The following is a 113,297-nucleotide window of genomic DNA, read 5'->3' on the forward strand; positions in this document are numbered from 1 at the left end:
AACTCACCTGGGGGAGGGGGGGCTTTGGCTATATAAAAAAATGATTGAAAAAATAATGGAATTTTGGGCATCTGAGTGAGATGTTGGGTGAGAGGTTTTGAATTGTTGTCTGAGAGGTTTTTTTTTTAATTGTGAGTTTTGGAGGGTAGTTGTGAGAATTGATTCTTTTGTGAGTACGGGAAAAGTTTTTTGGTGTACTGAAATTTGTTTGGAGGGTGTGCGAAAGGGTTTTGGTGCACACAAGAGTTTTGTGGAGTGAGTGCAATTTTTTTAGTGAATGTGAGATCTTTTTGGGGTGTGTGTGAGAGGTTTGTTTACTGTGAGAGTTTTTTTTTCCTGTAGTTTTTGTGTGAATGGTGCATTTTTGTGTGCGTATGACACGTTTGTTTGTTGTGAGTGAAAGTGAGAGTGTGTTGATTTTTTTTTTCTGAGAATGAAATTTTTTGGGGGGGAAACATGAGGAATCTGTGTGAGACCGAGAAGGGATTATTTTGTTTGTTTGTGTGAGATTCCTTAGTACAGAAACTTTGTGTACGGAAGCGTATTGCTGTCACACACACACACACACACAGACAAAATCTTGTTTTTCGGGCTATTTTTCTGTTGTTAAACAGAAAAAATAAACTGAAAAACAAGATTTTTTTTTTGTGTGTGTATGTGTGACAGCAATACGCTTCCGTACCTTAGTGGTACCTCTGTGTGTTTTTATTGTATTTTTTTTTGTGTGTTGTCTGAATTTTTGTGTGAGAAAGAGTTTTTGGTTGTATGGAGTTTTTTTTTTTTTAGTGTGAGCGGTTTGGTTGGTGACTGAAGTTTTTTGTACGAGTGAGTTTTTTGTACAAGTGCGAATATTTGCTGTGTGAAAATTTTTTGGAGGTTTTTATGTGTATGCGAGAGGCTTGTTGGTGTATATTGAGCTTTTTTTTTGGGGGGGGGGGTGTTGAGTGAAGCATTTTGGATGTGGGTGACGTTGTCCGGGGTGTCAAACTTATTTTTGCCGCGTGCCACAATTTAGTTAGGGTTTCCCTCTGAGGGCCGTTATTATTGTGAAACAATATCTATCCATCCATTCCCTTCGCTGCTTATCCTCACGAGGGTCGCAGGGAGTGCTGGAGCCTATCCCAGCTGTCAACGGGCAGGAAGCAGGGTACACCCTGAACTGGTTGCCAACCAATCACCGGGCACATTGAGACAAACAGCCGCACTCACCTAGGGGCAATTTAGAGTGTCCAATTAATGTTGCATGTTTTTTGGGATGTGGGAGGAAACCGGAGTGCCCGGAGGAAACCCGCGCAGGCACGGGGAGAACATTCAAACTCCACACAGGCGAGGCTGGGATTGAACCCGGGTCCTCAGAACTGTGAGGCCAACGCTTTACCAGCTGAACCAATGTGCCGTCGTGAAACAATAAAAATTTTTTTAATCGCCTCATTATATTTACACATGCAATTTATGAGCGAGTTTTGGAAGCAGAAATCAAGGTATATGGGTTTTTTGACTATTGCTCATGTTTGCTAACACAAAAAAAATGCTCCCAATATGTCAAAGTTGTCATTTCTGACAGGGCAATTTGGCATTTTAACAAAAATCCTGGAAGTGGACACACACGATTTTCCGCCGCGGGCCACATAAAACCACATGGAGGGCCAGATCTGTCCCCCGGGCCTCGAGTTTGACACCTGTGCTTATGTGAACGTGTGCGTGTTTGAGGTCTGTTTGTGACTTTTTTTGTACGAGGGAGTTTTGTCTGGGTATTATGGTGTAGGTGACTTTTTTATGTGTGGGTTGTTTTTGTACAGTATGTGTGACTTTTTTGGTGTACATTTTTTTTGGTATTTATTATTTTTTTGCACGAGAGAGTGTGACAAATGTTCTTTCCGGAGTGATTGTACGTTAGAGGTTCATTCGGTAAAGTCAGAGGTTTTTTTGTGTGTGTTGACGGGTTTTGAATGAATGGGAAAGTATTTTGGGGGGGTTAGCCAGAGGCTATAAGGCTTAGCCGTAGAAAATTATAAAACGGATGGATGGACTTTTGTCCCATAAATCCACGAATGCCAAGTTCTGCAATGCCAAGTGATGAAATGAAACAATGATGCAGCGATGAAGCGAGTGAGCGAGCACACTCACTGTTGGGAGGCGCAGACTATTTCATCCGTCTTGGAGGATGCGTGCCAAGGACTTTTTGGCCCGCCGGCCCTGACAGGAAGTCAGCTTGCAGACATGGTGGTCCCCGCTTCTAAAAAAAAAAAGGGAGAAAAAAAAATCTGAACTGCCTCCAGCCCAACCACTCTCACATGTTTCCCCCCCGAGAAGACGTATTGAAACGTGACGGCGGTGATTAACGTCGCCTCCGTGAGCAGACGGCGGCAGTCAGCACTTTGGAGGGCGGAGACCTCAGATGGGGGAGCGGAGACGAGAGCGGCGCTCGCATCTGGAGAGGGGAATGATTCCACGCAGATGCGCCGCGCCGGTGATTTACGGCGCGGCGCCCATTCGCGCCTTTGGGATCCGGCGTTTTTCTCCGCCGGCCCGACGGGACGCGGCAGCCTTCGCAGCCGAATGCCAAACCGGAGCGGGCGGGTTGAGCTCAGAGGCTTTGGGCCAAACCACGAGATTCTCAAATTGACGTAAAACGTAATTCTGATAGCACGGTATATATATATTTTAAAACAGTTTTTTTTTTTAAGGGTGTGTGTGTGTGAGACTTTTCTTGACATGTCGGAGAGGCTTTTATTTTAATATAAGAGTTTGTACCGTAATTTCCGGCCCATAAGCCGCGACTTTTTTCACACGCTTTCAACCGTGCTGCTTATGCGACTCATTTGTGGTTTTTTTTTTCTAATGGCCGCAAGGGGGCACTCGAGCGGAAAAGGAAAGAGTGAGACCGGTGGAATATATGTGTCGAGGAAGTGACTTTTACCGGCATGCTTTGTTTTTAACCGGCCCTGTTAGCGCTGCGCTAGCGAGTTGCTGCTGTGTTACTGGCATGCCTCAGTGATTTAGGTATGTTCTTTTTTTTTTTTTTTTTTATAAACCGGCCCTGTTAGCGCTGGGCTAGCGTTAGCGCTGTGCTAGTGAGTTGCTGCTGCGTTACTGCTGCATCTCAGTTATTTAGGTATGTGTTTTTAAACCGCCCCTGATAGCCCTGCGCTAGCATTAGTGCCATGCTAGCATGTTGCTGTTGTTTTACTGCCACGTCTCAGCGATTTATTTATTTTTTTATACGTCCCTGTTAGTGCTGTGCTACCGTGTTGCGACTATGTAGCTGCCGCAGCTGATTTGTTTTTTTACCGGTATGTTTTTTGTTTTGTTTTTTACCAGCCCTGTTCGTGCTCCCGTGTTGCTGCTATGCTAAGCTGACGTATTAAAACTTTGAAAACTCTTTTCTGTGTACCGTCTTTCTTTGTAAATATCTCGTGTTTCAAAGTGGGCACTTGCGGCTTTTACACAGGTGCGGCTTATGTATGTACCAAATGGTATTTCCTTTACAAATGTACTGTGTGAGGCTTATAATCAGGTGCGCTCTGTAGGCCAGAAATCGTGGTAGTTGTTTTTGGGTGTTATGTCTTTTTTGTTTTTTTTGTGGTCGAATTTTTTACGGTGTGTCTGATTCACTTTGTCTGTTTTTTTTTTTTTCATTTGAATTATTTTTTGTTCATATGTGTGCGCATGTTGTGTGGGTGTTCTTTTTTTGGGCGTTTTTCACTGAGTGCAATTTCTTTTTTAATGTGAAATGTTTTTGGATCACAGATTTTTGTGTGAGTTGAATTTTTTCAGTGTCTGTTAATTTTTTTGGTGAATGTGAGAGTGTGTGATGTATGTGGGTAAGGATTTTATGTATAATGTGAGTCATTTTTTCGAGTATTGGAGACACGTTTTATGATTTAGAATTAAGTGAATTTTTTTGGTGCATTTATGAAAGGTTTCTCAGGAGTTTTAGGAGGAGGCCTTTATTCTTATGACTACGTATAGTATGTTGGTTCCAACTCAAATCATCATGTAATGTGAATTAAAATAAACATAATAAACACGGAGAGGCACGCGGGTTGAAATAAACACCCAAATGACTCAGGTTAAAAAAAAAAGATGGCACATTTATTGCAACATAAATGTTATTTACACGTTTCTCTGTTGAAAAAAGACAGAAAATTGTAATTCTCATTGCCGCATTGCCGAGATGTGCATTGACAACATGTTTTGAAGATTGACATGAACGTTGCTCTTGAGAATGGACGTCGAGTTCGTGCTGGAACCTTCCGCGAGGGGACTGGACTGGACGTGAACATTTTGCGGTCATAACGAAAACAGGTTATGGTTCAGTAACCATGTACATTTTACTACCTAATATAGTAAAATAAAGTAAGAAACTTTTTACTCAAAACTTTTTGCTTTCAAAAATCTAGAAAGAGTAATATTTAGAATTCAAGAAATATTCTTACAGTATTATTGTAGAAAAGACTAACTACAGTGAAAAATAAGCCAAATGTATTTTTTGTTGTTTTATTTTTTTTTTAAACTGCTCTCCTTTTTGATTTTCCATTTTTTTATATATTACACAAGGGCAAAGCATGTGGAAATACAGCAACTTGGCAGAGTAAAAAAAAAAAAAAAAAAAGGAAAGGAACGTGAAATGATGAAGGAAATGGAGCAGGAAGCCAAATGTATAGTTTTGAGTTATTATCATGAATCGTGTGATCATCATGAGAATACTGTCACGAACGACAAGGCCACATCCCGACCGAAAACACACACACACAAAAAACTGCTCGATGGGAGATTCCAAATGTAAACGGTTACTTTGAGTCCAATGGAAGGTTTTTTTTGTTTTTGTTTTTTTTTTTGCACAAAAGAGACAACATACAAACTCATAAGGACCAAAGACTTTTTTTTTTTTTTTATCAAAAAACAAAACAAAAACATGCACACCAAAACATAAATAAAGCCATAACCAAAATGAAATCTTATCTTTTGTTCGTTGTTGTGCTACAATTCAACAAAATGTATATATGTATAGTACTCAGCAAAAAAAAAAAAGTGTGAAATATCAAGTCTGGCGTATTGTATAGGAATTTGCAAGATATAACCGTAAGCTGGAAGAAATGACTTGACGCAAATATATACCTGCTTTTTTTTTTTTTTGTATCGAGACAAACAAAGACAATGTATTCAGTCCAAGAGAAAAAAGTGGTCGTCGTTATGTTTTTTTTTTTCGTTTTTTTTTTTTTTTTTAAAGCAATCTGATGAATTGAAAACAAGACATTAAGTGTCAAACTACGCCTACCAATCTGGATAGTACATAGAATACTCTCTGGCTAAAAGGTACGTCTTTGAGTTAAGACACTACCGATATGCAGGGAATGCAAAGATTTGCTGCACATTTATTGGTGCGTTTTTTTTTTTTTTTGTTTAAAACAACGCAAATGCTAAATGAAACTTTCATTCAAAGGAGTTTGTTCGCATTCAGGGGACGCGACCTCATCGAAACAAAATTAACAAACTTTTAGCGATGTGTTTGGTGGCAGAATGAAGGAAGAACATACGAACATACGTTTTGGGGATTTAATGTTAAAAAAAAAAAAAGTACCGTAATTCCCGGCCTACGGAGCGGCTAGCGCGGCCATGCTGACGCGAAAACGGCAATGCTAACGCTAACATGGCGGCGCTAACTCTAACGCGGCGATGCTAACGCTAGCGCGGTGGTGCTAACGCGGCGGCGCTAACGCTAACCAGCACGGCGGCTGTGAAAAAAGTCGCGGCTCGTAGGTGGGGAATTACGGTAGCAACACACGTCTCTCAAATGGCCAATACCTCAGTGGCTGTATTCGGAATCATTCAGTACTCCCTCGTTACTTTACAGTGATGCCTTGAGATACAAGTGACCCGAATTTCATTCAGTTATTGCGCTGATTTTTTTTTGTGTTGCTTTGACTTACAAGCATAAATTTGAGATACGAGCATTGTATTATAGTAGTTAATTTACAAAAAAACTGAAACTTAGCTAATAGCTAACAGTTTTGAGGCTTTGAGCGTTTTTGTTAATGCAAGTTGAAGTTTACTGACAAAGTGCTCAACGCTAAAACGTCATAGGTAAAGCAACACGTAGATTGACGATACAAAAATACTCAAGACATATATTCTTTATCTTCTGCAAAGATCGACAAATGTTACTGGCGCTTACTGAGAAGCTAAGACTGTTTATTAAGTACACATTTATAGACCAACTTCAATGTGTACCTCAAGACTCCACTGTACGGGGATTTCGCTATCGTTAGCCGAATAGCATATTTGCTCAAGTCATACTTGAAAATATTTTGAGCAAATATATTTGTATTTTTTTAACAGTAAGTTAAAAATGACCTGAGCAACGATGCTCATAGGCTAACAATATATAATGCACTTATATCACTCAAATATAAAATTTAGAGCACAAATCGGGTGTAATTACAACAGCGTTACAATGTACCGAATCAATGGCAGCTAGTTGAACTTAATAAATAATGAAACAAATAAATAATCTATAGGAAGGTTATATTTTTTGGAACTCGTTGTTTATTTTATAAAACGAGAAAAAAACAAAACACTTTATGTCCATTTATGTAGTGAAGCATTGCTTTATTAAAGATATTTTCACACTATCGTTTAAGAACGCGTCTCTCGTCGACAATCAAAACGATAGCCCGGATAGGAAAAATTGCGTCATCTCAATGCATTATGGGATGTACTAGTCGGTTTTAAAATGGCATCTTTTGTGACGCCAATCCCGGAACGTTTCTGATGCAGTTTACCGTAATTACCGGCCTACAAAGCCCACCTGGATAGACAGAAAGAGATTAATGCTAGCCCTGCGGTAACGCTAGCGTTAGAGCGGCACTAGCATTAGCGCGGGGCTAGCGCTAAAGTCTTTAAACTCTTTCTGTGTACCGTGGCTTATAACCAGTGCGCTAACGCTAGCGTCGCATCGCCGCATGGTTGAAAGCATGTGAAAAAAGTCGCGGCTTGTAGGCCGGAAATCACGAGATATTCGATTTTCTAGTGATCGTTGTTGTTCACTACTTTCCTAGATTCATCTTGGGATACATTGAGAGCACTCAAACTATAACACGTGCTCATAACACATTTTAACAGCGCTACAAAACAGCAAAGTCACCATTTTGTGTACCCTATAGTGACAGGGAGTGATTTCGAACACAGCCAATCTCACTTTTTCCTCTCATTTCACCTCGCGGGCTGGAGTGCTTCGTTTTAAACCATGACACCGGCAAACTACGGGTTGAACTAAAGACCAAAATGGATACATGTTTCCCTTTCGACACCACACTTTTGAGCTGATGGTCATAATAAATAGAAAGAAAGAAAAAAGAAAAAGTTGCTGTTACAATGCATTCGTCAATTCAGTTTAGGCACGAGGCGACCTCCGTCGCGGGATCGGGAGGAGACGGCAAAGTCTGATTGTTCAGAAGCGTCTCGCTTCTTACAGATCTGCGGAATATGCGCTCAAGAATTCTTCTCGCTTTTTGGGGGCGAAATTTTGCGGACGGAGTGCCGAGCGGGCTCCTCGTCCGTCTCGGGGGACCGGATCGTGTTAAGTCTCGTGTGATTTTGCCTGTCTGGTGGGTCGGTAGTCCTCCGCAAAGTGGCGCGAACGGAGCCGGGGGAGCCCCCCTCCTTCACAGGGAGGCCAGTCGCCATCGCAGACGGGATGAAGATGTTTGATCTGTCACAGACAAGACAAGATAAAGAGTCTCCATCAGGGGTGGCGGCCGTATGTCATCAAACAATATGCCAAACATATTTAATAGAGGATACAGACAGCGAACACACCCGCTGGTTCAAGGTTTTAACCGCATGGACAAAGGACCGGCGCTAAAAGATGTGTCATCTTTCTGCTCGTTTTTCCTTAGCTACAACCGGAACATTAAGTCAATATGGATAGATTTATAAACGGACCAGACCAAAACCCAATTCTGTGGCCTGACAAAAGACACGCTTTGCAATATGACAGATGGATGGATGGAGACGGAGTGAGAGAGAAGATAGTTGAGAGAGATCCACAGATAGAAAGAAACCAGAATGATACAGAAACAGAGATGAAGACACATTGAGAGGAAGAGATACATAAAGATACACGACGCGGAAAAAGAGCGAGCGAGCTAGATCAACGCAAACATAGATACAGGCAAACGGGTCAAATGAACTTGTTTGCTCGACACACAAAAGATTACCGTAATTTCCGGCCTATAAGCCGCGACTTTTTTCACATGCTTTCAACCCTGCGGTTTATGCGGTGATGCGGCTAATTTGTGCATTTTTTTTTTGCACGGCCGCAAGGGGGCACTCGAGCGGAAAAGTAAGAGTGAGACCGGTGGAATATATGTGCCGAGGAAGTGACTTTTACTGGTCCAGCCCTGTTAGCACTGCGCTAGCGTGTTACTGCCGTGCCTCAGTGATTTTTACTGGAATGGTTTTTTTTTTAACTGGCTCCGTTAGCGCAGCGTTAGCGTGTTACTGCTGTGTCTCAGTGAGTTTTACCAGTATGCTACCGTTGGCGATAGGGCACCGGCGCTAGTGTTAGCGTGGCGGCACTAGCGTTAAACTCTCTTTGTATCGTCTTTCTATGTAAATATCTCGTGTTTCAATGCGGGCCCTTGCGGCTTTTCCACGGCTGCAGCCTATGTGTGTACCAAATGGTATTTCCTTTACAAATGTACTGGGTGAGGCTTAAAACCAGGTGCGCTCTGGAGGCTGGGAATTACGGTAATGTATGTAGAAGTCTGATTTTGATGTAAGCCATGAACATTTTTGTAAAAAGAACCCTTGCTTATTATTCTGACATTTAGCAAATACAGCAGAATTTAAGTAATCCTAATTGACCTAAAAAAGGAAAATTTTGAATTCATGTCAGACAGCGATCGCTCATTAGCAAAAACTGAATTGTGACAAGGGTGTGTTCACTTTCTATAGCCACTGTCGTCCAGAAATGTGAAATCATTGAGCATTTCAAGCAACGTTCAATCGGATGCTCAATGAAGAGGAAATGAATTGGCAAGCACTTGGATCTTTCATTTCTTTGGGGATTTATCAAACAGAATAGCTCACGTTTGGCTTGTTGGACTTGGCGACAAAGATAGTTCAATGACAGAAGGAGGTTTACATCGATCGTAAAAAGATCAGTTGACCACAGAGGTAAGCGTACCTGTCCGGGCCTCAGAGGTGGCCCATGGGGTTGGATGTGTCAGTCAAGCCTGGGTGGACCCCCGTGTGACCTTGTTGGCCGTCATCGGAACCACCAGAAACCTTTTCTTCCTCCCTTCTCTTAAGGCAGGCTGCTTTGGGGTTGAGATTCCGCTCTGCAGGGCCAAACAGACACCAAAAGGATTTGAACATTGTCCGATTTCTCAGCCCGAGGCCATGGTTATAGGGCACCTTTACCAGGGGATCACCCCCCACCCAACAACATCAGATAGCCAGAGTTAGAACATCAATAATAGTTTCTTTATAATGTTATAATTTGTTATTTATAATTGTGCAGGTCTTAAAAGACGCATAGGCTACCAAAGAAGGATTCATGTACATGGTGGTTGTGAGTATGTGTGGGGATGTACCGGAATTTCCGGCCGACAAGCCGCGACTTTTTTCACACGCTTTCAACCCTTCGGTTTATGTTGTGATAATTTGTGCATTTTTTTTAACAGCCGCAAGGAGGCACTCGAGCAGAAAAGATAAGAATGAGACCGCTGGAATATATGTGCCGAGGAAGTGACTTTTACCGCCCCTGTTAGCGCTGCGCTGGCATTAGCGCTCTGCTGGCGTGCTGCTGCTGTATTACTGGCATGTGTCAGTGATATTTACCGTTAAGTTTTATTTTCACCGGCCCAGTTAGCGTTAGCGCGGCGCTAGTGTTAGCCTAGCCGTATCCTAAGTATTTATTTGTATTATAACATTTATTATGTGTGATTATGCTCCTCCCTCACAAAATTAAAAAAAACAAAACACTACAATTAAAAAAGATTTTGAAAAAAACTGACCACGCTGTTATGCAAACAAAAAAACACCACTGATATTAAAAATAATTAATATATTTCGGTATACTTTTTAACATACCGCCCCCCCCCTTATGATTAAATATGCATGCTAGAGTCATATATTCTTTTTTTTTTTTTTTTTTAGCATTAGCACCATGCTAGCGCCTCGCTAGCACCTTGCTAGCGTTAAAACTCTTTCTGTGTACTGTCTTTCTTTGTAAATATCTCGTGTTTCAATGTGTGCTTCAACGTGGGCACTTGCGGCTTTTACACAGTATGTATGTACAAAATGGTATTTCATTTACAAATGTACTCGGTCAGGCTTGTAACCAGGTGCGCTCTGGAGGCCGGGAATTACGGTCTATCAGTTTAAATACATGTAAGTTTACACATAGGTGATCAAGTAGGTGGTATTTAAAGTGAATAAAAGTACTTGGGATATTTACAATTTGTGTATTGATGTAAATGTGTACTATTAATTTGTATTATAACAATTATTATGTGTTATCATACAAATGCTCCTCCCCCCAAAAATTTGAAGAAACTACAATTAAAACATTTTTGGAAAAAAACTGAGCACTCTGTTATGCAAACAAACAACACCACCGATATTAGAAAAAAATAATATATTTCCGTTTAGTTTTTAACATACCGCCAGTCCTCTTATGATCAAAGCTGCATGCTAGCATCGTGTATTCTGTGTTCATCAAAACATCAGAGTGATGAACATTGAAAGTTCCAGTGAGTCTCTTTTATCACCAGAGATCTCGCATTGGACAGATACAAACTAGGTAGTAACGTCATAACTCCATTACTACTACTGGCGTGTCTTCATCTTTCCCAGCACAAGAGCGCTGGTGACGCGGCACCCGGGAATTGCTAAATGGCTGCTGGATCGCGTCGAGGGGCGCGACGCGGATGACGCGTGATTCATCACGCGTCATTCGCAGCTATGTGCGCCGTCAACTTGGCTAACTTGCTACTTTGCTCTGGCGTGTACACTGTCGAAATCGTAAAAAAAAAAAGTCGCGGGTGTTATGAATTGAATTGGACACATTTAGACGTAACAATCAAACTCTTTGGTTTTTGAAAAAAATTTATAACCCTAGTATGTTTATTTTATCGGCATGTCGCTCCCTTTATGTAGCTGTGGACTTAAAAAAAAATAAAGAAAGAAAGAAATTACACAACATAATTTACTCCAAATTATTTTGTGAACCCCCAGGTCACCCCATATTACCGCATTTTTGGGAGAAATAATTGTGATCTTCCGAAATGAGAAAAATTCCCTGCATTTAAAAAAATTTATAACCCTACGATGTTTATTTTATTGGTATGTCGCTCCCTTTATGTAGCTGTGGACTTAAAAAAAAATAAAGAAAGAAATTACACAACATAATTTACTCCAAATTATTTTGTGAACCCCCGGGTCACCCCATAATACCGCATTTTTGGGAGAAATAATTGTGATCTTCCGAAATGAGAAAAATTCCCTGCATTAAAAAACAAACTATGCAGTAGCATCATTTTGTACTGCAAGACACTGTGCAATCCTACAAATGATACAACATAGCTATTTATGGACATTTTTTTTTTTTTTTTTTGCAGACTCCAAGCCCCAGATTTTAGACCCCAGTTTGAGAAAAACATATCTCGGAAACTCAACTTGGGCCACGTCGAATGGGAGTGGAGAATACAGCTGACGGACAGATGGGAAAAGTGGAAAATTCTTTATAAGAGAGTAATTTGGCGTGAAGACGGCTTCACAGCTTCACAAAATATAAATGAAGTGTCGTTGGGGAAAAAGGTGGTGGACACGGACCTCGGACTTGTTGCTCCAAACTGAGGATGACTGCCACGGCCTGGTGGAGGATGAGCAGCTTGGTCTGAGGCTTCTCGCTCTTCAGGTGCAGCTGGCACATGCGACCCAGCTCCTTGAAGGCCTCGTTGATGTCCCGCACCCGCAGGCGTTCCCGGGCGTTGTTGGCCATCCTCCGTTCTCGCTCCCGTTCTGCCTTCTGCTCGGGATTCAGGTCTTCGTCCTCTGTGAGACTGCGGGGTGCAATGAAAACACTTATTAACGGGGGTGGTTAATTTGATTCTCATGAGTAAAATAAAGCACGATAATTACAACTTGAAATTACTATTGCTATTACTTATTACACTGTAAAAGACTGGTATTAACCAGTTCAGGTTGTACCCTTCTTCCTGCCCAAAGATAGCTGGGATAGGCCTGAGCACTCCCACAACCCTTGTGTGTCAAGAACCTCCGATGCGGGTTCGGACCCAAATGCAGGACTTTGAGGCAGAGGCATAATGTTCAATGTAGTTTATTCTGGAAACTGGGTCAGTCCGACAAGGCAGAGGTACAGAAACACTAAGGTTGGCGGGATCCAAAAGACATAGATCAAGGGTTCGATGACTCTGAACCAAACTAACTCAGCGGGACAGGATCAAACTAAAGGGCACCGAATCGCTGGGGTCACTAGGGTTACTCTAACTTACGCGTAGAAGCTGAGAATCCCACAGGAAGTGATTGCAACTCACTAACTCAAAGCAACGAACTGGCAAATGCCAGTGAGAAAAACTCCAACTTAAATTCCAGTCTAATTACAGTCCGATTGTGAAATAGCTGTGACCGGTGACACCGCCCAGAGCAGTGGCCTGGCCACGCCTCTCTTGGCAGTGGCCAAAGCCTTGCTCGTGACATTGTGAGGATAAGTGGCTCAGAAACAGAACAGCTGAACTGTATTTGTTAGTGACGGGTACATGATGTGATGACTCCTTTTGACTAGAGCTACTGGTAAATAGCAGCTAAGCTAACTAGCCGTTAATAAGATGCGCCAGGCAGCGTGGAGTATCCATTTTTTGACACCGAGTCTGATAAAATATATCATTAAAAACGAAACATTGTGGCCTGTATACTGTGTTCATACCTTGTACGTGTGCCAGCGCGAGGTGTTTTGAGGCTGTCACTCTCATCATCTGACTTGTCATCGCCAGAAAGGGAATCATTCATGTCATCCTTGTCCTGCTTCTCCACCTTCAGCGCCAAGGCAGTCGCCACCTGACCGGCCAAGCCTGGAGGGGGACCGGGAGGTGGTTAAAAGGGTCAAGTCGGGCAATCCGCCGATCGGCCACGAAATAAGTCCAAAGGAAGTGCGGGCGGCGTCGGACCTCTGAATGCTTCCACTTGATGGTTGAGTTCTGTGCTGGATGAGGAGCCGGTGCTTGGCAGACCTCCGTGGCTGTTCAGATTAGCGGCGTCATCGGCGTGGGAAGAACCCTGCGACAAAAACAGGAGGCTCATTGTCGAGACGGGAAGTCGGAGTACAGTACTTGCACAATAAATAAAGGCCAAACTGAAAGATTAACCTTGAAAGGATATGGTTGGATCACATGCGGGGGAATTTCACTTTCTGCATTTAAAAAAAAAAAATTCTCAGTTCGAGGTAACGAATTTAGAGCGGGTAATTACTCGATTATATATGACACGTTTATGAAATTGAAGGTGACACAAGGGGGGGGGGAGTATAAACTCCATTGCACTCTACTGAGGTCTGGGGATCGTATCCAGGCTCTAGCCTGTGCGGATTTTTAAATGTTCACCTACAATACACAGAATCTCGGACACCCGCATCAAACACCAGACCATACCACGGTCTTTTAAACACACGTCACAGATACTACAGTAGAATAGGAGGCTGGCAATCCGTGAACAAAAATAACACCTCACGTGAACATTTTTTTCGTGTCATTTTCGTCAATTCTTATTCAATTATTCAATTGATCTAATCAGGAGAACAGGCAGACAAAAAAAAAACTCAATAGCTGCAGCCCAAGTGACAAATACATGTTGCAAAATCTAATGTGACCTTTCTGCATAAAAATCTGTGCTGACAGATGAACGACTATAAATTCAATGTACCCAGACGGGATTCAATTATCTCACAACACAAGCTAGATGTCATTCTTCATTCCAAACAATATGAGCCAGTTTACTCGTGTCTGTCTTTAACCACAACAAAGACTCTTTTTGGTGTCTAAAAGGAGGATATTTTTAGAGTTCTGGTATTCATGTTAAAAAACATGAAAAACTAAACGGATTCCCTGGTTCCAACATATCACTTTTATTGCATACGCGCATTCCCCATTCTTTCAGATGTTCACTGCATGTTTTTAAAGTGATTTCTTTATTCTTCCAAGTTAATGCAGGGAAAGTTTCAATGAGGTTGGAGGGTATGTTCTTGCCCCCCCCCCCCCCATCGCCACCCCCACCCCCACCAAATGTTTATTTATGTAATCCCCTGTCACTGTTGGCCTCTGTTAACCCCTTTACCCCCAAACCCTCCCGTTTCTCCAGTGCAGTGCTACACTAATCGTTGCTGTGCTCTCAACAGGTGCCCAAACAAGTCTTTGTGCACAGGAGGAGAAGGAGGGGAACGCAAGGGGCTCTGGCAAGAAAAGAAAGCTGCCATTTTCACGGCTGGGACTGATTATCATACAGCTGAGGAGGCACTGGGTGCAGACACACGTTTCAACCATTCAGATTTCCTTGCTTGTTAAAAAGAAGCGATGAAAAAAAAAAAATGGGCGGGGGTGGGGGTTGTCTGTCATCCAGACTAAAAACCCCGCGGCTGTGTCGAGGCGACCGAGCCCATTTGAGGGGAGTTCTTCCCGCACAGGAAGTACTCTGTTAGCGCAAACACACGATGTTCTATCTGGCAGTCACAGTGGCTCAACGTCACTGCCGCGACTCCATAACAAAACGCGGCAAAATCAATTGACGACCTAAATATTTCATCTGTACGGGCTGTGCAAAAACCTTTTAAAGACCACACTGGTGTAGACCTCCATCCATTCATCTATTTTCTTTGCTGCTTATCCTCACGAGGGTTGCAGGGAGCGCTGGGCCCTATCCCAGCTGTCAACAGGCACCCTGAACTGGTTGCCAGTCAATCGCAGGGCACAACGAGACAAACAGCCGCACCCACAATCACACCTAGGGGGCAATTTAGAGTGTCCAATTAATGTTGCATGTTTTGGGAATGTGGGAGGAAACCGGGAGTACCCGGAGAAAACCTACGCAGGAACGGGGAGAACATGCAAACTCCACACGGGCGGGGCCGGGATCGAACCCGGGTCGTCAGAACTGTGAGGCCAACGCTTTACCAGCTGATCCACCGTGGCGTTGACGTCTCTTGAAATAATACACCATTGTACATTTTCAGAATAATACAAAGTACAGTAATTATTTAGCATTTTGCCCAAAAGTTCCAAATTATTCATTCATCCCTTCTCAACACAGGTAGAGGTTTCCAATGCTTTTGGATCTTGGTCAAAATTGCAGATATTGCGTAATAAATAAATAAACATACAAACAAATAAAATAAAATAAAATTACACAACACCCATACCGGCCTGACACATACTTTTTGAGTACGTTAAGTAGAAGCCATATCAGTTGTGTGGAGAAACTTTTAAGGCAAACACGGATGACAATTCTTTCTTACCCAACATGTAGTTGGATGTTAAAGTGGCAGGAGCAAAAATGGTGAGATAGGAATAATTTTGAAAGTGGAAAATATTCACAAATAAATATCTCGTCGCCTCTTTGTGCAAATTTTTGCGATTTTTGCTTTGTTTCATTTGTAAGCAGAAGATACTCATTTACCCCAAAACATTCATTTTTATTAAAAAATTTGCCAAGTTAAAATTCACTATGGATCACTTAATTTGATGTAAAAGGAATGTGTGGTAAAGTAAAAAATTATTATGATTGTTGCCACCACCAATAATCATGACCGTTCTAGGGGAAAGTATTTTTGAAGGAATCCATTTTGAGAGGAGAGCTTTTAATAAAGGTGATTTTTTTTAGGTGTTGTATCGAGCAGATTACAGTGAAGTACACTGTCTCGCTTTCATTTCTACTGCAGATATCATCAATATGTCTTCAAGTAATACACGAAATCGTGCACAATATGTTCTTCAAATCTCTCTTCCCTCTCACCGTGGTGCACGTATGCAGCGAAGTCTGGTGGCGTCTAAAATTACAGCCAGCGATTACACTTATGGAAAATATGTTCCTATAACTGCTCCGTGTGTGATGTGGCCTTTCTTCAGATGGCGATGAATTATTTCTGAGCAGGTGGGAGTTGTAAGTTTTCCCAAATGCATTTCAAAACCTCTTAATTAACGAGACGGGAAAATGAACATCTTAATTGGGTCGTCATACCATCGCTGCTGTCCGACTGGGAGCCAACGCCGAGACGGGGAAACTTGCGCCAATGGCTGCGAGTTGGCCATTTTGTCCCAGCAGACTGTGGATGTCGCTGGGTAGACTGGCGGTGGAGCCCACTGCGTGGTTCCTTAAAACAAGGATTGCGTCATCCAGCCGGTCGAGACGATCCTCCATTCGAGACTGAGGGGAACCGACGGATCGGAGAGTTGGAGGGTCAGCGGGTGGGAAAGGAGAGGAGAGGAAAAGAAGGACAGAGCGGCTTAGTATAAGCATATTAGGACTGACAATTGAAAACACTGATCGGATGGCGTGGACTTGAAAAGTGAAGATAAAAAAAAAAAAAAAAAAAGATATGCATGATTGCAAGAGCTCCAAACATCAACAAATACACTTGTGTAAAACTGAATAACAATCACATGTGGATTAATATCTGCACTGAAGCAGATTCCGGCATGCTAATAAGGCAACATAACAATGGCAACAAAACAAAACAAAACAAAAAAAATGACGACTGAGTGTCCTGGTCATAAGAGCAACCCAAAAAAAAAAAAAAACACGTCGATGCATGGAACATGTAATAGATAGCCAACTCCATCTAAAGTACCTCGCAGACATCCTTTAAGAAAGACATGGCATCCTGAAGATGCTCATGTAACTGTTGATGAACTCTGTTTTTCTGCCAAAGTCCCAAAAAAATAAGAAGAGAATTAACAAAGAGCAGAAATAGAGAAAGAGAGAGAGAGAGAAGGAGAGCAAGAGAGAGTTCTTAAGAAGAAATAGGATTTGCAGACAGGAATACATCTGCTGACCAATCCGTTTGTGAAGATGAAAGTGTTTTGTTGTGTGCTTTACCAATATTTCCCATGACATTAGCGGTTACCTCATTCGTTTGAAGCACCGAGGTCTATTCACAACTTGAATCGAATGCCGCCGCACACGGAGCGACGCGACCCGGACCATATGTTGTAGCGTGCACTTGGTTTGGCAACTACTTTCAATAAATGGCCGCCGACTGCTGCCCGGTGGTTTTAATACGATTCAAATTTTTAAGTGTCGATGAGCAGTGTTGGAACATCCCAGACAACAAACATAAATGCATATGAAGTATTACACAAAAGTGCGTGTGTATATATCTCCATTCATCAATTTTCTGTACCGATTGTCCTCATTATGGTCGTGGGGCACGGTAACGCACGTCACCACTTTCACGGTGCCGTATTGCCGGACAAAAAGAGCTGCTCGACAGTGTGGGGGACATTGAACCGGAGCAGAATATTCACAATGCCCGAGACTTGTTGTGCTGTTGGTTGTTACAACAGACAAGAGAGATATTCAAAGAGGTCATTCTATAGAATACAAGCTGAAAAGACCAGAAAAGATCGATGGATTTCGGCAATTAAACGTGAGGGATGGTGCCCAACCAAGTACACACACACACCTGTGTAGCGATCACTTCATTTCACATAGGAATTATTCTTCTCAATCTCAAATTCCCAAGAAGTATTTACAATGCCAAGTTGGCTCATTTGACAACAGTCCATTAAAACCAAAGTGCATTTAAAAAAAGAAAAAACATCTGTTGGAGAGAGGTTTACGTAGGTTAACGTGTGGCCACAACACGCTTCCGTGCACGGGGGCTGAAGCCTATCCCAGCGTTTTATTTTCTTTTTTTTTATGCAATGGACTGATTTGAGAACAATGCCTATTTTAAAAAAAATGCTTCTTTGGAAACGCTGCGTAGGAGCCGACTCGCTTGTCCTCTTTTTTTTTTTTCCCAGTCATAGTTAATGAATGTGAGTTTGTGTAAAACCAGGGGTCATTTATTTAAATGTTGGTATTTGTATTGAATACTAGCTGAAAAGATCGATGGATTTCGGCAAAGGTTAACATGTAGCCGAACACACTTCCGCGTTCACAAGCTGTCAAAACTGTCACTATGTGGGATTTATTCCTGATGAGAACAGATCTTTTCTCGACTTTTCTACGCTTTCAAACTCTTCCGTGTAAATCTCGACGACTTACTCACCAGATCCATGTGTAGATCCAGTTGTCCAAGACAAGCAAAAGCAAAATAACAGTCCAATTTCTAATCGAAGAAAACATCGACTTTGGCATTAAATATGGGTCCTCTTTGCCAAGTGTCTCTCATTTTTCCACGTACTTTCGTTTATTATCACCTTCTAAATGTTTCACGGTATTGGACAAAACTCTGGGCGTCGTGCTACAAGACGTATTTTCGTGTCGTCTCCAACCGACTTAGCATTGAACAATGCGCTGTTTGACTGTCAATATGGCCAGTCACGTTATTTGGGTGACAAAAGGTGCATGAGCTCCATAGACAGTCACAGTCACATCATCACTGAGTGGGAGCTGGCGAAAAGTCGGAAACTGTAATATTTTTTGCAGTCTACCTCAATTGCCTAATGAGTACTCGAGTAACTTAAGTAATACATCCATTTTTAGCTGCTATTTGAATCAAATAAAAAGTCCCAATTTCTTTGTTACAGCCTTTTGGATCCTATGCTTTATACGTAGTTCCAAGTGGAAATTTGCTGGCTCACTGTGTCGTCCTATCGTTGTGTAATGTGACCAAGAGTGTCTCAATCCATTAGCTATTAGTCATTTCATCCGTAATATAATCCTCAAACGGCATGTTTAGACAGTTGCTCAGCCCCAATTCTAGAAGTCATGGATGGGGCTTTCCAAATTACTCAGTCAATTATAACTCAGCTACTAGGAAAATTTGACCCATACTTTTATTTTGAGTAGATTGAGGGTGGATGTCATTGAGTGAAATTTAATCCACAGCATGGCAGCAAAGGAATCCCGGGGAAGTAGCTCTGCATACAGCTGCTGGCAGCCCCTTGAACTAAACAACTCCCCCCCAACTGTCAACCCTCGAGTAGGAGACAGATGGCAAGTCCTCAGGGAAAGGTATTGTTCAGTTATCCTTGACCTTCCACTTTATCCTTTGCAAACATTTGCAGGAATCTCATTGTCATGATAACACGACCAAAGTGAGCAACCAGAAATGAAGAAATGAGAAAAAAAGCTTACCAGTGAATGAAGTGAGTTCTCATAATTTGGAGACGATGGGGTCTGTCCACTTGGACGAGGCCACTGGTTGGTACCTAACAAAGAAAAATTAATAAATTCTCCCTTCACGTAGCAGTTCCCTTTTATTTTCCTTTTTTAATGAACATATCTTGTAACATGCGTCTTGCTTCATTGACTACACCGACAACAGCTCACTGTCATAATACGCCATTTCCTGGTATCAGGAGATATTTTTGTCATTAAGGACAAGATTACATCACTTCCTGATGCCTGAGCGGTATCCTGACACACGAGACGACAAAGAGTTTGTCTCACGCCCCCACGTCCGTCTCCTCCATCTCGGGCTTGCTCAGTTAGACAAGGAAGGAGAAGAATATCCGCGGTGACAAATCTGATTTGTAATACGGTTCCTTCTTGGCTTTAAAAACAAACTGGAGGCTTCAAAAAGGAACATTTTAAATGCACATTTTTCATTTGACAATTGGTCTTAATCTGGGTGTATGATAAAGGCAACGTGTCAATCAATAAATGCTTATAAAATATTGCTGCTGAATGGAATTCTCGCATTTCCAAAATGCCACAAATGCAATCTTGCTTGATTTACAAAACATAGCATTGTTCCAGTTGGTATTATAACTTATATTTCAATCATTTCCCATTGCGGACTAACAACAGAGCACGACCTAATGATCATGTTCAATTGTTAATTTAACAGAAAAATCTCTAATTAAAGTGGTCGGACATGGCGCCAGTGACAGCCAACCCACACGACCAGACAACGGAGCCTTCACAAATGCTTACATCATCTTCCCAAACTGTTTGACAAAGGTCTAAAAGCCATGATGGATGCAATAAATGAAAAGATGAGCTGACAAAGTAGCGTAACAGGCAGAAATTGATGGGTGTGCAAATACATTCAAGGCTGCTACGTTCATTAAGACAGCAAATTCATCCATCCATCCATTTTTTTAGCCGCTTATCCTCACAAGGATCACAGGGAGTGCTGGAGCCTATCCCAGCTGTCAACGGGCAGGAGGCAGTGTACACCCTGAACTGGTTGCCAGCCAATTGCAGGGCACCTAGAGACAAACAGCCACACTCACAATCACACCTAGGGGCAATTTGGAGTGTCCAATTAATGTTGCATGTTTTTGGAATGTGGGAGGAAACCGGAGTGCCAGGAGAAAACCTACGCGGGCACGGGGAGAACATGCAAACTTCATACAGGCAGGTCCGGGACTGATCCCGGGACCTCAAAACTGTGAGGCCAACGCTTTCCATCTGATCCACAGTTCCACCGCCCCATATTCATTTTCATCAAAAATGTTTTACGTGGTTTTCTCTCGCTCTGGTTTAACTACTTTTTTCTTAAATCCAGCCTTCCAATCTTGAGGCCACATAATGCCGCATGGCTCCCACATTGGAACAAAATGGATGTTTTCAAGCTTTTCTTTAATACAAAAAATTGGTTATTATGGGTTAAAAATGGTGGGACAGACTGATAGTAGTAGTAAATTTGTGAAAAAATATGAAAATTGCCCAGATTTGCACAACACCCAACAGCAACAATAAGCGTGTGTTGCGTTGTGTCTCTGTCATAGTTTAGAAATTATTGTATCAGCTACTTTCACTTGAATAGTATATATCTATATAGCATCAATTCAATATTTAATTGACATCATATTTACTCAATTGCGGCACAAAAATACCCTTCCTGGACAAAAAGACACATTTGGCCAGCAAATGTTGGCAAAGGTTTTTTTTGTCAAGATCCCTTTTTTTCCTGCGGTACAATAAGACAGAAGGCAATATACAATCCCAACTATAACAGGCTTTGACAACTCTCCCAGGTTATTTTTATGAAATATTGCCTACAGCGCTTTCCAGTTCTGTGGTGTCTGATGGAATATTGCCAAATTGAGTCATTCATTTATATTATGGTATGACGTTACAGCATATTTCATAAAGGTCTTTTTTTTTTTTTCACTTCTCATGGAGGAAGTGAAGTATGGATTTCGGTTCAAAACAGATTCATGGCCTTATTTCTGCTTGGATTCCAATGGGTAATATAAACAGCCAGGAACAGATAGTAAGTTCTGAAATAGAGTGGACATTTTTGAAAACCACATTCTATCCAATGAAGACTTGGTAGTGCCTGTGCCGCAAAAGAAACGACCACTTCCTAAAGCTTAAAACTCGTTTTCCTTCTATCGTTCCAGTGAAAGTCACAATTCACATTGAGCCCTCCGCCATCAATTGTCAGAAAAGACTCCAGAAGAAAGGATGAAAAGAACTTGAGTTCAGTCCCATCTTGTTGCCAGATGAGCGAGACATGAACTTCACATGCCTCCACTGGCTGACAGCTATAAAATTTAAAAAAAAGCTAGAAAGACTGCAGGAGCAGCGAGTAATGCGCGCTATCTTGGTGCAACACTAATGACGAATGTGTTTTGTGTGTAATGTGTATTCAAGTGAAAATGTGTCTTGATTGGCACTAAATCATTCTGTAAGTAACCTTGCTAAATGCTAAAAACAGCTCTTTTTTCCAATACATTACTCATGCACACACTGTAGTAGTCTTACCCTGCTACACTATTTACCGTAATTCCCGGCCTACAGAGCACACCTGGTTATAAGCCTCACCCAATACATTTGTAAAGGAAATACCATTTGGTACATACTTGTGCATACACCGCAGCTGTGTAAAAGGTGCAAGTGCCCACATTGAAACACAAGATATTTACAAAGAAAGACGGTACACAGAGAGTTTAATGCTAGCGCCATGCTCACACTAGTACCACACTAACGCTAGCATTATGTTAACATTAACGCTAGTGCCGCGCTAACAGGGGCGGTTAAAAAAAACATACTGGTAAAAATCACTGAGACACAGCAGTAACACGCTATCGCAGCGCTAACAGGGCCGGACCCGTAAAAGTAACTTCCTCAGCACATATATTCCACCGGTCTCACTCCTACCTTTTCCGCTTGAGTGCCCCCTTGCGACCGTTAGAAAAAAAATGCACAAATTAGCCGCAGCACCGCATAAACCTCAGGGTTGAAAGCGTGTGAAAAAAATTGCGGCCTATAGGGCGGAAATTATGGTATATGGTATTGACCAATACTATCCACTCATGTGACCGAGTACCATCTGCGACACAGCGCGCTAACGCTAATGCTAGTGCCGCCGCACTAACACGAGTGCCGCCATGCTAACGGGGCCAGTTAAAAAAATGTACCGGTAAAAATCACTGAGACACGGCAGTAACACACCATCGCAGTGCTAACAAGGCCGGACCCATAAAAGTAACTTCCTCGGCACATATATTCCACCGGTCTCACTCTTATCTTTTCCGCTCGAGTGCCCCCTTGCGGCCGTTAGAAAAAAATGCACAAATTAACCGCATCACCGCATAAACCGCAGGATTGAAAGCATGTGAAAAAAGTGCCCGAGTACCATCTGCACTATGTGCACAATAGACTGAGGAGTATCTGGAACATTTGTCCACTCAGCATTGTCCCATATTATCACACTGCCAGTCACTTTAAAATGCATAGATTTTTGAAGCCTCTGTGCCTTTTGCGCAATGGTCATCGCACCAGACTATTGCTCGATCAGACATTCAAACTGTTTGTAATTGCAAGAGGAATTTTAAATTATCCCATCATTAGCAGATTACTAGCAAACTCAGTTACTGTTTTTCCACAATGTCATTATGTCTCAAAAGTATTCTCAGTCAATTGACCTTTGTCGTACTTGAGCGGTTCCAAATACCGGAGGCAAATTCCCTGTGTTTTTTACCTACTTGGCATCATAAACATGATTCTGATTCATTTGACTGTCTAATGAGCATTTAATGCTCCTGGCATTCATTTTGAGCCACACGCTTTTCTGGAACCAGGTCAAAAAGTGAGTTTTTCCACCCACCGGCAGAGACTTTTCGCATCTCCGAGTGCGCACATGTGTGTGGGTATGTGTTGGAGGAACGAACAGCTGTTCACAAAGGGCAGGGCAACAGCTGAGGATGAGGGGAAGCATAGGTAGACACAGCTGTCGCCAGTCCATTACCATACTTGACACAACTGTCCATTAAAATAATACACTGGGCTTCCCGCTTGGTTTCTCTCTCTTGTCTCCAAATACGTCTGAAAGCTTCATGCCAGTTTTTAATTACGTTTAACAAATGTATGCATGTCATATCCACCTGTAGGCGCCAGTCTTCTACTATTCAAAAATGATTTAACACAAAATCTTTGCCCCCAAAATGGTGGCTTAATGTTAAGCATTTAAACAAAGACCCACAAGACACTTTTTTTTTAAAACCTCTACAGTGTTCTGCGTAGCCACCCCACACCCAAAAAAAAAAAAAAAAAATTATGAAAAGCTTTTCATCGATGTAATTCAAAACCACTTCAAACAAATCTTTTTAAATCCTTAAGCAGCTCAAAAGCCATCGCCTCGGTCCTTTTTCATTTCCATTGTTGTTCCGGGGCTTGTCATTAACATTTCAATCACTTCAAAAAAAAAAAAAAAAAAAGTTATACAAACAGATGCGTGTCAGCAAGCCTTAGATTCATGAACATAAAAGCTCAGAGCGAAAGATGTGACGAGAATCTCTGTCATGCGGAGAAGCTCTGTGGGTCGCGAGACTATAAAGGATAGTGGACACGGAAAGTCAGGTACTGATTTAAGATGCGTGGGAGCTGTCGTCAACCTTGCGGCACCTTGCGCAAGTTGCATCGCGTGGTGTCTCGCCAAGAAGTGCAGATTGAGAGCAGCTGGCCGTGAAATCTGCTGGAAACCCCTCTCCTCTCTTTGTTGTACACATTCACAAAAACATTTGATAAAAAACTGACAAATATTTTCATGGTGCGCGGCCTTAACCTTGGCTAAAACAAGTGCAGTGACTCAGACCGACTAACTTGTGAGTGAAGGCTACGTTTACTCCACAGTATCTTCCCGGTGGCCATAGCAGCCCCATTTGCCCAAAACGTGGTGTACTGTCGTATTTCTTATTTTACATTTTTACATTACAGTTACGTTTTATTTTATATGTACTACACTTTTTTGAGTTGAGTTTCTTGTCCAGTTAAAGGTTTCACTCTACCGACGAAACTGAGACAATTGTTTTTGGCAATAAAGAAAAAAGAATTGCTGTTAGTAAACACCAGGACTCTCGAGCTTCAAAAATCCAAAGACCAATTCCGAAACCTTGGTGTTCTGATTGATTCTGACCTGACTTTTAACAATCATATCAAATCAATCACAAAAACTGCCTTCTACTATCTGAAAAACATATCTAGAGTGAAGTCTTGTATGGGTCAAGCAGACCAGGAAAAGCTCATCCATGCTTTTATCTAAAGTTGACTTGACTATTGTAATGGTCTTCTAACTGTACTCCCCAAAAAGAGTATTAAACAGCTGCAGCTCATTCAGATTGTTGCAGCTCCCATTCTGACCAAAACAAAGAGGTGACCGCATATAACTACAATCCTAAAGTCCTTGCAATGGCTTCCAGTCAGCTTTAGAATAGATTTGAAAGTTCTGCCACTGTTCTACAAATCACTGAATGATTTAGGTCCTGAATACATGAAATAAATGCTTATGGAGTACAAACCCAGTAGAGCTCTGAGATCGACTGACTCAGGTCAAATAGTGGTGCGCAGAGTCCAAATGCGCTGTACAAATAACTAAATTTGCTTTGTTTTGCTTGCCGTCACTACCAAAGATATACATTCTTCAGTCTGTGTATTGTAGATGAAATCTTACCCAGCGAACCGGGTTTTACCTGGTCTTCCAGACGGAGTGCCGGACGCCGTGACAACAGTCCCTGATGAGCCAGCGCCTGCTGTGGCTGTGAGAGGCGAAGGGGAACCCACAGGCGTGGACGGGTTGGAAGGAAAACTACTGCTTGTGTGGTCAGGTGAGTAAATCTGTGAGAGCAGAAAGAATGAGGCGTCAGACATTAAAAAAAAAAGGACATTGCTTTGAAGACAACTGTATGTTGCTCCATACGTCTTACAGTTGTTACCATCTTGCAGCAAAAAGCAAGTCATGGCATAATGATGATAATATCTATAAAACAGTGATGCCCTTTTTTTTACCCCAAGATCTTCTTTTTAAGTAGCCAGTCTCTCTGGTGTGTGTGTGTGTGTGTGTGTGTGTGGGTGGGGGGGGGGGGGGGGTGTTAGAATGACCAATGATTAAACAGAATGTCCAAGTCACAAAATCTACCCACTACAAAAATGCAAATTATATTTATTTTAAAGTATATTGAGGATTCTTTATGTGTAAATCTATGTTTGGTGTGCCTTGCATAACCACATGAGCCAATATTACACAACATATTTAACTATAATTTTTTTTTATAGCTATCTGAGTTCACGTTGATGATCACTAAACGCCACATGGATGAAAATGGACACCTGGGCTGTGTCACTCATGTCAGTGGATTCGTCCAACTGGAGTGAGAAACACTCACAAGCTCTGATGTCCTTCCACACATCAGCCACGGCTTCACCGCACCGTGTAACTGTAGTCCTTTACAGGTGCAGAGATTTTATTGAAGATAATATTTCCACCTTATTTTCAAAAGATCGGAACAACGAACTTTTATCATTTCTCCGTCTTGGAAGAACTTCTTGATATTAACGATGATGCGACGAACCCGGAACGATGCTTCGGTGGCGGCTTTCGCTGTTGAACTATATCGTGTGAAAAGTGACTTCTGTGCGGCGAATTGGGATTTCAGTTCGTTCACTTTTCTCATTCTCAGCTTGCTTTTCGGCGGAATGTCGGCGTCGTATTTTCCATAAACAATTTGAAAATCCCGCTCCACATTTCCCTTCTTTGGTATGACAATAGTAGACTGGCAGATGAGGCAAATGCACTTCGAAAATGACATCGTGAACAATAAGTCCGCCTCCCGTTCTGTATGAAAGTGAAAGTTTTTGTCTTCTTTATTCCAGAATCCATACTCATTTTTGGTAAGATTTCTTAAGCAAGGGTTTAAAATAAGGGGAAACTCGCTGATTAGCGTGTTTCCCTGTACTAAGTGTCGTTGTGTGCATAGAACCAACGCCAGAGTATTCGTCTCCATGACTGCATGTATTTGGTTACATTTTATTGACAATAAATGACAATTAGTAGGAACATTACAGTATCTAAGGCTACTATTTGTGTTAAAGTGAGGACAGTTTTACAACAAAGCCAATAACAAGGAAAAGAGATTGTCTTCAACTCCCACAGGGATTTCATTTGTGTGAGCTAGCACTGGATTAAAGCGCAATCACTCTCCTGATTTTTCGCTTTTTATCAGAGGATATTGCGCTGAAATTGAACATGTCTCCGAGAAGAGGGAACTCGTATTGGATCCTCTCTAATTAGCAGGGGGAAAAAAAACAGCAGATAGAGTTTATCCGCTAAATGATGATCAAAATTGAGTTGGCGGGAAACCGTTTGACTTCTCTGGAGATGATGGCATGCCCTTGTTAATAATCTCCTTATTCAATCTTGATCTTTGGGCTTTGCTTTTTCAATCAACTTAGAGTGTCAGGCAAGTGCAGCGCTGAGCACGTAGGAGGAAGGGGAGAAAGGAATGGACGGAATTCCTATTTAAGCTTTTCTACACTGAGACCCGCATTCTACTCTTTCCTCAACACTCAAAAACACGCAAATCAGATGAAAACTAACATGGATTAATAATGCGGCCATCATTGTGTCAGATACAAACAAGACTCAACACAAATCCCCCATATATGCATCAGTTTCACAAAAGCACGTTGTTTATACCCGTGACTTCTGACCAAAAAAAAAAAAAAAATATGGCCGCGGACGCTGCATTCAAAATGAAAAATGGTTCATTTTACTGGAACAAATGAAGCCCCGCCTCATCATCAGTCACACTCCCGCAGGCGGCGAGGGGGCCAATAAGCACGGCCAATTTAAAAGGGCGACGAACAAAAACTACACAAAGGGCAGCCCGTGGAGTTGAGCCACAGCAGTTATGAACTCCCCAGTTGCCCAGCTCCACGCACCCACCCCCACACTGTCCAACCGTGTCCGTTTCACTCCAGCTTTGTCATGCTAACATAATTGAGTCTGCAAAACATAAAAGATTTTAAATTTGTTATTACCATCTCTAAACACGTATTTTCCATTGACACCAATTTAGAAAAAAAGTCCAGCTTCTGCACTGATGTATGAAATGCTCATTGACATACAAATGTGTCATTTCACACAGAGTACTGTGTATACAAAAAAAAAATGTTGTGAAATAAATTAGGAGATTTTGGCGAATCTTATGACATCACAAGCAGAATTTGGGACAAAGGCCCAATTCGGCATAAGGAAAGAGCAGAAATTCAAAAAATACATCTGAGAACTAAATTCATACAAATTTGGCATTCCCCAAATGATTAACAATAATACTACTACTAATTTTTCCAATTTTTTAACTCAAACAATCTGCTAGACAGAGATGGGTTAGTGGCAATTACACTTGATTGGCATCTTAACAAAAATCCACAATTAATTTACATCCATCCATCCATCAATTTTCTGAGCTCCTTATCCTCACAAGAGTGCCGGAGCCTATCCCAGATATCATCCGGCAGGAGGCGGGGTACACCTTGAACTGGTTCCCAGTCAGTCACAGGGCACATGGAGACAGAACAGTTGCAGTAAGGGCAATTTAGAGTCTCCAAATAATGATTGTTTTTGGGATGTGGGAGGAAACCGGAGTGCACGGAGAAAACCCACACAGGCACGGTGAGAACATGCTAACTCCACATATGCGGGGCCGGGATTTGAACCCCGGTCCTCACAACTGTGAGGCCAACGCTCCACCATGCCGCCAATTAATTGACATCAAGGGAAAAATTGCACATCCGCACAAATCCAATGTTATCCTATCTGATGAGATAGCGCATAAAACTAAGCTAGCAGTAAATGTGTGACGGTTGCGTGGTTACAGCTCACCGAGGCTAAAGCCTTGCCAAGTGCATCTCCAGTCTGTGAGCTTCCAGTGGCATTCCCCCGATTTGCAGCACCTTCAAAAGGGCAGGGTAAGAGCGAGTGAGATGAACGTTCGAAAATTAGAAGCGGCACGCAGGGACTTACCCAGCACCCCGTCGACATTGTTGAGCGACGGAGGGTGTGTTGGGGAGACAAATGGTGAAGTGGTTGTGCTGCTTCTGTGGAAGCTGGACATGGGAGGAAGACTGGCATTGATGTCTGGGGAAGCAGAGTGAGCTGGGTAGTTCTGCAAATCACAAAACACAACTTTGAATCTGTCAAAGATTGCATTCTTCCCTTTTGTCTTAGGAGTAGTTAAAGAGTGCATGGGTGAGGTTCTGCAGACAAGAAGAACAAGGACGTAGTGCTGAAAGGGGAATTTCGGTGGTTTGCATTAACAATGTATCCAATAGGTCATCTAATATGTACTCTATCTTGACAATGTGATGTTTAATCCTCTCTCATTTAATAGTGTTTTGAGAAGATTTTTATTGACAATTACGAATTTTCAGGGGCATTTTCGCGAGTCACATGACACATGGGCGTATTTGAGGTGTTACATGCCATTCCAAACGCTCAATTACATGATTTCTCAGATTTATCCTCATCTGATGAAGAAATAGCAGTATCGGTTGATCGGGAAGACGGAGGATTACGTCCATACAGATTTTAACCTGTGGCTGTAAATAATGCCGCCGAGTGGCGGAGCCGGGAGCTCGCTCTGGGGCTCCGCGTCATTCCGCCCGGAGAACCATCCGAATATTCAACATTATTTCAGCCGAGCGGCGGCGCGAGCTCAGGGCTCCGCCGTTCAGCAGAGCTCACTCGCGGGGGAGCGAGCTCACGGCCTTATTTACGGCCAGAGGTTAAGCTTGTCTAAAGGTCTCCGCCCAAGTTCAGCTAAAGGCCGCCGCCAATGGCGAAGGCGGGCCGTGAGCTCTGGCGGGGGAAGCCGTTAGCCCCGAACGTCGAAGCTTGACTCGCGGCTTGCCGCCGGAGCTCGCGGCCCGCCTTTGGCGTTGGTGGAGGCCTTTAGCCGAGCTTCAGCGTCCGGGGCTAACGGCCTCCGCCGCCTGGAAGGTCGGCTCGCGGCCCGCTGCCGGAGCTCGCTCTTCAGACTCTGTGTCATTCCCGTTCGAAGAACTATCTGCGGCTTCTGGCCCGGAGCTCCCGGGGGACTTTGTTTTCGCACTTATGTCGCGCGCAGGCCTCCGAGTAGTCAGACTCCGCGTCATTCTGCCCAAAGAACCATTAGAATATTCAACATTAATTCCAGCCACAGGTTGTACATACTGTATGGAAGCATTTCTCCGTCTTCCCAATCAACCAATACTGCTATTTCTTCATCAGATGAGGATAAATCCGAGAACTTGGCGCTGGGCATAAACGGTGTCCCATGTAATCGAGCGTTTGGAACGGCACATAACACGTCACATACGTCCACGTAGGTCATGTGACTCGCAAAAATGGCAGCGCCCCTGAAAATTCGTAATTCTTGATCAAAATCTTCTCAAAACACTATTCGATGAGAGAGGATTTAAAATCCCATTGTCAAGATAGAGTACATATCACATGACCTACTGGATACATTGTTAATCCAAACCACTGGATTTCCCCTTAAAGTAATATCCTCAGTGATAATGTCCAGACATCATCTTTTAACCCACACAGCTCATATTGTAGCGGGTGTGTTAAGAAACGTGGTGTTGGAATATTTTCTTTAACCCTGCATCTGGAAAAACAGACATATCAACGTTGCGATAGCAAAATAAAATTCCACCCTGGAGGGTGTCACAGCATTTTTGTAGTATCGAACCCAAATAATAGATGATACTGTGTAACTGGTAAAATACTTGGGGGCGGGGGTGTGGTGATTGTCACCAGTTAATTGGCTTACCAGACGGTCATGCGAGTGCAGGCTGCTGTAGTTTCCTGACTGTGGCATGTGAGATGAAGATCCTGGAAGTATTCCTCCATAGCTGGACTGACTAATCCCGTTGGTTGAGTTCCAAGGGTCAGATGAACTGTGGGTACCATCTAATGATAAAAATATATGGACGTGTTTACAGAGTGCATTTGGGTCTCAAAACAAAGCCGTAAACCCTCAACGTGGGATCATCCACTGAGCGGGGTTTTGTTTTTCATTCTTGGGAATGAAACGTGACACGGGTTTTGAAAACAGCTGACGGAACAGCATGGTAAAACAAACAATTCATCTTTGTCTATAAACGGTCCTGATAATTAAGGAGACGCGACTGAAGGGACGAGTTCAAAGACAAAAGTTTACTTACCAAAGAAAGTGCTTGCAAACATATTACTGGAGGGCTTGGGGGATGAGTAGGAGGGCGAATCTCTGTTGAAGTCTTCTGAGTTTGGAGATGGTGCGTACACCTGCAAACAACATCAAATGTTAGTCGTAGTAAAGCTACTTGTCTGATAAAGTCGTGGATTGTGGGATCAGTCGAAATGAGTGGTGAAAATTCCTTCTGGACAAATCAAAGTCAACTGTTTAGCGTGTAAAGACGAACAAACTGGCTTGGGGATCAGATGATAAATTAAAGTAAAGACCCAATGTACATTTTACAGACTAAAATCTAGCATTGTGGCGTGATATATTACTTCTTGTGCATATAGTCCCATATTGTGTAAAAGCCTCTTTTAAACTCGTGCTTGTCTGTTTGATCAGAACCGCTTACTCTTTATTAAACTATCACTCAGCCCGTAATATGCATGCTGTTTACAAAGTGTTTTGAAGTCAAATCAGGTACAGTACACTCGTGTTTTAGATACGAGCTGGAGCTCTGTCAATTTATTGTATTGAGCTGTGAGCACTTGATGATGACGGCCATCTTCACAACAAGCTGCAGATACTAATAATTCTTTCAAAAAGAATCTACGTGCTTCCAATTTCTGTTTATTGCCATTCCCAGTTGACACTTAAACATGAAACAAAGACAATTACGGGTTGTATGATTAACAAAAGCAAATATTTCATGCAAGTCTGTAATTTTAATGCTAACACACAATGCAAAATGCCATAGACTGGCGAACAAAACAAGCATTGACATTGCAATAGTTGCACCAACAGATGAATGAACGCAGTGCAGCAAAACGTGGATGGACAATATAACAATACTTATGGGCATATATAACTTTATCTTTTGCGAGGGAAAATACTGCACCACATTGACTCATGTTGTTAAATTCTTCAGGTATTATCCTGTATGATTGTATTACATTACCCCCATGTGGCCAAGGAAATCACATCAATGAGCATTGAAGCATGAAATTATGGTGCAGAAATTCAATTGTTCACATACCACTAAAATATATTATGACATTCTCAAATTCTTATTTTTGCAAGGTTTCGCCACTTTAATATTTAAGATGATCCAAAATCTTTCAGGTAGTGTTTTTCATTAATTTAAAAAAAATGTTAAAGTTACCTGGCTATGTATGGAAAAAGTAATTACCCAATTATGGTCAGTTTTCACTGATCACATCCAAGCATGATTGCCTCCAAACTTCTTAAAGAAATGACTGAAATCGAATCAATCGCCACAAAATCAAGTTGGACAAAAGATCTGAAAAAGCTGAACAAATGAGACAATCCAAAGAAGTTCCACAGCGTTCAAGAAATAAAGTAGTTGACATCTACCAGTCTGGAAAGGGGTTGGAAAGTCCATTTTCAAATCTCTATCTAGGGTTCATCGGGAGAGCCGTTAACCTAACATGGAGAAAACATGGAACAGTGGGGAACCTTTCCAGGATGGCCGGGGCTCCAAATATTACCCTAAAAAAACAGCAATGACTCATCCAGCAAGCCACAAACGAACTCAGGACTTCTAAAGTACTGTAAGCTTCCCTTGGCTCAGTTAAGGTCAAGCCTGGCATGCATGACAGAGTCCCGAGGTGAAAAACAGTGCAGACCAAAAACAACTAAGCCTTATTTTCCGTAAAAAAAAAAAAATGGAAATAAATAAAAAGGAAAGAACAACACGTCTGTCCAATTCCCAAGACTTTGGGAGAATATGATAGAGACTGACGAGATGAAACTTTCGCTTTTCAGAAGATGTGTGTTTTGTTACATCTGCCGTAAATGGCACTCCGAATTTCAGAAAAAGAACATCATCCTAGCAGTTAAACACGGTGGTGGTGGTGTGATTCCCAGATGTAAAAAACGCTTGATTTCAGTTGTCGCTGCTGAGGAGGACCCAAGCAGTTATCAGGTTGAAGGGGACATTAATTTTTCACACACCGCCAGGTAAGATTGAACATTTTATTTCCCCCTTTAATAAATGAAACCACCATTTAAAAACATACACCCATACATAGATTGTATGTAAATATATCCATCCACTTCAATGACGAGCAAGCAATCAAGCTCATGAAGCTTCAAACAGCAGCATTTGCATTTTAGATCAACAGTTTCTCTAATGGAGCTATTATGATAGCCGCGAAAGCACGACGATAGCTGCATACTTGCACACTCTAAATGGCTGTGGCAAATTACCGCAATCCACGAGAGTCAGAAATGCAAATAAACGCTCTTCTTTAGATTTGTACCTGCAAGCAGGCGGTGGAGTCAAACGAGAGCACAATGGGCATGCTGTTGTACGGCTGTGTGTGCGTGCCAACGTGGTGGGAGGATCAAACGGGACTCGCGGCCAAACACCAGTGATGTGGTCTGACTTCATCCGCTCCAGATGGAGGGAAAGAGGGGTGAGCAAAAGGGGACAGAACGCATCGACGGGAAGAAAAGATCGAAGGTTTCGACAAATTCGCCCTCCCGGGGAGAGCGCTGGATGACCCTCGTCATGTCACACTAATCAGAGCCAGATCTGGCAGCTAGATTCCACCTGCCCGCCCGCAATACTCCAGACTCTCTGCTCGCTTGCAAGGTTCCTCTCTTGATGACCTCGGATCACACCAAGGACCAGCTGGGTCCAAATAGCCATACTGTATAGATGGCTTTTTTTCATGCGATGTTTTGTTCTGGCGACAGTTTATGAAAATGGTTTAGGCAATCACGAAACTGCTGACAGGTATGAAAATTCCTGAAAAATTTTACTGAACAGATGATAGAATTATGCATCTTTTCACAGCAGGGTGCAGGAAACTGTGAAAGCCCTGCTTTCTTAAACACTCTTAAAAACATAAAACAAACTAACAAACAACATCAATGGTGGTCCGGTGTGACGGTCTGAGCGCTCCCCCGTGCTGAAAAGTCTCCTTGTGACGAATGCGCATGCGTTACTAACAGGGGAACTCTGGGTACGTAGCAGACGCTGACTGGGAAATCTCCTGGTCTCATAGTTCCCCTTCTTCTACATAGAGGGGGCTAACATACGTTATATCCTAACCTTAAAACAAAAGTTGATTAAAAAAAAAAAAAAAAAAAGATATACACATATATGTACGTTCGCTGTGTTTGTCTTTCTGTACGTCCACAGCGAACATGAACACTCGGCGACAAGTTGTCGACTGGCACATGTTGAAGCATGGATGGGGATGTTTCAGAATGGCTGGAAGTTTACAAAAAATACACGCACACGCATTACTCACAAGGAGACTTTTCAGCACCGGGAGCGCTCAGACCGGTACTTACTTTTCAGCATACAGAATATTTGTTGATGATGGTCCTGAGCCCATTTTCGCTATAGAGGGCAGCAAGAAAAATGGCCACTGCGCAAAGTGAAAACTGTGTGGAGTATAACACTACGCACCTAGAGCTAACGTAGAACAAAAGGTTAATCTATTTTTGTACTTTAATACAATTTGCTACCAACAGTTTTTTTACATCAGCCATATGTACTGTACATGCTTTGAAGTACCACTAACCTGTAGCAGCAGTACCTGCTTTTGCCAATAGAAATGTGAGAGTAGTGATTCAAACCATGTCACATCAAGAAGGGGCGGCACGGTGGATCAGCTGGTAAAGCGTTTGGCCTCACAGTTCTGAGGTCCCGGGTTCAATCCCGGACCCGCCTTGTGTGGAGTTTGCATGTTCTCCCCGTGCCTGCGTGGGTTTCCTCTGGGCCCTCCGGTTTCCTCTCACATTCCAAAAACATGCAACATTATTTGGACACTCTAAATTGCCCCTAGGTGTGATTGTGAGTGCGGCTGTTTGTCTCGTTGTGCCCTGCGATTGGCTGGCAACCAGTTCAGGTTTTACCCCGCCTGCTGCCCGTTGACAGCTGGGATAGGCTCCAGCACTCCCCGCGACCCTCGTGACGATAAGCGTTGAAGAAAATGGATGGATAGTATTTGTCTTCAAAGTAACCCCCACCCCCCATAGTGTAAGACACTTTTCCAGCCTTACGTGCTTTCACACACTCCTGGAAATATTCGATCGGGATCTTCTGTCATCATGACCATCTTATCATTTTCAAAATAGGTCCCATTGATGACCCGTCTTGACTTTGGGAAAATGGGGGAAAAGAAAAAAAAAAAAATCACTCAAGTCGGGTTAGATGAGCAGGAAGGTTGCTCCAGCACAGGAATGTTCTTCTCGGCCGGGAACTGTCAGATGATCAGGGCAGGTGTGAGCAGGTGTGTTGTCATGGTGACGCAGTCACGGGTTGTCCCCCCCCCCCGCAATTCTCGCCTCTGCTTGCACACGTAACGAATCAGACGCTGGCATTATCTCTTTGTAGAGGTCCTGGTTGGTCATGTGGCATGGGGCAAAATCTCATACTTTATATTGGAACCTTTCTGACACACAATGTATAAATAAAATCATACGCTATGGCAATAGGATGTTCTAGAATATAGAAACAAAAGAGGAGTTCTGAGGACAATCAGATACATACATACACAAAGTCAAAGGGGTAACTTTTACCACCATTCCAAGCATTGACGACCATGACAGTTGTTTACGTGCCGAAATGTTTTTCATTTTATGGGTTGTCGCTGAATTGATGGAAAATATGTTAATCCCACGCGCGCTCGCACTTGCACAGCGCGAGAACGTGATATATATGCAGGACACGGCTGGACCGAGAAGTGCCGTTGCTTTGCCGAGCGAACGCGACTCCAGCATGTTGTCGACGTGTGCAATTAAAGCGCTCTGGAAGGGGGCGGAGCATCTCTCGGGTCCGGCGGTGATGTTCGTTCCGTGGAGATGTCAGGTCAGTCTTGCACAGTTTCCCGGGCTTTTGTCCTTTGCAAAGCAATGGACAGCATATGGCGTAGTCGTCCCTTTTTTTTTTTTTTGGACTCAAGGCTAACCAGGCAAAGCATTAATAAACCATTCCAGATACCAGCGGTGTACGGAGGAGCGCGACCATCTGGGTTTTCCTTTTACAAGACCATTAATTAAAAGCCATCACTCACACAGATAAGCAGGCCAACACAGCCGTACACCAGTCAATTCAGAACCGCTGGGGATACGACATCCCATATCATTTTAAACACACAGGATAATCGCTCATAAGTAATATTACTCTGATGAGGTGTAGTCAAAAAGGGGTCAAATGCAATGTACGTTCCATAAGTTGAGGCATCTCTATGCACCACTGAGGCACTAGTGACCAGACCTAAGACTCTTTCAAGGTTACATTTTTTTGCTCTAAGTAGTGAGCAGAAATTCGATATCTATGAAACGGTGTTGTTGCCCTTTAAGAAATGGATATTTGAACACATGCTCCAACAGTTGTAGATAATATTACATTACTCAGAGGCATATATTGTTTATCGTCTGTTGTACTGAGAAGCAGAGAGAAGAGCTGAGTCTCCAATACAAATGTAGAAAACTTGAAAAAAAAAATTAAATCTCACTGCTCCCACGTGCCCAAGGTGCACACACCGGAATGAGCAGCACAATGTGCGTTGAAAGAGAATGAGTGTGACAAAATTTTTTATATTCTTTGTGATTCTATTTCATGGCACTGCAAGTATAATATTATTGAGTGGTATATTCCTCATTAAATAACACAACAAAAAAAATGTCCGTTATTTTGGCACTGAGGCTGAAGCGGATTAAAAAAATAGAATTGGAAAAAAAACAAAGCGGCTGGCCAAGGCCAGTCTTAATGGCGTATCCTGCTTTTGCAAAGCATGTCATTACTTGGAATCGAACCCTATCGCTGGAAAATTTTTGCTTTACCTCCATCTCTTGCACTCTTAATGGGGTTTAGGGCACACAACAATAAAATCTCTTACGAAGGGGAAACACCGTTGACAAGATTATTCAGAAGACAATAGATGAGAATGTTTTCAGTAAAATGTCCTTGAACACAATCACGTTTCATTATCCATCCATCCATCCATCCATCCAGCCATCTTCTTACCCACATATCCTCACAAGGGTCATGGGAGTGCTGAAGGCCTATCCCAGCTGTCAACAGGCAGGAGGCAGCGTACACCCTGAATTGGTTGCCAGCCAATCGCAGGGCACTATTAATAAACCCATCCATACATCCATCCATTTTCTTTGCTGCTTATCCTCATGAGGCTTGTGGGGAGTGCTGGAGCCTATCCCAGCTGTCAACGGCCAGCAGGCGGGGTACAACTTGCCAGCAAATCGCAGGGCACATCGAGACAAACAGCCACACTCCCAATCACACCTAGGGGCAATTTAGAGTGTCCAATTCATGTTGCATGCTTTTGGGATGCGTGAGGAAACCGGAGGGGCAAAATCAATTGACAACCTAAAAATTTCATCTGTATGTGCTGTTCAAAAACTTTTAAAAAAACAGACTGTTGTTGACATGAAATATCTTGAAATATTACACCATTGTACATCCATCCATCCATTGTCTTGGCCGCTTATCCTCACGAGGGTCGCGGGGAGTGCTGGAGCCTATCCCAGCTGTCAACGGGCAGGAGGCAGCATACACCCTGAACTGGTTGGCAACAAATTGCAGGGCACATCAAGACAAACAACCGCACTCACAATCACACCAAGGGGAAATTTAGAGTGTCCAATGAAAGTTGCATGTTTTGGGGATTTGTGGGAGGAAGAGACCCGGAGAAAACCCACGCAGGTACGGGGAGACCATGAAAACTCCACACAGGCGGGTCCGGGATGGAACCCGGGACCTCAGAACTGTGAGGCCAAACGCCGAGGCCAGCTCATCCACCGTGCCACCACGTTTCACTATTGTATGGCTAAGTTTGAAAAGGTCAGATTGTAATGAAAAATAAAAATATAAAAAAATATATACTGACATTAGGTTTTTTGACGCAAAAAAACATGAACATGCCCCCCACCCCCCCAAAAAAAAGATGATTTGCTACATAAAATGAGCAATCAAACTTGCATTCGGATGACGCGCAGTGATCGCACAGAACTGATTTTGGAGTCATAACCTGGCATCATAGAGACAAACACGATATGGTCCACACATATCCCTCTCCTTCAAATGATCTCACACAAGCATGCGCAACATGTATGCAGTCTAGTATGTTGTAAGGACCGTCTAACCTAGTCTAAACATAGATTCGACAACAAAACAACAACTAGCTGGCACGTGTCACCTCCTTTAAATTTGAAGCTACATGACTTGCATTCGTAACGCGATGAAACAACGCTAAAAAATGTACCGATAACTGTCGGGCTTTCACTCCAATTGGAAGATAGCTTAGTAAGCTGCTCCATCTGTGCTGGTTCCGTGCCACCAGCTCATAAGTCAACGGCCCACTGCGAATTCTCCCAGTGCTCCAGATGGTGAGCCTGCTAAGCAACTCGACATTACAACAAATTCATTTTCATCAAGTTGATTCGGAGAATGAACACCACATTTCTTATTTCCCTTGCAAGAGCAAGCGAGGGAAAAAAAAATGTTTTAACAAGCGCTTTTGATCAGAGTTCCTTTTTGTCCACATGCTATCCATTTCCTCCCCGTCACTAACGGTTACCAAAGCCTGTTAATACTTAATATGAAAAGAGATCAAAGTCGTCCGTGTGCGCTGGGGACACGGGAAATGCTGTCATTAGTTCCAAGGACAATTGAAATGGAAGCTAATGATGACCTTGACTAGAGTGACAACAAAACTGTAACTTTTAATTTGATGACCCGTGACAGGTGGAAGTCTGCAGGGGGGGGTCATTTGTTTATGACAGGGTAATAACTCAAGGATTACCACATCACTTTTCTCAAAGATGTCGCATTTTGAATAATTACTCTCAATTATAAGAGTAAGACACGACCAATCCAGGACCAAACAACTTCTGCATTCTTCTCCCCCCACCCCACCACCACCACCACCACCACCACCCCAAAAACGCCGCCTGCATTTACGAAAAAAGCATTCTAGAACTTCAAGACAAACAAATATCAAAGAGGGTTATTACGGAGATATTCAGAAATCACATTAGCGTCCCTGTGGTGTCAAGAATGCCGACGTGATTAAAAGCAGATGGAAGAACAGCAAACACTGGTGCTTGGAGCTCAATCTGCAAACAGGAAAGTCGAACCTCAACAGGGGGACTCATTCTTCTAATCATTCCCAGACTCCCACTTGTTATTATTTCAATCCCGTCTCAGAACTCCAGCAACCGACCAGTGAAAATAAATCAGACCCGCCGAAAAGCCATGAGAAAAAGTTTCGGCACAACTTTTTTTCCCCCGCTTTCACCGCGGATTAGGGGGAAGACTCGCACTTGGTAGTGTGATGAAACTTTTATTTACGTTATACGCGTATTATCAATTTACAGCGTAAGACAGCTTTACGTGCTGAAAATTGAAACTTGCATCCCACGCATGTGGAAACACACAAAAATCTGTTATTTAAAAGTTATTCTATGAAACAGAACGCACCAAAACAGAATAGACAAGTTGAATCTGTTAGGAAAAACACACTTCTTACATTCCTCAAAAAAAAAAAAAAAATAAAATAAAATAAAATCACTCACCGATTTCCCGTTATAGTAGTACATTAAAGAGTTACCTCCCATTCCAGGGACAGGATACGCACAATACATTATGGCGTGAAAAAAATTCAAATGTGTATCACAAGAGGATGCAAGCTCTCTGGACATGCATCCAAAGCATTCAAAGGGGACTAATAATTCTTTCAGTGGCGGCCTCCGCACACAGCTCACTCGGAGGAAACTTATGCAAAGCAGGACGCTACCATTGCGCGCAGAGAGGAAGGGGCGCTGTCAGGAGGGAGTGGCGGCCGTGGTACGTCCCTCTCTTAAGCCGCCGAGTGCTGAGGCAAGCGACGAGGGGGAAGGGAAGCGACGGGGAGGTGGGTATGAAAAAGATAAAGGGAAGTGGGTGGGACAGAAAACAAATGCGTGAGCCGATTTAGAGTGGGGCGGGGGGGGATGTTTAATTCCATGCATAAAAAAAATGGTGATTTTCTGCAGTAGAACCTCGACAAACTCTAACTAAAATCCTTCAATTCTTCACTGTATTTCATCCATACTGCTAAGTAATTTAAATGAGAGCAGGGAACCATTTTTTTTTGTTTTTTTTTTAATCCAGTGGGGTTTTTTTTCTTGATGATTGGACCCACTACTTGGGCAACAATATTACCCGTGCATCCACAGACATCTCACACACATATAAGAAAAAATAAAATAGTGTCAACCATTGTCGGGCTTCTAAAGAGAATATGATTTTAAAGTGTATTATTTACAGGACAAGCAGTGATGTTGGCCGAATACGAGCGTGACTTCAGAAGCGTGCGTAAACACTGTGAAGCATGCAACAGCTGCAAAAAAAAAAAAAAAAGGGGGGGGGGGCGGCGGCTGGCTCTCGGCGTCGCAACAGGAAAATAATGCTTCGTTCCGTAAAACCCTCGGGGGGGAGGCCTCAGAAACAGCGAGGGCTGGATGGGGAAAACAAAACATCAACAGCCATTTTATTGTTTTACTGTCGTTGTGGGGGTCACGCAGCTTCCCATTTATCCACCTTTATCGAGTGGGTGGAGGGAGGGCAAATGGGAGGAGAAGAAAGATGCGGATTGATGCAATATTCCATTGAAAGCCCAGTCGGACTGGAGCCTTTCATGACGACCACTCGAAGATTCCCGGACTAAACACGGGCCGGCGAACTCGTTTACGGAAATATTGTTATCGAAAGATTAAAGCATTCAAAAACGAGGCCTTTATTCTGCTTTCCCTTTGGGATTGTTATTATTTAGCCGTTTTTTTCCCGTCTAATTCTTTTAAGCTCTTCCAAAACTCTGGCACTACATTCTGTAACTGCTTTATATCTGGACCTGTTTCAAGTGGATGCTTTAAGGAAGAAATTGCTGTGATGGAAGTGTTTGAGGGGGCTTGGCGGGGGCTGAAACAAGTCCAGACCCATCTTTGTGTAGTGAGTGAGTAAACATAAAAGTACAAAGGAAATCTTACGAGTGTGCGCAGACTGACTCACATTTCGGCCACGCCATCGGAGAAGGGCAGCATGTCTACACAGATCAAGTGAATTTTAGTACACATTTTGAGCCACCGCAGAAGGTAAAAGCCGTGACTTAGTGGAAAAGAAAAAGTCCAAATCCTTGGACGAGATGATGGGCATGCTCCGCCCACCTATTCACGCGACCCTCTCTATAGACGAGACAAGTCATCGCGGCGTGCTTTTCTTGGAATTTGTTTAGCTGTTGTAAAAACAATGAGCAAATCCTCATGCTGAGATCATCTCACTCGCAGCAATGGATTTAGAGATGATGTCACCAGACGGGAAGATTGTTTCCTGTAAGGAGCTCTGGTTCTAATTAGGGAGGGCTTACTTAGGGGACCTGGGGGGTGCACTTGGGGATATTAGCCCCCGGCCCCTTAAAAAAGAATACTTGGAATTTTCAGTTTCATACCATTGTTCGTTGTATCCAACAGTTACATACATTCTACAGTTCTAAATATGAAGATTACAACAAATTGCAGTTGTGTAAAATAGTGATTTAAAAATAATTCACATGACAACATGTAGCTATAACGTGTGCTACTGTATATCTCAATTATTTAATTCTCAGAGCACTACGACGGCTAATGCGCCAGTATCAAAATTATGCATTAAACCACATTTTAACGATCTTGTGAAGTAGCAATACAGTGGCGCCTTGAGACAAGCCATCATTTAGTTTTTGTTTTGATTTGCAAGCAAAATTTTAAAGGTCTAATCCAGAGGACCTATATGTTATTTGTATATCACACAAACGTAGCTAATTTTTCATCAAAAAATGTTTCAAAAATTCTCAACACAACAGAAATGAAATCAATTAGAGCCAAAGTGCACATTTTCTTTGTAATTCCAATGCCTCCTATGTCTGTTTCAAACCGAGGCTCTGTTGAAGCTGCTTCTGTGTGATGTCATACCCAGACAACCCCAGTAAAGACAATGGCTTCCTACACAAACAATCATATATGCTGCAAGTGGGATCGAGAGGAGATAGACAGCATTGATGAAGGAGTTTTGATGGAATGCTCTGTGGAAGAGAGAGAGGAACTGAAGAGAAGGAATGTTCTTATTCTTCCCATGTTCGAAAAACATCACATGCAGGTGTAATTCAACCATATATGTTCGAACTGAAGTTGACGACGGGATTCGGCGAGACCTGACGAAATTGACGTGGAACTTCGCACCCGAAACACAGACTGGTACGTGCCTCAAGAAATCTACGTCCACCCTATTGACGAAATAATCTTATTCAAACACGTTTACATTTCTGATGCTGCTTGCACACAACAGTGAGTCCTTTGTTGTTGTTGTACTAGCGACTGAGTCGGCGTAAAACCAAAATCAAAACCTTCGGTATCATTCTGCGTTTAAAGATTTAGCCCGTATTTTAAATAATGCACCTAACACTTGAGAGCACACACCGCCGTAGTCGAATTTCACGAAGACGTCAGCGTCAACAGCACACCGACTTTGTCCAAATTTCATCACCTCCTAAACATTACATGGATACGGATATTAGCTGACATATACATCTGTATCAGCATTCTACTTACATTTAAAATGAGGTAGACACTTGTCAATACTAAACAATTGAACACGTACGTACTTACTTGCTACCGAAGCCAAGTGAACGCTGTACCGGGTTTTCAAAGCAGTCCTCCGTGAAATGCTTGGAACATATTATCCATAACCTGCCTATCTGTTCATCTTTCGGCCATTCATGCAATTGACATAGAACAGCCGCATACAACACACTTCCTCACCATCTTTGCAAGCTTTTCGCTCTCTGGCTAAATGTTGTCTTGCCGTGACGTCACATTCCGGAGAGTACCGGAACTTGCCGAATCTTAAGTGACATTTCGAACAAAATCTCGAGACTGACTTTGACGCTAATTTATTTTATTTCTGTTGTGTTGAGAATTTTTTAAATATTTGTTTAGTGAAATTTTAGCTACATTTGTATGATAGACAAATAAAATACATTTCCTCTGCATTAGATCTTTAAGATATGAGCGGTGAGTGGTGTCAGTGACTTGAACTCATTTCACCAGCAGCAGTTTGGCAGATTGTGAAGAATTCTTGAAAAAGACTCTTCAAGCTATTTATTGTCACTCAGAGTTGACATTTACTGCAAACTAATAATACAACAAAGACAACGTTGTAATAAAAGTGCTTTAGTGTGTAATGTAGTGTAGTGTGTGTGTATATACAGTAGTGTGCTGTTTTTCCTCATTAAAAACACATTACAAACATTTCTGTATGGTATTTATAGGTGGCTGAAACAGAATAATGCAATTTCCATTCCTTTCAATGGTGAAAGATGATTTGAAGTACAGGTGTTTTGAATTACAAGCATGTCCGTGGAACAAAATGGAATAAAGCTGTAATCTCAAGGCACCATTGATTATAGCGTTTAAGAGAAGAAGAAGGCTTGGAATTATGCAAATTGTTCTGTACTACTTTTTTTCTTTTTCAAGAGGGAGCCCACTTTTTTTTACTTATTATGCAGTTTGCCAGGAATGTTTTTCCGTGCTACGAGTCATCGGGTAGTCGTTGCCATACCAAAAGTCTCCAACTACAGGTTGATTGGCGCTCATCAACATTTTGCCAAGTGTAAGGGTTGAGTCGACTAGTCAACCTGCCGAGTTTACTACAGGACAATAACAGTTGCAGCCTGAAGTCGACAAATCGCATGTTTTGGCGCTAAGGGTTAACCCTAACCCTATTTCACTAAAATGAGACCGGTAGCACACTCAAAGGCAACATATTAGTCTATCCTCACAAAAAAAGCACAGGTGGCCGCCAAATAGTTTAATTCTCATGTCAGCCATCAGTGAATGGACCAAACTCCCTCCTGTGATAGTAAAAAGACAAAATACACTAACACCTACTCAGATGACAAAAGAAAGACAAGTGGTCGTAGATCAGTATCTTTATTGTGAAAATGACGCTCCAACAACTAGTGTTTTGCTAAAGGATTCATACCGTAGACTCACTACAACCTCTTCTTCTTGCATCCACCCCCCCCCCTTCCAATTCTCCTATTCAATCAAAAATCACACACTGACCACAGATCTTACAAAACTCTTGTGCAACAATACATGAAACAGACCTGACCATTATTGCAAAGAACGCCAATCTCTTGGATTTGAGCTGCCGTCTATTTTTAAGTGATGGATAACTGGATTTTCATCACACTGAAAATGCAATGCTCTCCAAGTGCTAATTTCTGCGCTCTAAAACGTTTAAGGTTATCCACTCAGTTTGTAATAAAAGTACAGACATTGTGAGTATTGTCTAAAACTACAGCTATCACTTAGAATAAATTTACTGAGAGATCCACTGAGCCTAGGTTTTCAACAGAATATTGCATAAATTCTCTTCTTTCTTCTCCTATTCGCCATCCCTCCTCCCACATGATAAAGTGTTTAAATTGGAACTCTGTGCCTTGCAATGACAGTAAAGACCAGCAAAATGGCTGTTGATATTTTGCTTTCCCCTTCAGTGCTCACCGCTTCTGAGGCTTCCTGGGTTTCCAAAATGGAGCGTTTTAGTGAGGAGCTTGGCCAAAAAATTTACGTTCAATCAACCCGACAAAAATGTCATGGAGTCGCCATTTTTGTCAATCGCGTGTAGCATTGAAAAAAATGTCACGGATTCCCATTTTTGCCCTACGCTGAGATGTTAACTAGAGTATAAATATGAACATGTAACATCGTGACTTGGCTTTGTGATGGAACAAAAACAATATATATTTTTTTAAATGTATACCCATTCGTGGGCAGCGTCCCATTTTTGGGACATCATGATTTTCACGCATTATATCTTTCAGTATATCAGAATATTTACGTGTTTTAATCTGAACCCATAATTTGGTATCAGGAGAGGATAACTCATTGGTCAAAGTTAGCACGGAGTTATTTCCCTTTCCTTCCTGACCCAACATGGCTGCCCCAAGTACACATGGAGCATTTTCCAAGAGAAGAAAGGGAGAAAGGTCAGTATGCAACCAAGTTTGTCTTCAAAATGCAGTATTATTTATGCGTAAGTGTCATTCTACAATAAGAATTAATTAATAAATATATCTCAAGTATGTACCACTTCACAGAACTGATAACATACTTATCCCAGTTTTGGGACGCTGCCCGTGAGAGGGTACAATTGTTTTTTTTGCCCTTAACTTAACTATAAACGAAAAAGAAGTGTTATTACCTTGATTGCGGCCTGTTAGGAGACTTTTATCTCAATAAGGCAAAAAATTGCCACCCTGCCCATGAATGGGTTAAGGACCTCATCTCAGATGCGAAAAAACTAGCAGGGACACGTGACGCACAATCAATCTGCGTCTTTGGTTGCAATGGCGTAGTACTCAGGGGTGTGGTGTCGGAAATTTTTGTTTTTGGGGGAGGAGACACAAGGAAAACAAAAACAGGCTCCGTACAGATGCCCAGTCATTTGCGGGAGGGAAGAAAAACAATTCCGCAACTTCAGCGCAGGCACAATGGGTTTCATGAGTTTCCCAACTGATCGGAGATTGGGGAAAAGACTGGGGACCCTCCGCCCGATTGGCTGCTTCTGGAACGAGCTCATTAGTCTTTATTTATGACGTAACTCATGATGGTAGCAGAAATGAATTCTGAAGTTTACAAAACCATCTTGTCTGGCAGTTTACAGAAAAAGGCATCCAAACTAATCGGGAGAAGGTTCATCATGCAACAAGACAAGGACCCCAAACTGCCAGCGCAACAAAGGACTTCGTCAGGGGGAAAAGTAGAAGGTCCTAAGATTGGCCAGGTCACTTACCAGACCTTAACCCAATTGACCATGCATTTTACCTCCCGCTACGCTACCCTGAGAACACCCGATCTCGTCAGATCTCGGGAGCTGAGCGGGTTTGGCCCTGGTTAGTACTTGGATGGGAGATGGCCTGGGAATACCAGGTGCTGTAAGCTTCTCTCCCCGGCTAAAATGCAGAGGGGTTCGTCAGGATGGGCGTAAAAACAGTGCCAAAAAAATGTGCATTCATCTGAGATGACACACTGTGGCGACCCCTAACGGGACAAGCCGAAAGGAAAAGAAGAGGAGACTGAAGGGAGAACATCCCAAAAACAAAGAACTGAAAGAGGCTGTAGAAAAGGCCTGGAAAAGCATTTCAAACGAAGAATGCCACAATCTGAAGAATCCAATGGGTTGCAGCCTTTATGCATCTATTGCAAGTCAGGTTTATGCAACCAAATATTAACTGTTATTCACTTTAAATTAATCTCATCATTTCTGCTCCAATATATTTACTCACTTGAAAAGAGGGTGGCTTCAAACAAAAGGTGTTGTTTTGAGTTATCTAACCTCTAGATGTAAATACCAGGTAATGAAAGCTGAAAGACTGATCTTTTGTTTCATATTCATTTTTCGATCTGAAACCAAAATGTCTTCAGTATACAATAAAAAATAAGGAATATCCATATAGATGAAACAGAGGAGAGAAAATGAGAAGAAGCGTGTAGTTTTTCGAGGATTAGTTTCAGCGGAATTAAAAATGATCCTAATTCAGTATTCAGTTCTGGCTGCATCAGCAAGGTCACAGCCACATCAGGGCCCCAGAAAAGAGAACAGTCAAGGAGAAGGAGTGTCCGAGCTTATTAAAGAAAGGACTCAGTGGACCTTGACAGCTTTTAGGGCAGCCACCTCCTTCCCAAGCCACTGAGGAGAAGCTCACACTTTGCATTTGTTTCCTATTCGAGACTGGTATGGACCTTAAATGTTACGATTTTAACAACTTTCCCATTGTCAAAAAAAAGATGACGTTTTGAGGAACTTTTTCCCCAGGTACTTGCATACTTTGAACAAATATTAGTTGAATGAGAGAATTCTGTTGAATCCCGAAAGGCAATTTGAGTCTTCAGCCATTCGTGAACAGCCAGATTCAGTAGCGTGGCTAACATCAGTTTGTTTCTACTCTTTTACAAAGCGCAGAAGAATAAAGTAGCAACCCATTTTATGGTACTCTTACTTTTCTACTCCATTTTGATTTTCTTTTGAAAATTCCTTTATTTTCTTCTAGTCATGTATGCACAAATTACATTCGATGAAATAACTGATGTTTGCCGATACATTTCAAAATAATACAGTTTAGAGTTCTAATTATAAGACCGTAGTATCATGAAACCGTAATATTTCGGCTCACGGCTATGCGAACTTGAGAATCTCCTAACGGCCTTGCCTAGTGTTCAAGCAGACGCTCCACCGACTTTTATTTGAAAGACAATATAACCTTAAACAGGCAAATGCCCACAAACTGGCATTTTCCCCTCATCTCGCCTTTACGAGACCTTTCATATACTATTGAAGCTTCATTGGAGTCTTGATCATGAGCAAACGTAGGCGCTTTTTCAACTTTATGTCACAGCAGGCATATCATATATCATAGATGATTTGTGAATAACACGCTCCACACGGTGATTGTGGTCAGGCTGCGCGTTCTCGAGCGTTTCAGCAATCTGAAATCAAGGTTTGCATTAATGTTGTTAAGTCACACACGCCCGGCATGAATAAATTGGAACAGGGCAGCTCGGGGGTAACGACTTAAATCTGTGCATTATTTTCAGACTCTTCAGCCTTTTGGCTCCTTGCGCTCCTCGGCGATGAAAGAGGGTCAGGGCTCTGGCTTGTTTGCCTCTTCCACTATCTCCAGTCTCTTATGTCAGTGATACATTTCAGCAAAGAAAACAAAGACAAACACTAAGCGATCCCAGAGGAGGCTGCGACTGTTCAGCATCATCCCACTCAAACCAACGGTGTCTATCTAATCTACCATCTGATGAAACCCTCCCGTGGGAGCCTGCTAACTGGGGTCAGAGCAGAGCCAGGAACATTGTCAGCTGCACGGGTCAATTTTACAATTTTATCACCTGCAGAGACCATACATAACCACGATTCACGACCGTGACATTTTAGAAGCGCATGCGCCGCATATTAGCGCTACACACTATCGTTTGTGTTAAACCTAACATTGCCATTTTACAAAGTCAGATTTTTTTTCTGTAATTAGAATTAAAGAGGTGTAATATTAAGGCTTCTTTATACACACACGTGCGGCGACCACGCTGACGTCACTGCGTGCTTTCCCACCTGGAGTTTGACTTTAAACTGAAGCGCAACTCACGCATGCAGTTTTGAAAATATGCTGCAGTTTCTCTCTAAGTCGGATGCGTTGCTACGGCTGGTGTTGGCTCGGGCACCAGAGGGGAGATTCCTCAGCACTTTTTGGTTATTTCTCGTAGCCGTTTTTCCGTTCCTTTCCGTGAGAAGGAACAACAACAATGGCAACCATGGAACAGTATCTGCTTTAACAAAGGACCACATGATACGTTCAATTTTTTGCAATGCGACAAGAAATTATCAAATTGTGCTGAGGAAACACCACGCTATCTCATCCTAGCCAATATCAGTGACACCTCTGACTTGGAGAAGAACTGCAGAACATTTTAAAAACTGTGCACGTCGGTGTGCTGGAAAGTAAAGCCAAACTATGCCATTGAGAGCCGCAGTGATGTCAGCACGGTCTCTTTCATGCAAAGTACAAAGAGGCCTATACACCTCGTACACCTACATCATAAAATCACGTGACTTTTGTTTACCTCGTCATATTGCCGGTCAAGCTAAGCATTGCTAAATGCTAGGTCGGTTGGAGACAACACAGAAATATGTCTTGTAGCACGACGCCCAGAATCTTGTCTGATACCGTCAGACATTTAGAAAGTGAAAATAAACGACGGTAAGTGGAAAAATTAGATAAACTCGGCATAGAGGACCAGTATTTAATACCGAAATTGATGTTTTTGCTGATAAGAAATTGGACTGTTAATTCGCTTGTCTTGGACAACTGGATATACACATGGATCTGGTAAGCAAGTGGTCGAAATTTACACAGTAAAGTTTGAACGCATATAAAAGTCTGGACGCATACAAATACTTTGTTGCTGGATCTGTTCTAACTAGGAATAAATCCCACGTAGTGACGGTTTTGACAGCTTGTGATAGTGGAAGTGTGTTCGGCGACACGTTAACTTTTGCCGAAATCCATCAATCTTTTCAGCTAGTATTCAATACAAATACCAATATTTAAATAAATGACCCCTGCTTTTACACAAACTCCCGTTCATTACCTATGATTGAAAAAAATAATAGGACGGAGTCGTCTCCATGGAACGTACATGGAAGCGATTGTGGTCACACTTCACCTCCGTAAACGTCTTTTTTTTACACGCGTTGTTCTAAAATGAGGCAACTTGGCATTATAAGTACTTTTTGGGAATTTGAGATTGAGAAGAATATTTCCTACCTGAAATGAAGCAATCACTACAAAGGCGTGTGTGTAATTTGGTTGGGCACCATCTATCATGTTTAATTGCCGAAATCCATCGATATTTTCTGGTCTTTTCAGATGCTATTCCATAGAATGATCTCTTTGAATATCTGTCTCGTCTGTGGTGACAACCAACAGCACAACAGGTCTCGGGTATTGTAAATATTCTCCTCTGGTTCAATGTCTACCACAGTGTCGAGCAGCTCTGTTTGAACGCCAATATCACGGCGTGAAAATGGTGACGTCACGTGCAAGAGCTCTTACAGGCACATCGCTGCCGCAGAGTGAGGGAAGAGTCGGAGTTTTACAACACTTCTCTGTCAGTTTAACAATTCAAGAGTTAATACATTTGTTCTCAATCCATTTTCACCACTTGAAATTGGTTGGGAACGCAGAAAAATAACTGATGACATGGGAAAACACTAAACATAACAATATGGGGAAAAAAATATTCAATCGAATACTAGCCCCTAATCTTGTAGATCAGTGCAAAAATCAACTACAGTGACCTGCATTGCAAAATCATAAAAATAAACAATATAGTCGCCCTTTGAATGGGCTTGTCATTTCAAAAAAAGCATTTCACTGCAACCCATAAGGGGTTAATCGCACAAAGTAAGTTCAGATGAAGGGGAAAAAAAAACACCCAATGGAAAAAAGGTCGAATAAAGCATTCAACAAGACAACCAAAGTATTCATCAAAGGGAGAAAAAGCGTAAGAACTCCACAGGGTCAATTTGGAATTTTACCATTTTGTCTGCTTAGCATGTCCATCAACATAATGCTTTCATAAATCCTGGTCTATTGCGTGGGAATAGAAGGAAGAAAGAAACTGAACAGCTTTCTTCGAAATGGAAACCTTGCAGTAGTACAATATTTGATCTCTCGTCTTTACACTGTTGAGGAAACCTGGATGAGTATAAAAGTCATACACAAACAGAACTGTAAGGCACATTTCTGGATCGTCGGAGCTAAGAAAAGGTCTAATTTTACACAGCGTGTACAGTTGAGATGGCTCCAAAACAAGGGTCTCTGAGTGATCTGTCAAAAGCAAACATCAATCTATTTTGTCATCCCCACTCGGGGTTCTCACTTGCAAAAGTCCCCGAGGGGATCTGACTCTCAACCCACCGTGTCCCCCCCGACCCCCCTCCCTCACAGCCACACCGTCACTGAAGCTGGGGACAAGTGTCACATCAAACCCCTGCACCTCTGACAGGAAATTGTAGGGTGGCGGGGAGATGCTATTTACACAAGCAAACTGTCATGCACGCAAATCCACTTTGCAGCATCCCATAAATATTCTCTAAGATGCAACTTTCCCCCACGAGCGACAGAATCTCTCCTCGCAGCTCCCTGTCAGACAGGTGCCCACGCAGCTGCCCGTCACCGTCCCCCAGAAAAGAAGACCGTCTCCTCAATGACAACGTGCTACGACCTTGAGTCTCAGCTCTGGTTTTATACAGTCCAATAAAACATGAAACCAATTATTAAACCACAGCGGAACCACCATATGCCGACACAATCTGTTCTGTGACCAGAGGTGGGTATAAAAGCAGAAAAAAATTGCAAGAGAGAGGGTTACTTTAGAATAGTATGACTCAAGTGAAAGTATGACTTAGTTCTCCAAATTATTAGGTTTAACTAAGCACTCAGTAAACCACTTAAATGCCGTGGAACTTAAATGAACTACTGATTCAAAGTATGAACAGAAAACCACAATGTTTTCTCGAGTTTAAAGTGGAGTTCTTGTAGGATGAAATGTGGACAATTTTAGGCAAACATGGATGACAGTGCATGACATGCAGTGCATGCTTTTTTACCCCAAGATCTACTTTTCAAGCAGCCAGCCTCTCGCGAGCTACCGACGGGGGGTGTGGGGGGTTGATAATGCCCCCAATGTTATGTTATCAATGTTATGTGATATACTGTATTATACTATATATAAATGTATATATTTAAAATACAGAATTAGCTTTTTGTGCACTGTATTGTCTGAGCTTTCATCCTGGATCAGGCTGTGCCAAGGTGGGATTTTAAAATGACACACCATCTCATCCTGCACTTTCTACTTTGGCTTCAGACCAGACCTTTCCCACTCAGAAAAGAGAAAATCTTGTCCAGTTTAACCACTTTTTCTTCGAGTATTGAGATACTCCGACAGTCATTGCATCTTAAAACAACAGCATTTCTTCTTAAACTTTCTCCATTAATATCGATAGTAAACATAAGCAGCATGTCAAGCTCGTCTTTGCTCTACATTGCCCAGACTCTGTCGCTAACTAAAGCAGCAGTGGTGGACGCTGTCATTTTAAAACACGTTGATGGGCTGCGTTTGTACTGTTACATTTGTAATTATGAGTGTACATCTTTAAGAGTGGGAGGCGCGGGTGTAAGATAAAGTAGGAAAAAGAGTGCGGCGGAGCAGCGATCATTGTGAGATTTCCGTGTGCTGCCTAAAAGAAACCAGTGGCTTCTTCTTTTCATATTTTACAGTATCTATGTGAATTGTGCCATTGGATGTAACAAGCAGTCATCCCTCACTCACTGAATCACATTGCAAAATGCCACAAACTGAATAGCTGAATGTTATACTTTCAATTTGCATTGGATTTTTTTTTTTGCGCGCAACGCAGAATATCTGCGAAGAGACTGCATCAGCGGTGCACAATTGCGCACGTGCACAGTTTAGAGGGAACATTGACTTATGTTTTTTTTTTTTGTTGTTTTTTTGGCACACCGTCCCGCGATCGACCAAGACTGCCTCGCGATTGACGCATGGAGCACCCCTGATGTAATGTCTTCTGCATATTTTGCTTTCAGCTTGTCCACAGCATGTCATCTTTTTCCATCTAAGCCTATCTCGTGCATCTTCCTCTCTAACACCCACTGTCCTCATGTCCTCCCTCACCACATCCATCCACCCTTTCTTTGGTCTTCCTCTCGTTTTTTTTTTTGCCTGGCAGCTCCATCCTCAGCACCCTTCCACCAACATACTCACTCTCTTGCCTCTGAACATGTCCAAACCATGGAGGTCTGCTCTCTCTAACCTTGTCTCCAAAACATACAACTTTGGCTGTGCCACTAATCAGCTCATTTCTAATCCTATCAAACCTGCTCACTCCGAGCAAGAACCTCAACATCTTCATTTCTGCCACCTCCAGTTCTGCTTCCTGTTGTTTCTTCTAAATCTGTAATATAAACAGATTAAATGTGAGGCCAAAAATGTTCTGCTTCTTCTGACCGTGTCGCACCAGTTGTTGTTTTTGCGCGTCTTAAAGCTTCTCTGATCATTACTAGTCATTTGCTGTGATGCTTTCATCTACATAAAATTTACAGTAGCATTTGCTTGATCTATTTGTGCATGCAGCTAAGTTTCTATAGGTATTATTGAAGTCACGTCTATTTTTGCCTCTATTGGTACATAAAACGTCATCTAAAATGAAAACAGATAAAAAGCTTATTTTTCACAAGTACATGGTTACAGTTGTGATTTTATTCTTTATGGACTTGAAATTGCTTAAAAGGGTGGACAACGGTTTAGCACGTGCCTCACAGTTCAAAGGACCTGGGTTCCAATCCGCCCTCGCCTGTGTTAGCACGTTGCCCACGTGCCTGCGTGGGTTTTTCTCTCGACACTCCAGTTTCCTCCCACATTCTGAAAACCTGCATAATAGGTTAATTGAAGACTCTACATAGGTGGCGCCCAGTTCAGGATGTACCCTGCCTCTTGCCCAAAGTCAGCTTAGACATGTGCCAGCACTCTTGCGCCCCGAGTGAGGATAAGTTGTTCAGAAAATGGATGGATGGAAAATTCCCCAAATCCAACAGGATGTGCACTGGTGCAGGAAGCAGACCACCAAAGTATGTGTGTGGTTTAGAGAGGACGTATACAGTATAAAATGGGAAAGACCTGTGAACATTTCACTGTTTGCAATCGCCAGCTGTCCTGTCCTGATAGCCTTCACATTTTGATGCATGGGGGTCTCAAACCCGAAATGCAGCAAGGATGTGTGCCGGTAAATATTTTGATTCAAGCCCATCATGAAGAATACACAAACATCATGCTCGGACCATTGCCTGTCTGATTAAAAACTGCATATATTTTTAGAGTCAAGTGCCCGGAGACAAGCAGGCAGGAAAGAGAGGGATTTAAGAAGAAAATTCCCAGGACAAGACCAAAATGATGGGAAACATCGTGCTCACAAATGTGTGTGTATTTTTTTTAATCAAGCATCTATTCAGGTCTCAAGTGAGCCTTTTGCGCTTGCTTACACCAGCAAAACTTTTCAGCGGCATCTGCAGCTGCATTCACGCTTTACAGGTATGCTGCAGGCTCTTCACACAGCTGCCTCTGGCTTCAGGTGCGCCTTCGCTTCAGTACTCCGCAGTACTGCTACCGCCCGTGTTGTTGACGACAGCACAAACGCAGACCTGGGTTGATAATCATCTAATTGCATGACAAGTACCCTTATACACCTTCACGCCTCCTTACCTTGCCTCCTGTGCTTCCTGTTAGTCCAAGCACATGCAGGTATTTTTAAAATGAAAATTTTAACTGCTCTGGATTTAAAAAAAAAAAATGTACTTTTCTGTATTCACCCTGCAGTTTCTTGTATTTCGTCCAGCACCGCTCGGACATCTGCCGGAAAATCCCTCTGCAGCTATCCTTTGTGCGATGGGCTGAAACACTTTGGCTTGCCATGATAGACAGTACCATCGAAATCCCTCTGCATCTCTTTTTTTTTTTTTTGCTCTGCGCTTCCTGTGTGTTCTTTGTTATTGGTGTGCGCTGACATAAAAATGTGAAATCTAGGGCTGAAACGATAACTCGAATAATTTGATGACAAAAATATTCAAAGCAAAATCTCTACCTTGAAGTGTCACAGTGATAATCGTTACAATTATTGAAAGCTAACACACCACTCTTTGTAAAATAAGTATTTACAATGGCACCAGGCCTTTTTTATGCAATCCATTATCCACAAAGCTAACGCAGCTTCCATTCCCACTTTTTTTTCTTTTTCTTTCGGCTTGTCCCGTTAGGGGTTGCCACACTGTGTCATCTTTTTCCATCTAAGCCTATCTCGTGCATCCTCCTCTCTAACACCCACTGTCCTCATGTCCTCCCTCACAACATCCATCAACCTTTTCCTTGGTCTTCCTCTCGCTCTCTTCCCTGGTAGCTCCATCCTTACCATCTTCCGACCAATATACTCACTCTCTCGCCTCTGAACATGTCCAAACCATCGAAGTCTGCTCTCTCAAACCTTGTCTCCAAAACATCTAACGTTGCCTGGCCCTCTAATGAGCTAATCCTATCCAACTTGTTCACACCAAGCAAGAACCTCAGCATCTTCATTTCCAACAATCCTCTTATTTTGCGGAGTCACCACACGTTTCTCCTTGGATTCATTCACGGTATAATGGCGCGCCACAAAAGCGTAACTTCTGCCGTCTTCGATCATATCCAAAAGTTTTATGGAAAAATACACGCAAAGCACTGAAGCCACAAAAAGTGAAGCACGAAGTAGCGAGGGAACCCTGTATATCACAGGTGTCAAACTCAAGGCCCAGGGGGCAAATCTGGCCTGCCAAATGATTTTATGTGGCCCGCGAAGCCCAGTTTACTGTCAATTTCCATGATTCTAGCAAAAATCCGTACCAAAATTTCAAATTCTCATATCTCATAAATGATAAAGTAGAGTTATTACAAGCATTTTTGTGTTACCAAATGTGAGTAGTTGAAAAACACATTACTCTTGATTTCTGATTCATTAATTGATGATATAAACATGATATGACTAAATACTTTTTCTTTCACAGTCAAAAAGCCCCTCTGAGGGAAACCAGAACAACAATATGGCCCGTGGGGAAAAAACGAGTTTGACACCCTTGCTGTATGTCGTGATGTTTGAGTGCACTAAATGGTAGTGTTTTGTTTTTGTTGTTAAACACAAATATAATCTTTAGTGCGCGGCGAAAACCCAGGCAGGCACGGGGAGAACATGCAAACTCCGGTCCTGAGAACTGTGAGGCCGACACTCTACACCTGCGTGCCCGTTTCCTCCCACATACCAAAAACATGCATGAATCGGAAACTTTAAATGGCCTTTGGGTGTGATTGTGAGTGCTATCGTTGTCTGTCTGCATGTGCCCTGCTATTGGCTGGCAACCCGTTCAGGGTGTACCCTGCTTCCTTCCCAATGATAGCTGGGATAGGCTCCAGCACTCCTGCGACCCTCATGAGGATAAGTGGCTCAGAAAATGGATGGATGGTAATCTTTAGTTCTAATTGCAAACGCTAACAGTTTTCCTAAGGGTGAATTTGGTTTCTCAAATTCTGTATTCATACCATGCACTCTGTACCAATGTCCGCATTTTAAGGGCAGAAGTCGAGCCCTCACAAATAACTACAAACTGAATCTAAACAAGGATGTTCCTGGCCCCTCATCAAAAGGATCAGTAACACTTCCTACAGGTGACCTCTAATCTAAAACTGTACAAGGACTGGCCTTTTGTTTGTTTTCTTTTTAAGAGGTCTGTCGCCTTTTATTGAACATTTCCATCTCTTTTCTTTCAAATGGGATCAAAGACTCGCTGGGATAATCCCGCCGAGCTCCCCGGCTTTATCGCCCGAGCAGTGCTGAGTGACAAGAAGAAGCTATTTTATTCCATGCTCTGTCACTGTTTTCTCCCTATCTGCCATTGTACCGCTTGATTGTACTCTTATGAGTCACACAAGCGCACCTGCACCCATGTGTTAAGTAGTGACAAATAAAAGCCCAGCGTCCATTTACACAACAAAGAGATGTAACCCGCGAGGCAACTGTTCTTTGCCTGCCGCCCCCCCCCCCCACCACCCCCCACCCCACACACACAAACACTGTCTGACAAGACCTCAGATATATCACTTAAGAGGAAGGAGGTAGCGCACGCTTTTGCCACTGACACAGACGCCTTCGCTCCCTCATGCTCTGACAAACTTCTTTTCAAATACAAATCCAGAAACAAAACACGTGTCAGCCTTTTATGTTGCACATTTGATCTTAGAGGAACGGCGGCGGAGGTGACGATTATCAAGGCGCTGAAGGAAAAAGCCCGTTTCCGAATCCCTTACCAAAACAAGTAATATTGTTTAATAATAAGGGGGGGAAAAAAGTTGTATTTTAGAAAACCAGGTGCTTCTTATTTCGAATAAAGAATAGTCTTGAACCAGTTAAAGGAATTCAAGCAAGGATGTGATATATTAAATTTTTGGGCAACTGACTAAGGTTTTACAAAAGAACATCTGACTTTGTGATTTCTGCATATTAATGAACTCCAAACACCTCCCCGCCCCCTGCCTAACCAAACGCAAGCTGAGCTCCACACTTCTCTGCATCCTAATGGTTTCTGCTCCGTTGGGATCATTACCAGCAGAATTTTCAGATATTCTGTGCTATTAATCTCTGTCTGTCCTCCTGTTCGGCGACGTAATGACTAATTAAACATCAAAAGAGCAGAGCTGGGGATCCGCTCTGACAGCTTCGCTTTCTCCCGGGAGAGCCTGTGAGGAAGCTGGACTGTGACAGGGCAGCGCTGAAAATCAATCACCTCTGGTGCAGCTGAGCTACACACATGCAAGCATGTAGAACTACACAAACAAGCTTTGAGCATAAAATTGTGCAATAATACGTTTAACGACAAATATAAGATGCGACGACTTTGTGAGGTGAGAGAAACAGTGGTACTTGACAACAAATCCCTCTTCAGTGACTGAGTGCTCTTTGTGTACAGGCCTTGACAGGTTGGCCTTCTGAGTTGCACAGATCTGTGTGTGTGTGCATGTGTGTGAGTGTGTGTGTGTGTGTGTGTGTGTGTGTGTGTGTTGAAGTGAGCTCACTGTGAAATCTATTTATATGAGAGGTAGATGATCTTCCACTCACAGATGAAGGCAGGCCAGGAGGGACCTTGCGAACCTTTTTTGTTTGTAGAGGATCTGTGGAGAGAGAGATGAAAGGGCATTTGTTCATTCACAAACAAAACATGAGACGGGATAAATGGGCGCCAAACAAAACACTTCACCAACAATGCAAAAACAACACCGGACAAAAATAGAAGAAAATAATCATTTGTTGATTTATTTTTTTAAATGTTGCACTGGTGCATAAACAATGTATTAAATAGGTCATGTAATATGTACTCTTATTTTGACAATGTGATGTCAAATCCTCTCTCATTTAAAAGTGTTTTGAGAAGATTTTTATCAACAATTACACATTTTCAGGGGCGCTGCCACTCACATGACGTACGTGGATGTATGTGGTGTGTTATGTGTCGTTCCAAACGCTCGATTAACATGGGATGCCATTTATGCCCAGCGCTGATTTCTCGGATTTATCCTCATCTGACGAAGAAATAGCAGTATTGGTTGATCGGGAAGACAGAGGAATACTTCCATACACAGCCGTGGGCGGCACAGCTGTGAGCAGCTCCGCTGCTCGGTTGATCGGGAAGACGGAGGAATACTTCCATACACAACTGTGAGCGGCACAGCCGTAAGCATTTCGGCCGCTCGGTTGATCGAGAAGACGGAGGAATACTTCTATACATTGAGTGGCAAAGCTCCGGGGCTCGGGGGCGCAATGAGCTCGCTCCCCAAGCCGTGCGACCGAGCTCCGGGGAGTGAGCTCAAAGCTTTGTATGCAAGTATTCCTCCGTCTTCGCGATCAACCGAGCGGCCGAGCCGCTCAGAGCTGTGTATGGAAGTATTCCTCCGTCTTCCCGATCAACCTATACTGCAATTACTTCATCAGATGAGGATAAATCCAAGAAATAAGCGCTGGGCATAAACGGTGTCCCATGTAATCGAGCCTTTGTTGCAGCACGTAACACGTCAAATCTGTGACTCGCGAAATGGCAGCGCCCCTGAAAATTCGTAATTGTTAATAAAAATCTTCTCAAAACACTATTAAATGAGAGAGGATTTAACATCACATTGTCAAAATAGAGCAGAGCAATAGATTACCTTTTGGATACATTGTTAATGCAAACCAGTGGATTTCCCCTTTAATGATCAATTTCATATTTTCTATTGGACAGTCTCCACGTGTTATTTTTGCTAATTATTGACCAACCGAAATTTTGGCAAATGTCTTGTTCTCTTTGATGATGCAATGTTAATGATTCAACAAAAATACCATTTTTCTTATGTGTGTGTTCTAAAAAGTGATGGTTCTAGAGAACCGATGTTCCGTCTGACATCAGTGAAATGTTGCTGCAACGTGTCACGTTCAATCTTTTGCTTAAAGGCATGTAGCAATACAACATACAGTAGACACTGTTTAGTATTCCCATAGAGGAAAATTGCTGTATTTTTTTCCCAATTGTTTGAATAAAGTGCTACTGACCAATGGTCGGAGGGTCCTGCAAAGACCGTCTTCTGGGATTGGCCGCACTGAACGTGTAGAAAGGAGCCGCCGACTTTGCCGATGTCGTCCCTGAACTAGGACTTGTCACTCCCACGTCTGAGCGTAGAGATGGCTGTGAGAGAAAATAAGAGGAAAGGACAGCTTCCATTTTCAGTTTGCTTTTGAAAATCATCACGAATATGCATGGCGTATACTACATTTTAAGGTGTCTTATTCTATGAATTACCCATACATCGTGACATAATCTTAGCAAACAGGGTGAACAGCCCAATTAGAAACTTGGTCCAGTTAGAGTAATCAGCTACAGACCTCATCACGATGGCAAGAACAAAAGTGATCTATGTTTAGTCATTGACTTGCCAACTCGTGCACGTGCTTCGGGGAATCCCCCTCTGCAGGCTGATTATTGACACGGTCACATATTTAACCTTTCTAGTAGATAAACACGGGTAATTAAACAGATGTGATATGTCGTTCCATGAGCACTAAAGAAGTGGAAATAATCCCATTAAAAGAAGTTTACATGGTCTAGGCAATATTACACTGCATATGTCTCATTTAAAAATTTATTAAACATTACACAGTAGTTTCCTCTTTGTAGGACTTCATAACTATAGAGCTCGTGCACGTGACGTAACCGTTTTCACGGCGCTATATTGCCGGTCAAAAAGAGGTGCTCGATAGTGTAGGGGACATTGAACAGCAGCAGAACATTCACAATACCCGAGACTTGTTGTGCTGTTGGTTGTCACAACAGACGAGACAGATATTCAAAGAGGTCCTTCTATAGAAAAGACGAGAAAAGGTCGATGGATTTCGGCAATTAAACGTAATGAATGGTGCCCAACCAAATACATGTAACTGTGATGCGATCACTTCACTTCAGGTAGGAATTATTCTTCTCAATTTCAAATTCCCAAGAAGTATTTATAATGCCAAGTTGGCTCATTTGAGAACAATGCGTTGAAAAAAAAAAAAAAAGACAGGTAGTTGTTTCCAATGTTACACGGAAGTTTGTTGCGGCCACAATCTAAACTTCTTCCCGGCAGACTTTTTTTTTTTTTAATACGCATTGTTCTCAAATGAGTTAGGGTTAGAGTTTCTTTTTTCAATTGACCCCTCCGTACAGGGCACTTAACCACGCCTCCTGGAGTGACGTCACGCCACGTGCGCTGACGTAAGACAAACAATTCGTAAAAATGGCAAATACAATACAATACATTCTGAACTGAGACAGACTCAATGCTTCTGATTTTATTCAAATCAACGATATATTATAAATTCTAAATACAATACATTCTTAACTGAGAGAGACGCCATGCTTCTGATTTCATTCAATCAGTCACGCGTAGCAATGTTATGCTAGCGGAGAACGTCTCATTCATTTATACGAGACGTGTATTAAAAATCAAATTTAGGGCATATCTTCGTGCAAACACCGTCTGGTTAAGCTTCTGGCCGCGAGCCAGCAAGAAATCAATACGTTTGTGCAGTCCGATCATCGCTAAATATCGCTCAACAAAGAATAAGTGTGTCAATCGTTCACACGTAGCGGTGTTATGCTAGCGAAGAACGTCTCATTCATTTATAAGAGACGTGTCTTAAAAATCAAATTTAGGGCATATCTTCGTGCAAACACAGTCTGGTTAATCTTCGACCGCGAACCAGCAAGAAAGGGACACGTTTGTGCAGTCCGATCGTCGCTAGATATCGCTCAACAAAGAATAAGTGTGTCAATCGTTCACACGCAGCAGTGTTATGCTAGCGAAGAACTTCAAATTCATTTATACGAGACATGTATTGAAAATCAAATATAGGGCATACCTTCGTGCAAACATATCTGTTCCGGTTGATATTAGACGGATTTAGTTGATGATGCGGTCTTCCACAAAGTTTCATCCATCGAAGGCATTTTTCGTACTGGGTCTTCGGTTTTGGAAAGGGTACGAATCGAACTCCACCAACTAGCCTTTCAGGATACCTGTCGTCACTATTACAAAGTCCGTGACTACACCTCTTAACCATATTTTTTTGTTAAATAACCCAAATACGCGATAAAACGCGAACAAAACCTATACTGGACCATGCAATGTTGCCTGAGAAAATGGTGGAAGCAAAAACGGCCTTTGGTTTATGCAGATCTCTGGCCTCTGATTGGTCAGTGACGCGGATTGCGCAATATCCACGGAGGGGTCAATTACACATTGGACTCATTTGAGAACAATGCATATTAAAAAAAAAACGTCTGTCAAGGAGAGGTTTACGGAAGTTTAAGGTGTGGCCGCAACACGCTTCCGTGTATGTTGGAGACGACTCCGTCTTATTCGCATTGTTCTCAAATGAGCCAATTTGGCATCATAAATACATTTTGAGAAATGCTATGGAGGAGCCGACTCGCTTGTTCTCTTTTTTTTCCAATCATAGTTCATGAATGCAAATTTGTGTAAAACCAATGGTTATTTATTTAAATATTGTTTTTTGTATTGAATGCTAGCTGAAAAGATCGATGGATTTCAGCAAAGGTTAACGTGCAGCCGAACACACTTCCACGTTAACAATACGTCTCTCTGTTGAGAACAGATCCAGCAACGAAGTATTTGTATGCGTCCAGACTTTTCTATGCTTTCAAACTTTTCTGTGTAAATCTCGACAACTTACTCACCAGATCCATGATTGATCCAGTTGTCCAAGACCAGCTGAACCGAATTAACGGTCCAATTTCTTCTCGGCTAAAACATCGACTTGGACATTAAATATGGGTCCTCTATGCCAAGTGTCTCTAATTTTTCCAAATACCTTCGTTTATTATCGCCTTCTAAATGTTTAACGGTATCGGACAAAACTCTGGGCGTCCTGCTAAGACATATTTTTGTGTCGTCTCCAACTGACTTAGCATTGAACAATGCTTTGTTTGACCGACAATATAGTCAGTCACGTGATTTCGGTGACGTAGGTGCACAAGCTCGAGAGGAGATGGTGACAAAAAGGCACCCAAAAGGAATAAACTGGCTCTGTAACATGACGACCTGTTACAAATGTCACAGCATTGGCCCATTTGTGCGCTTGGCTTTGTTCAATGATATTGAACCATTGCCGAAACATAGTGTCCGCCCTCTCTCCCAAAGAAAATCACTATACAATACTCTTAATCAACACCATGAATTGTTTCCATTAAGACTGATTTATACGTTTATATCATATAAACCTTAACAAATGAATATGGAAGTGAAGTGCACCTGAGACTGACAGTCAGAGGCGAGAAAATAAGTGAATCAATCCACCCCAGGACTTCTTTTAAAGCATAAGAGGTCATTAGCCATGTGAGGCAAGTGGCAAGGAGCCATGTGGCAAGGAGATCAATGATCTAATTCAATCATTTGGATTAAAAACCTTGAAAAAAGACCATCTGAAGTGTTAGAAGTACAAAGTAGTCTAAAAATCAATCACGGCCTAGTCTATAACATATACATGTAAAAATAAGGAAAAAAAATTAATGTGCATTTGGACAACAGTTCTACAAGTCCCCAACTAAATAAAATTATCACTGAATTAAAATCGTACTTAAAAAAGGTTAAGACACGCAAATATAACCAGTATAGAGCTCGTGCACCTACGTCATAAAATCACGTGACTTTTGTTTACCTCGCCATATTGCCGGTCAAGCTAAGCATTGCTCAACGCTAAGTCAACACGGTAATATGTGTTGTAGCACAACGCCCAGAGTCTTGTCCGATACCATCAGACGTTTAGAAGGTGAAAATAAACAACTGTATGTGGAAAAATTAGATACATTTGGCATAGAGGGCCCATATTTTCATTCATTCATTAACTATGATTGGGGAAAAAAAAAAGCCAGCGAGTCGGCTCCTCTATACACGGAAGCATGTTGCACCCAAATGTTAAACTTCGGTAAACCTCTCCATGACAGAAAATATGGATCGTTCTGAAATGAGTGCAATCTGTATTTTAAAAAAGAAAATAAACCGCTGGGATAGGCTTCAGCCTTTGTATACGGAAGCGTGTTGCGACCACACGTTAATCTACGTAAACCTCTATGTGACCGATGGTTTATTTTCTTTTTTAAAATACGCATTGGACTCATTTGAGAACAACGCATATAAAAACGCATATAAAAAAAAAGCGCCTGCCGGTGGCCGCAACACGCTTCCGTGTACATTGGAGACGACTGTACAATGCACTTTTTTTTTTTAAACGCATTGTTCTCAAATGAGGTAACTTGGCATTATAAATACTTCTTGGGAATTTGAGATTGAGAAGAATAATTGCTACCTGAAATGAAGTGATCGCTACACAGTCGTGTGTACTTGGTCGGGCACCATCCATCACGTTTAATTGCCGAAATCCATCGATCTTTTCTGGTCTTTTCAACTGGTATTCTATAGAATCACCTCTGTGAATATCTCTCTTGTCTGTTGTAACAACCAACAGCACAACAAGTCTCGGGCATTGTCAATATTCTGCTCCAATTGCCATTGTCCCCCACACTGTCGAGCAGCTCCTTTTGACCGGCAATATGACGCCGTGAAAATGGCGACGTCACGTGCAGGAGCTCTATAGACTCATCAACATGTGATATGGAACTAACCTGACAGCCAGATGCTCCAGTATCCCTTCCAAAGCCATGAAATGCAGCCCTCTCTGTTTTCGCTGAAAAAGAAAGTTGATTGTCATCATCTTCTGTGGCACAATTTTGAAGTAAACATGGTTATACACAGATCAAGGGCAATGAACGGGGCTAGCAACAGTCAATTTAGTCTTCAGAAATAACATCAACCCTGAACTGCTACTAATCCATGCCTGTAATACCATTGTTTCTACTAAATATACCATTCAGAACAAGATACAGTGGTGCATTGATTTACAAATTTTATTTGTTCCGTGATCACATTTGTAACTCAGAATACACGCATTTCAAATAATCTTTACCCGCTGAAATAAATGGAAATGACAATCTGTCCCAGTGCCCTAAAAAAAAAAACACCCTGAATTTTTTGTAACATCTTGTTTAGTAAGAAAAATACAGTATTGTACTTTATATAAAAATACGTTAACAACATAATTATGTATAATGTAAAGAACTAAACCAATTCTGCACGATGATTGACAACATGAATTCAATGAGTATTTTGTATACTACTGTGTCGGTAAATTTGGTAATTTTAAAAAATGTAAAAATATTTATATATTTAATTTTTTTTTTTAAACAGTACTTGCACAAAAGACAATTTGTAAAGGTAGGAAATAAAGGTGTAGCTGTAGCACAAGTAATTTGTAGTTGAGAGTCCTCAGTACCTGTGATGAAATGTGTACCATTCCAAATCATTCAACCTGTGAATTGTATTACTTGTGTTTTGCCTTATTTTTGATGTTGTAATCCTTCAAATGTTTAACAAAAATAGAGCTTCAAAAATTAAATATTAATATTACCCATCGCTAAACAGCACAATGTTATGTTGCTTTAATAGGCATAAACAAGAAATGAAAAAACAATGTTTGAGCAATGATGTTTTGAGCATATTTTTAACCAAACCTATTACTGATTATAGCATTCTACAGATATGAGCACATTAATCATAAAAATGAATATATCTAAGCTCGGCAGTTTCTGTCATCTGGAAAAAACAAAATCCACACACATACCTACGTGAGCTCCAGTAAGGGGAAAATCAAAACATTTATTAGGATTATATATTACAGGTACATTTGCCAGAAGTCTAAATATTACAAGAACAGAGTTGGCGCTAAATTCTGTTTAGTTTACAATGCAGGTGATTATTTTGGTCTGCTAAAAACTTGCATTGCTTGGATGTTTTGTTAGACAATGATGGATCTGAACGGACCATCCTTTCACAAGCACAGGTGAGCAGAGGCTAATGGATCACCTGAGCAATTCTACAGGGAAAAGTTAGAATGTGCACACTGGACAACATCTCTGAACGCTATGAGAAGTGAGTATATCAGGGAAGATGGTTTATCTTGCAAAGCCGCTTCTCTTGTGACAACAACACGATACCTTTCTGAGCCAGGATTAAGTTGCCCGTTACCACCATGTTGCTTTATCGCTGAGGGAAGTTGAAATATCTTTTTTTCACTGAGCTTTTATAGATATATACTCTCAGCAAATATCTGAGGATTCTTTAGTTGGATTCAACATCATTCCACAAAAGTACAGAGGTCTTCTAAACCTGGTCAAAATCAGGGAATAATATTCATTGGGAAAACGTTTTTTTATTTTTTTTTTTGTCAAACATGATGCATCTGAATATGGAGTTTCATGCCGCACACTCAAACACCCACTGAGATCATACAAAAGGACGTATTCCCAAAACCGCTGACTCAGCATTAACACCTAAACTTCGTGTAAACACAGGTCAAACATGGAAATACAGACCCTACAAGCTTCCATAAATATTTACAGCAATGATGCCGTCACAGTGTTTACTGATAATGTAGCACAGCTTGCATTAATCATTGGCCTCTAAGGTAGATTATCGAGTTTTCATAAACAAAAGGCAATCGCTGTTTGCTGCCAAGTGGAGAGAATGTATACCAAAACTGTACTGGGAAAAACATGACGTTTTTCTACGTATTGTCGATGTTTGGCGCTTTATTGTACAAAATGAAACTTACTCAACATAAATGGTTTTTCATACAACAGCAATGTAATAATAAACGATGATGAGATATCGCCATTTCGGTGAGTTTGGAATGTATCTCCAAAAAGGTTTCAGAAAGCTATGCATTTTCATTTTATACTGAAAACAGCATTCTTCAGCCACATGATTCTGACTTTGATTGATCAGTATGACTCAAAAAGTATTTATTATCCAGAATTATGGGTATTTCATTGATTTTAACAAAGCGAGCATGGACATCTTGTATTCCGCATGTTCTTATTTTCAAAACTACGTAAATGAATTAGGTGTGATTTGCTGTAAGCTTAGGTTCGATTAAAAATAGATTTCACATTTTAAACAACAAAATGTGCCCATGAGGTGCAGTACAGGTATTACCGTCATCCACTTGGGGTCGGCATCCTCACCTTTCACACCTATAATATTTGTGACTTGTTATATGTGGCTTTAGAAGGTGGTATTTGGCATAATCTGTGACGTGGAAGTCAGCGAATGAGAAGGTACAGTTGGCTGTCGTCAGCTCATATTAGCAAACAACTGTCAATTGGCTAGCTGTTAGCCAGTCCACGTACTGTTGAGTGCGCTGGTGTCATTTGTGTGCCTGTTACGTGTTTTTGTTCTTACGATTTGTCCAATAAAGTGATTGTAAGTGCACCTGTAGCTGTGTGTCTTCATTGATGACTTGTAGGGGCATTACGATTTGTTCTAACTAGCAGCAATGGCAAGCTATATTAAATGAGCTAAAATCGATAGCTTGAGTTGGCGATCTTAGATGCACTTTTGTAGTATGTTAGTTCTGCTTTGCAGTAGACACAATATGCGTCCTCCACGCAGATGCACAAATTTGTGCATCGAATATGTTTGTTCATACTCTGCGAACAAATTTAGAATGTCCGAGAACCATGCGTATGCACATGTAATGCAGGATCAGCTTTTGGAAAAACTTCAAACACAAATCTTTTACCAAAGATGCGCAATACATTGCAATTACAGCCATTTATAATAACACTTTCAACAACAATAACACAAACCAGGAATTTGCTAATAAGTTGTCGTAAGTAATGTCTATAATTTCTATTCACCATTATCTTTGTATGTACAGTATGTGAATGTGTTTCCCCCACTGTGGCCGTCTGCTTCCAAAATGTAATTGTCACTAAAGGAGCAGGTAAACGGACTGCTCTCATTTCTGAGTTTTTCCTCGGCTTTAGTATCCTTTCTAATACCTACAATAATCTGATTTAGATATTTTCCAGTGATTCTCCATGTGCAAATGTGATGCAAATCAATCATTTCGCATGCACACTGTTCCAGGCGTGATTCCTTGTACCACTGATAGTCGTATGTATCTCGAATTTTTTGTCACTTTCAACACTAATTTCCTTAATATCATCAACCACAGATGCCTGTTTGGTGTGTTATTCTAGATTTATTCATTGCTGTGTATATTTCCCAGATCTTACATTGTTTTTTTTATACAGTTGTCCTAAAAATAATGTCTCCAAAGCGGCCCTTGTGGGGTGTCAATACTTTTTAGCATGTTTTTTTTTTCTTGACTGCGTGACATAAAATAAGACTAAACTTTTCATTTTTTCAGACAAAAGAATGCATAATAGACAATAGAGACCCCCGGGGTGCGAATATTTTTTAGCATGGCTGTATGTCTGTTTTTTGCCACACCGTCACAGCTGGATCAAGTCCTCCTCACAGCCACGTAAAGCGGACCATTGGAGCACACACTGACAGCTGCGAGGGGCACTGAGCCAGCATGAGGCAGGAATGTGGGATTCAAACTTATATGAATATGTTTATGTAACAGAGCTAAAAGTATATATGTTTAGTTTATGTTTATAATCACACAAAATTTGTAAATAGTTGCCTGACACATCAACCCTGAGTGGAACGTTGCAATTAAGTACCACCCTTGCACCCCCACGTATACTTAGATGGGACACCCCCCACCCCCGTAATAAGTACTGCGAACGTCTTCAGCCCTCCCCTTTTCAACGATGTATGTTTCGGTAGGGTACACCATGTTTGAGGGGTATTCGCACTTTTCAGTATGTATAAAGGATAATATATTTGTTTCCCTTGTCCAGATCCTAGCTTGATGCTACACGTACTACAAACTGTTTGTTTCGCCTTGTTCACGGCAGCTGTCACTATGTGGTATTTAAAGTGCCACTGTCATGAAATGCATGATTTTTAGTATGTTAGCCGGAATGGACCCATCTGTTTTTTTTCACCACAAAACGTGATTTTGACGTGTATGGCTTTTTGTCACTCCCGCCATGAAAATCCTCTTGAGGGATTTGTTTTGAAAAGAAGCAGGAAGTGACGTTAGTAGCAGACGCCCACTCAAGCGGTCTCATATGATTCTACTAGTTTTACCTGCTGGAAGGTAGCTCTTTGTTCCTTCGTGTTAACCAAAATGCCGGCTCGTTATATTAGTGGATATTGTTCGAACATTTGGGAGGATGGATTCATTCTTCATACTTTTCAAAAAGACCTGGTTCGTTGTGAAAAATGGATTGGACGGGTGCAAAGGACGAGAGCTTTGTGGGTTCCAAATGACAGGCAGGTGTGTATACAACTACTAAAAAAAATAATACTTTGGGGGGGTCGTAATCCTCTCATAATGTAGCAAAAGATTCGCGCACATAAGTCAGGGGTCCTAAATGTGTCGATGTACCCATTGGCGCCGAGCACGCCGCGGACGAGGCACAGCTTCGACCGGGCTGGCTCATACATACTGTCTGGGAGTCTGTTGTTAGTTAGAAGTGATCCGCATATCATCTAAATATGGCTCGAAACGATAGGGTAACATTGCCCCCGTCACTTCACTCGATTGTGAGATCTCCATAGATTCCATAGTAGGTGGCAGACTGTGTTTTCAATGGCAAATGTCATGGTGCGACATAATGAACAGAGGATGCAGGCAATATGGCGACCACTCAGATTTCGAATGAGACTTCCACAACTTTGCGCACGGATGACGCGCTCTCCGCTCATATTTATTTTTCCGTATGGACATTGAAGTGAATAATGATATATGTATTTTTCATTACAATATCTATTTTAGAATGTCTATAGGCATGACACTTGACCTTTAAAACTACACAACGCAGATGTTCACTGATCACATTTACCTTGAATTGATTATGGTGTTCATATACATCAACTTTAGCAAGGTGCTATTAGTTATAGGCGTGCCTATTCGTGGTGCTGCCAACACTGTCGGACCTATCTGGGATCCCAAAACATTTCTCCATGGGGGGCAGGGAGGAGTGTGTGTGTAACTTACACATTTATACGATGGAATATTCAATAGGAGGAGCAATTCTAACCTATTTGACAGTGACAATCCTTTTTGAGTTCTTCGATTAATCATGTTAGCCCTAATTTATGTCATACAACATGTCCGTGTATGTTTAGCTAAGAGCTTTTAGCTGTACGTGAAGGACAATCTATAAGTTGACATATGAGTTTGTCACCATGGAGCGACACTATTCTCCTTTATTTGAAAGTAAGATTATGGAGAAATCCACTGCCCTAAATTTGAATCAATCACACAATGGAGACGCACTGTCGTGAAGTAATCACTTGTGTCTAAATAAGCGAGCGAAATAGGTTTTGGACTTGAAACAAGATTTGATAAATCCAACAAAGCTCACGACATTGCGATTGAGTAATCTTGTACTACGGCGCTTTGAGTGTCGAAAAATATTTGTGCAGATCACAAGATGAAGCTTGGCTCATATGAGAAGTGCACAAGATCACTTTGGGGATGATCACAAAGAGCACCAGTATAGGCTGAAGCAACAGACATGGCAGCTCATTTTTAACATTGCGCTTTTCCTCCCCCCTGCCCATGACAAATCAGGTGCAGGAGGACGAGGATGGAACAGGGCCAAGTGGCAGAGCGCCGGCAAATTAATCCACCATGCCACGTATAGAGGTCACAGATTAAGAGATCTCTTAGTTAATTTGCTTGTCGGCGTGCAACAGCGCTGACCTTTTTATCTTATCTTGAATCTTTTCGCTCCACTCAACTCATATATATGGATTTGACTTCCTCCATTGAACTCATTTGCCCTTTGTGAGCAAAACCGCAAATAATTGGTGGAAGTTGTTACTTCTTTATGTCTATATTGTGGAAACAACAGGACATAGAAATCCTGTTAAATATGCAAAAGGTAAAACTTTGTTGGACAATCACCCTACATAAAAATCCCATTTCCATTTTGTCAGAAAAAAAAAACTGAAATGATAAGAACTTGAATTGAACAAACACAAGTGATCTGATCACGCAAGGCTGCAATATTTTATGATATACTACAGGTCCTTTTTCCTTTGCTCTTCTTTACATAAAGAACAAAAAAAACAAAAAAACAATGTAACATACAGGCATTTAAAACAAACAATGTACCAGGTACTTGTTGCAAATGCAAAATATCCCCATAGAAACTTCCGACAAAAAATTAAGAATATAGAAAACCAGCCAGCAATCAGAAAATGAATGAAAAATCGATCTCAAAATTATAAAAAAATATATTATAATAATAGCTGGGAAAGGCTCCAGCACTCCCCGCGACCCTCGTGAGAATAAGTGTCTCAGAAAATGGATGGATGGAATCTTTAGTGCTAATCACAAATGCTAACGGTTTACCTAAGGCTGATTTTGCCGTCTCAAATTCTGTATTCATCCCATATACTTAGTACCAATTTCTGCATATCAAGGACACAAGTCGAGACCTCTCAAATGACTACAAACTGTATTTAAACAAGGATCTTTATGGATCAGAAACACTTCCTACAGGTGATCTCCAATCAAAAACTGTACAAGAACTGGCCTTTTTTAAAGAGGTCTGTAGGCTTTTATTGAACATTTCCATCCCTTTTCTTTCAAATGGCTGGGATAGGCTCCAGCACTCCCGCGACCCTCGTGAGGATAAGCGCCTCAGAAAATGGATGATAGATGGAGAGAGAGAGAGAGAGGACGCAGTGCATACGTGATTAATGTGCATGAAAAACACAAAGAGATGGCTTAGTACAGTGGTTCCTAAACTTTTTTGCAGCACCCTGAATGATTAGCGCCACTCCCTCCACTTGCAAACATTATTCCTTAAGAAAAAAACAAAAACATGACACTTGGGTATAACTTAATGAAAAGTATTCCAGTTTGAACACTGGATTTATGAATTAGTTCTTAAGAGATAACCAACACAATACATTTATTCATCGTCACTCCGGAGCTGGGCCCGTCAGGAAAGCTTTATTTGACTATGTCGGGGCCACAAATGTGCTCAAGAGGTGCCCGGCATTTATGTTTCATCCAAAGAAAGCCTTTGAAACGTGATACCTCGGGAGGGAACGTACTCTAATGGAATCTGCGGTAAACTGCAGGCCGTGCTGCGAATCGCCTTTGAAACTCCAGGACTCGGTCGCACCCTACCCCCACGGCCCCTCTCTGATTCCGTGATAGACTTGAAAACAGAGACCGCGCACTTTTTTTTCCAGGCAAACTGGGCTGCTGTGACCACCAGAAACAGGGGAGCCTTAAGACCTTAAACCAGTTGAGATTGAATTGAATCATTGCACTCCATTTTAGTTAAATTACTTCAAAACACCATTAATCAACAATCAGTTCCACGGTCGACAGAATACCTAATGATTAATGGACGATGGCTGTGCCAATCCCAAATGCCATTATTTACCAGTAGGTTAACTGTCGCTCATCATTGGCGTCATTATGTGAAGAGATAAACAAAACCAATGGAAAAGACACTAAAAGTAATGGCCTTAATAATTGCACAGTCGCAGCAACGTTATTTGTCTCCCACAGTGTGTACTCGGTAGCAGGGATGGCATCATCTGAGTGATGAGCCTGTGCCCCGTCCAAAAGCTAAATATAGCACTTTAGGTTGCAGCTCAACTATTGTTTCCACAGACCACAGATTTTTTCCTCGAGCTTTGAGACTTTTGCCGTTTCTTGTGTACTGCGGGCTGCTGTCATGTTTCTTTTACCAAAAGTGGCCTGGGTTTGTCGTGCGTTTAAGCCACAGGCGAAGCAAATGTTCACCTCACATTACCGTCACGTTTCACACCATCTCTAGAAATGGGATGGCCAAAATATTAGGATGAAATTGCAAAATGATAGCTAAAAATAACTGTTAGTAATGTACAGTTAAAAAAAAAGTATTTGATAGTGAGCTAAACATTGAATGCAGCGACAAACAAAACTGAATTAAATGATGAAAAGTCGAAGCCGACCAGTATTTCGGTGTACTTACTGATTTTCCGGGCTTCACCACAGCACAGTGTGGCGTTCTACTGAGCCACAAATATTTTGATAACACGAGAGGTAGTGACCTAAGAGTCTCCGGGGATCAATTCAAAACCCTCACCACGAAAACAAGCAATTAGAGAGCATGCTTCAGTACCCGTGAGATACATTCCACGAGCAATATATTTTCCGTGCTCGGACCATGGAAAGCCGAGATGGTGAATGCGAGCATATAGTGCGGGATTGGGAAATGTTGGTTGCATACAAACCAAATTAGTTTATCCCATATCAGATCCATTTTTTCCTTCATTTGATGTTGGTATCCAGTGTTTCGCTAGTTTCCATTATATAGTCGTCTAGATATTTTTTAAATTATAAAAACCATTATCAAAAGTGAAAATTACGACTTTTAATATCATGTATGTCCCCTGACATTTTAATGGCTCCTCTGATATTTTAATTTTATTTATTTATTTCACTTTGGTTGACAACAGTGAGCCTGACCGGCAAGACTAGGAAGTAGAAAATAAAACAAATCATTGGGATTAATAAAATTGTTTAAATTCAACAGGATAGAACTGAAAATTTAAGTCCTACATTTACCAACTTTTGAAAACACTGAGAAACCACCAAAAAAACTCCCCTTGCAATTAGATATTTGGAGTTTAACCAAATATTTCTGGAAAAATATATCTATTTTCTGATCCGCTTATCCTCACAAGGGTCGCAGGAGCGCTGGAGCCTATCCCAGCAGTCATCGGGCAGGAGGCAGGGTACACCCTGAACTGGTCGCCAGTCCTACCGCAGGGCACATGGAGACAGACCACAGTCACGCTCACAGTCACACCTAGGGGCAATTTAGTCTTCAATTGGCTCAAGAACAAAAAACAGAGGTCAAAGTGACATCATGAGTGACATAAGAGACATCCGTGAGTCTTGCAAGTCTGATGATTCATCGCATTAATGACTTGTGACTTTTTGTATGTCTATGACAACGGAAATGTACAAATGATGGCAAAAGCTATAATACATGATGACTATTAAAACTACAAAATTGAACTCCCAATCATCCAATCGATTGATTGGTGAATGAGAGTGTAGAAATGGCTGGTTGTTAACCGGCTAACCGGTTGACAACAAGCATTCTTCTCGTTGACTCACTCAGCCTGATTTGTGACCATAGCAGCTAATCAATAAAATGCTTATTATATTTTTTTTTCCCCTTTTGTAATCAAATAATCAACGTAGTTTGATAATTTGCTGCAGCGCTATCAAGAACTTTCTCATTGCAGTTAATCAAAGTTTGATGATCATTGCAATTAACTGCTATAGCAGGGGTCGGGAACCTTTTAGGCTGAGAGAGCCACGAACGGCAAATATTATAAAAATGTAATTCCAAAAGAGCCATCCAATAATTTTAAAACTAAATACAAGTGTATTCATGCATTTTATGTAAGACCAACACTTTAAGAGTACAATAAGTCTCTAAATTCATTTGAATAACATGATACTGTTGCTGACCAATGATGACAAAAGTACTTTTTACCATGAATGCGACTTCTTTGCTGATGGCTTAGTCGTCTGTTTCATACGTCATTAAATTAAACTTCATGCACCCTTTGAGAGTTCCATCGGTTCTTCATAAACGTACGTTGGTCTAAATGCTTTTTTTTAAATGTGTGAAAGACTTTTCATATGCATAGGTATAACCAAACATTGTCAGTACAGCAATATTCACACGGCGCAGTGCGTGTTATGTGACGGGAATTGCATTCCAAGTTTTCACAATCAGATGGTCTGCAGGTTGAATTTTTTTAATTTCTCCCCACTTATGTGCGCTCGCCAACAATGCTTGCCGACAGAGGCATGTCTTTATGTTAAAAAAAAAAAAATTCCGGTGGTGGGCAGCGCATAAGCACTCTGTCATTATAAACCACTTTGATAGCCTGCGTAAGGACTGTAACCTTGGAAATTATGAGTGTACCCCTTTAAGAGCGGAGGGGGCGGGGCGGTGCAAGGTAAAGTAGGAAGAAGAGTGCGGCCGTCATTGGAGGCCGTGCATCAGGTCGTTGTTAGAGAAAATTACGTGTGGTGCCAAAATGTTTCGGGCCGCATTGTCACGCGATTGACCAGAACTTCCTCGCGATCGATCGCGATGGACACATTGAGCACCCCTGCTGTATACAGTTTGTCGTTATGAGGGCTCTGCGAGCCATACGCAACCACCAAAAGAGTCAAGTGTGGCTCGCGAGCCATAGGTTACCGACCCTTGTGCTATCGGAAAAAATAGTTATTAGCCACTCCTTTTGAAGAACAGTAATTTCTAGTTGCCACAATTACCTTTCATTGCGTTATTACCATTTACAGTGTTAATATCCCCACATAACATACAACCAACTTCATACCGTTGTTATTATTTTCAAGATGACAAGGCCGTGGTTCCTTCACCATTGATGTAAGAAACATAAAACAGTGATTTACTTTAGGCTTTATTCAATAAAATTGTGTTAGATGGATGTACTGTCCCTGTCCTCTTAGCTTTGATATGGCAATTTTGCTTCCTTCCCTCAAGAGTATTTGTTTATACATCCCGATGCGCAAAGCTTTTTGAAGATTCTACCACTTCTGTTAGATAGTAAATGAAAGCCGACTGTATTAAAGGTCAGGTCAACGGGGATATGGAAGCAGAGCATCCCTCCTCTAGTGCGGCACCAAATCAGCTTCCTCCCTGAAACCCAGCCTAGCACTGAAACAACAGGATAAAGAAAGATGAGCTAATAATACAGAGGTAACATGTCTCCCTTGCCATAAGCTCAACATCAATTTCTGCATATGGCCTTGTCAGTTGTGACTTATTCAACACAGCGAGAGCAAATGTTAATGAGTTCTAATTTGCATTTTTTTTTTTCCTTTGTTGAAACGCCGCTGATTATTCGGTACCGTGATGATAAATGCATCTGCTGATGCTGCCTGATGTGTAATTAGCCAATAGGTAGAATAACTAGATCAATTTAAGGAACAGTGTCGGGATTAAAAGAAATCAAGCCGGAGGGAATGCGCGAATGAGAAACAAAATAACGAGGGCTTTAGCATTAGCGCCCGATAATCAACACAGATGGCATTTAACCCATCTCATAATTGTAATGCATTAACCTTTGAATGACTGTTTGATGCTCGATACCTGCAATCAGTTTTTTTTCATCAGTCTCGAGACGCTGCAGAACCTGATGAAGCCACTATTACTTTTGGTTGCTTAAGTGATTCAAAGATTTAATGTGAAAATCATCGTTATTCCTCATGTCGTTGCTCTAAAAATAACATTAGCCTTGGGGCTAGAAAAGATTATCGCTACTGCTAATAAAGGCATTCTTTCACTGCGTACAGCTGGATTATCGCCGGAAAACGGTTTCAAAATCCAATCTCTTTTAGAGATGCCGATTCCCTGATTATATTTATCCCGGTGCCTGATGGTCAGATGCAAAATGTTTGTCATTTTTTTTTCCTCAAACATTAAAATGGAAAAAGAAGTGGAAGGGGGAAAATATTTTGATGTGGCCTTTGCCTTTTTTTCCCAAGCCCCGCTATTCTCCCGCCTGTGCGTTTATTCGCAAATGAGGGGAAAAAACGCATTACTGCGGACCAGATGGGAACATTCCACATGACCAAACCAATCAATCACATTGGTGGGACGCAGGTGTGACACAGCCGTGCAGCAACACACCATTTCACAGTCTATCAGGCACAAACACATGGTCACCAATCAATGGCACCCTGAGGACCCATGAGGGGCGGTATTTCTCCAAAGCTGCACAGGTTCATGCCTGATGACTTCATAATCACATGTCCATTCTCTTAAGAGCAGAGAGGCGATGCACTCCCTAATAACATCTCCCACCATGTGAACAGCAACACTGTAATGGATGCTGCTGACATGCGCTCCTGCATCCCTTTCCCAGCTGTCCAAGGGAACCGGTGCGCATTTAACAAGCTGAGAAAATTTCTCCCAGCTGGATATTACAATCCAGTCAACATGAAACATCAAGTATGTGTCAATGTGAGGGAACAGATGCCAAACAACTGTTGGACAGTCAAACAATAGAGAAGTGAGGTGACGGATAAGGAAAGATCCACAAATGGTTTTGAAATGTGAACAAGGAATACATTTCAAGCAAACCGCTATAGAGCTCGTACACCTACGTCGCCGAAGTCACGTGACTGGCCATACTGCCGGTCAAGCAAAGCATTGCTCAACGCTAAATCGGTTGGAGATGACACGAAAATCCATCTTATAGCACGACGCCCAGAGTTTGGTCCGATACTGTTAAACATTTAGAAAGTGATAATAAACGAAGGTACGTGGAAAAATGAGACACACTTGGCATGGAGGACCTACATTTAATGCCGAAGTCGATGTTTTCGCCAATAAGAAATTTAATGTTAATCCCGCTTCCGCTTGTCTTGGACAACCAGATCTACACATGGATCTGGTGAGTAAGTTGTCGAGGTTTACACGGAAGAGTTTGAAAGCGTAGAAAAGTCTGGATGCATACAAATACTTTGTTGCTGGATCTGTTCTCAATCAGGAATAAATCCCACATAGTGACGGGTTGACGGCTCGTGAACACGTTAACCTTTGCCGGGATCCTTCTTTTAAGCTAGTATTCAATACATGTACCAATATTTAAATAGAGGCCGCGTAGCTCAGTGGTTAGAGCACTGGTTTGGTGAACGAGGGTTTGTGGGTTCGTATCCCACTGGGGCCTCCACTCCCTGAGAAGGGTTGCGTCAGGAAGGGTATCCGGCGTAAAAATTGTGCCAAATGTATATATGCGTTCATCTGAGATGACACGCTGTAGTGACCCCGAAAGAAACACACACACCAATATTTAAATAAATGACTCCTGGTTTTACACAAACTCGCATTCATTAACTGTGATTGAAAAAAAAAAAAAATAAGATCACAACAGAAATGATTACCTTCATTTTAGTTTTAAATACAAGACATTTTTAAAAAATGGCACATTAATGTCCATCAGTCAATGGAAAAATGACAGCATCGCTAGTATTAGCATTTGGACACGCAGGGAATTTATCTTGAAATAACAAATATTCACACATAAAAGCCGAGTAACCCATAGAGACAGGTAATGTAACAACATTCACGGTCATATATTCTTTCCTAATCTGTGAAAAACAAGATTATTCACATTATAGTGTATTTCAACTACTCCTTTTTTTTTTTTTAAGCTACACAGAAAATGGATAGCTCGGCGCATACATCACACAACACTGCTGCAAAGAAGCCAACACGACACACCAGGAACAAAATGATAAATAAACCAAAAGAAAAAGACACGCTTTTTTCTCCTGACGTTGACATGACATTTCATCCTAAATAAGCTAGAAAAGGTTCGCCGTGACCTGAAAGAGGACAAGCTCCATCGAAAATGAATGAATATTGAATTGTGAAAACGAAACAGGATTAGGCGAAATGATTACCTTCATTTTAGTTTTAAATACAAGACATTTTTAAAAAATGGCACATTAATGTCCATCAGTCAATGGAAAAATGACAGCATCGCTAGTATTAGCATTTGGACACGCAGGGAATTTATCTTGAAATAACAAATATTCACACATAAAAGCCGAGTAACCCATAGAGACAGGTAATGTAACAACATTCACGGTCATATATTCTTTCCTAATCTGTGAAAAACAAGATTATTCACATTATAGTGTATTTCAACTACTCCTTTTTTTTTTTTTTAAGCTACACAGAAAATGGATAGCTCGGCGCATACATCACACAACACTGCTGCAAAGAAGCCAACACGACACACCAGGAACAAAATGATAAATAAACCAAAAGAAAAAGACACGCTTTTTTCTCCTGACGTTGACATGACATTTCATCCTAAATAAGCTAGAAAAGGTTCGCCGTGACCTGAAAGAGGACAAGCTCCATCGAAGATGAATGAATATTGAATTGTGAAAACGAAACAGGATTAGGCGGGAGAATTTTAATGTACATTACCGAGGCTGAACAGCCTTTGGACCATCACAAAAAAATATATCATGGGCGACTTAGCCGCACACCAAGCAACTGAGGACCTCACGTTCAACGACGCTGCAAGCGAAAATCCGCAACCCTCGATGTGTTTTAGAGGCTCCATTTACAGTACCTACTGCATCATTTAATATAGAACTGAAAAAACTTTACAAATTCCGAGCAAGAAGCCGAATGCCACAAAGAGGATAAAGGCGAGAATAAAGGAAAGCGCGTAGATATTTAAATTGGCTGTTGGTCATGTTCGACTGTCCCATTCACTCACTGCCACCATCCATTTCAGCAACAAACTCGCTATGCTTTTCTTTGTCACGACATGTACTGAACATATGAAATCACAAACATACTTACCAATAAGTATTACTGTCAAACAATATGTATTGTGTGGTGGGTCGAATTTAATGCAACAATTCCCTGAGCCTTTAAACATTGCAATTATTACAGAAGCCAAGAACCCACTACTGTATAGTTACTATTATTTCAGTCATGATTATTGTGGCATGTAATAAAACTCCCATACGACTTTGACGTAATACAGCCTTAATGCTTAAATTTAGTGCTCAAGACAGCATCTCTTCCATCTTAGTGGTGTCTGCAGGTGTTTGAAGCATGCATTGGTAGCTCATACTGGTGCTCTTTTGGCTGGATCAATGAATACAGATCTTGAGTGTTTGGACTCATTTTCGACAAATTTCAAATGAGACTACATAGCAAATTCAAAAACAAAATTAAAAATGTAAAATACACTACTTTGCAGTCATAACAACAATGAGCCAGTGACCTCTGCAGCTGATTCCTCCTGGCCCATTAAGTCATCATATCTTGGTAAAATCTGAGTTATTTCCACTATAAAGACGCAGCCCCCGATCCCTTGAGTCCTATTGAGACTACAGCTGATCCTCTGCAGCTGGCCCGCCTCCCCAGTCAACTGCTGGGGGCCAGGGCCTGAGGAGGGAAAGGCCGGGTGAGGCCAAGACGGGCCAAGAGAGGCACGAGGTTGGGGACGCGTATGATGTGGGCGGCATGGGGATGGAGAAAACGGATTTACGCTCTTTCAGCGCGTCTTCAGCTCTTCATGCTCCACTGACCTCGGTAATAGATAAGCACACCCTGCAGCTCAGCATAATGACCGGCTCCATCCTCTAAACTGTAGTGCACCACATCGCCTCGTCCTCCATTTGCAACACTGTGTTCCTGTCATATGACCTGGAGATACACAGTATATGTGCATTTTGTGCTTGTCACTTAAAAATCGTTCTTGCAAAACGAAGGTTCAACAACAATTCATGGAAGAAACCATCATCTAAAGCAATTAATGTGGACACAATTTGTGTATTTGTTTAGTTATTTATGTCCAGCTTTAAAAAAAAGTACTTTTTTAACTCTTGCGTATTATGATTATTCTAGAGTGTCTTTCCATTTTTAGATGATCTTTCTTGCACTCTATGTTTTCAGTAATTTTAGTTTGTTTTTAAATGATTTCAAACTGTATTTGGCTCCTCGGTACTTCATTCTTTCAATGTCTTTTACCCTTTATTTGAAAAACCTTTTAGTCATAAACCATAAAGCGTTACCTTGTGTATGAAATGTATGGAAGTAAATATGTGCCACCAGGATTTGAATTTGAAATGCCACAGATAACAGGATTTGAATTTGAAATGTACATTTATCACATTTTCAATAGTTGTATTTCAGTCTAATTTTCAATGTTAACAATTCAACTGGCTACAATTTGCTGTCTGAAATTCAACCGGCTTTATGTTACATTATGCTTTCTTAGTCACATGACGTCACATACGAAGAAAGCGTAACTGGATTGGCTGGCTGTTTGGTTCTGACCTGAAGTAACCCTGTCTGGTGGCACAGACAGTGAATTTCAGACAGCGAATCGTAGCCAGTTGAATTGTTAACATTGAAGAGTTACACTGAAATCAAACTATTGAAAATGTGATCACTTTACATTTCAAATTCAAATCCTGGTGGCACATATTTACTTCCATAGAAATGCTCTATTTAAAGAAAATTTGCCTTGAATTGCATTTGCGTTAAAACAAGTGCCATTTGGACAAAAACAAAATGTTATGAGCAGAAACCGCCAAGCACCATACGCATTTTGGTGCATTAAGAATCATTTCTAGTAAAGCAAATGTTTATAATGTCATAAATTTGTCACTCCTCCTGAGCTTGTTCTTTCTTAATTTACTGATAATACAACTTTGACTGTGTTTTAAACTAAAGTGAAATTCTTCAGTTTCACCCCAATTATGTTCTCGTTGTACACACTTCTATAATTCAGTTGGTCAGTCCCACCACATTCCAGTTGTATAGTCGGGCTCACGATTCTTGTCTTGCACAGTTCTTCTCCTGTCCTATCTTATCCTCTTCTTCCTTCACAAGGTGCAGTGGTATAATCTCAACCAACATCAATATTTGTTTCTTTGCTGTAGATATAGAATAATTTTGTTTTCTCATTCTGTTTACAGTTTTGTTTTCTTTTTTGTCTCCCTCACGCCTCTAGAAATTCTATTCTGTTCGACTGATTGACTCTGATCCTCAATAAAACTTCAATTAAAATACGAAGAAATCACAGCGGACGCTCAAAAACTCCACTGTGACCCAGTAAAACTGTTCTGGTATAAAGGGGATGCAGATTCCCCATTCTGCTTGCACTAACAGCTGGAGAGGACAAAAAAGTGTTTCAAAGTGAGTGTAACATATGATAATTAAAGCTGAAATGCCCTTAAGGTCGGACAATTTCAGGAAAAAAAAAACCCTCCAAAGTTGCACCTAGAGTTCACACAACAGACAAGAAGTTGGTACATAACATATAAGCCCGACTTCAGGTCAGTGAGTATTTAAAGCAGTAGTGTGAAACCCTCAGCTCTGGAATCACATCTCATTCATCCCACTGCTGGTTCTCCCTCTAGCTTTGGAAAATAATAAGTATTTACTCAGGTGTGGTTAAATGAATATTTTCAGCTGCTAACTCTTTTTTAAAATGTTGAAGCAAAACTACCATAATTTCCGGCCCATAAGACGCGACTTTTTTCACATACTTTCAACCCTGTGGCTTATGCGGTGATGCGGCTAATTTGTGCATTTTTTCTAACACCCGTAAGGGGGCACTCGAGCGGAAAAGGTAAGAGTGAGACCGGTGGAATATATGTGCAAAGGCAGTGATTTTTACCGGAATGTTTTTTTTTTTTTAACCAGCCCTGTAAGTGTTGCGCTAGCGTTAGCGCTGTGCTAGCGTGATGCTGCTGTGTTACTGCCGAGTCTCAGTGATTTAGGCATGTTTTTTTTAAACGTCTCTGTTAGTGCTGTGCTACCGTATTGGTACTGCGTAGCTGCAGTGGCTCTTTTTTTTTTTTTTTTTTTACCAATATGTTTTTTTTTTTAGCCCTGTTCGTGCTACCGTGTTGTTGCTATGTTAAGCTAAGATAAGATATTAAAACTTTAGAAATTCTTTCTGTGTACCGTAAATATCTCGTGTTTCAATGTGGGCACTTGCGGCTTTTACACAGGTGCAGCTCTTGTGTGTGTACCAAATGATATTTCCTTTACAAATGTACTGGGTGAGGCTTATAATCAGGTGGAAATTACGGTATTTGAAAATCTGTACTGATAATTTTTCCATTAACTACTGCAGGCTAACGCACCACTCTGTGGCGAAATAAACTGGTGACATGGTGGCGGACAAGGAGGAAAGAGTTTGTAAAAAAAAAATAATTTCACACTAAAAAAAAAAGTAAGAACATGGAATGTGTCTACTGCGAAGCGGAACTAATGTACCAGAAAAGCACATCTATGCTCGTCACCACAAGTTACTGATGTCATCTAATTTAATGTAGTCCACCACTCCTAGTTAGATCACCTTTTTCCCCTATAATGTGTCAAAGGTAAGCACAGCTGCTGGTGCACTTTCAAATGCATTATAGAAAAGAAGGGTAACAAAACACACAATAGAAGATTCATTCACAAGTCGCTGTGGCCAAAACTGAAGCACAGGTATTGAAAAGAATATTTTGTTCGTGTTTGCAAAAGGCAGACAACCAGTCACAGCCGATTCTATAATCTCATTTGCAGACACCTCATGTCAGTGACCAGGCCAGGCCACACGTTTTAAAGCCACAAAGACTCAAAGTCACAGATGTTAATACATTGGTACCTCTACTTATGAACGTTTCTAGTAATGAAAAATTCAGGTTACTAAATGGCTCTTGCTACGAAGGAAACTTCATGATACAAAAGGCAAAAATAGCCGCTGGAGTCGCAACCTACAAATTCTACTCAACGTAAATATCCTGTATCTTGGTTCGTGTGGCGCGATAGAGCCACTCTCTCATTGGCTATCGCCGTAGCATCTTCCTCGCATCCCATTGGCTACGCGGGATGTCAATCTTTACCCATGATGCTTTTCGTTTACCTTCAACACTTCATCGTCACCAAATCTTGCTCGCGCTTTCACATGCTGTCACATGCTAGCGCACATTGGTATAGTACAAGTTTTTCGTGAGTTTTTAGTTTGTGGTTTTTTTTGCAAGTTTATTCATCTTTCGTCACCATGTGCCCTAAGAAACTTTAGTGGAATGACGTTGTGGACGTGCGTATATTCATTTACATGTTTGCCTCCTCTTCCCTCCTCGACGATGCCTTTTGCTTCTCACTCACCCTTCTCCTCGCATAGTCACCCAACGTCAAAGGTAAATGAACATAATTTTTATTATTCTTTACATTATGTACTTTTAATGCTTATATGGGGGTGGGGGCTTGGAACGGAGTAGGCTATTTATATGTAAAAAGCACTTCTACTTGTAAAAAAATAAAAATCACATTACGTAACAACTTCCAGAACGAATTAATTTCATAAGTAGAGGTTCCATTGTATGTGAAACATGATGTTGGCGACCAGTTCAGGGTGTCCCCCGCCTCCTACCCGAATATAACTGGGATAGACTCCAACACTCGTGACCCTTGTGAGGATAAGCAGCCGAGACATTGGATGGAAGGATGGTGACCCCAAGTGGACAACACCTGCATCTCACGTGCATATTTTATTGTTCAATAAGACAAATCCACGTTTACTTGATGACTATTACATCGAAGGGACAATATGATATATATTTTTTTTTTAAATTGACAACTGTAGCTCTAAATGGTAGACAACGTTTCTTTTCATGTTTTTTTAGTAGAAAACTGGTAGTCCACACTAAAGGAATCCTGTGCGACCGGAGCCTGTCTAGTCATACAGAACTGTTCACAAGTTGTACGTCTACCGTTGACACAACATAGAACATCTCTCGCTCAGGTAGTCACGTTGAGTTCCCATGCGGACGTGTGATTCATGTGCCTATTTGTGCAAGTTGATGACAGCATTAAGATGATTAGTTAGTATGCAGAGCCAAAGCTGCCTGTGTAATATGTCAGGGTCACACCGGGTTGGAACGTGACTGTAAATTTCCAACGCAGCAGTTATGTAATGGCCATAAAGCGTATTGAGGGGGATTCTAAAGATGCATACTAGATTTGCATCAACCATATGTGTTCAATCCATCCATCCATTTTCTTCGGCACTTATCCTCACAAGGGTCGCGAGAGTGCTGGAGCCTATCCCAGCTGTCGACGGGCAGGAGGCGGGGTACACCCTGAACTGGTTGCCAGCCAATCGCAGGGCATATAGATACAAACAGCCGCACTCACAGTCACACCTAGGGGCAATTAATGATGCATATTTTTGGGATGTGGGAGGAAACCTGAGCGCCCGGAGAAAACCCACACAGGCACGACCAGAACATGCAAACTCCACAAAGGCGGGACCGGGGTTGAACCCCGGTCCTCAGAACTGTGAGGCCAACGCTTTACAGCTGCTCCACCGTGCCGCCCTATATGGGTTTAAATAAACTGTTAAACTCTATTTACTACCTTAGCAATGTTAACATTTTGAATCATTATTGAATATATCAGACAACTCTCCCCACTGTCTTCAACAGCAGACAAGTAAGCTAAGTAGGTTAAACCCGAGAGCTAAACGAAAGGAGGTAAATTTCAGTAGTACCTCTGCTTATGAAATTAATCCATTCCAGAAGTCGTTTCGTAATGTGATTTTTTTTTCAGAAGTAGAAGTGCATTTTACATGTAAATAGCTTAATCCGTTCCAAGACACCCAACCCCCGGCCCTCACACAGACACCTCCAAAAAAAAAGCATTCAAAGTACAGAAGAATAATTTAAAAAAAAATGTGTTCATTTACCTTGGGCGTTGTGCGAGTATGGGAAGAGAAGGGAAAGTGACAAGCAAAAGGCATCATGGGGGTTTGTGGAAGAGGCAAACTTTGACAGCAAAGAGAAAATATACGTACAAACGTACGCACGCACACAACTTAATTCCACAGTTTCTTGGGACCCATGGTGAAGAACCTTGAATAACACAAACAAATGTTATACTTTTCCAATGTGCGTTAGCTTGTGACAGCACTCGCGTGATTCCGCTTCATGGGTAAAGACTGACGTCCCTCCTCCCAAATGTGATGCCAGGAAGATGCTACGGTGAGAGCCCATTCAATGGGAGATCGCGCCACACAAACCAAGGTACAAGAAGTGCATCACAGGTAAAGATTAATGTCCCTCCTAGCCAATGTGATGCCAGGAGGATGCTACTGCGATAGCCAATAGGAGAGTGGCTCTATTGCACCACACAATGCAAGATACAGAATGTTCACGTTTGATGGCATTTGGGGAATTCAATGCCTATTCTTTCCTTTCATATCATGAATTTCCTGCGTAACTATAGACCATATTTTTGCGAGGAAGCTTTTCGTAACCTGAATTTAGCATTATTAGAGACATTTGTAAGTAGAGGTACCACTTTATAAGGAAAATACAGGGAATCCTCAGGTTATAACGGTCTCAACCTAAAACGTTTCGACTTTATGACGCTTGTGTCTCGTCCGCCATTTTCCATGGTGTTTCTGCTTAGCTAATGCATATTGCTTATCTGTGTTCGTGCGCTGGGAGTATATATGCCTTTTTCGCCAACCGTTTTACACAATATAGCCCAAAAGAAGAAAGCAGATTTTTTTTAGCTATTCTTGGGTTGCAGTCACGTGATAATCGCCGCCATTTCTACAGACAAGCTAGGCGTTGCAGATGACATCACATGGCAACATCCACAGACACGTGTAAGCGGCAAGAGGCGGATGTTTTCTGCCTACTTTAATTCACTCGATGATGTCGCCAAACCTAGATATGTACAGAAGATCAAACTCTGTGAAGATATCGATCCGTATACTTTCCACAAGGACGTACTTTCAAAGGATCAGAAAGACTTCCCTGAAGTAGAATATCCGGACACGAGGAATACAGAGACTTTCAAACAACCATTTGCTTTGTGTACTCGAGCTTCGTTCGGATCTGCAAGTCGTATATTTGCAAGCCACTTTTGTTGCCGTTCTTTTTAAATAACTCCATTGTATGTTCTCCTTCATGCAATCTAATCTTTGGAACACAGAAAAATCGCTTCCCAACGTCTCTGTTTCCGCGATTTCCACATCCGTAGACGCAACAAAAATATGGCATCATGACGATGGACATCTGTCTGGTTGTCTGGAACAATGGCGGTCAAGTTCCCGGAAGAACAAGCGTGACGTCACGTGCAAACCAGCCATACTGGTCCAGCCAAAAGAAAAGCGATTGCCATGGAACCGAAGCTTAACATCATGAAAAGATCATAGAAAGGAGTAACACCGGGCTTCAGTTGGTCGACCGTGGTGATCATTATTAAGAACATAGCCTGTATTTTAGGGCACATGAATGGTTTTCCCCCTATGATGGATACAGTGATCACGATGCAACTTTTTTTCGTTAAGAAAAACAAAAAAAAAAACAAGCAACCGATCGTTGCCAAGATGGAATGATTACTTACTAACCAACGTAATCCTAAACTTGGATCAAGCATCAGAATCAACGTAGGCTTTATATCAGCCTTATGTTCATTAAGGGAAAAGGCATGGTGTATTTTCCTAACTTTGAAAGAGCAGAAAGGCAACAACGCTGAGGAGGAATTTACCGCTAGCAAGGGCTACCTGCAGATGCTTCCTTAACAATAGCTAAGCACAGTCTCTCTTCATTCTTCTTCTCTAAAAAAAAAAAAAAAATGTTGTTGACCAGTGTTCTTATGTACAATGATCTTTGATGCAATACACTTGTTTAACCCCTCAAACATCTTCATCACTCTGCTGACAATGTTCGTTGCTCAGGGACGATATGATGGTCAAGAGAGCTTCTTATGATGGAAAGCTATACTGATGGTGTGACTTGTACCCTGGGGGAGGGTCATCGCATAAAGCTGAAAAGGGAGTTGCAGTAACGGGAAGGGGATTAACGGAGGGAATAAAGACAGCAGGAGAGAGGAAAAAAATATCCCAGTAGCGAGTACTGCTCCCTTCAGATGAATGATGTGCCCGCACATCATCAAGGCTTTTTTTTTTTTTTTTTTTAACTCAATGTCTTTCCACTACCAAAGGGCATGACAGGAGTGAGCAGAAGTGAATCATTTACTTACCCATTATGTTGGAGTTCATAAAAGGTGTCGGGGACAATCCTTCATGGGACACTAATCGACTGTCACTCAAATGATCGCCGTAATGAGGGCTGTCTGTGAAACCCTGGGGGAAGAGATCACACAATATTAAGCACATTATTGAGCAACTTCACTAATTGAGTCCTATGACATACCCTTAATGAGTAGGAGGAGCAGTTGTGTATACTTTTAGTCACAAAAGGAAAATGGAAGCGAAAATGCAACATAATTTTCCCCCTTTTTTTTGTAGTGCAGCCTAAAAAAAAACACAAATCTCAAATCATCTTATCCCATTGAAATTATTTGAAATGATATTAATCCATTCAAAAAGAAAAAAATCTGCGTAATTGTGTTTTTCAATGTACCGTATATTCCGCACTATAAAACGCACCGGATTATAAGGCGCACCTTCAATGAATGGCCTATTTCAAAACGTTTTTCATCTATAAGGCGGACCGCATTATAAGGGGCATAGAAAAGACGCTACAGTAGAGGCTGGGTTACATTACGCATCCATTAGATGAAGCTGCGGTAAAGGGAATGTCAAAAAAACAGTCAGATAGTTCAGTCAAACTTTATCAATAGATTACAAACCAGAGTTCTGACAACTCCGTTCACGTCCAAAATGAATGAACAGCTGTTTTATTATTTTCCCCGAGGTAAAGTCAGTGCCGTAGTATAGGAGTCATTTTGGGGTCTTTACACAAACACACAAATGGAAATGAAAGGGCACGCTTCGCAGTCATTTTTCCCAGAATGCACCACGCACTCCATCTTTGACAGGGGAAAATGGAGTCGGCGGCTGCTTACCGTAATTGCGAGACATGCTGGGGCTCTATATTGATCCATATATAAGGCGCACTTGATTATAAGGCGCACTGTCGGCTTTTGAGAAAATTAAAGGCTCTTAGGTGCGCCTTATTGTGCGGAAAATATGGTATTTAATTAAAACACAGAGTATCAAATAATTCAGCAAAATCTGTAAGAATTTTACCATTATTGTCACATTGCAACAATTGAGTGGGCATCGTGGTTCTCCTTCTAGTGTACCTGCTTTGGCTATTTCGGGGTAGTGTAAGACAGGTTAATGGAAATACTGTTCATTGAGACTTCTCAACTCCTCTCAGCTAACCAGCATCACATTAATATTAGTCGTTCTTTCCCAATAATGAAGAAAGAAAAAAACTGTCAGAAAACAATGTCAGTCTACATGTTGCTGCAGCATTTGTGTGGCGTAAAGGGTAATATGACAGCAAGATGTGATTTAGCATTATAATTAAGACAGTGGATTGAAAGGCTAAGTGTTGACGATTGTTTACAAGAGATGTAATTCTCTGTTTTAAGTTCAGGCTGATGAGGCTTCTTTAGAGTGCCACATTGTAGGCTATGAGCAGAAACAAGTCACACTGAGAGAGGCAGAAAAGAGGAGGGTGATTTTTTTTTTTTTAAGTGTCACTTGACAGCTAGCATCTGGACTGAAGCTTCACGCTGATGTGGCCACTTTAAAGCATCTAGTTGTCACAGCATTGAATCGCCCTGCGACAACCTGGTGGGATATATTCCAGCCACCGGCGACTTTAAGTGGATAGATCTGTGAGACTCAAACATGAAGTTAAATGTACGCACAGGAAATATGTTACATGAAGTCGCATTCATTCCCGGGCCGCAGAAGCGGTATTTAAATTAGAATTAACAGCTGAACAAGACATGGGTTCAACGCAATCAGCAGACACGCCCGAAGGGTTTGAGAGCCAACGATTAATTTTTCCATACTTGCCAAAAACGTTGTTGACAACACTCTGTGGTGTGTCAAATTGTAAAGACATTTATTTTCACTTCACAGGGACTTTAAAGTGCCACTGTCATGAAATGCATGATTTTTAGGATGTTATTAATGAAAAAACGGCAGCCGACATGGACCCATGCGTTTTTTCACCACAAAACATGATTTTGACTTATACAGCTTTTTGTCATTCCGTCATGAAAATCCTCTCAGGGATTTGTTTTCGAGAATCTGCAGGAAGTGACGTACTTGGCAGGACTGCCCTCAAGTGGATTCATTTGTTTCTATTAGTTTTACCTCCAGGAAGGTAGCTTGTTGTTCCTTCGTGTTATCCAAAATGCCGGCTTGTTGCATTGCTGGACATTGCTTGAACACTCGGAGGATGAATTTACCCTTCAATAGTTTGGAAGAGACCTGGTTTGTCGTGAAAAATGGATTGCACGAGTGCAAAGGAGGAGACCTTCGTGGGTTCCAAATGACAGGTAGGTGTGCATACAGCTCCAAAAAAAAAAAAAAAAAAAGAATAGTTGGGGGGTGGGTAATCCATAAATCAGGGTTGATAAATGTGTCGATGTGCGCGTTGGAAGGCTTCCATGCAGCAGCCGCTGAAGGACGGCCTCCACAGGCCTTGTGGATCGCTACCGGCCTTGTCGGCCAGGGTGGCTCGTCGCCGCGGTGGCTCATGTCCGCCACGGAAGTGAGTGTTTATCAGCGGTGGATAGGACGGGAAGGTGGTTTGGCTGTGATCCGCGTGTCATCTAAATATGGCTCGAAACAATAGGGTAATATTGCCCCGGACACTTCACTCAGTTGTGAGATGTTTTCATCAAAAAGAGCTTCCGTGTCTGAAGGGGCGACTCCCACAGTAGGGAACACAGCGTGTTTTCAATGGCGAATTTCCGTGCCGTCACCCCGGACAGTACATGCAGCCAATGTGGCGACCACTTGGATGTCGAATGAGACTTCCGCAACTTTGCGCATGGATGGCGCGCTCTCCACTCATTGAAGTGAATAATTTTATATGTATTTTTCATTTCAATATCTATTTTAGAATGTTTATAGGGATGACACTTGACCTTCAAGGAGTAACTTCACCTGTGTTTTGCTTCTTCTGTGGCTTTTTTTCAGGGAGGCTTGTGATGCCGCAACACAATGACAGAAGTGATGGCAAAGAGGAGGAATATGACCATAAGTTCAATATGGATGTCAATGCGATGGAACGAAACACTTGCTGCTTAGTGCAATAAGGTCAAGTTAACAATATTAATAATGTTTGATGTAACTAGACCCTCCCAAGCACTAACAACACAACTTTGAACTCCACAGTTACACAAAAGAATTTTCTAGGTGTCTTGTATGATTGCCTACCGGCATCAAACTTGAAAATGTTTTTTAGTTGGATACCACAACTTTTTCAATTTAAAAATATAATTCAAAGTATTAGGTGTTGTTTAACAGAAGTGGAAGAAAAACCTGAAAGATGCAATCTGACATCATTCACAGGAGCCTGCAGCTTTAAAAAAATTGCTTTTTCTTTTCTCCTGCAGCTTAACAGTACCTTTTCATGACAGTTATCTACTTCAGAGGCTTAGGTCTAAATATCGGCCACAGCATGATTTTTGAAAACTCTGAGTCCAAAGTAATAAAAGACACTCGCTGTTACTGTCCTAATCCCAAATCCTTATGTGCTTCAGTCAAACAACTCCCCGAGCTGCATTAGCTACCACTGGGGAGATCGCGAACAGCAGTTGGCTTGCATTTCTAGACTTATTTTGGCCAACTCGTAGCCTCTGAATTCAATATAAAATAAAAAAATGAAAAAAAATCTTATTATCCATCGTTTTTTTGTGAGTAGATGGTGATGGAGGAATTTCAAAGGCGGCGGAGGGTTGCTCTGTGTGAAGGGAATTCTCTGAGATTCCCTATTGTGCTGCTGCCAGGCCTCACACACTGTTAATCACACCATGAACAGCCTCAATGACAACAAAAGCTTGTGAGAAGATCGTGCAAACACACACACACACAACTCATAGATTTTCCAGCCACAACTAACATAAGTAGCGTTTCCTTCCCACTGCAGCAGAACCAGGAAAAGACGTCAAACTACAGACAAAATTAAATAAAAGAAAGCAATAAAGCGCTTGCTGGTACCGGACAATTTAATCAGTCCTCTACACGTGTTTGATTGTTATGACTGCCGGTGTAAAGCAGGAAAAGGCTAGCAGGGCTGCCCGAGAAGAGACAGAAAAGGGAGGCGGGAGGGATAATGGTCAATCGTGTGTTTGCTCCCTCGGAACTGTTAGATCATCAATCACAGACCCCTCATCAAACACTGGTGGCCTACATCCATTCAAGACGCTAACACATGCTGTCATCACTGCCACGGGGTGCGAGTAGCACCGGTGGCTAAATAACTGTCAGATTACTGTAGCAGTAGGCAGGCCAGAGCTCACCCGCCCTCCCAATCACTCGCAACAGTATTTAAAAAGTCGCCTCACGGTGCCACATCCCAGGTGACTGTGACCGCAGCTTTGGAGGCAAGGATGTAGTCATGATGGATGCGTGCGGGGTCTAGTATCAACTCGGGGCAAGGCACTGGGGAAAGGGGGTGGGGTGGGGGGGCAGTGGAAGAGGCAGAGCCTTGGCTGTCAGAGTGGCAGCCTACAGCCACAGCTGCCCAGGATACAGCGGCTGGCCGCGAGCCAAGGTTAGCACGGCAGGACGAGGGACTGTTCACAGTCCACTGATCACATACACTTGTGGCTGTGCGGCTCAAACAAGTCCGGGGAAGCTCTGAATTTCCTTTGTAGCAGACAGAACACAGAGGACGGTCCAAAGCCTTGAACTGGGAGAAACAAGGATGGATTCACTCTTGGAGAAGGAAAAAAAAAAATGTTAACATTAATTTAAGTAATAGCTAAGAACGTTACAATTGTTGATATACTGACCCTGCAACAATGTAAAAAAAGAAATTAAATAAAAAAAAGTAATCCCGTGTTTATTCATGTTTGTTTTTTTTTCTATGAACCCTTTCCTCAGCTACGAGGGCTGAACGATTAACTGAATTCCAACCGACATTGCAATGTGGTGGAATGCAATTTAAAAACTGCAAAGGATGCGATTTTGAAATGAACAAAAAACAGCTAAAACCACACCAAAAAAACAAGCTTTACATGTCACCATCTCTCTCTCTCTCTCTCTCTCTCACTCACTCACAGATCACTGACCGACATGCTTTAGAGTACATCTCCATATGTATTTCATTGACTAAAGATCAGTAGGCTTTATTTTTCTATATACAGGGTTCCCTCTACTTTCGCTTCACTTTTTGCGGCTTTAGTGCTTAAAGTCGTCGTCCCCTAAAAAAAAAATAAAAAAATAAACCTGGAAAAATACAGCTATGTAGGCATATTGAGGCATATTGATCCAAGGAGCGCGATTGGTCCCCAGGCATGGGAGGAGTTCGGTGAGGCCATGGAGAACGACTTCAAGACGGGGACGGGTTTGAGGAAATTCTTGTCCACTGTCCAGCGTCTAAGGAGGGGGAAGCGGTGCACCATCAACGCCGTGTTTGGTGAGGATGGGGTGCTATGACTTTGACTTCGGACGTTACCAGTTGGTGGGGAAAATACTTCGAAGAACTCCTCAATTGCACTGATATGCCTTCCCATGAGGAAGCAGAGTCTGGGTTCTCTGAGGTGGGGTCTCCTATCTATCTGGTTGAGGTCACCAAGGTGGATAAAAAGGTCTTTGATGGCAAGGTCGCAGAGGTGGGTGAGGTTCATCTAGAGTTCCTAAAGGCTCTGGATGATGTGGAGCTGTCCTCGTTAACACGTCTCTGGAGCATCACGTGGACATCGGGAACAGTACCTCTAGATTGGCAGACTGGGTTGCTGGAGGAGGGTGCGTTCCAATTACAGGGGGATCACACTCCTCAGCCTCCCTGGTAAGGTCTATTCAGGGGTTCTGGAGAGAAGGGTTTATTGGTAAGTCGAATCTCAAATTCTGGAGGAGTAATTTGATTTTCATCAAGGCCGTGGAACAGCGGACCAGCTCGATTCCCTCGGCAGGATCCTCGAGGGTGCAAGAGAGTTCGCTTAACCAGTCTACATGTGTTTTGTGAACTTGGAAAGGGCATTCAACCGTGTCCCTCAGGGAGACCTGTGGTGTTCCTTTGGGACTAAGGGGCACCAAACCCCGAAACGAGCAGTTTGATCCCTGTACAACTGGTGTCAGAGTTTGGTTCACATTGCCGGCAGTAAGTCTGACTCGTTTCCGGTGAGAGTTGGACGCGGAAAAGGCTGCCCTTTGTCACCGATTTTGTTCATAACGTTTATGGACAGAATTTCTAGGCACAGCTGAAGCGTACGGGGGGTCCAGTTTGGTGGCCTCTGTATTGCATCTGTGCTCTTTCCAGATGATGTGGTTCTGTTGACATCATCAAACCGTGACCGCCAACATTAACTGGACTGATGGGCAACCAGTCCTCAGTCAGAAAAGGGTGACATACCCTCTCCAGGTCAGGAATGATATCCTACCCCAAGTGGAGGAGTTCAAGTATCTTGGGGTCTTGTTCACAAGTTGAGGGAAGAACGGAGCAATTCGACAAGCGGATCGGTGCAGTGTCTGCATTGATGCGAGTTTTATATCGGCCCTTTGTGGTAAAGACAGAGTTAAGTCGAAAGGTTAAGCTCTCAATTTACCAGTCAATCTACCTTCCTACCCTCACCTATGGTCACAAGCTGTGGGTGTGTGGTGTGACTGAAAGAACCAAATCCCGGACACAAGCGAATGTAATGAGTTTCCTCCATAGGGTGTCCGGCCTCTCCCTTAGAGATAGGGTGAGAAGCTTGGCCAAACGGGAGGGGCTTGGTGTCGAGCCGCTGCTCCTCTGCATTGAGAGGAGCCCCATGAGGTGGCTGGGGCATCTGATTCGGTTGCTTCCCTAGTGAGGTGTTCTGGGCACATACCACCGGAAAGAGACCCAGGGAACAACCCAAGACACGCTGGAGAGACTACATCTTTCGGCTGGCCTGGGAATGCCTTGGGATCCCCCCAGAAGAGCTGGTGGGGAAAGGGAAGGGGCCATCCATGCTAAAGCTATTGCCCCGTGACCCGACCCAGAAAAGTGGTGAAAGATGGATGGATGGATGGATGGATGGATGGAGTTCAATTGGCTATGCAGCTGTGTGTGTGTGCGTATGTACATCTTCTGATGGAGTAAACAGCTGTCTGCTGGCTGATGCCGTGCCTTGCAATGTCACAAACATTCATTTCTCTGCACCTGGAGCAAATATATCCCAACCCTCTCTGTCTTACAATTCAAATCAAGCTGCCAGTGTTACCATTGCCTGTAGATGTTCATTCGGGAAGGGCACAGAGGAGTAAACAAGGCACCACCGCCAGAGTGTCGGTGACATTTAACTGAATTCTGATAGAAAGTGACAGGAGATTGACATTAAATGAAATTCATACCGGACATCGAGAACGACTGATGTGTGAGGGGCAAACAAATAGATAGAGAGCTGTTCACACATCTCACACAGTATAGCTGTTTGCTCTTATGAATGCCAGTCAGGGTCCACACGCTTTAACTCCAGGTTCTCCAGCACACAACTAGATATGGTCTTGATCAGACATTCTAACCCATGACATATACTGTTTTGGATTCTTGAAGGTAATTGCTGAAAGTATGCAAAGACTGAGAACTATGTACTAATGAATTGTGGAGCTACATCTTTAAATGCTTTTACTACCATATCAGTTTTCCTGAGGTTTTTTGACATGGCTAAAACTGAACCAAGGAACACATTTCGGCCCCTACATAACGGGCCTCTCCCGTATTAGTGCAGTTTTGAGAGTTATCGTTTTGATTCATCCTTGGGTGAAAACTGATCCCCGCAATCACCAGGAGGGAGAAGACCTAGGTGCCTGCTTAAAAATATTAATTAATGGACACGATTTTGTGGACTCAAATTTTGAATCGGTCTTGGAATATCTTTTCAGGGAACCATGTAAAATTAAATTTCCCAATGAAGGGTGCAGGCTTTGCGAGGAAATGGAAAAGGTATTACTTTATTTTTAATCCACCAATTTTTTTTATTTTTTTTTTATTTAGGTTTGCTATTGTTATACCATTAACCTATTTGTTTATTAATTTATTAGTCATTAATAATTAATGTATTTTGTATTTTTAAATATTATTTGAGCAAGCATTTTTATTTTTTTATTTAAATCTTTTATTATAATTTATTCACCAGGTGTTCGTTTGAACTCGACAATGTATGGTTGTTAAAGGTACCATGCCAATCCAATGTTATCTACTGTTTTATGAATAGAGCAAAATAAGTCTGTGACCTAGTTTAAATTTGACAGTGCTATTGGTCCATTGAATGCAATGGCTATTAAAAGGGAAGGCCACTCATTGAAAATAAGAATGTATCAGATAGGTCATGTCATTGGTACTGTAACTTTAAAATAAACATTTTCATCAGATATCATTTCAGGTTGTTATCGGCAATTTTGAATGTTCCCGGTCGCTGACATTTTGGCGAGTCACATGACCTACGTGCGCGGATGTGACGTGTCATTTGCTCAACCTGAGGCTCGGTTACGTTCCTACACAGTTATTGTCAGCGCTGATTTCTCGGATTTATCCTCATCTGATGAAGAAATACAAGTATCAGTTGATCAGGAAGACGGAGGAATACGTCCATACAGATTCAAACCTGTGACTGTTGAATATTGAATGTTGTAAATATGCAATGTTGAATATTCGGATGGTTCTTCGGACGGGAATGACGCGGAGTCTGACTACTCGGAGGCCTACACACAGGACATGTGTGCGGAAACAAAGACCCCCGGAACTCCGGCGGCCGGCCGCGAGCGAGCTCCTCCTGCCCAATGACAGCTGGGATTGGCTCCAGTACTCCTGTCACCCTTGTGGGGATAAGCGGCTCAGAAAAAGGATTGGATAAGTTTTTTGGGGCAGAGGGAGAAATATTGATACATGCCCCCTCCAATCAACCAGGTCTCCCACACACAGAATAACACAGTATGTATACTACAGGCCATTCACTGGTCAGTGTACCACCTCTGCGTGATGACTGTTAAATGATGTTCGGTAGAGCAAAAAGGGCACTCGGAAGCATTAAGGCGCCTTACCCGCGAGGGTTCGTACGAAGGACTGGACTCGCCACCTGGGGCCCAAGATGCTTGGTTGGTCCGCTCATCCATACCTGTCAGGGAAGGACAAATAACTCAGTCAACAAGTCAAGATTACTCATATGCTTCAGTGTGCATATGCCTGCATCCTGCACAACGACAGCCTGTAGCGCCTGTATTAGCTCTGTGCAGCACACAATTTCCAACTTCGATTAGATTTCCCATAGATTTAGTTTGATCATAAGTAAGCTTTACGCAACCAGGATTTTTGGGGCTGATCAGCAAAGACCTATCACTGATCCGATGACAAGATGGAGCGACGTCTGCGTATTTAAAAAAAATATAGATTTACAATAAATATGTTTGTTTATCTAGGTATGCCAGTGAAGCATCATGACAGACAAAATTAAGACAAATTAATGGTGCTCTATTAGAAGGCAGGAGGCAGCACGGTGGATCAGCTGGTAAAGCGTTGGCCTCACAGTTCTGAGGACCGGGTTCGATCCCGGCCCCTCCTGCGTGGAGTTTGCATGTTCTCCCCGTACCTGGGTGGGTTTTCTCCAGCCACTCCGGTTTCCTCCCACATTCCAAAAACATGCAACATTAATTGGACACTCTAAATTGCCCCTAGGTGTGATTGCGAGTGCGGTTGTTTGTCTCTATTTGCCCTGCGATTGGCTGGCAACCAGTTCAGGGTGTACCCCGCCTCCTGCCCGTTGACAGCTGGGCTAGCCTCCAGTACTCCCCGCGACCCTCGTGAGGATAAGCGGCAAAGAAAATGGATGGATTGATAGATGGCAAGAAGTACATACAGTAAAGTATCGTGTTTTTGTGACAATTTTGTTTTGTTTGTGCCGTGAGATTCTTCAATTGTAAAATATGTGCCTTGGCTCCATAAAGGTTAGAAATCAGTGCTCTCGTCAGATCAAACTAACATTACTAAATGACAGAAATAATGGGTGCTATCTTGGTTTAATTAAATGAATTTATTGCCATTCAATTACTTCACCCACACTAACATTTTACAGCATGATTCAACAGAACGGCAGCATGTTTACGCACAACCATTAGTGCTAGCCATAGCTTGCTAGGCTACATAACGTCTTGTTGCCTGCTTGGGAGTCATATTGAATACAAAGTTTGTGAACATACCCCAAGCAAGCTTTAAATGAACGTCCTCCAGTCCTGAGCATCGGCGACCACCGACACTATTTTTTCAAAATTTTGTCCTTATAATACTGTATACACTTGGATTGGTGCAAGGGTCTTGCTTAATGCTTAGTATCCAGAAAAGTTTTATTTTTCTTTTTTTTTTTCATGTGAAAGCTCATGTACATTTTTGCTCTGCTGTTACATCTGCGACACACCGATGCAGTTACCAGCAATTCAAATTATGAATCACAGCAAAGCTAGTAGGCATAGGTTGGCCACTCATGAAAACTGCATGTCGTATAGTATGTGGCAGACTTTAAGGTATCATAAGGTGTAAAATACAATAAATATTGCATTTTAAGTGCCACTGAAGTACGAGTGTTCACACACTCAAACCGATTTCAAAATGAAAGTTAACTTTTATGTTTCAAAAAACAAATAAAATCAATAACTCAAGAGTAAAATTGCAAAGGTAGACCATCTGGCATATGTTGAAACATATATCTGATATAAAAAAAAATGTGATTTGGGTGGTACAGTCAGCAAAATATGTTTGTTTGTGTTGCTTAAGGCAATATTGTGCTCACGGTACCTGCAGAGATGCCAGCAAATCGACATTGTCCCTGATGTTATTTACAATTGCTCAGATTTTTTTAAAATATAATTTAACTTTGTCTTCAAACAGAAAATTACCTAATAAATCATAGATGCCGTGAAAACTAATACAATAACAAACCTCTAGTGTGACTGTAATCATGCATTAGATGCAAAAATGTATGTAGCCTGATGGGGAAAAGATGTAATGGAGCCAAATTTGTGGACCGAGAGAATGGAAACAGACCCAGAGGGCCATTCTCTGGCTAATTCACTTAACGATATTGCATCATCCCTCCTTGAGCAACCACCTTATCACGGTGGGGGGAGTTTGTGTGTCCCAATAAACCTCGGAGCTATGTTGCCTGGGGCTTCGCGCCGATGGTAGAATCATCTGTGGCAAACGGGTCTTGGATGAGGAACCAGACAAAGCATGGCTGCAAACACCCCGATGATGAATATAACAATTAGTTTCTCATTCTACTTAGAGGTGGGCCTCGAAGGCGAGCGCGTGCTGGCCGGGCCTGCACCCTCGGGGCTCGTCCAGGCATGGCCCGAAAGGGTAAGGTGGGCTCACCACCTGAGGGAAGGGCAATAGAGGTCAGATGGAGTGTGAGCTGGGGCCGAAGGCGGGGACTTTGGTGCTCACATTCTTGGCGACAGAAGCTGGGTCTGGGGATGTGGAATGCCATCTACCTGGAAGAGAAGGAGCCCAACTTGGTGTGTGAGGATGAGAAGTTCCAACTAGATATAATCTGGGGACTCCTCTCCACACGACATGAGCTCTGGTACCAGTCCTGTTGAGGGAGGTTGAACATTCTTCCACTCTGGACTTGCCCACAGTGAGAGGTGCCAAGGAGGTGTGGCTCACCACCTGTATATTGGAGTTCATCCCAATGGACAAGAGGGCGCCCACCCTCTCCCTTTTCAGGTAGGGAGTGGGGTTTGGGTCCTGACCGTTGTTTGGGCTTATGTACCAAACAACATTTCAGAGTACCCACTCTTTTTGGAGTATTTGAAGGGGGAGCTGGAGAGCGCCATCATTTTGTTGGGAGAGTTCAATGGTCGTGTGGGCAATGACAGTGAGACCTGGAAAGGGGGTTGAGGAACGCCTCCCTGATTAGAACCCGAGTGGTGTTCTGTCATTGGATTTCTGTGCCCATCACAGACTGACCATAACATACATCATGTTCAAGCATCAGGGTGTCCCCACACATGCATTTAGCACTAGGACACACTAGGTTGCAGTTCAATGATTGAATGTGGCCGTGTCATCGGACTGGCACCCATGTGTCTTGGACACCAGGATGAAGAGTGGGGCCTAATTGCAAACTTATCCCCACCTGATAGTGATTTGTTCCGATGGTGGGGGAAGATGCCGGTTTGACCTGGCAGGTCCAAACCTATCGTGAGGGTCTGATGGGAATATCTGGCAGAATCCCCTGTCAGAAGGCGCTTTGACTCCCACCTCCGGCAGAACTTCAGGCACATCTTGGGGGACACAGTGGTTATTGAGTCCAAGTGGACCATTGCTGAGGCGCCCAACAGGGGCAGTGGCCATAAGGCTGTCATGGCAGCAATCCCCGAAGTCAGTGGTGGACACCAGCGGTGAAGGATGCCATCAAGCTGAAGAAGGAGTCCTATCAGGCCTTTCTGGCCTACGGGAGTCCTGATCCAGCTGTTGGGTACTGCCTGACCAGGCGGAACGCAGCTTTGTTGGGTGCTAAGCAAAACCTCGGACATGTTAGGAGTTTGGTGAGGCCGGCAAGAATGACTTCCGGTGGACTTTGAGGAAATTCTGCTCCACCATTCTGCGTCTCAGGAGGGGGAAGCAGCGCAACATCAACACTGTGTATAGTGAGGATAAAGCACTGCTTCCTAAAGGCTCTGAATTACCCAACCTCAGATAAATGGAAGAAAATGGACGGATTGGTGGAATAGTGTATCAAGTACAGTAAAATCAATTTGATATTTTCGTTCTTCAAGTCATCAAAAAAAAAGTAAAGGTCATGTGTAATCAGCTCAAAAATAAACTCCTATTGTATTACATCTTTACTAAGCATGCTGCATGAGTCACTCATCAGTAGCAACTAAACCGAAGAGTCAATGGCTCCATAAATGTTCATCATCAACACAGCTGAAAGGGAGAAGAGATGATTCCCTGTCAAAAACCCTGGAAATATATATTTTTCTCAAATCCATCTTTCTGTGGCATGTATTGCCGGTTACGCTCTGCCTCAATTATTTGGCTGTGCCCAGTTGAGACGCAATAGTCCAAACCCTCATTCCAGGCAATTTTCACACCTGTCTGCACACTCCCTCGCCTTATGTTCACAATCACTTATGTCGGCCCTTCTTCTCTCTTTGAGGATCACAAACACCGGAGCACAAATCGGAGGCCGGCTTGCGGGAGGGATATACTCACAGTTGGCCAGATATGTTATGGAGGTTCAGCAGTTTATTTTGTCATCATAATTTTCTGGGGGAAGTGCTCTTTTTACATCTACTGTAGCAAGCTGTCCCAATATATGTAAACATATATCATATATAACGTATGTCTTGGTATTTGGGGATATCATGACTCCAATCAAAGCAAAATCTAGACTTAAAGTCACACTCACACCATTGCATTGACTGAAAAAAGTTACTCTCTCACTATTTAACACCAGTGGGTAACCATGTTGATAAATTCTATGTGGTAACAAAAATACAATGGTGCCTTAAAATGCAAATTTAATTTGTTCCGTGAGAACGCTCGTAACACAAAACAACTACAAATCGTTATTTCCTCGCTGAAATAAATGGAAATGCAATTAACTCATCCAAGCCAACCAGGGCAAAAATGTGTAAATTGAAAAAATAGGAACACAGCTCTTCAATAGTGCACATTATAACACAAATAATATACCATAATTTTCGGCCTACAGAGCGCACCTGATTATAAGCTTCACCTAGCATATTTGTAAAGGAAATACCATTTGGTACACACATAAAACCCAGCTGTGTAAAAGCACCCACATTGAAAACCACATTGAAACACAAGATATTTACAAAGAAAGACAGTACAGAGAAAGAGTTTTCAAAGTTTTAATACTTTAGCTTAGCTTAACATAGCAACAACACGGTAGCACGAACAGGGCTGGTGAAAAAAAAAAACATAACGGTAAAAAAAAAAAAAAAACAGCCACAGCAGCTACTCAGTAGCAACACGGTAGCACAGCACTAACAGAGCGAGTTAAAAAAAATACATATCTAAATCATTGAGACGCGGCAGTAACACAGCAGAAACACGCGAGAGCGGCGCTAGCACAGCGCTAACAGGGCCGGTTAAAATAAAACATACCGGTAAAGGTCACTGAGACGCAGCAGTAACAACAGCAACACGCTAGTACAGCGTTAACAGGGCCAGTTTAAAAAAAAAAAAAACATACCGGTAAAAATCACTGAGACACGGCAGTAACACAACAGCAACACGCTAGCACAGAGCTAATGCTAGCGCAGCACTAACAGGGCTGGTTAAAAAAAAAAAAATCATACCATTAAAAGTCACTTCCTCGGGACATATATTCCATCAGTCTCACTCTTACCTTTTCCACTCGAGTGTCCCCCCTGCAGCCGTTAGAAAAAAATGCCCAAATTAGCCGCATCGCCGCATAAAACGTAGGGTTGAAAGCGTGTGAACAAAGTCACAATTTATAGGCCGGAAATTATGGTAATTCAAAAGCAGGATTAAACACATTTCTTCTATGCCTTCAGGATGCATGACTTGGCCACCAGGAGGCAGTAGTGTACAGTCATACAAATGCAAACAAAGAAGATTTCCGTAGCTACTTTTAAGCGACTCAGAAAACTGGAGTAATATAAGTTGTTCCATAAGGATGATGAATGTACACTTGTGAGTATTGTTATAGTCTGCAATTGTTGATGCATCATATCTGCTTGTTTAAGGGTAATAATGACTCTTTTTGATACTTGTTAGCCTGTCGATGGTAGTTTTTGTGTGTTAGCATTGATATAGCCGAAGGTAAATTTTTGTACCGTAATTTCCGAACTACAAGCCGCGACTTTTTTTCAAACGCTTTCAACCCTGTGGTTTATGTGGTGATGTGGTGCTAGCATTAGCGTGGCACTAGCATTAGCACACCTGGTTATAAGCCTCGGTACACAGAAAGAGTTTAACACTAGCGCTGCGCTAACACTAGCCCCGCGCTAATGCTAGCGCCGCGCTAGCATTAAACGCTTTCTGTGTACTGATGCTTATAACCAGGTGTGATCTGCAGGCTAGGAATTACGTTAGTTGTTTTAAATACACAATGTGCAATTCACCTGGATTTTTGCATTTAATTTCCAAATAAACTTTAAATGGGAGTGGCATTAAACAGCTTGAAGCTGTTTTTGAAAAAAAATTGATAATTTGAAACTGCTGCTGATCATTATTTGTGTATACGCATGGGCTGAGAGGGTTTTAAATTTGTCACAGAGTCTGCAGAAAATCAAGTACAAATATAGTGATGAATAAGTTTTGCGCTTCAAACGTAGGTACACCGGATTTAAGCACAAATCTGTGCAAACGCAAAGTTGGTGAATGAGGCCCATTCTGATAAAAAATATATATTTTCATCCAGAATTGGTTCAGTTCTGGAATTCATATTTTTACCCAAATCCCACTTGCGGAGGATATGTCTTACATTTGCTTGCATCTTATGAACAATATTCATGCACAGTGATGGTTTGAATCCCATTTACGTTTGACTTTTGAGACAACTATGATTTTCAGGGTGTTTGACTTCGGAGGTTTCGCTGGAAATTATTTTCCCGGAGCATAATCCGTCCATTGAATATTTTCTCTCTCGGGAAGTCCGGTTTTGAACAACCAAAATAAGATTAAGATATTTATCGATGATGAATTCCTTCTATTCTGACTGCGGTCATGTTGGGGAGGGGTACGGCTAATCTCTTTTACACACAAAAACATGCGCGCGCGCACACACATACACACACACCATTCGCATAGCTTGTAGCTCATCTCTTGTTGCACGATTCACCTCAGGTATGTTGTGCATGCAAGCAGTCTCGAGCTCAACTGGCCAAAAGGAACCATGTGTTAGCAGGCTAACTGTAATCAAGGAATATGGCCGCCTTGTTGGAGGCTTTCTGAGAGGGAATCCTCCGGTCTCATCTTTATCCGTCAGTTGTGTTCAGTCTGGATCTTAATCTCAAAGTAGGGATTTCTGTGCGCATTTTGTCACCGACGAGCGTCTTCATTTGCTTTCCCCGAAGGGGGACAAGGTGTTCTAAAAAAAAAAAAAATCATCCTCTCGTTTGACTTCATGGATGACAGCTCTGCTCTCCCGCCTTTGTCTTTTTGTTCAGTTCCAATACGATGTGTGTCTTTCATTTCCCAGATAACCGAGGACAACGAGGCTTTGTGGGCGCGCACAAAACGTGCTCTCAGAAAACATAATGCTCGTTTTGTTGACTTTGTCTTCTGGCGTCACACAATACATGCGCTTTCGTTTAATGTCCTGTCGCATTCGCTGCAAGGAAGCGTAATCCGACCTCTTGTTTATTCAAAACAAACAGCGCACTGACTTCGTTGTCCGATCCGAGATCACGAGCGATAGAATTTCTGGAGAATTAATGACTGTTTTTGCAGGCACACATAATCTGATGAACTAAAAAAAAAAAAAAAACTAAGACGATGTGTCGTGATCTTATTTGTAATTAATTTCCAGGATGATCAATAGGGTGCACTGGTGTCTTGAGATATGAGTTACGGAATTCCGTGTTCATAACTCAAAACACTCATCTCAAATCATATTTTCCCTCTGAAATTAATGGAAATGCCATTAATGCATTTGACTCTTCCACCCAGAAAAAAAAATTCTATGTTAATGAAGAAAATGGAATTTCATATTATTTAGTAATTATATAATTAAAAATAATTAAAAAGAAGCTGTTTTTGTCCTAGTGCATAGATGTCAAACTCAAGGCCCGGGGGGCAGATCTGGTCCACCACATGATTTTATCTGGCCCACGGAGGCAAATCATGTGAATCAACTTCTGTGATTTTTTTGTTCAAATCTGTACCAAAATTTCAATTTGTCAGATCTTAACTGATAACATTGAGCTATTACAAGCATTTTTGTGTTATAAAAACAATAGTTGGAAAAACACCACTAGCCTTGATTTTTGATTCTAAAACTAAATCATAAAGCCATCCATCCATTTTCTTTTCCGCTTATCCTCACGAGGGTCGCTGGGCATGCTGGAGCCTATCCCAGCTGTCAACGGCAGGAGGCGGGGTACACCCTGAACTGGTTGCCAGCCAATCGCAGGGTACATAGAGAAAAACAGCCGCACTCACAATCACACCTAGGGACAATTTAGAGTGTCCAATTAATGTTGCATGTTCAAATTCTAAGCTTTGTGGTTGTCTTAAATACACAAAGTGTAATTCTCTTTGGTTTATGTTTCGTTTGACTCCAAACTTAAAACTGGGAGGCAAACCATATTTATTTATACTGTATAGAGCATTTCATACACAATGTGGTTTGTGTGATTAAAATGATTTGAAGAAATAAAAAAATTGAAACAGGTGGAAAAAAAACAATAAAAATAAAATATATCTATAAAAAATGAAGACTAGAAGCACAATTAAAAACAGCGTACCCTGCAAGAAATATCATTAAAAGTGGAAATAGTCTAAAAAGCATGAGAAAAAAAATGATTTTTCAACCTGGATTTAAAAATATTCACATTTGGGGCTGACGTCATCTCTTTTGGCAACTTCTTCCATTTGTATGCAGCATAATAGCTAAATGCTGCTTCACCACGTTTGCCTTGGACTCTGCGCTCCACTATTTGACCTGAGTCAGTCGATCTCAGAGCCCTGCTGGGGTTTGTATTCCGTAAGCATTTCTTTAAACAATTTAGTTAGACCAGCAGCAGAACTTTAAAATCTATTCTAAAAGGTGTCTGGGAGCCAGGGTAAGGACTTTAGAATTGGAGTTACATGCTCGTACCTCTTTGTTCTGATCAGAACCTGAACCTGAAAGAACTATTTATCAAAATGTATCTTATTGTGAAGGGTGCTGAGTTCACTGCCACCACACAACACTCTTATCTCAAGTCTGCGATGTCAAGTCAAAAAAGAAAAATACACGTAATGTAGTGAATGCACCGCTCTATGTGCCCTCCTACCTATTAACTGGGCCAGTATGAGATTAAATTAACATTTGCATTAATCTACGGCACATATTACTTTTCACCTCAATTGCTCTCTCTTTCTGCCCATTCTACACTTGCCCACTTTTAATTCGGATAAGCAAACAAGTTGGCTTACATCACTGAAAAGTCAGAATTGATACACTCAGTTCAAAGTCAAATTCAAGTCCTTTCAAGACCAATTTCGAGCTCTTCCAGCGCTCCACGGTGGCCGCAAAATTACATACAGCAAGACCGTACGTGTGAGACTGCACAACACTTCAACGTCAATGACGGGTCCTACCTGATGCACTAAACTGGCTGCTTCCGAGTGTCGTCGGCCTGTTTTTCCCTCCGTTGACAGGTGGAGAGAACATCTGCGAAAATGAATGTTCACGAAACGAGACAGAAATCAACACAAATCGCCCAGGTTTCCGAGTGGTGCGGTTCGGGAGCAGGGTGAGAATCAGGAACCACAATCATCCATATGCATTGATGAATGCGACATGCTTCAAGCGTTACGCTTCTGAGAGACACCCCGCACGGCAAAAAAAAAAAAAAAAAGTGTATCCTACCGCACTAAAATCCAGAAGGTCGCTTAATTCCTTGTCTGTTCCGAGAGCGGCAATCCGCTGCTGAGGATTCATCCTGTCGAGTTTGAGACCTGGGGGAGTGAAGGGGGGGGGTACACAAACACACACACACGTTCCCGTCAGGTCACATCACACTTCTGGTTTGTTTTGTTAATTAGATACAGGACTGTTCATTTTCCATGCATACATAGCATGTTCTGTGTCATTTTTGGCATCCTCATGATGATCTAACTGCGCAATACAGATTTTTCATCACACTAAATTAATAGCCTAACTGATATTAATGCATGGATGATGTTTCAGTGAAAAGGGAAATGGCACGTATGGCAGCACTCATTTTAGAATAAAGAAAATGACTATCTTCTAACCTCTGTATGACTTATTTTCCTGATGTTTAGCGTAAATCATCATTCTCGAGTTGTTTTACTCGGTCGCTGTTGCAAGGGTTAAACCAAGGTGCATGTTTCGAACGGTACTTGTGCAAAACTGGTGGAAACTGATTTTTTGGGGGAACCGCTGCGGGCACCCCTATGGGCAATGTCGGCGCAGTCCCGTGAAAATACAAATTAGAGCGGACAGATGAAAGGGACCGAGCCAGAGTCCGAATAGTGAATTAGTGCAAAGAACTGACGCGCGCTCCAAAAGCGATTATAATTCCCTATATTAGAAGATTCAAGTACAGTAGAGATGCAGCTATGGAATATTTTTTGGAACTCAATATTCTACTGATTATTACATCAATTAATCACAGAATGTATATGTTTTGTATTATTAAACAACACCAATGTTCCCTCTAAGCTGCGCACCTGCGCAATTGCGCACTTATAGCGCACATGAAGACCGATCCAGCGCAGGGAACCACATCCTGACTTTTTTATTTTGATTTTTTAAACACGGCAGCTCTCTAACAAGCTGCTGCTCGGTCACACCATGCCACACACTCTACTTCCTGGTTTACCTGACGCCGCCCACCTCCCGCTCTTAAAGGGGTACACTCCTGATTACAAGCACCGCCCACCACCGGTGCTTTACTTAGAAACATAGTCTGGGCAACGTAGAGCAAAGACGAGTTACACATGCTGCTTATGTTTACTCTAGATCAGGGGTCACCAACGCGGAGCCCGCGGGCGAATGGTAGCCCGTGAGGACCATATAAGGCGCCCGCGAGATATGTTCTAAAAATACCGTAGGCCACAAATTGTTACTATTATTTGTGCTTTAAATTCTGAATCTGACTTGCTTACGTGAATTCTAATTTTAAAATACCTGTAATGTAATTTTTGCACAATAAATTAAAACAAAAATATTTTATGTACGTGTAATGAACTGAGTCTGAAATTTGGCGCAAACACGTAGCCCTTCATACGATCGTTGCTCAGCCCTCAGCCTGAAAAAGGTTGCTTAGCCCCGCTCTAAATAATAATCGCAAAAGTAAAAAAAAAAAAAAAGAAATGCCGTTGCTTTAATTAATGTCGGAGTATGTGAATAATAATAATTAATAATAATAATAATAATGAAGAAGAAAAAGTGGTGAAACTGGCTGAGATTTTGAGTAAAAAAGGTCTGACCTGAAGCCAAAGTATTTTGTACAGGATGAGATGGTGTATAATGTTAAAATTCCACCTTGGCGCAGCCTGATAGAGGATAAAAGCACAGATAATACAGTGCACAAAAAGCTAATTCTGTATTTTGAAAATAGGAGACCTCATAACATAAACCTTAAAAGTATTTGGTAGCATCATTCTGCTTTCAACATGCATTGCTAAAGATATTCTGAAAGCAATAATTCAGTTTTACACAAAAAAAAACAGACGTGGATATCACTGTGCGTTAAAAATAAATAAATAAACAAAGTTGGGGGGGGACATTTCAAATTTACAGTTCGTAGATGGTTTGGTTTGGTTAGCAATGTATTGTTTTGTTTGTTGACATTTTCAGTGCTCACAGTGGTCAGAGGGGGCGCTCACGGGCTCCGCGCGTTTGCTCAGACAGGTCAAAAATTAGAGGGAACCTTGGAGTGCACTGACTGTGAAGTGTCAATCATAGATCTATTTCGTCTGCTGTCGATTTGTGATTGGATGATTGAGTCGGGGAGTGGAAGCAGACCTTTTGCCTTCTGCCGTGGCTGTTTGTTGAGAGGACAACGAGTTTGTCTCAAAAAGAGACTACCATACAATAACTGCCGGATTCCAATTCCTTGTGTGCTGTTACATACTCGGTGGCCATTAAAGCTGATTCTGACTTTGATTCTCAATATCATACTGTAAATACTAAAAGCAGTACTGTGCCATTTTCTGAATTTACCACGTTTTGCACAAGGGAGTTTTTCCCACGACTGATGAGGACAGGTTAAAAAAAAAAAAAAAAAACTATGAATAGGTGAATTCATAAATGCCGCACCACAAATATGCAGGGGTCTACTGTACATGACTTGGATTCAGTAACTGTTTTGTGATTCCCACTGACCTTTCAAAGACCAACAGGTGCATATTTCTGCTGGAACTCGTCGTGTAAATGTAGTGGAACCTCGGTTCTCGGGAATGTTTCAAACTCCCCCTTAAGCGCTGTTACCCCCGACCCAAACAAAAGCACATTTATGGATTGCACAGTTTCAAGAGTCCCAATATTTTTCTTTTTTTTACACACACTAGTAAAGCTAAAATCTATTTTAGTAAAAACTGGTCAAATTTGATCATGGGCCACTTAAGTATACATAAACTTTGAGGAACCTGTATGAAGGAAAAAAAAACATTTTTGTGTATTTTGCCTCACTTTTGGTGAAGTCATCAAATTTCAGGGTGACTGATGACAATGACATTTATGGTATTTTTACAGCTGTGATCGGAGTGCACAATAAGGGGCACCCTCGCCGCGGGATATATTTCAAAGCGTAAGAATATTTGTGCGTTATGAGTAAAACACAGACATTTCGTGCACATTCAAATCAATGCATTCACCATGTAAATTAAAAGACAAGACAAGCAGCAGCAGCAGCAGCAGCAGCATCGCGTCCATGCATATCATCTGATCACCAGACCGCATGTTACAAAAACACGGAGGTCTTATACCGAACACGTACCGGAGTTGTGTATTTCCATATTTTAGAAAGGAATGTTCTCATAAGGTTAGTAACAAGTCACATTGCTAAGTTGCTAACGCTAGCCGCAATTACAGTACGACTTGAGAAGGAATGGAGCGAGCTAGCAGACTGGCAGTGCGCTTTTTTTGGGGAGGTGGGGGGGGGTACATTTAGTTGACAGAAAAACGACTCCTTCCAGGGATTGATACACAAAGTCAGTATTTTTTCGAATGGACGTGGAGAGAAAAGAACGTGCAACAATGTGAAATCTTGGCAGCAGACCACAAGACACAATTCCAGTCCTCCTCAACTCTCAACTTCTTTCACAGGTCCGAACCCATTTCGCCCGAGTCCCTCCTGATATCTTACCTTTTTTTCCGAGCGCAATCCTGACTAGGGTGATCTGGTGAAGACTCGCTGGATCGCAGTCCCCCTCGACACGGGTTACGTGTGCGTAAAAACGGAAATAGCTGCGAGAAATATGCTCTATTTGTATCACTTAGAGTTTCCCTTAGGCAGACATTTTTTGCTGTGCGAGTGCCTCAGCACTAAGATGACATGGGGGGGACGATCGTGTATCCCTCCGCCAAACGGAGAGGCGCGCTGCTCCCCTCTCAGCGGGAGATGCTGCCCTGGGTGGCGGGCGAGGACGGACGTCATCCCGGCTTAATCCTCCCCGAAGCCTCGCTTGCGTCGACGGTGGGTCGCTCGTCGACGACCGTCAGAATCGTCAAAATCTCGTGGCGAGAAGGAACGTGGCACAAGTACTTCTTCCTACATTAGAAAAAAGATACATGTATTTTTTTACTCCTTGCTTTGTCAAACTCGTTACTTTTTCAACCCCCACAGAAAACAACAAAAAAGACGAATTTGAAAACAACTCGTGGCCAAAATACAGAAAAACGCACTTGTTGTGTATACAAGAGTAGTAAAAATATTTTCAGAGTTTTGTTTAAAATAGCAAATAGCTCGAGCTCCCCAAAGCTCAGTTTACATATAACTAAAATGAGATTTTTTTTTTTTGGGGGGGGGGGAATTTTGTTGCTATGTCACCTTTTGTAATTGCTAAAACAATTTTTTTCAAATCAAATAAATACTTGAAATGGTAGTAATTATTATTCGGTGTTGTTTAGTAATACTATAATTAAAAATACTTAAAAATAAGCTACTGCAAAGGTGTCAAACTCAATGCCCGGAGACCAGATCTGGTCCGCCACATGATTTTATGTGGCCCACAGAGGCAAATCATGTGTATCAACTTCCATGATTTTTTTTTTTTTTTTTTTCAAATCTGTACCAAAATTTCAAATTGTCCTATCTTAAAAGAGGGTAAAGTGTTGGCCTCACAGTTCTGCCCCACCTGTTTGGAGTTTGCATGTTCTCCCCCCGTGCCTGCGTGGGTTTCCTCCGGGCACTCCGTTTTCCTCCCACTTCCCCAAAACATGCAACATTAATTGGACACTCTAAATTGCTCCTAGGTGTGATTGTGCACTGCGATTGGCTGGCAACTAGTTCAGGGTGTACCCCGCCTTCCCCCTGTTGACAGCTGGGATAGGCTCCAGCACTCCCTTGCAACACTCGTGTGGATAAGCGGCAAAGAAAATGGATGGTTATACTCCGAGGTTGTGTTTGGCAACCCTGTTTCTTACTAAAATATTTTTTAGCCATGAAGAGGTAGAGAAAAAAGTACACGACACATCTCAGCAGAAATGACATCCAGCTAATTGCTGTGACCATGGAGACCTAATAAAGTCATTTTTTTTAACTTTCCATATCTTTTTAATGTGTTTAGCTTGAATGAAGCGTGTCGCTCAAACCAACGCAATGCAACTTATATCAGAAAAATATATTTGGATTCAAGTTTTTATTATAATCCAAAATTTGTTCTTGACCAGTTATCATAGCAGTTAACACAGCTGTTTCGTGACAAAAATAAGCATCATTTTGCAGCCTTGTTAATGTAGTTGGAGTCAAAAGTCCAAAATTATATTAATATTCAAATGCAACTGAACTTTACTTTTCTTTAATTTACTTGTGATGGATTTAGTCAGCAATATTTTGGAAGATGTTTGTTTTTGTAGTTGCTTTGATTTTGGGGAGGGGGCACCAGATTCCAACAGTTTGGCTGAACACAGCAAAATATGACAGATAACTTCCATCCATTTTCTTTGCCGCTTATCCTCACGAGGGTACACCCTGAACTGGTTGCCAGCCAATTGCGGGGCACATACAGACGAACAACCATTTGGACTCACAATCACACCGAGGGGCAATTTCAAGTGTCCAATTAATGTTCCATGTTTTTGGGATGTGGGAGGAAACCGGAATCCCCAGAGAAAATCCACGCAGGTACGGGGAGAACATGCAAACTCCACACAGAATGGGCCGAGATCGAACCCGGGTCCTCAGAACTGTGAGGCCAACGCTTTTCCAGCTGCCGCCTGACAAATAACATATCAAACTTAAAAAAGTGTGCTGTGTTCATGGTTAGGCTGAGTTCATGAAATTAAATGATTGTTTAATACCTGAGTTTCCTAAAAACATACATATTAAATGCAAACCAGTGATGCCTAATTAGTTCTGGAATGTTCAGAAATAATTATTAAGTTAATATTTTTATTATTATTAAATAATGAAAGTCCTGGAATAGAATGTTGTTTCGAACATTCGAGATTGTATATTTTTACATTTACTTATGTACAGGAGTTGAATCCGTGCTACTGTTTTTTAAATCAGATTTTTGGAGTCCAGAGTATACTTTTATTAAATCAAATCCTGCTTCAGTTATGTTGCCAAAATTAAACGTCACGTCGATTTTTTTTTTAAAAAGAAGATTAAAGCAAAATAAAAAAAAAAGGAACCAAAAAAAAGTTAAGTGCCATTCCAGCACACATACGCGTTAAAGACAGAGGGTGAAATGTCGACAATGATGGATGCAAATCAAGCTTTTGCAAATCAAAACTTTAACGGAACGCGATGAGACTGTTGCGACGACGTTTCCAGAAGACGAAAATGTATTTCGGAATAGGAGTGGATTGCAATGTCCTTTTTTTCTTCTCTCTCTCTCTCTCTCTCTCTCTCTCTCTCTCTCTCTCCGAAGCGTTCATTCTGGCACGACGCAGGGCACCAACTGTTTGGGACTACTTTTTCCTCCGCGCTGGCGAGAAACCAGACCAGAGGACTGCAGTGAAGTCAGTTTCATGTTTGCTTTGGCAGAAGCCTTCTCATTGGTGCTGATTACCGCTATTCAAGGGTGGCAAAAGTACACGCCATCTGTACTAAAGTAGAACTACAGATACTTGTGTACAAAAAAAAAAAAAAAAAAATGTAGAAGCATTTTGATGCATGTAGATATGAGTTTAAATCGTTCCATGATTGCGCTTGTAACTCAAAACACTCCATTTATTGTGTTAAATTCCTGGAAATCATATTAATCCATTACAGCTTCATCCACAAAATATATTTTTAATGCGATTTTGAGAAGAAAAGTAGCACTCTATAGTATTGCACTTCATTTACAATTACAGTATTGACATAATTTAACAGAATTTGTGCTTGTAAGTATCTGTGAGCAACAGTATGGTTTCATGCTGAGGAATAGTACCACAGATGCATTATTTGCCTTGAGGATGCTCGTGGAAAAGTACAGAGAAGGTCGGAAGGAGCGACATTGTGTCTTTGTGGTTCTAGAGAAAGCCTACGACAGAGTACCAAGAGAGGAACTGTGGTACTGCATGCGCAAGTCCGGTGTGGCGGAGAAATGTGTTAGAATAGTACAGGACATGTATGAGGGCAGCAGAACAGTGGTGAGGTTTGCTGTACGTGTGACAGGAGAATTTAAAGTGCATCAAGGATCCGCGCTGAGCCCCTTCCTGTTTGCGGTAGTAATGGATAGACTGACAGACAAGGTTAGACTGGAATCACCTTGGACCATGATGTTCGCGGATTACATTGTGATCTGGAGTGAGAGCAGAGAGCAGGCGGATGAACAATTAGAAAGATGGAGGTACAAAGTGGAAAGGAGAGGAATTAAGATTGGCCAAAGTAAAAAAGCTCCAGGGAGAATAGATAGCCAGGGTGGATGACTTCAAATACTTGCTGTCAACGATCCAGACCGATGGTGAGTGCGGTAAGGAAGTGAAGAAACGCGTCCAAGCGGGGTGAAACCAGTTGACGGAAGGTGTCTGGTGTTTTATGTGACAGAAGAGTCTCCACTAGGATGAAGGGCAAAGTCTATAAAACTGGTTAGGCCGGCCATGATGTACGGACTAGAGACGGTGGCACTGAAGAGACAACAGGAAGCAGAACTTGAGGTTGCAGAAATGAAGATATTGAGGTTCTCGCTTGGTGTTCAGCTCTGTAAGATGGAGTCATATAAATTGTTATTTGCAGAGGATCGATAACATATGCCTGTAAGTATTGCTACAATGTCTCTCTACATGTGTTGCTGAACCCTTTTTGTTCGAGTATCTGTTGCTTGAATAGGGTATAACAATGTGACACCAATATTGCTTTTTTTTTTTTACTTGTCTATGGCGTTTAGCACAGTTTTTTTTTTTTTTTTTTAGCATACATGTAAACATACTTATCGAAAGCAATGGGTTGTGGTTGTTTTAAAAACACATGTAATTAGCTTATCTTGTGTTGAATTTGATAGTGAACTTCAACTGGTAGTGGCAATAAAGATCCTCCACAATGTGTCATAGTACAACATATGTTACTTGTTGTGAATTGAGTTAAATTTACTGCTATCAAGGAACACATGCAAAAAGTTACTTCCCCTGCGACTTGACCGGAGAAGCGGTAGAAAATGGATGGATGGATGGTTACAGCTATCATACAATGCCCGTAGCTCAATTTTTTCTTCACAATTCAAAACATTGAACAACTAGTATCTTTAAAAACACCTAAAAGTTAGGTCACCAGGACAAAGAAAAATAAAACTTTTATCATGCATTATGGGCATTTTTATTGATACTGTGACAGTTCGTAAAAAAGGACTCGGGAACTACGGTATGCTAATTACTAAAAAACTAATTCCTCAAAAATCTCAAGCTAAAAACAAATAATTGTTTCTCGTAGAAGTGATATTTTATTTTTCTTGTTGAATGTTGTGGGCACCACGGTGGGTCAGCTGGTAAAGTGTTGGCCTCACAGTTCTGAGGACCCGGGTTCGATCCCACCCCCGCCTGTGTGGAGTTTGCATGTTCTCCCCGTGCCTGTGTGGGTTTTCTCCGGGAACTCTGGTTTCATCCCACATCCCCAAAACATGCAACATTAATTGGACACTCTAAATTGCCCCTAGGTACGATTGTGAGCGTGGCTGTTTGTCTTGACGTGCCCCGCGATTGGCTGGCAACCATTTCAGGGTGTGACCTTTCTCCTGCCCGTTGACAGCTGAGATAGGCTCCAGCACTCCGCGCGACCCTGGTGAGGATAAGCGAGAAAGAAAATGGATGGATGGATGTTGAATGTTGCGAGTTTTTTCATCAGGGACTAATGTCGGGTTTATCTTGAGCGCGCAGTTGTCCTTGAATGACCCAAGCCCATGAAACTAGGGAACGGTGCAGAAAGGGTGGGTGAGTGAGGGATGACCTCACAGGGACTGGAGTGAATTTGGCTTCCACAAAGAATTTAACACCGTGTTTTATTGCCCAATTTTATTCTGTCCTC

At 41.9% G+C, this 113,297-nt stretch overlaps 1 protein-coding gene across 2 annotated transcripts; it reads right to left on the bottom strand.

Moving 5' to 3' along the window:
• Positions 1-3,925: 3,925 nt before the first annotated feature.
• On the bottom strand, positions 3,926-108,248 carry tcf12 (transcription factor 12). Of its 2 annotated transcripts, XM_061814097.1 has the most exons (20): positions 107,994-108,248; positions 104,528-104,616; positions 104,257-104,329; positions 95,001-95,074; positions 86,036-86,138; positions 63,074-63,135; positions 58,447-58,579; positions 56,983-57,035; positions 30,628-30,727; positions 30,234-30,373; positions 28,442-28,583; positions 28,301-28,371; positions 25,110-25,254; positions 19,321-19,394; positions 16,258-16,443; positions 13,200-13,308; positions 12,959-13,103; positions 11,845-12,074; positions 9,194-9,347; positions 3,926-7,714 (listed from the first exon to the last, which is right to left on the bottom strand). In XM_061814097.1, the coding sequence occupies exons 2-19, from the start codon at positions 104,597-104,599 to the stop codon at positions 9,205-9,207; spliced, it is 2,055 nt and encodes a 684-aa protein (XP_061670081.1). In that variant the 5' UTR covers positions 104,600-104,616; positions 107,994-108,248; the 3' UTR covers positions 3,926-7,714; positions 9,194-9,204. The 2 variants fall into 2 exon arrangements, with proteins under 2 accessions (XP_061670081.1, XP_061670082.1); XM_061814098.1 differs by lacking the exons at positions 56,983-57,035; positions 58,447-58,579; positions 63,074-63,135; ... (3 more) ...; positions 104,528-104,616; positions 107,994-108,248 and adding an exon at positions 39,195-39,392.
• Between the last annotated feature and the right edge of the window lie 5,049 nt (positions 108,249-113,297).

This window comes from Syngnathoides biaculeatus, chromosome 3 (genome assembly GCF_019802595.1).
Source record: "Syngnathoides biaculeatus isolate LvHL_M chromosome 3, ASM1980259v1, whole genome shotgun sequence".
In the NCBI taxonomy this organism is placed as follows: Eukaryota; Metazoa; Chordata; class Actinopteri; order Syngnathiformes; family Syngnathidae; genus Syngnathoides; species Syngnathoides biaculeatus.

Excerpts from the sequence above, each read along its gene's own strand:
- tcf12 (XM_061814097.1), bottom strand. The coding sequence starts at position 104,599 with ATGAATCCTCAGCAGCGGATTGCCGCTCTCGGAACAGACAAGGAATTA. Across the intron at positions 57,036-58,446 it reads GCAGGACCCTCCGACCATTG|ATCCTCTACAAACAAAAAAG; the intron begins GTCAGTAGCACT and ends CTCTCTCCACAG. Across the intron at positions 9,348-11,844 it reads TTTGGAGCAACAAGTCCGAG|AGCGGAATCTCAACCCCAAA; the intron begins GTCCGTGTCCAC and ends TTGGCCCTGCAG.